At 32.1% G+C, this 144179-nt stretch overlaps 4 protein-coding genes and 3 pseudogenes across 7 annotated transcripts; 3 read left to right on the top strand and 4 right to left on the bottom strand.

Moving 5' to 3' along the window:
* Positions 1 to 8702: 8702 nt before the first annotated feature.
* Positions 8703 to 10867, top strand: LOC109192945 (annotated as a pseudogene).
* Positions 10868 to 29268: 18401 nt separating this feature from the next.
* LOC109192962 lies at positions 29269 to 112310 on the bottom strand (annotated as a pseudogene).
* Positions 57317 to 63123, bottom strand: LOC109193611. The gene is made up of 4 exons (XM_019344485.1): positions 62339 to 63123; positions 62085 to 62210; positions 59763 to 60510; positions 57317 to 59233 (listed from the first exon to the last, which is right to left on the bottom strand). The coding sequence occupies exons 1-4, from the start codon at positions 63121 to 63123 to the stop codon at positions 57317 to 57319; spliced, it is 3576 nt and encodes a 1191-aa protein (XP_019200030.1).
* LOC109192954 (aldehyde oxidase GLOX1-like) lies at positions 71770 to 73927 on the top strand. The gene is made up of 3 exons (XM_019343677.1): positions 71770 to 72172; positions 72257 to 72414; positions 72488 to 73927. Exons 1-3 carry the CDS (start codon positions 71858 to 71860, stop codon positions 73644 to 73646), a joined length of 1632 nt encoding a protein of 543 aa, XP_019199222.1. The 5' UTR covers positions 71770 to 71857; the 3' UTR covers positions 73647 to 73927.
* LOC109193591 lies at positions 99695 to 107860 on the bottom strand (annotated as a pseudogene).
* Positions 109194 to 112377, bottom strand: LOC109192910 (SNW/SKI-interacting protein-like). 4 transcript variants are annotated; one of them, XM_019343644.1, is made up of 3 exons: positions 112256 to 112349; positions 112085 to 112176; positions 109194 to 111266 (listed from the first exon to the last, which is right to left on the bottom strand). In XM_019343644.1, exon 3 carries the CDS (start codon positions 111230 to 111232, stop codon positions 109430 to 109432), a length of 1803 nt encoding a protein of 600 aa, XP_019199189.1. In that variant the 5' UTR covers positions 111233 to 111266; positions 112085 to 112176; positions 112256 to 112349; the 3' UTR covers positions 109194 to 109429. The 4 variants fall into 4 exon arrangements, with proteins under 4 accessions (XP_019199189.1, XP_019199183.1, XP_019199169.1 ...); XM_019343638.1 differs by having other exon boundaries at positions 109194 to 111254; XM_019343624.1 differs by lacking the exon at positions 112085 to 112176 and having other exon boundaries at positions 112256 to 112377.
* A 9898-nt stretch (positions 112378 to 122275) lies between these two features.
* On the top strand, positions 122276 to 123082 carry LOC109193582. Its single transcript, XM_019344461.1, has one exon. It carries the CDS (start codon positions 122276 to 122278, stop codon positions 123080 to 123082), a length of 807 nt encoding a protein of 268 aa, XP_019200006.1.
* The last annotated feature ends 21097 nt before the right edge of the window (positions 123083 to 144179 follow it).

The raw sequence follows: 144179 nt of genomic DNA, 5'->3' as shown, positions 1-144179 counted from the left end.
GTAAATAAATAAGTACTATATTATCAATTAAAAATGGAATGAAAATTAGGTAAATAAATAAGTATCTGTTCAAACATATTTTCTCAACCAACACCTTCACTATGCTCAATCTCATGACTTCTCACATAAGAGAGGTCATTACATGCCATCTGAGCACAAGGTGCTTGGCAACAAACATTAGGTTAATTGAAAAAGGAAATGAATATTAACAATTGTTTGAAAATAAGAAAAAATTCATAATTGACTAAAATAGAAAAAAAAATGGTCAGATCATTGCATTTTAATTTTTCACAATAATATTACACAGTATAATACATCAAATCACAAGTATGTCATAAATTTTACACAATTTTAAACAATAGAATGGAAATATTTCAATAATAATATTCTATACTATCAAGTAAAGGTAAATTAAAAATGAAAAGGAAATACTTCAATAATAATATTCTACATCATCAATACTAAAGACATATTTTAAACAATAGTAAAGGTAAATTAAAAATGTAGCGAAAATTAAAAATGAAATGAAAATATTTCAATAATAATATTCTAAATCATCAATTAAAAATGAAACGAAAATTTAGTAAAAATATCATTGCATTTGATATTTTAGTTTGCTAATTGATTAATTGACTAAAAATAAAAGAGAAGTAATTGGATGAAAAAAAATATGATATTACTAATGGATTGAAAATTTAAAAGGAAATGAATATTAATAATTGACTGCAAATAAAAAATTATTCATAATTGACTAATATGAAAAAAATAAATGGTTAGATCATTGCATTTTAATTAAAATGGAAGGGAAACTAAAATTGAACGCCAATATTTCAATAATAATATTCTACATCATAAATAGTAAATGCATATTTTAAACAATAGTAAAGGTAAATTACAAATGGAACAGAAATATTTCAATAATAATATTATACATCCTCAATTAAAAATGGAACACAAATTAGGTAAAAATATCACTCCATGTAATATTCTAATTGACTAAAAATACAAAAAAAATAATTGACTGAAAATGAATATGATATTACTAATTTATTTAAAATATAAAAGGATCGCTAATTGACTAATATTATACCATTATATATTTTCACCGAGTCACCCATCCTGATCAATTGAAGGTGTTAGCTCTAGACGATGATGGACAAGATTGTGTTGCTACTATCAATGTCGTCTACAAAGAGGTTTCAACAATGTGTAAATAAAATCGTTGATATTATATTTTTTAAATGACAAAATTGCTATATGTATAGACAAAAAAAATATCCTCCATACAAATGAATTAAGATAACAATTCATTCATATAACTGAGTTGCTAGAAAACGAACACATTTGTATAATTTATAAAAAAAAAAATACTAAACAATGATAAAAAAATCTCCAAAGTTATAACACTACATGCATACATCTACACATTAGCTATTAATTTGAGCAATTATTTGCTTAAATTCATACAATGATAATATAAAAACACATAAATGATCCAACCCGTATATTCAATTGAACTATATAATATTTGATGTTCTAACTTAAATAATTATATACCGATCCAAATATTCTTAATATATTACAACAAATCTATTCCGTGCATCGCACGGGCGCAAATACTAGTTAATTCTAATAACAACACTACTAAATAAAATAGCCAATATGGTTTAACATGTAGAATAATTTTACACTTACAATTCGTTTATCCGGTATGATCAACAATATTTTTTTTTTAATTATTACAAATTTTTAGATGTGCACTAGACTTGAGAAGAATGCATGCAATAATACGAGTAACTAACAATGCATTTAAGGTCTAAGAATAATGTGCTCATATTTGTTGCATTGATATGTTATGGTACAACAAATTTGAGTGCACTTTTACAGATACTGATTACACAATTAGTTATCATTATATTCACTCTCAAAATTTACCTAATGTACATTTAAAATTTGTAATATTTATAAAATTGGGACCGCATTTATTTCCTTATTTTTAGCCGGTGCTCGTTCAATAATTTCAGATGGACGGATGAGGTTATTCTTTTTTTTTTCTTTTTTTGAGAAGCCTTATTCTCACTTGAGCTTGTTTATGTATGCCAGTGCGTGTAGGTGTAGCCATGTAGACATAATAAAATATAATTATTTGTGCGTAAAAGGTTTTTTTTTTTTTTTTTAGAAGAAGATGTTATCTCTATGGATTCAAGAAGAAGTTAAGGTGATTATTCCCTTGTAGAGGAAATAAATCATTTGCCCGAATGGGCAGCTCAGGGTCATAAGAGTTAAGTTTGGGAAGAATGATTAGAGATTGAGTCTTACCAGACGTCGATGGTTCAGTTGAGGATTCAACCTTTTGAGAAGAAAATAACTCATTAAAATAGATTTATTCTTATCGACGTTATTAAATTCTCAACCTATTTAATGAAACAAACATGTGAAAATAACTCATTAAAATAGATTTATTCTTATCGATGTTATTAAATTCTTAACCTATTTAATGAAACATACATGTGGTTATTTAATTAATTAATAGTATTATGTGAAATTTGGTTGGAGACTTTTGTACCATATTATTGAATTTGATATCCATGATATGCAATTGAGACTTTTTTTTTTTTTTTTTTTTTTTAATGCAATTTGAGTTGAAAACATTATATTTCAGTCTTTCGTTTCAACTAGTACGGTAGAGGAAAGAGTGATTCTTAGCACAAATCATATATATAAACAGTATGATCGGATTCTAATGAGAAAAAAATGAAAAAATATATCAATTACACATATTTTACTTGTTTAATGGTTTGATTGCACATTTTTTTTTTAAAAATTTAATGACCCAATTGCTCAATGACATATTTGACATTTTTCGTATATATTTTTTTTTTATATTCATTATTTTGTTTTAATTTTAAATAAATAAATAAATAATTATTTAGTTAATTATTTTTATTCTCATTCATATTTACTACTAAACAAAAAGATTTTTTTTAGTACTATTGATTCTATTACAATAGACTAAACAAAGACTTATTAGCATTCAAAAAAACAAAAAGACTTATTATATGGAAAATGTTTGAGAAAGTATAGAACAGATACTATCTTGTAAAGAATCATGAGTATTAAAAAAAACTTATTATACTTACTAGTTTTTTTAAGCGCTTTGCGCGAATGGAATAATTGCCAATGATTATTTTTAAATAAGCATTTCAAAGTATATCAATGCAATATTATATCGGAGATGTTCATGCATAGGTAAATAAATATTGAATTTGTTTATTTAAATCGGTAATTTAAAGTATATAAATGCAAGATAATATATGAGAGATTTATTATATTGTCACTAAAATAAATGTTTGCAACTTTGTAATAACGCTAGTTTAAATACTTAATCTAAAAACGATAGTCTAAATAAATACTACTTTTGGTTTACATTTCTCTAAATCTTCTTAATTCTCTTTTGGGTAGCATTGTCATTGTCTTCATTTTCAGTACATGTCTTTTTTTTTTTTTTTATTGGTAGTGTATCATGTGCAATTGGGTTAATGGTGGTAGCATAGATGGATTCGTCGTGCAATGAGATTATGGTGTAGGAAACTTTAGATTTGCCTTGTTGTGTATATGATGGGATCTTAGTTGTACTATTAACTCTTTATCTTACAAGTTACAACCACCTATTGATATTTGGTAGTGATAGTTTTTTCCCTACATGTTTAATGCGATGTGAGATGTGTGTCGTAGGTTATCATGTCAAAGTATTGAACAAAATATTAATATTTATTATATTTGTATAAAATAGGTAAATAAATATATATAACATATTTTGTATTATAACTTTGATATTTAATAAATACAAGGTAATGTAAAAAGAAAACAATGGACAATATAGTGAATATAATAAATTAATAAATTTGAATGTAATGAATCTTTGAATTGTAGAAAATAAAGATAATATAACTAATGAAATTATATCTCTTTTTAAATTTTTTATAATGAATATTTTTTTTAAAAAAATAAAGGCATTATAGACATCTAATTCTAAATTAATTAAATACATATGTATTATTTTTTGTTGTAGCTACTAATTTATTTAATTTAATAAGACTAATAAATTGGCGTACATACTTTTCATCAACAATAATGAAATCATTATTTTTTTTTAATTTACATTCATTGTTGAGACAAATTGTTTTAAGAGTTTGTCAACCACAATTGTTACAATTACTGTCAGATGATGATAATAAATAATTCAAAATATATAGTTACAATAGGTATTGTTATAATGATATAGTAAAAATTAACTTAAAATTTCTTTTGAAGTTTTCATGCATTGATAAAATTCTGATGTGTAAACGTGTTCAATTGGAGCCCGTGGGATGTCAACATTGTCAATTCTTTGGAAAATGGTCCTACCGTTTTAGAGTCCATGTGTAATTGTATTTATGATCAACAACTTTATTGTTAGGTTGTGCAGGTCTGAAAATGATGTAAGAAAAAAATAATAGTATAATATTTGTAAAGTAATGTACAATTGTACCACTATAAAAATACATACAAAAAATATTAATACGATAACGACTTAAATCATACCAATAATGCAAAAATATAATTGAAATATTAAGTTTTGTTCAGATCTAAATAATCAAAAGAAGATTAATTAAACGAAAAAAAAATAACCTAAATTTTTTTTAATGCATAAAAATCTAATGATTTTTAAAGTTCTTGATTTATAATCTTTGATGTTTAACTTTGAATGTTATGTATTTAGTCGGACTAATTATTTGACCAAAGTCGGACTAATTATTTGACCAAAGTTTATGTTAAATTTTATATTATATATTTTTTTAATACATTTTAACATATTCATAGTATATGTTTAACAATTATTTCAACTCCAATTGTGATGGGATTCGACCTAAGACCTTTCTTATAGAAATTAATGAGTAAGTTAAAAATAATAAATAGTTAACGAAATATTCCGTTACTAAAGTTTATACTAACGGAATTTAGGTTATTTAAGGGAAGAAAATAATATAATAGAGGGTAAATAAGAAAAATCATTAAAAATACTTAAATCAAAATAATATGAACCATTCATTTTAAGAAACAAACTACCGACATTTTTTTTCCAGTTAAGGGCCTAACATTATTGGCTCTTATTAGAATTGTAGATAGATTGTAGATGTAGAAACCCATTATAATTGTTAAATATTTAATTCCAATTACAATTCTTATTCCTATGTTTCACCCAAAAACCCCTTAATATATAATATGAGTTAATACCTCCAATGGTCCTCCGAGTATTAGCGACTTACCAGCTATGGTCATCCGAGTTTTAAATGACCTCTAATGGTCCTCCATGTTTTAAAAAATAACCACTCGTGGTCCTAATCCTTAAAAAAATTTGAGTTTAATATGACCACAAGACGTACTAAAAGGACCACAGGTGATTATTTTTTAAAACATGGAGGACCTTTGGAGGTCATATAAAACTCGGATGACCACAACTGGTAAATCGCTAATACTCAAAAGACCATTGGAGGTATTAACTCTGAATAATATTACTTTGCATTAATTTTAGTTTGGGAAGAATTTTTTGTTTTGTTTTTTAATACTAGTGACTCTATTATAATGTAGTATCTGTGCATAACCACTTTCTCAACCAAATGAAGCACAAACAACCAATATCGCCTCCACTGAGACTCGAACCCACAACCTCCCCTATAAGGTTATCCTTATCCCAAAAATTTCTCACTTTCTAAAATGGGTCCCACTTCCACATCATCAATTTTGCATATAATAAAATAATATTAAAAAAATAATAAAAATAAAATGACATCAAAAGCTGTGCAGGCTGTCCTTTTCGGCAACTTTTGCAGCTTTCTCTCTCATTAGCAAATTCTCTCTTATTTCTAATTTAGCAATCTTTCTCCCATTTCAATACACATCAGCATAAAAAAAACCTTAAAAAATGTATTCTCTCTCTTTCATGTCATTTAAAAAGGAATAAAATTTCTGGGAAGGGAGCAGTTTGGGAAGAATATTACTCCGCATTATACTTATGGGGAAATTAAAGTAGGTGAGTGCATAATTTATGGGAAGGTAGTAGATGATTAGGTGGGGAAGGACAAGTGATTGGGTTCCCATCGGAAACTTCTCCCACGTTCTTAGGGCATCCTCAATAGTGGTAGGATTTTGAGGAGATTTTGTAGGTGTGATTAGAGCTGTCAAAACGGGCCAGCCCGGACCATATGGGCTGGCCCGTCTCGGGTTCAACTGAAAACGGGACGGGACGGGCTGACCCGTTTTCCCACGGGTTGGGATTTTCCAAACCCAACCCGTGTAGGACGGGCTAACGGGCTAAACGGGCCAGCCCGTTTATTCTTTTTTTTTTTTTTTTTTTTTTGTTTTTTTTTTTTAATTTACGTGATTAAAATATTTATTATTGTATTGCTTAAGAATTGAACCCATGACCTCTAAGTTAGTAACCAAGACTATTTGCAATCAACCACATTAACTATGATTAATAAATATGTATATATATATATATATATATATATATATATATATATATATATATATATATATATATATATATATATATATATATATATATATATATATATATATATATATATATATATATATATATATATATATATACAAATATGTATATACACATATGACATATACACAAAAAATTAGATTTTAGTTTTTAATATGTAATTATAATTTATTTAATTTATATTTAATACTAATATATTTTACATGTAATATTTTTTATCTGTAATTATAATATATACTATTAAGTTATAAAGTTTATAAAATATATAATTTATTACTTTATGTAATTTATATAATAAATAAACTTTAAATTACTATTTACTATTTATATTACGATACAATTAATTGTATTAATTAATATAGATATATAGATATATATTTAGTAATGCTTGTGAATGATGTAAATAGATATATAATTATATTAAATATTTAATATGTGTTCTTAGCGTAATTGGTTTTAATAGTAATAATTTGATAACTTAAGTAAAAGGTCAAAAGTTCAAGTCTTGTTAGCAACAATCTTTTTAACTATTAATAAAATACCCAATTATACAATACATTTGGAAGTGGGGTGGTTGGGGATACGGGTTATACGGGCCGGCCCGTGTAACCCACGGGCCAACCCGTATAACTCGTATCCCCCACGGGTTACACGGGACGGGTTGGAAATGGGACGGGCTGGAAATCCTCCAACCCAGCTCGTGTAAAATACGGGTTAAACGGGCCCAACCCAACGGGTTGGACCCGTTTTGACAGCTCTAGGTGTGATTAGGAAACCAAGTACTCTAAGCCCAAAATGGTTTTAATTCCTAAAAGCCTATTAATTATTTTGGAAACCAAGCTAGATTACCCTAAGTCCAAATATATATATATATATATATATATATATATATATATATATATATATATATATATATATATATATATATATATATATATTTCAATTTTTGACATGATAAAATGACTAAAGTGATCAAATTTATGTTGAACTTTTTATTAAAATACTTTTTTTTTAAAAAAAAAAAAAGGAGAAGAAGGAGGAGAAGAGAAGGAGAATGAGTGGAAGAAGAAAGAAGATTTATATATGATATTATTTTTAAGAGTTAATTCTATTTTTGTCTTAAATTTATAGGTGACAGTTCATTTTTAGTCTTTTATTTTATTTTATTAGAATATGCACATTTAGTCCTAGTATTATTGTTGCATGACCAATTTTTTATTATTTTTTATTTAGTAATTCAATAAAAATTATAATAATAAGGCTTTGAAAAAAGAAATATGTTTTTTTTTTAATCAAAATATCAAGTCAAAAATTGCTTTAAGCGTAACACTAATGTTTAGCATTTTGGATTAAAAACATAATTAATTTTTTTAGCAATTTTTGACATGATAAAATGGCTAAAGTGATCAAATTTATGTTAAACTTTTTATTAAAATACTTTTTTAAAAAAAAGGAGAAGAAGAAGGAGGAGAGGAGGAGGAGGAGAGGAGTACATAGAGAGAAGGAGGAGGAGCGGAAGAGGAAAGAAGATTTATATATGATATTAGTTTTGTTGATAAAGTAAAAAAATGGTTATACGACAATAATACTAGGACCAAAAGTGGATGTTTTAATAAAAAAGGACTTAAAACCGATTGTCAAGCCATCTATAAATCTATGACAAAAAATAGAATTAACTCTAGTTTTAACTTAATTGGATTAACTAATATTAGTAACTAAATTTCATAAACTTTTTTTTTTGTTTTTTTTTTTAAATCCTAGTAAGAGAGATACTTGCATCATAAATTTCTTTTGGTTCGTTTAGAAAGCTATAGAAAAATGACTTCTGCGGCAGGAAAATGACTTCTGGAAAATAAGTTATTTTAATTTCCAGAAAACATGCATTTTCCTTTCTAATGTTTGATTGCATTATGTAAAATTGTCCATGAATTAATTAACTTAACATTTTAATAAAATAAAAAGAAGAGGGGAGCGGAGGGGAGAGCTGAGAAAATAAAATTTGATGGGCATGAGGCAAGAGCTAGGTAGTTTGTTTGTATATAATAATAGTGGATATCCATAATTGTAGGCATTTGAATCTGAGTAGCGCAATAATGCAAGTATATATATGTGAAGAGGTAGGCAGGACGAAGAACATCGAACATCGAACATCGAACATCGAGAAATAAATAAAAAGAATTAGTCCATTGGAGAAGCTAGATAAATAAAAGATCGAGTTTCTCCAATGGCGTCAATAACAGTAGCTTATTATTATGTTCTTGTATTGTTTGTTTGCAGCGCCTATGGGAAACCAGATTTGGAGATGAATCCTTCAGCCTCGAGCTGGCAAACTGTAACTGAAAACGTGGGTGTTTCCGCCATGCACATGCAGTTGATGACAAACAACAGGGTTGTCTGGTATGACGCCATTAATCTTGGTCGCTCCGCACTGATGCAGAATCCTAAGTGGTGCAGAAAAGATGATAAGGGCCGTGAAGACTGCTGGGCTCATGGCGTTACCTATGATCTCGACACCGCTAAAGTTGTCAAGACACTCAAGGTATATATATAATACTGGCCTGGCCTGGGTACAATTTATTTCATTAATTAATTAATTATATTGTTTTTATGCATATATGTTTAGTTGAGCCTGAATACATGGTGCTCGTCGGGAGGGCTGTCGAGCACCGGAAAATTGATAAGCACCGGAGGCTACGACAAAGGTTTTCGAGGAATTAGAATCCTGGAACCCTGCGATTTATGCGATTTCAAGGAAGATGTTGGACTTTCTGCAAACAGATGGTAAGCATTATTATTTTCAAATTCTGATCTTATAATAATTAATTTAATTTACTACGTTGAACTGAACTGGCAGGTATGCTTCTCAACAAGTCTTGGAAAATGGTGATTTTATCGTGGTGGGAGGAAGAAAATCTCACAACTATGAAATTGTCCCGCCAGATCAGCTTAAATTCCCGAACAAACAATTTCCGCTTCGGCTGCTCGAGGAAACCACCGACGGCTTTCTGGAGAATAATTTGTATCCATTTGTGTACCTCCTCCCCGACGGCAATGTCTTCCTCTTCGCCAACGATCGCTCCATTATTTTCAACCCTAGAACCGGAAAGACGATTCGGGAGCTTCCTAAGCTGCCAGGGGGGTCCCGGAACTACCCGGCCTCGGGGCAATCCGCGCTTCTTCCTCTCAAACTCACCAAAGCGAATGATTTTGTGAAGGCGGAGGTTTTGGTTTGCGGCGGCAATACACACGAAGCCTTCAAGGTCACGGAGCATCCGCCGAGGCAATTTCCGCCGGCGTTAAAGGATTGCGGCAGGATTGTTGCGAATCAGGAAGGGGCCAAGTGGGAAATTGAGGAGATGCCGTCGGGGAGGGTTATGGGAGATATGTTGATTCTCCCCGATGGGAATGTCCTCATAATTAATGGCGCGAAAACCGGGACCTCTGGTTGGGACGCGGCGGAGGAACCAAATTTCACTCCGGTGCTTTACAGCCCGGATAAACCGAAAGGGGAAAGGTTTACTGAGTTGACACCAACAAAAATTGCCAGAATGTACCATTCAGAATGTACCATTCCACTTCTGCGGTTTTGCCCGACGCTAAGATCTTAGTAGCGGGAAGTAACACCCACGATTCCTACGATATGAAAGCCAAATACCCAACCGACATGCGCGTCGAGAAATTCTCGCCGCCGTACTTAGCCCCCGCACTGCAAAAGTTCCGGCCGCAGATCGTGGAGAAGCTTTCCCAAACGGAATTGGTTTATGGAAAGAATTTCAATATCCATTTCAAGCTAGATGATGCGGCGGACATGTCTAGTATTAAGGTTACCATGTATCCGCCGCCTTTCACCACTCACGGGTACTCTGAGGGCCAAAGGATGCTGATTTTGGGACTCACCTCTGTGGCCAAGGATACCATCTCCGCCGTGGCGCCGTCCTCTGGCAAGCTTGCACCACCAGGCTATTACTTGATCTTTGTTGTGCACCGTGGCGTACCCAGCAAGGGATTGTGGGTGCATATTAAATAGAACAGAATAGAAGATACGGACTTGCTTGTTCAGTGTTGACAGTATTTGGGTGCAATTAGCCCTACATGCTGATTGAGTCGTTGAATTATCGTGATTTGTATCTTTTTATAGTGCAGACGAACTACATACGGTGTGAGGGGTCCCTTAGAGTGGGGAATCCAACCTATAGAATAGAAGACGATGGGCATTGAATTTTTTTATTTTTGTAATCTTGTACAGAGTACCATATAATAATATATACAGTACAACATTTTCTATAAGAACTTATGAGCTCAGTTCTTAAATTCTAAATTAAAGAAATTGAAGAGTGGGAGGATGGTAGAGGTTTGCAGGTTTGAAACATCTCAAAATTATATGTACAATTGTTTAATTTTGTTTCTTATGAAATGGTAATTGTGATTTCTATCCTCATGACATTAAATTTCATTAAATACAATGACATTTAATTTCATTCTTCAATTATGGATGTATTTTTTTTAAAAAAATAAACATAAAACAAATATAGTGACTTATTTTATTTAAAAAAGATTGAAATGTCTTTGTATTTATCGATATTTTAACAATTTTGTTGGAGGAGGACCAAAAATGGTCATGCAACAATAATACTATGACTAAATGTGCATGTACTAATAAAAAAAAAAAGACTAAAAATGGATTGGCACCTATAAATCTAAGACAAAAATAGAATTAACTCTTAAAACTAATATCATATATAAATCTTCTTCCCTCTTCCCCTCATTCTCCTTCTCTTCTCCTCCTCCTTCTTTCTACGTACTCCTCTCCTCCTCCTCCTTCTTCTCCTTTTTTTTTTAAAAAAAAAAAAAAGTATTTTAATAAAAAGTTTAACATAAATTTGATCACTTTAGCCATTTTATCATGTCAAAATTTGTTAAAAAATTACATTATGTTTTTAATCCAAAATGCTAAACATTAGTGTTACACTTAAAACAACATTTTTGACTTGATATTTTGATTAGAAAAAAAAAAAAAAACAATATCTCGTTTTTCAAAGCCAAATTATTATACATGTTACTAAATTACTAAACAAAAAAAGAAATAATTAACTTAAAGAGTTAAGACTATCACAAATGTAATTTTCTCAGCTCTCCCCTCTTCTTTTTATTTATTTATTTTTTTAAATGTTAAATTAATTAATTCATGGACACGAAAAAAAGAAGATAGTTTTTCATAATGCAATCAAACATAGGAAAATGCATATTTTCTTGAAATTAAAGTGACTCATTTTTCAAGAAGTCATTTTTCGCCGCTTTCTAAATGAACCCAAAGAAATTTATGATGCAAGTATCTCTATTACTGGGATTTTTTTTTTTAAAAAAATTGTTTATGAAATTTAGTTACTAATATTAGTTAATCTAATTAACTTAAAACTAGAGTTAATTCTATTTTTTGTTCTAGATTTGATCACTTTAGTCATTTTATCATGTCAAAAATTGCAATGGGCACCAATTTTCATTATGTTTTTAATTCAAAATGCTAAACATTAGTGTTACGCTTAAAGCAACATTTTTTACTTGATATTTCGATTAAAAAAAAAAAACCAGATCTGTTTTTCAAAACCTTATCTATATATATATAAAAGTAAAATCCTCCTATTTCATTTTCCCGCTCAAACTTTTGTAGTAAAACTTATTTGGTAACCAAATGTAAAATAGAAATTAATTAAAATCTATTAATTGATAATATTGTTTCCATATTCACGTATTAACCTAATTGGTAAATCTATTAATTGGTAATATTTTTTCCTTATATTCATTTATTCATTCTTTTATATTGAGTAATTATATATAGAGTATTGATATGTATACTAACATACAACTGTTACGGCTCCAATGTTTATTCTTGCCCAGGATATTTCTCCATTGAACACTTGCAGAGCTATTAGACTGCAATTGGTGCGCACCTATATGAAGTCCCATAGAGAAAGGGGAGTGAATCCATAAAATCTAGAGAGTGCATATTTCACGATCAAGAGGTATTTTTTTTTTCAATTTTGCTTTTTTTATACGACTCCAATGTTTATTCTTGCCTAAGATATTTCTCCATTGAAGACTTTCAGAGCTGTTAGATGGTGATTGGTGTGCATACCTATATGAAGTCCCATATAGAAAGGGGAGTGATTCCATAAAATATAGAGAGTGCATATTTCCCGATCAAATGGTATTTTTTTCGATTTTGCTTTTTTCTAGAACTCGTGTTGTATATAAAATTGGGAAAAAGATGCATTACAAAGCTGCTTCCTATACTGCAAAAATAAATTGCAAAATAACACTTTTCTTTTTTACTTCATTGTAGGAAACTTCATGCTCATATACCAAGGGAACATGTTGGAAAGTACTGTAAGCTTTTCAAACAATGAAAAGTTTATGACATTAAAATTTTTATGGTGATAAGTAATTTCTATGTTTTCAAAAAATGCACTCATTATTTATGTCGTAATTCGTTGGTAAGTTTCATTTACAATTTTAATCTACATCTGAATTCTTTATTATTATTATTAACATGTTTGACGTTATTGGTAGGGTCGTTGAGATATACTCCCCATTGGATAAGATCATTGCAGGGAAGCCTTCTTAACTTATTGATTTTCTAATTGTATGTGGATACAAAGTAAATTATCTAATTTTTTTATTTTTATTGTATTTTGTATATGCATCTTTTATTAAGTACTCCGTAGTTTATTTGTTTATAGGGACAATCAATTGAAAGCTACAGTGTGGGATCAACATATACCACGGCCAAGAGTTGAAACCTTTTTTTTTTTTTTTTTTTTTTTTTTTTTTTAATTCTGGCCTTGCAAATCCTATGGATGTTCTAATGCAATTGTGTAGAGTTAAAAATGATACGAAGAGTTAATCTAAACACAAGTGTTTTAATTTTTCTTTATATTTGAAAGTGTTTGAATAAGACAAGTAATGAATGTTCTTTTTTATTAGCCAGTTATGTCAAGATATGTAACTCTTGATACACAACTCCTTTTCAATCAAGATTTCCAGAGTTTTGTGATTTTTTGGAAAGGTAAATTTATTATGTCTTAATCATTATCATAATGTTTTTATCATTTATTTTTGTACATATTTTGTTTATGATTGTCATTTTTTTTCAATTTATGTGTTGATTAGACCCCTCTAATAAAAATTATGGATATTTATGAGATGATTGAGGTAAACAATAACAATAATTTTTTTTTTTTTTTTTAAAATTGATGCAGTGGCATCAAATTAGAAAATCATCTTTTGCCACTTTTTAAAAATAATTTATTAGTATAAATTGTCACACTTTAAAATGTATTTTTTAAATGTTAATAAATAAATTAGCTTAAAATAATACATTAAAATCTAAAGGATAAGCAAAGTATAATTTAAAGTATAAAATAAAGCCAAAGTTGTACATGTTTGCAAAGTGATGGAGCATTGTAATAGTCTTAGTGCATCCAAATAAAGGCATCATTTAACTGATTATTTCTTTCTTATCTCACATTAAAGGTTCAATACTGGCAGATATATATATAAAGTATTAGTAATGACATTGGTACTGCTAAATGTGTATATAACTAATTATTTATTGATTTAGGATCAAAGAGTGCCCTATATGATCTTAGAGCTCAAATTTTACTTCCAGATATATTAGTTATATATTCTATAATATAATAATATTTTTGGTAACATTATTGTTTGCAAATTCTTAGTATTTTTTTTTACGTATTTATAATACCGTGTAGAAAAGACATTAATTAATTAGATAATAACATAATAGCATAATTGGTAATATTATGTATGGTATTACCGTGTAGAATTTTTGGATGCTTATCACCAACTAATTTAATACAACTTATTTTGTAAGCAAATGTAAAGTAGAAATCAACTAAAATCTTGGTAATATTGTTTCCATATTCAATGCTCTCACATAACATAATACCCTATATAACAAATTTAAACAATTCATAATATAACTAATTCATCATATATATATATATATATATATATATATATATATATATATATATATATATATATATATATATATATATATATATATATATATATATATATATATATATATATATATATATGTATATATTACAACCTCACGGTCAAATCTATACTATAATTAAAAATAAAATCCTATTTACTTGATTTCCTGTCCAAACAATAGTAAATAGTAAAGGTAAATTAAAAAAAGGAACATAAATATTTCACGATAATATTCTACATCATCAATTAAAAATGGAATGGAAATTAGGTAAATTGGAAAAAGAAATGAATATTAATAATTTACTGAAAATTAAAAATGAAAAAAAATAATTGAAGTTAGGTTAATTGGAAAAGGAAATGAATATTAATAATTGACTGAAAATAAAAATGATCCATAATTGACTAAAATGGAAAAGGAAATGGTTAGATCGTTGCATTTTAATTTTTCACAATAATATTATACAGTATAATACATCAAATCACAATTATGTCATAAATCTTTCACAATTTTAAACAATGAAATGGAAATTAAAAATAGAACGAAAATATTTTAATAATAATATTCTACATCATCAAGTAAAATTAAATTAAAAATGAAAAGGAAATATTTAAATAATAATATTCTACATCATCAATAGTAAATACATATTTTAAACAATAGTAAAGGTAAATTAAAAATGAAACAAAAATTAAAAATGAAACTGGAATATTTCAATGATAATATTCTACATCATCAATTAAAAATGGAACGAAAATTAGGTAAAAATATCACCGCATCTGATATTCTAATTGACTAATTGAATGAAAAAAAAAAAAGAATAATTGGCTGAAAATGAATATGGCATTACAAATTGACTGAAAATATAAAAAGAAATGAATACAAATAGTTGACTGCAAATAAAAATGATCCATAATTGATTAATATGAAAAAAAAAAATAAATGATTTGATCATTGCATTTTAATTAAAATGAAACGGAAACTAAAATTTGACGGAAATATTTCAATAATAATTATACATCATAAATAGTAAATGCATATTTTAAACAATATTAAAGATAAATTAAAAATGGAATGTAAATATTTCAATAATAATATTATACATCATCAATTAAAAATTAAATGAAAATTAAGTAAAAATATCACTGCATATGATATTCTAATTGACTAATTGACTAAAAATATAAAAGAATAATTTGCTAAAAATTAATTTGATATTACTAATCGACTTAAAATATAAAAGGATCGCTAATTGACTAATACTCTACCATTATATATTTCCACCCGAGTCACCTATCGTGATGGACTGAAGGTGTTAGCTCTATACGATGATGGACAGGATTGCGTTGCTACAACCATTGTAATCTACAACATGTTTCAATAATGTGTAAATACAATCGTTGATATTATGTTTTTTTTTAAATGACAAAATTGTTATATATCTAGACAAATATATATATATATATATATATATATATATATATATATATATATATATATATATATATATATATATATATATATATTTCATAGAAATGAATTAAGATCGCAATTCATTCCTATAACTGAGTTGCTAGAGAACGAACATATTTGCTTAATTTATAAAAAAAAATTACTAAACAATGATAAATAAAATCTCCAAAGTTACAGCATCGCATACGTACATCTACACATTAACTATTAATTTGAGCAATTATTTGCTCAAATTCAAACAATGATAACATCAAAATACATAAATAATCCAAAATATATCTTCAATTGCACTGTATAATATTTGATGTTCTAATTTAAATAATTATATATCAATCTAAATATTTTTAATATATTATAAAAAATTCATCCCGTGCATCGCACGGGCGAAAATACTAGTTATTATAAATGTTACTAAATTACTAAATAAAAAAGAAATAATTAACTTAAGACTATCACAAATAGGGGCTGATACCTAAATGTCAGAATGAATTTTGTCAAACCAGATCTGTTTTTCAAAACCTTATTATCATTATTATTATTATTATCATTATTATTATTATTATTATTATTATTATTATTATTATTATTATTATTATTATCATTATTATTATATTATTATTACTACTACTACTAGTATTTTCACCTGTGCGATGCACGGAATGAAATTGTTGTAATATATTAAGAATATTTAAATCGATATATAATTATTTAATAGTTAATTTCACCAGAGATCGCTTATCTTTCCTGACAATTCCAAATTTAATCCAAGACTATAGTTATTAATTATTACGATTTATTCTATGTTATAATTCTTACGTTAATATTCTTACTATTATTATTAACACCTAATTAATTTTAGATATTATTGTTACCAATTATATTATTATTATGGCACAATAATAATGGCCGTGAGGCACAATAATAATATAACCATAATTAAATATTCTTCTATTGTATTCCGTGAGTCACAATAAGAATTGTATTACAATATTTTATAATATTAGAATATAACTAGTATTTTCACCCGTGCGATACACGGAATGGAATTGTAGTAATATATTAAGAATATTTAAATCGATATATAATTATTTAAGAGTTAATTTCACCCGAGGTCGCTTATTTTTCCTGACAATTCCAAATTTAATCCTAGACTATAAATCTATAATTATTAATTATTACGATTTATTCTATGTTATAATTCTTAGGGAAAATGGCACTTTTTCCCCCTAAATTATATACATATAGCACTTTTTCCCCCTCAATTATTTATGTAAGCACATTAGCCCCCTCAATTATTTTAAAAGTGGTGGTTTTTCTCCCAAATATATTAAATTGACACTTCTACCCTTAAAGCAAACATTTTATTTATTTTACTTCAACAAATTATTGCGTATATGTAGCGATTCCACGGTTCGGTTCGAACTGAACCAGACACTATAGCAATCGAATTAAAAGTTTTCAGTTATGATTCAGATCTAGAACCCAATATTTGTATTTCAATTTATTAAATTTAAGAATAAAAAAACTGGATCATGAACCGTGAACCGGCGATTTCGGATCCAGTTCGCGATTTTGAACCGTCTTTATTTTAAAATAGTCTAAATTCAACAATAAATATATTTTATTTTTTCAGTTCGGAACATGAACCTGCCATTCCGGTTCGCGATTTTAATAAACTCTAAATATCGCGTTTTGATTATAAATTGTAATTGGAATATTTTGGTTTGGTTGCTATAGTATCTGTTTGGTTTGAACCAAATTATAGTAATAATTTGTTGGAGAATAAAAATAAATGAAATATTAATTTTAAATATTTATTTTAAGGGTAAATATGTCCATTTAACATTTCAGGGGGAAAAAGAGCCACTTAAATAATTGAGGGGGAAAAAGTGCTATAAGTATATAATTTAGGGGGAAAAAGTACCATTTTCCCTAATTCTTACGTTAATATTCTTACTATTATTATTAACACTTAATTACTTTTAGATATTATTATTACCACTTATATTATTATTATTATTATTATTATTATTATATTATTATTATTATTATTAGTATCTTTTCAAGTACTGTTAGTACATAATGGTCGTGAGTCACAATAATAATATAACCATAATTAAATATTGTAGTATTGTATTCTGTGAGTCACAATAATAATATAGCAATAATTAAATATTCTTCAATTCTATATTCTTCTAGGATTTCTATTACCATAATTAATTATTTCATAATTTACCATAATTAAATAATTTGACCAATTATAAAGAAAGATTATTAAATAATGCACGGGACAATTTTTTAATTAAAAAATTTAAAAATTCATTAATAAAACATACGCTTCTCATAGTTTTTTCATAGAAACTATTTAATAAAGTATTTTTTTTAGAAATTGGTGGGCCAAACCGCCTACGGCTGTTTGCGGTGGATAGATCTCGAAAAAATACGCGATTTCAAAAAAACATTTGTCCAAAACGGACAACCGAGTCAAAAGTTATGCATTGCCGAACTTTTGAAACTTCAACTTAAAAAAAAATAAAAAATAATAATTAAACGCCGGTTCAGCCAGCGAGGCGGCCGTGGAGAAGGCCGATTCCGGCCTTCCTCGCCGCGGCCAACGGCTCGATTTTTGCAACACTGATATATAGTATAGATATAGATTAGAATATGAATAGTATTACACAATTTTATAATATTAGAAGAGAATTATAACCCAGAATTATTGATGTTAAAATTTCAGGATTTTGTTTTAATATATAGTATAGATTGTATTACACTATTTTATAATATTAGAATAGAATTTTAATGCAGAATTATTGAACGAATGGGAAAGTAGAAATCAATATAGTTTATTAGGAAGAGATATTTTTTAGGAATTGGGCGGGAAGTTAAAATTTTAGCATTTTATTTTTATATATAGTATAGATTTTATTACACTATTTAATAACATTATAATAGAATTGTAATGCAGAATTATTGTACGATTGCAACACTGATATATTTTAATAATTTAGAGGTCATTTTTTCTACCCAATGTTAATAATTAAATAAATTCGCTGGTCAAATCCGTTAGTATAATCCGCTAACGTTAACCGCTAACTGCTGATTTTCAAACAAGGACATTGCGAGGTAGTTCTCACTTCAATTTGTTGTGTGATTTGAATACTCTCCTTGTCACAAAATCTCTCAAGTAGTTAATATGGTTGACTTTATTAATTATATTTTTTTAATTTTTTCATGGTATTAATAAAATACTTGGTAAATAAATATATATAGCATTATTTTGTATTATAACTTTGATATTTAATTAGAAAAATAGTGCACAAAAAAGATAATAGATAATGTAGTGAATATAATCAATTGATGAATTTGAATGTAAAAATTTTTACATTTGAGAAAAATAAAGACAATATAACTAATGAAAATATTTCTTTCAATTAATTTATTGATAATTAATAAAAAAAATTTCACTGAATAAAGACATTATAAGGATAATGTAGCGAATATAATCAATTAATAAATTTGAATATAAAGAATTTTTATATTGAAAAAAAATAAAGACAATATAACTAATAAAATTATTTCTCTTATTTAATTGATTGATAATGAATATTTTTTTTTGATAAGAATTGTATTACACTGTTATATAATATTAGAATAGAATTTTAAAGCAGAGTTATTATACGAATGGGATAGTAGAAATCAATATATTTTATTAGGAAGAGAGATTTTTAGGAATTGGGCGTGAAGTTAAAATTTCAGGATTTCATTTTTATATATAGTATAGATTACAATAAGATTTGTATTAAACTGTTTTATAATATTAGAATAGAATTTAACGTAGAATTATTGTACGAATGGGAAAGTAGAAATCAATATACTTTATAAGGTAGAGAAATTTTTTAGGAATTGGGCGGGAAGTTAAAATTTTAGAATTTTGTTTTTATATATAGTATAGATTAAAATTGGAATTGAATTACACTATATCATAATATTAAAATAGAATTCTAACGCAGAATTTTTGTACGAATGGCAAAGTAGAAATCAATATATTTTATTAGAAAGAGAAATTTTTTAGGAATTTGGCGGGAAGTTAAAATTTTAGGATTTTGTTTTTATATATAGTATAGATTAAAATAGGAATTGTATTACATTATTTTATAATATTAGAATAGAATTTTAACCCAGAATTATTGTAAGAATGGAAAATAGAAATTAATATATTTTATTAGGAAGAGAGATTTTTTAGGAATTGGGCGGGAAGTTAAAATTTCAGGATTTTGTTTTTATATATAGTATAGATTAAAATAGGAATTGTATTACACTATTAGTTTTTTACGCGCGTTACGCGATTGGGATAATGCCCAATATTTTTCTTTTAAATAAGTACTTTAAAGTATATCAATGCAAGATTATATTGGAGTTGTTTGAATGTTAAATTTGCGTATTTAAATAGGCAATTCTAAATTTACAAATGCAAGATAATATAGTCAAGATTGATTATAATTGTCAATAAAATAATTGTATAGGTATGGTTGAAACCAAATACGGGACATAAGGGGGAGCAAATAAAAATTAGGGCATAAAATATTAAATATATACTAATATTGAAGAGCTGACTACTGATCGCCAAACAAGAACATTGCGAGATAGTTTCCCACTTCAATTTGTTGTGTGATTTGAATACTCTTTTTGTCAATAAATCCCCCAAGTAGTTAATATGATTGGCTTAATTATATATTTTTATTTTTTTATTTTTCTAAAACAATTATTATTATTATTATTATTATTATTATTATTATTATTATTATTATTATTATTATTATTATTATTATCATCATCATCATCATCATCACGTATACCCTTAGGTCATTTTACATGTTAATCTAAACAGCTAATTTTTTCAAATATCTTTTTACCAACCGTTGATGTAATTCACTGGTAAATTCGCTAATATAATCCGTTAACGCTAACCGCTAACTGCTGATTGTCAAACAAGGACATTGCGGGGTAATTCTCACTTCAATTTGTTGTGTGATTTGAATACTCTTTTTGTCAACAAATCCCTCAAGTAGTTAATATGATTGGCTTTATTAATTATATATTTTTTTAATTTTTTCATGGTATTAATAAAATACTTTGTAAATAAATATATAGCATTATTTTGTATTATAACTTTGATATTTAATTAAAAATAGTGTACAAAAAAGATAATAGACAATGTAGTGAATATAATCAATTGATGAATTTGAATGTAAAGAATTTTTACATTGGAGAAATATAAAGACAATATAACTAATACAATTATTTCTCTTAATTAATTTATTGATAATGAATAATTTTTTTTAATAAAGACATTGTAGCGACAATGGAGCAAATATAATCAATTGATGAATTTGAATGTAAAGAATTTTTATATTGGAGAAAAATAAATACAATATAACTAATGAAATTATTTCTCTTATTTAATTTATTGATAATGAATAATTTTTTTTTTTAATAAAGACATTGTAGACACATAATTCTAAATTAAAGAAATGCATATGTATTATTTTTTGTTGTAGCTACTAAATTATTATTTTATTTAATTTAATAAGAGTAAAATAAAGTACTAATTATGTCAACTTCGATTGGGATGAGGTTCGAACCTAAGACCTTTCTTATTGAAATCAATGAGTAAGTTAGCGGTGAACTAACGGAAATTAACAGAAAAGATAATATTTAACGGAAAAGTTAACGGAAAATCATAATCATTAAGGATAAATTAGTAAATCTTAAGGAAAAATTAGAATCTAATCAATCTGAGCCATTCATTTGATTAAATAATTTGACCGCCATTTTTTCTACCCATTATAGGCCTAACTCTCTTGGGCTCTTATTAGTATAGTAGATTTCATAATATTAGAATAGAATTTTAACGCAGAATTATTGTACGAATGAGAAAGTATAAATCATTATATTTTATTAGGAAGAGATATTTTTTAGGAATTGGGCGAGAAGTTAAAATTTCAGGATTTTGTTTTTATATATATTATAGATATTATAGATTAAAATAGGAATTGTATTACACTATTTTATAATATTAGAATAAAATTTTAACGCAGAATTATTGTATGAATGGGAAAGTAGAAATCAATATATTTTATTAGAAAGAGACATTTTTAAGGAATTGGGCGGAAAGTTAAAATTTCTGGATTTTGTTTTTATATATAGTATAGATTACAATAAGAATTGTATTACACTATTTTTTAATATTAGAATAGAATTTTAATGCAGAATTATTGTACAGGACAGTAGAAATCAATATATTTTATTAGGAAGAGAGATTTTTAGGAATTGGGCGTGAACTTAAAATTTCAGGATTTTGTTTTTATATATAGTATAGATTATAATAAGAATTGTATTACACTGTTTTATAATATTAGAATAGAATTTTAACGTAGAATTATTGTACGAATAGGAAAGTAGAAATCAATATATTTTATAAGGTAGAGAGATTTTTTAGGAATTGGGCGGGAAGTTAAAATTTTAAAATTTTGTTTTTATATATAGTATAGATTAAAATAGTAATTGAATTACACTATTTCATAATATTAAAATAGAATTTTAACGCAGAATTATTGTACGAATGGGAAAGTAGAAATCAATATATTTTATTAGGATTAGAGATTTTTTAGGAATTGGGCGCGAAGTTAAAATTTCAGGATTTTGTGTTTATATATAGTATAGATTAAAATAAGAATTGTATTACACTATTTTATAATATTCGAATAGAATTTTAACGCAGAATTATTGTATGAATGGGAAAATAGAAATCAATATATTTTATTAGGAAGATAGATTTTTTAGGAATTGGCCGAAAGTTAAAATTTCAGGATTTTGTTTTTATATATAGTATAGATTAAAATAGGAATTGTATTACACTATTTCATAATATTAGAATAGAATTTTAACGCAGAATTATTGTACGAATGGGAAAGTAGAAATCAATATATTTTATTAGGAAGAGAGATTTTTAAGGAGTTGGGCGGAAAGTTAAAATTTCTGGATTTTGTTTTGATATATAGTATAGATTACAATAAGAATTGTATTACACTGTTATATAATATTAGAATAGAATTTTAACGTAGAATTATTGTACGAATGGGATAGTAGAAATCAATATATTTTATTAGGAAGAGAGATTTTTTAGGAATTCGGCGTGAAGTTAAAATTTCAGGATTTCGTTTTTATATATAGTATAGATTACAATAGGAATTGTATTACACTATTTTATAATATTAGAATAGAATTTTAACGCAGAATTATTGTACGAATGGGAAAATAGAAATCAATATATTTTATTAGGAAGAGAGATTTTTTAGGAATTGGGCGGGAAGTTAAAATTTCAGTATTTTGTTTTTATATATAGTATAGATTATAATAAGAATTGTATTACACTGTTTTTTTTTTTGAAGATGTATTACACTGTTTTATAATATTAGAATTGAATTTTAACGTAGAATTATTGTACGAATGGGAAAGTAGAAATTAATATATTTTATAAGGTAGAGAGATTTTTTAGGAATTGGGCGGGAAGTTAAAATTTTAAAATTTTGTTTTTATATATAGTATAGATTAAAATAGGAATTGAATTACACTATTTCATAATATTAAAATAGAATATTAACGCAGAATTATTGTACAAATGGGAAAGTAGAAATCAATATATTTTATTAGGATTAGAGATTTTTTAGGAATTGGGCGGGAAGTTAAAATTTCAGGATTTTGTTTTTAGACTAGTTTTTTACGCGCATTACGCGATTGAGATAATGCCCAATGTTTTTTTTTTTTTTTTTTAAAATAAGTACTTTAAAGTATATCAAGACAAGATTATATTGGAATTGTTCATGCATAGATAATTGAATGTTGAATTTGCGTATTTAAATAAGTTTACAAATGCAAGATAATATAGTCAAGATTAATTATAATTGTCAATAAAATAATTGTATGGGTATGGTTGAAACCAAATACGGGACATAAGGGAGAGCAAATAAGAATTAGGGCATAAAATATTAAATATATACTAATTGTTTGAGGAGATTCCAACAGTAGATTTGTGGTTAGAGTTCTATTAAGACTTTAATTTAATATTAGAATTAGATGAATGGTGTTGTTATAATTCTATATTAGACTTTAATATTTTTTTTGAAAGCATTAGACTTTAATATTAAAATTAGACTAACGGTGAATTAATGGTATTTAACGAAAAAGTTAATGGATAATCATATAATTAAGGATAATTTAGAAAATCTCATGGAAAAATTAAAATATGAACAATCTGAACCATTCATTTGATTTAATAATTTGATGGTCATTTTTTCTATCCAATGTTTATAATTAAATAAATATTTGAAAGTATATTAATGCAAGATTATATATGAGAAGTTCATACATAAGTAATTTAATGTCGAATTTGTTCATTTAAATATGTAACTTATAGTATATGAATAAAATAGGAATAAGGGTCAAATAGGTCATCGAACTGCACACAATAATGCAATTAGGCAACTAAACCTAAAAAAAAACTACAATTAGATCACTAAACTAACCATTTTCTTGCAATTAGTCTAATTTGTAAATTTTCCATGTTGCTAGTAGGTCACCTTTAATTTAAAATATTTTAAAAATATTATTATTTAAAATAATTATTTAAAATTAAAAAAAAAAAAACAGATTAGATCGTCTACAGCCATGGAGACTCCATAGCCGGAGACGAAGAGCTCTTCGTCTCCGTGGCCAGAGAGGGAGAAGTTATCTTCGTCTCCATGGCCGGAGACGAAGAGACTCTTCGTCTCTGGTAGGAGGCGAAGATAACTTCTTCGTCTCCGGCCATGGAGACGAATCCATGGTCGGAGACGATCTGATTTTTTTTTTATTTATAAATTTTAAATAATTATTTTAAATAACAATATTTTTAAAAATATTTTAAATTAAAAGTGACCTGCTACTTTGCTAGCAACCTATAAAACTAACAAATTAGAAAAATTGCAAGAAAATGATTAGTTTATGGATCTAATTGTAGCTTTTTTAGGTTCAGTGGCCTAATTGCATTATTGTGTGCAGTTCGATGACCTATTTAACCCTTATTCCGAATAAAATATAATGTAATATAGGAGATTCATTATAATTGTTACTAAACTTTTTTTAAATATATAGTAACAAAGTATATTTGTTGTTGCAAAGGGTTTTAATATATTTAAAGAGTGCATATATATACAAGATCAATGAATGAACTACGGTATGTACCAGTCCTTTAGGTGTTTTGCTCAGTGTTCATTTAGTTCAACCATTATTATTGAATAAATTATTATGGATAAAGAAATTCCTAATTTAAGGAATTTAGATGTAGTAAAAATTTAAAAATTTTAATTATAATGTCACCCAAAGATATTCAACGATAGGTAAATACGATGTAACCCAAAGATCAAAATGCTAAAGAAAGTGTTTGGTTATTCAACAGTTTGAAGCAACAATTTGTTCCAAATCACTGAAAATACAAACATTGCAATTTACAATATTTTCACTTAGCGTTTTTTTAGAATAATTTCCCCAAAACACCTCTATATTTAAAAAAAAAAAAAAATTACTGTAGAGACATTTCGACTTCTCGAATAACAAGAGCCAGTTTCGCTGGCTCACTGCTTGCCCATCAACGGATGGGCAAGGTTAATTTTTAAAATAGAGCTTTAAAGGCTCCTTTTATAGGAGCCTCAAGGCTCCCATGCCACTTTTGCCACCGATGTGGGAAAAGTGACAAAATTAAGGGAAGCGGAACATTCGGCTCTCCATATGTTTTATTTTTTTATTTTATTTTTTTATTAAATAATAATAATAATAATAATTATTATTATTTTTAAAACTATTATTATTATTATTATTATTATTATTATTATTATTATTATTATTATTAAATATATGTATACCCTTAGGTCATTTTACATGTTAATCTAAACAGCTAATTTTTTCAAATATCTTTTTACCAACCGTTGATAGAATTCACTGGTCAAATCCGCTAATGCTAATTGCTAATTGCTGATTGTCAAAGGACATTGCGAGGTAATTTCTCACTTCAATTTATTGTGTGGTTTGAATACTCTCTTTGTCAACAAATCCCTCAAGTAGTTAATATAAATGGCTTTATTAATTATATATTTTTAAATTTTTTCATGATATTAATAAAATACTTGGTAAATAAATATATAGCATTATTTTGTATTATAACTTTTATATTTAATTAAAAAATAGTGCACAAAAAATATAATAGACAATATAGTGAATATAATCAATTGACGAATTTGAATGTAAAGAGTTTTTTACATTGAAGAAAAATAAAAACAATATAACTAATAAAATTATTTCTCTTAATTAATTTATTGATAATGAATATATATATATATATATATATATATATATATATATATATATATATATATATATATATATTAATAAAGACATTTTAGGGATAATGTAGCGAATACAACAATTGATGAATTTGAATGTAAAGAATTTTTATATTGGAGAAAAATAAAGATAATATAACTAATGAAAGTATTTCTCTTATTCAATTTATTGATAATGAATAAATTTTTTTTAATAAAGACATTGTAGACACATAATACTAAATTAAAGAAATGCATATGTATTATTTTTTGTTGTAACTACTAAATTAGTAAATTATTATTTAATTTAATAAGAGTATTAATTATGCCAACTTTGATTGGGATGAAGTTCGAATCTAACACTTTTTTTATTGAAATCAATGAGTAAGTTAACGGTGAACTAACAGAAATTAACGGAAAAGATAATATTTAACGGAAAACTTAGCGGAAAATCATATTCATTAAGGATAAATTAGGAAATCTAAAGAAAAAAAATTAAAATCTGATCAATTTGAGCCATTCATTTGATTAAAAAATTTGACCGCCATTTTTTCTACCCATTATAGGCCTAACTCTCTTGGGCTCTTATTAGTATAGTAGATATAGTATAGATTAAAATAAGAATTGTATTACACTATTTTATAATATTAGAATAGAATTTTAACGCAGAATTATTGTATGAATGGGAAAATAGAAATCAATATGTTTTATTAGGAAGAGAGATTTTTTAGGAATTGGCCGAAAGTTAAAATTTCATGATTTTGTTTTTATATATAGTATTGATTAAAATAGGAATTGTATTACACTATTTCATAATATTAGAATAGAATTTTAATGCAGAATTATTGTACGAATGGGAAAGTAGAAATCAATATATTTTATTAGAAAGAGAGATTTTTTAGGAATTGGGCGGGAAGTTAAAATTTCAGGATTTTGTTTTTACATATAGTATAGATATAGATTAAAATAGGAATTGTATTACACTATTTTATAATATTAGAATAGAATTTTAATACAGAATTATTGTACGAATGGGAAAGTAGAAATCAATACATTTTATTAGGAAGAGAGATTTTTTAGGAATTGGGCGGGAAGTTAAAATTTCAGGATTTTATTTTTATATATAGTATAGATTAAAATAGCAATTGTATTACACTATTTTATAATATCAGAATAGAATTTTAACGCTGAATTATTGAACAAATGGGAAAGTAGAAATCAATATATTTTATTAGGAAGAGAGATTTTTTAGGAATTGGGCGGGAAGTTAAAATTTAAAGATTTTATTTTATATATAGTATAGATTAAAATAGGAATTGTATTACACTATTTTATAATATTAGAATAGAATTTTAACGCAGAATTATTGTACGATTGGGAAAGTAGAAATCAATATATTTTATTAGGAAGAGAGATTTTTTAGGAATCGGGCGGAAAGTTAAAATTATAGGATTTTGTTTTTATATATAGTATAGATTAAAATAGGAATTGTATTACACTATTTTATAATATTAGAATAGAATTTTAACGCAGAATTATTGTACGAATGAGAAATTACTATTACTATTACTATTACTATTACTATCACTATCACTATCACTATCACTATCACTATCACTATCACTATCACTATCACTATCATTATTACTATTACTATTACGTACTATTACTATTACTATTATTCCCTAAACAATAATATTGGTAATCATTCCTATTCTACCATACTACCAAACATGCAAAATACTTTCACCAAAACTCATTACCATTACCAAGTATTTGATTCTGATTCTGATTCTGATTCACATGTGCGAACCCAACACACCCTAATTAATTTTTAGGATTTTTTTTTTTTTTTTTTTGGTAAAATGTGATTGCAGTATTAATTTCGGAAAGACTAGTTAAATGGATGAAATAAGATTCTAGTAAAATTAAAGCCAACTCGTCTGAAATAACGAACAAATTCCAAATACAATCAGGCGGGATGAGATCCCAAACCCCAAGGACAGAAGAAGAATCAGTCGCACGTCCAAGCAAGTGAGCTACATAATTCGCCGACCTTTTGACATGGCGAACAACAACGTTCCCAATGTCACTAGCAATAGACCAACATTGCTTAATAATAAAATCAACATAAGAAGAGTCTCGACACACTGAATTGAAACTAAAGCAGAAGTTTAAACAGGCTCAATAATAAAATTGTTCGTGTTACGTCCCTTTAGCCACGTTAATGCTTCCTTAATTGCCGTGCAAAATAAGGGTCTCTCGCACCATGTAAACGACCACTGTACGCAGCCACAAAATGACCCCCATGATCAAGCAAAACAGCTCCAAAACCCATGGCATTGTCAAAGAGAGCGGCATCCACATTATATTTGAGGACACCCTCTGGTGGTGGGCTCCACACTGTTTCAGCATTATTTGAACCAGGCGTATGTGAAGAAGGCAAAAAAGCATGCTGCCATGCAGCAACGTAGGCTTCCACCCCACGCTGCAAATCTGAAGATGTGTTTCTGTATGGTTTAGATTGTGCAGTATGGTTTACTGGGGAAAAAAGAGACATAATTTTAAGTATCCTTCTGATTAGGTAATGGAGAATCTGCAAACTTTAACAAATCTACAAGAGCTTTGGCTTGGACGCAATCGTATTCGAGCTATCAATTTATGTTGATTGAAATGCATTAAGAAGATTAGCATCCAGAGCAACCGTTAGACTTCAATGAAAGGACGGGAGGTATCAACAGCTTGGAGTAACTAATAAAAGATATGCTAGCAAGAATAAAAGATAAAAGATATCTTCAAAGTTTACTGGTTCTTATAAAGATTGGAAACAGTGCCTATTAGGCAATTTAAATATGATACAGAATAGCATGAAACAAAGGAAGAAACCAAATCGTATCAATAGTTTGAGTCTAACAACTCTGTAAAACCACACAAGGAACATAAAAAGACAATTTAGAGTTTGGAGTGTCGAATTCTTCATGACCTGGGCGAGCATAGACTCTTTTGCAAAGATACATCTTAACGTCCCCTCTCAAAGTTAATCCTTGATCTACTAGATCCTCCTTCATAACCATCTCGAGTGGAGCCGGCACTGGCCTTCATGTTAGACTAAAATATCACATGCATCATAATTATGTGATCACAGGATCGACTAACCTCCAGCCATAGCTCTTTACACGGTTGCACAATCCGGACTGCTGCAGAGGTAACGAGTATTTTGTCTCTCACTTTACTCAGCTCTCTCTAGATGGTGTATGAGGTATGTAATGTGAGCAGTGAGAGGACTAGTGACCTTATATAACCACTGGCCATCATTGTGGTTGATTGTCTTTAGGTCTCCTAAACCCTAACCAGACTCCTAATCATAATGGTAGTCTAGTTATTAGGTTATTAGTGTTGCACCACATATCAAATACTGAATATTATCATAACTTATCCTAATGTTATAATAATAGTAACGGATAAACGTTACATTCTCCCACTTGGTGCAAGCACTACCACTCAATAACAGAAAAACACCAACCATAATGATATGTTCTCATTAGCACGAGTAGTATCCATTATGATCAAATGCAAACTGCCATTGAGCACTTAATTAGGAAACAAAACCCAACGAAATAAACCTTATGATTATTCCAAGTCCCTGAAGTACATTTTCTCATCAATATGAAGCAAATGAAGGTGTACACACTTAATTGAGAAAATGTCTGAATGCCAAAGAATTTTAAACTGAATGTATATACAAATTCCATAGTGGGAAAAAGTCCCATTTTCTGAACCAGATCCTTGAATTTAACTGAAGGCATGCATTTAGTCAAGGGATCTACTGACACCAACTCAGTATGAATGTGTTCAAAGAATACAACTTTATTTTTGACACGATTCCTAATTGCTAAGAACTTGATGTCGATGTACTTAATTCGACTCCCACTTTTGTGGTCTTAGCTAGGAAGACTGCAGCTGAGTTGTCACAGTAAACTTTCAATGGCTTAGATATGGAATCCATAATTCTAAGCCCAGAGATAAAATTCTTTAGCCAAACACCCTATGGAGTTGCCTCGAAACTGGAAACGAACTCGGCTTCCATGGTAGAAGTAGCTATTAAGGACTGTTTAACACTTCTCCATGAGATAGCCCCACCGGCCATAATGAAGACGCACCCTGAAGTTGATTTTCGAGAATCAACACAGCCAGCAAAGTCCGCGTCTGAATAACCGACAAGATCTAAATTGTCCGTCTGCCTAAACCCAAGCTTGTAACCTTTGGTTCCTTTTAGATACCTTAGAACCCTCTTTACAGCTCTCCAAAAGTCTAACCCTTAGCTATGGGAGCAACATTAGATGAACAATTTTGCACATGAAATCTCTCTAAAACTTTGTTTATATAGGTTTCTTGAGATAAACCCAGTATACCCCGGGACCTATCTCTACGAATTTTAATGCCGATAACGTAAGAGGCATCACCCATATCCTTCATATCAAAGTTCTTAGAAAGAAATTGTTTCACGAAGCATCCCCTTATCATTGGTGGCAAGTAAGATGTCATCCACATATAAAACAAGGAAACAAATTTTACTCCCACTCACCTTCTGGTATATACAGTTATCTGAGGGATTTTCAACAAAACCAAATGAAGAAATTACCCCATCGAACTTGATGTACCATTGACGGGAGGCTTGTTTTAAACCGCATATGGATTTCTTAAGCTTACATACTAAATGCTCACCACCCCTAGAAGAGAAACCTTCAGGTTGTTTCATAAAAACCTCCTCTTCTAGATCACCATTTAGGAAAGCGGTTTTCACATCCATTTGTTGCAACTTAAGATTAAAATGTGCAACTAATGCCAGAATGATCTGAAGTGAATCTTTCTTTGATACAGGAGAAAAGGTCTCCTTGTAATCAATTCCTTCTTTTTGAGTAAATCCCTTGGCAACAAGCCGGGCCTTGTATCTCTCAATGTTGCCTAATGAGTTTCTTTTAGCCTTAAAGACCCATTTACAACCAACGGCCTTGGCCCCAATAGGCAACTCAACAAGATCCCAAACTCCATTGTCCTTCATGGAATTCATTTCATCTTTCATGGCTTCCAACCATAAGTCAGACTGTGCACAATTTGTGGCTTGAGAGAATGTTTCAGGATCATTTTCGGCCCCTATGTCAGATTCTTGTAGATACGAAACATAATAACTAGGAACTGTTGATCGCCTTATCCGAGTAGACCGTCTTAAGGTTGGACCCCCACCGCCTTGCACAGGCTGCGGATCAACTACCTCTTCAGGAACTGGTGGCAGTTCTTGAATTGGTTCAGTCTGCATCGGCTCAGAATCTTGCTGTATATCCTGAGTTGGTTCAACCATTGGTTCGAAATCTAGTTCAGGCGGTTGCTGTAAGTCCTGAACTGGTTCTTCTAAAGGTTGATCCTCAACAGTTTGTGGAATCTCAACGGTAGGTGGTATATCTGCAGGCAGAACTAAAGGAGCACTGCGGATAAGTACAACCCCACCAGATGACGTAGAAGGTTGAGAGTCAATATGATCGAAGGAAGGAACTAAGTCCTTAAACCGATCACTCCCACTAATCAAGTCATCTTCAAGAAATTTAGCATTCCTTGATTCCACTATCCTAGTAGTATGAGATGGACAATAGAACCTATAACCCTTAGAAGATTGTGCATATCCAATAAAGAAAGCACAAATCGTCCTTGGGTCAAGTTTCTTCTCGTGTGGGTTATATATCCTCACCTCAGACAGACATCCCTAAACACGCATATGTTGCAAACTCAGTTTTCAACCTTTGAATAACTCAAACGGTGTCTCAGGGACAGCCTTGGTTGGAACACGGTTTAATATATACGTTGCCGTCTTAAGTGCTTCATCCCACAACGACTTAGGAAGCTTAGAGTTGCTAAGCATACTCCGCACCATATCCAGAAGGGTCCGGTTTCTTCTTTCAGCTACACCATTTTGGTCCGGAGAACCAGACATGGTGTATTGGGCAACAATCCCATGCTCTTGAAGAAACTTAGCAAAGGGACCAGGTGCTTGTCCATTCTCAGTATATCTACCATAGTATTCACCACCCCTATCAGACCTAACTATTTGTATTTTCCTGTTACATTGGTTTTCAACTTCAGCTTTAAATGATTTAAAGGCATCCAATGCTTCATGTTTATGATGAAGTAAATACACATAGGAAAAACTTGAGAAATCATCAATAAAGGTGGTGAAATATTTCTAACCAGGTATTGTCATATCAGGACAACATATGTCAGTATGAATAATTTCCAACAACGTTGAACTTCTGTTGGCACCTTTCTTTGACTTGTTTGTCTGCTTACCCTTAATGCAGTCAACGCAAGTCTCAAAGTCAGTATAGTCTGGAGTAGAAAGTACTCCATCCTTTACCAACCTTTTAATACGCTCAAGGGAGATATGACCTAATCTCCGATGCCACAACATTGAGGAATTGTCGTTAATACTGCACCGTTTGGTGCCGTTTTGAACATGTAAAGAATTGTAAACTGAATCATTCTTTAATTTAAGACGGAAAAGACCATTAGACAATGTACCAGTACCAACACAAGTATAATAATGAAATAACTTGATATTATTGGTATTAAATTCAAAAGAATATCCGAAGGGTACAAGTCTAGATACTGAAACTAAGTTCCTAGAAAAACTAGGAACATAAAATGTCTTTTCTAACGTCATTACAAAACCATTGTCCAAAACTAAATTGCAAACTTCGACAGCTTCGACTGGTGATGCAATCTTGTTTCCAGAGAAGATGCTACACTCAGTTCCCGTTGGCTGTCTCAATTTTGTCAAATCCTGCAAAGAGTTTGCAATGTGGATTGTTGAACCAGAGTCAACCCACCAAGAATTAGTATTAACTTCTGACATATTAGATTCGAAACAAACAAAAGAAGATGGAACATACCCAAGCTTAGCCACAAGCCTTTGTTCCTCCATTGCACACATGGTTATCAACTCATTGATAGACCAGTCCTCTTTATGTGTGATGTAGGAAATCTTAAAAGGATTGTACTCCTGAGGGAGGGTATCAAGTGCAAAAAGCACCAAATAATCATTTGGTAGAATGATTTCCAACTCCTTTAATTGAGCCGCAATATCCCTGAGTTGCATAATGTGTTCACGCGTTCCCTTGACAGTGGAAAGACGCAAATTTCTCAACTTCATGATTAGAGTCATTGCCAAAACTTTCTTTGATTCAATGAAGTTATCATCGATAGCTTTGAGCAAGGGTTTCGCTTTCTTAATGTCCTCAAAGCAAAAACGAATTTTTCTGGAAATTCTTGACTTAATGAAGAGCACACGTAATCCATTGGATTTCTCCCATTGTGCGCGAAGCTGCTTGGCTTCGCTAGTGCTTTCTTCAGTAACCTCAGGGGGTTCCTCATTGAGAACAGCGTAATCCAACTCTAATAATCTTAATTGCAAGAGAATAGCATATTTCCACTCTTTGTAGTTATCTTCATTAAGGATTGGAACATTAATTTGTGTTTGGGTGACAGGATGAGTTGCTGTAAAGAATAATAATTAATGCTTGGTTAGAATTTTCAAGGCACAAAAAATTAGAGAGAGATACTGAAGTACATAATATTACCAATGTAAATTATGCAAAAAATAAATTCGGATGCCATAAAAATTGCCTGTGGGCTAAATTTTTACGCATAATGAATTTACCAAAACTGAATGGTGGAAACGGAATGGGTGCGATTTTAATTTTTCCACTCTTAATGACAAAACTACCAAAACTATATGCCGATACATAATCCCTGTGGGCAAATTATGATCATAGTATGGTATTTCATCCTAATTAACCCTACAAATATAACAAAATTGCCTGTGGGCTAAATTTTGCCATATCACGCAGAGTGAATTACAACATTCTTGCATTAACTTTATGTGAGTAAAACTTAATATGTAATTTTGGAAAAATTAAAGATGCTGTGGCTACTCTTTAATTAACCAAAGAACATAATCACATTAGCAAGAAAACCTAATAAACAAACAGATTAAACCAAAATATGATAGACAATCCTTAGGTATACTCCCAGGAAAGTTGGTCGAGACGAAGCTCGGTTAAAAACCAACTCCTTAGACAGAGTAGCGTCGCAAGGGGACTAGTAGCAACAAGGCTTTTAAGCCAGGGCCATAGAACTAGTATTCCTCCCCAAGAAACTTCCCTAATTCATGTGTTCTCATTTTTGAAGTAAAATCGTTTGAGAGATCTAAAGAGTAGTTTCACCTATGGATAAGGCTTTGAATAGGTTAAAACTACGAATTGTTTATGTACTTAATGTGCTTTAGGAACTTTATAAAACACGAGTGGAGTAATAACTGAAGGTTGAGTAATAATATGCATAATCTAACCTGAAAGGCACTAATTCACCTAAAAGGCACTAATTCAGGCATAGCATATAATTCAGACCTAAAAGGCTCTAAATTTTTCTTAATGAACATGCTTTTCTACAGGCATAATTATAACAGTCAAATAATTATTGCAATAAAGAGATAAATAGCATGCTCAGATTATGCATATTACTCACAAATACTCCACAATTAAATTGCAACACTTAATACAATTTAAACTGAAAAACATTATTAAATTAAAATTCAACTGAAAAATTAAAAACTGAATAATTATTCAAAGTTGAATAATAATTTAATAATGGACTTTAAAAAAAAAATTCAATTAGATAATTTAATTAGAAGAAGTCCAAATATGATGATGATATTAAACTGAATGAATTGATGTAATCCAAATATCAATTCAGGCTTGGCCCAAAACCATAACAGGCCCAGTAAAAAATAATAATAATATTATTATTATTATTAATTTTTTTTTATATGAGCCCAGGTCTGGCCCAAATGGCCAGGCCTGGCCCAATTAACTTAAGCCAAACATTCATCATCCATCTTCTTCATCTGAATAATCGCAAGCCAGCACCAGAATTCGAAAAACAAGAAGCAATTTCCGGCGAAGCAGCGAAAAGGCCAAAAATAAAAAATAATTATCCAATTTAAATAATTTTTTTTTTTGTTTCTTAATGCGGAATAAACTAAAATTTCCAGCAGTCCAGACAATTTAATTGCGAACCAAAGAATATTCACCATATGTAATTGAATTATACAAATATGTATACAACATATGCAAATATTATATGCAATTAAACGAACTAGGCAGAGATTATTTATGGCGACTGATACCAACTGTTAGACTAAAATATCACATGCATCATAATTATGTGATCACAGGATCGACTAACCTCCAGCCATAGCTCTTTACACGGTTGCACGATCCGTACTGCTGCAGAGGTAACGAGTATTTTGTCTCTCACTTTACTCAGCTCTCTCTAGATGGTGTATGAGGTATGTAATGTGAGCAGTGAGAGGACTAGTGACCTTATATAACCACTGGCCATCATTGTGGTTGATTGTCTTTAGGTCTCCTAAACCCTAACCAGACTCCTAATCATAATGGTAGTCTAGTTATTAGGTTATTAGTGTTGCACCACATATCAAATACTGAATATTATCATAACTTATCCTAATGTTATAATAATAGTAACGAATAAACGTTACACTTCATGGTACCTCCACTGCCTACTTTGTCCATGGCTTTTTTACCCTTCTTGACCTCAGTTAAGAACTGGTCTAACCCAAATGGATCTGCCTCCTCAGCCTCCTTCTCAAACTCTACAGGCCTATCTCTAGTAAATCCCTTGTCCGGTATAAAACGGTCTGTTTTCATAATTTTATCCAGTTGTTCATCTGCACCACCATGCATCATCAGTGGCAAAACCAGATTCCATCCCCTTCTCCTGGTTAAATAACCTCTCCTCTTGTGCCACTAGTTGAGGCCATACCAAGGGCCATTTTCTCACCGACATCACGGTCCCGATCCCTTATAATCTTACTCTTCTTGCCCATTGCATCATCTATAGCTTCTAACCTTCTCTCCCTCTTCCTTTCCTGACGCCTCTCTTCACGAATCTCATCTCTCTGTGATTTCTCATCCCCTGTTGGAATAGGAGCTACATGAATGGAGAATGGAGAGAAGCAGAGAGGAACGAGAAGATGAAAAATGGAAATGTGTATTATGCAAAACCAGTACAGAACTTTACAATATAAGGAAGAAGATGAACAGTTATGGAAAGTAGGAGAAAAGACTATAAAAACCCTATACTATTTATTTTCTATTTATTTTATCCTCCAACACCCCCCCCCCCCCCCGTAAGCTGGAGCGTGTAGATCCTACATGCCCAGCTTAAACACAAAAGGTGGTGAGGTTCACAATCAGTAGCTGCAACTAGTAGAGACTTGATGTAATCCTTTTCTTTTCTTGATTATCCAGGCTTCTCATTGAGTCCACCAAGGATGGTAGACCTCCTTATACACCCATTCTTTTCAGACCATCAGATTCTGCCTACACAGATTCTGCCTCCTGCCCCCTCTCCACCATATTGTAGAAATCAAGCTGGAAATCAGAAATAAATTGGAGAATGGCAGAAACAGATATCATTAGAGTAGGCTTTAGTACTGAAGCATCTCCCTGGGTTCCTTTCTTGATTTTATTGGATGTGTCTGTTAATGTCAATGCTGAACTATAGCCAATTGAGCACCATCAGCCATTATCACAATCTCAGCAGCCAATTCAAAAACATGAGTTATTGGATGTACCATGAATGATTCACACCAGTCATGGTACATTCCAAAAGGACCTCTCTTATATATTATAGGAATGGTATCGGGAGAAACAATTGCAACAATGTTCATAACCCACACTTTCAAATCTTTCAATGCAGCCTCAAATCCTCCATAGACAGCATTCATGTCCATGACATTCCGCACAGTAAACCAGTTAATTCCCATTCCATTCAAATATGACTTGGTCACAACTCGTGTCCAATGTTTATAATCTGTAGCAAAGTCTTCAGGAGCTGGCTTCCCATACACACCTGTCTCAGTACTCAGTAACCAATAAGGTGATTTCTCCAGCCTAGCAGGCCATGATTCTAGCCATTGAGAACCCCTCTCTGATTCAAAAGTTGGAACTTTGTGCATGCAAGCTTGCAAAGGCACATTCCAGGTTCTTTCCTGAGCAACAATTGTATTCACAAACTGATTGTCTGCAGCTTCCATTGATAGAATGGGCCTGCTATGTACAACCACTCTACTTAAATCGGCCTTACAAACACCTCGAAGAACCTCCACCAAATTTTCTGCTAGAAAATCTGGAAGAGCAACATCTAGGCAGCAAAGAGAGATCTGAGGGACACTCGGCACCATACTGAGCTCCTTCTTCACTTCCTCAAACGGCTCAGAAACACCGGTCAACGGCTTGTTGTTCGAGCCCTTGGAAGCACAAACCAGGAGCGTATTTCCATTTCCGGCCTTGGCCGGAAGACATTTCAACGATGAAGCAGAGAAAAACAGGGGACTCAGATAATCCCCATGGGAATTCAATCGGAAATGGAAAATCTCACCACCTCCTATGACAACGAGAGACATAACCGCTGTGGCTGGATTGTAGTTCCTCTTTGTGAATAAGTTCCACTGAGGAACGAGAGACACAACTACTGTGGCTGGATTGTAATTCCTCTTCGTGAATAAGTTCCACTGCGGAACAGCTATGGATTTCGCCATAATTGGAGATCCAGCGATCGGAATAGACGGAGCTCCTCCCTTCCGCTGCGGAACGGTTGTGGAGATCGCCTGAACTGGAGATCGACTCAGAATTAACGGAGCTCCTTCCTTCCACTGCGGAAGGGCTAAGGAGATCGACGATGAACAGACTCGGATCGCCTTCCGCTGCGGATCGGCTACGGGAGTCTGCTCCGAAATCAGATTCCTCTCTGGAATCATTGCTGATGCCGATCGAATTGGTGATCGAGCATCGGCTTTGTTGTTTCTACTCTGCGTAGCATTAATCTTCTCCACTGCCTGGGATTGAAGAAGAGCACAGTTGATCGAGTTCCTCTGCGGAACCGACTTTGGAACAATGAACGGTGATTGTGTGACCGGAGTAGTAGCCTGCGTCTTCTGATTCACGCCGGCGACAGTAGAGACGGCGGCGGTGTAGGATCGCCGCTCTGATACCATGTTGGAATAGGAGCTACATGAATGGAGAATGGAGAGAAGCAGAGAGGAACGAGAAGATGAAAAATGGAAATGTGTATTATGCAAAACCAGTACAGAACTTTACAATATAAGGAAGAAGATGAACAGTTATGGAAAGTAGGAGAAAAGACTATAAAAGCCCTATACTATTTATTTTCTATTTATTTTATCCTCCAACATCCCCTTCCTCTCTGCTCTCTTTTGGTACATCCCGGATATGGATATTGACATGGTCATAATCCACATTCATGTGCCCCTTTCAGAAGGACCTGCTCTTTCAGATCTTGCCTTTCGGGCCAATTCACGAAGTTCCGTTTCCTTTCTTTCTTTCTCCTTCATCATCATCTCCTTCTGCACCTTTGACCGCATCGCAACTGCATCTCTAGCCTTCTGTTCAGCTACATATAAAGCCTCGGACAATTTTTGCAAAGATGTCATTGATCTGGACCTCCTGAAGTTCCCTACCATCCGAAGCAAGATGCTTGTCGAGTGGAATTGTATAACCTTTCGGGTTCTTCCAGTTGGAAATACGAGGAATCTTCCAGTCTTGTTGGTCCTTCACAGTCACGGGACGAGGAGGAGAATGCATAACAGGCACAGGGGGAGAGCCAGAAGCCTTTGGTACCCTTTTGTGTTTGAACATTGGTGGCTCCAAAGGGTCCACAGGCATTTCCACCATCCTAATGATCCTCTCCTTTGCACCTGAGTTAAAAGCTGGTGATTGTTGTGATGGCTTGTATTTAATAAACTTAGAATCTGAAGATTGTGTGGGAACATTTTTGGGCTGTGCAGCACTCAACCTCACATTCACAATCTTCTCAAGGGCTGTTTTCGTCTCCATGGTGGTGTCCTCAATTATCTTCTGCTTCTCTTCATCGTTTTCATCATCTTTCACAACCTTGGGAATAAGGTCTTTATGCTGAGAATACACAATTTTCTTTGAATTTTCATTCTGCTTCACAATTGCATCATATCTCACATCACCACCGCTCATCAACAGTATAAGATAATGTCTTGTTCGCAGGTTTCCAGTCCTTTCTTCTCCCCATATCAAGAGGATACTGTGCATAATGAATTTCAGGGAATGCACCTCCATCTCCAAAATCCTCAAGCTTAGATGGCCTAAATCCAGCCCTTTTCATATAAGGGGGCACTGAGTTTGCCCTGATTACAGCAGTTTTCTCTTCCTCAGCACCACTATACCTGTTCTTAAACCATGGATCATTTGTATGGTCATAATGCGCAGCACTACTTGACTTTACTTGGGGTAGAAGGTCCATCAGAGTAGCCATGTTGGACGCGAAGACTTTAACCTGCACCAAATGTTATCTAGAAATTCAAGAGCAAAACGCAGGATTGATATGACAAGTAATCTTTAATGAATATATACCCGAGGAATCATAGACAGACTAGGATATGGAGTAGATATCATAGGGAGATTAGGATAGGGAATAGAAATTATAGAGAGACTATGATAGGGGGTCATTATGTGACTCAAATACATAAAATCGTAATATTTGTCCTAATACTCCCTCTCAAGTACATGGTATACTAGTAAATTGTAGCTTGCCTCTAAGAAAATTAAATCTAGGACTAGGCAAAGTTGGTCTTTTGTTGAGATCAAATTGACTTGAATATCTCTAGTAGCAACTTTATGTCGAAAAAAGTGATAATCTCTTTCAACGTGCTTGGTACGAGCATGGAAGATGAGATTTGCACACATATAAGTAGCACAAAGATTATCGCACCATAGTTTAATTAGAGACAGAGATACTTGGAACTTTGATCTCACGCAGTAGTGAAACGATCCCAGTTACTTCAGCACAAACATATGCTAGAACTTTATATTTGACCTCAGTAGAAGATCTAGCCACAGTTCTTTGATTCTTGCAGACCCAGGACACAAGATTAGAGCCAAGAAACACAACAAAGCCACTTGTAAATTTTCGATCCTCCGAACAGCCAACTCAATCAGAATCAGAGAAGGCATGAATTTGGGTTTTTCGGATATGGGCTGGGCTTTCAAAGCATTCCACAACATAGTATGTCTCTGGTCCATAATCTGTAGCCCAATAACAAAATAATATAGAGTACTACCCATTTCCTCAAGAAAAATTATTGTGTGGACCATGATCCACATAGCTATGTAGATCTTGAATACAATATACATTTTTAATATACTAAAAGTACATTATTTGATAAAATATAAAAAGTCATGTACACTCAAATAATGTACTTTATATATATATATATATATATATATATATATATATATATATATATATATATATATATATATATATATATATAAAATGTACTTTTAATATTTTAAAAATGTATTTTCTATTTATGATTTTGTATGGACCATGGTCCATGCAATAATGATTGCTTACTCAATCAGGTATTTTGGATTAACAAAAAAAAAATAATAATAATAATAAAATATATTGATTTCTACTTTCCCATTCGTACAATAATTCTGGGTTAAAATTCTATTCTAATATTATAAAATAGTGTAATATAATTCCTATTGTAATCTATATCTATACTATCTATACTATATATATATATATATATATATATATATATATATATATATATATATATATATATATATATATATATATATATATATATATATATAAAATTCTGAACTTTTAACTTCCCGCTCAATTCGTAAAAAATCTCTCTTCCTAATAAAATATATTGATTTCCCATTCGTACAATAATTCTGGGTTAAAATTCTATTCTAATATTATAAAATAGTGTAATACAATTCCTATTGTAATCTATATCTATACTTCTATACTATATATAAAAACAAAATCCTGAACTTTTAACTTCCCGCCCAATTCCTAAAAAATCTCTCTTCCTAATAAAATATATTGATTTCTACTTTCCCATTCGTACAATAATTCTGGGTTAAAATTCTATTCTAATATTATAAAATAGTGTAATACAATTCCTATTGTAATCTATATCTATACTTCTATATTATATATAAAAACAAAATCCTGAACTTTTAACTTCCCGCCCAATTCCTAAAAAATCTCTCTTCCTAATAAAATATATTGATTTCTACTTTCCCATTCGTACAATAATTCTGGATTAAAATTCTATTCTAATACTAATATTTGCACCCGTGCGATGCACGAAATGCATTTGTAATATATTAAAAAAATATAAATCGATATATAATTATTTAAATTAGAACATCAAATATTATATAGTGCAATTAAAGATATAATTTGAATCGTTTATATATTTTGATGTTATCATTGCTTGAGTTTGTACAAATAATTGCTCAAATTAATAGCTAATGTCTAGATGTACGCATGCGGTCCTATAATTTTGAAGATTTTATTTATCATTGTTTAGTATTTTCATACATTAGGCAAATGTGCTCGTTCTCTAACAACTCAGTTATAGAAATGAATTGCTATCCTTATTCATTTGTATGGAAGATATATCTTTTTGTCTAGATATATAGCAATTTTTTTCATTTAAAAAAAAAATTAATATCACCAATTATATTTACACATTATTGAAACCTCTTTGTAGACGACATTGGTAGTGACAACACAATCTTGTTCATCTTCGTCTAGAGCTAACATCTTCTCCATCAGGACGGGTTTCTTGGGTGAAAATATATAATGGTAGAATATCATTCAATTAGTTATCATTTTATATTTTCAGTCAATTCGTAATATCAGATTCATTTTTAGCCAATTATTCTTTTTTATTTCAGTCAATTAGTCAATTAGAATATCAAATGCAGTGATATTTTTACCTAACTTTCGTTCCATTTTTAATTGATGATGTAGATGTTATTATTGAAATATTTTCGTTCCATTTTTAATTCACCTTTACTATTGTTTAAAATATGCATTTACTATTGATAATGTAGAATATTATTATTGGTATATTTTCCTCCAATTTTTAATTTCCATTCCATTTTTAATTAAAATGCCATGATTAGAAGAAGATACTTTGGACTTCTCAATACTTGCCCACATTGATTTTTTTTTTTTTTTTTTTTTGGTAAACCCAGGGTTTCCACCGTCGGACACAATGACTAATCCCCTCGCTAAATTGTAAGCACCTCTTTTGGGTGGTATAGCTGACTTAGAGATTTAAGGCTGCTCTATTCCCAAATCCAACGATGAACCCTTGACCTTTGGTTAACGATGGATGAGTTCCTTACACTCAACCACACCCTCCAGGTTACTCTCCTACATTGATGGGCAAGCAATTATGTTTGTAAGAGGAGCAATGTTCCTCTTTCCAAACATTTTCAATATGAGATCAAAATGATCCCACATCATTGACAAAGGGAGCCCGTGACTCCCTTTTGTCTTCTTCTTATTTTTTTTTAAATTTTAATTTTATTTTGTATATCGTTTTGTTTGGATTATTATTATTATTATTATTATTATTATTATTATTATTATTATTATTATTATTATTATTATTATTATTATTATTAATATTATTATTATTATTATTATTATTATTTTGATTATTGACAAATTCGCCATTTTAACAATTTATCTTTAATCAAAACACCAAAAATATTATTTAATAACTAAGTAATTTGCTCCAAACTGCTAAAAACTAAAACAACACATACATTTTGGGTTAATCTTTCCTAACCCCACTAATAAGTAATAAGTAATAAATAATAAATAATAAATAAATAAAACTAAAATAAGAAGACAAAGCTAAGGTTTCTTAAATAATAACCTTTTGACTTCTCAATACTCGCCTCATCGATGGGTAAACAATTATGTTTGTACTTCTTATATAGAGGAGCTCAAGAGCTCATCTTTTCAAACATTTTCAATTTGGGATGAAAATGAACCACATCATTTACATAGGGAGCATGTGGCTCCCCTTTGTTTTATTCTTTTTTTTTTCTTCTTGTATATAGTTTTGTTTGGATTATTATTATTATTATTATTATTATTATTATTATTATTATTATTATTATTATTATTATTATTATTATTATTATTATATTGTTGTTGTTGTTGTTTTGTTGTAATTTGATTATTTGGCAAATTCACCAAAATTTTAAAAAATTCGTCTGTTTAATATTTTATATTTAATAAAAAAAACTAAAAATATTATTTAATAACTTAGCAATTTGCTCCAAACTGCTAAAAACTAAAACAACACATACATTTTGGGTTAATCTTTTCAAACCCCCACTAATAATAAATAAATAAATAAGAAGACAACGCTGAAGCTTCTTAAATAAGAACATTTTGACTTCTCAATGCTTGCCCACATTGATGTGCAAGTAATTATGTTTGTAAGAGGAGTTTTGCTCCTCTTATATAGATGAGCTCTCTCTTTTCAAACATTTTCAATGTGTGATCAAAATGATCCCACATCATTTACAAAAGGAGTCTGTGACTCCTCTTTGTTTGTTTTTTTTTTTTTTTTTTTTTTAATTTTATTTTTTATATAGTTTTGTTTGGATTATTATTATTATTTTATTATTTTTTTTTTGAAAACTTATTATTATTATTATTATTATTATTATTATTATTATTATTATTATTATTATTATTATTATTATTATTATTATTATTATTATTATTATTATTATTATTATTATTGTTATTGTTATTTGATTATTTGGAGAATTCTCTAAAATTTTAAAAAATTCACCTGTTTATCATTTTATATTTAATCAAAACATCAAAATTAATAACTTAGCAATTTGCTCCAAACTGCTAAAAACTAAAACAACACATATACATTTTGGGTTAATCTTAGCCAAACCCCCTAATAAATTTATATATATATATATATATATATATATATATATATATATATATATATATATATATATATATATATATATATATATATATATATATATATATATATATATAAAACTAAAATAAGAAGCCATTAAAATAAGGTTTCTTAAATAAGAGCCTTTTGAAACATTGTGCTTCAATAGGTTGAGAAAAAAGTTTATATGAACAGATACTACATGTAACACGGTAAATCGAATAGTTATGCTGTGGAACTGTGTCCACTTTGCAATGTGGACACAGTTCTATGTTCATAATTACTGAACTATATGTTCATAATTATAAAGCTAAATATTCATAATCTTTGAACTTCATATTCATAATTATTGAACTCTATATTCACAACTACAAAACTTTATGTTCATAATTACTAAACTTTATGTTCATAATTATAAAGTTATATATTCATAATTTTAAACTTCATATTCAGAATTATTGAATCTCTATATTCATAATTACATAACTATATATTTATAATTATGTTCACAACACTATGTTCATAATTTTAGAACTATATATTCATAATTATGAGCAATTTTAAAATCGTGTCTACCTTGCTAGGTGGAGACGATTCCACAGCATAATTTGACGTGTCAATAGTACTCAAAAAATAAAATATTTGCCTTTGGACTTCTCAATACTTGTCCACATTGATGAACAAACAATTATATTTCAATCTCCTCTTATATAGAGGAGCTCCTCTTATATAGAGGAGCATTTCTCCTCTTATATGGAGGAGCTCAAGAGCTCATTTTCCAAATATTATCAATGTGGGATCAAAATGATCTAACATCATTTACAAAGGGGAGCCCGTGGCTCCTTTTTGTCTTCTTCTTATTTTTTTTTTGTTTTAATTTTAATTTTATTTTGTATATCGTTTTGTTTGAATGATGATGATGATTATTATTATTATTATTTTTATTATTATTATTATTATTATTATTATTATTATTATTATTATTATTATTATTATTATTATTATTATTATTATTATTATTATTATTATTGTAATAAATGTTTGTATATCGTTTTGTTTGGATATATATTCATAATTTTTGAATTTCATATTTACACTTATTGAATCTCTATATTCATAATTAAATAACTATATATTTATAATTATGTTCACAACACTATGTTTATAATTATAGAACTATATATTTATAATTATGAACAGTTTTTGAACTGTGTCTACTTTGCAAGGTAGACACTGTATTTGTCAGGTCAGTAGTACTAAAAAAGAAGAGTCTTTGGACTTCGCAATACTTGCCCACATTGATGGGCAATCAATTATATGTTTGTAAGAGGAGCAATGATCCTCTTATATAGAGGAGCTCAAGAGCTCCTCTTTTCAAACATTTTCAATGTGGGATCAAAATGATCCCACATCATTTACAAAGGGGAGCCACCTTTGTCTTCTTCTTATTTTTTTTTTTTAATTTTAATTTTAATTTTAATTTGTATATAGCTTTGTTTGGATTATTATTATTATTTACGAATTAATAGATTTTATTTAATTTCCATTTGAGATTTACTTACCAAATAAGCTTTACTAAAGTTTGGGCGGGAAAATGAATTAGGATGATTTTGTTTTTTAATTATATGTAGATAGATTGATTCTATTTCATTTTTTAAGCAAAATCTTCCTTAAAGATTAATAGTAAAATAAAGCTAACTTATTAATAACTGATTCTATTACATTTTTTTTACGCAGAATTTTTCTTCAAGATTAATAGTAAAATAAGAATAAATTATTAATAACCAATTCTATTCTATTTTTTTATGCAAAATCTTTCCTAAAAGATTAATAGTAAATATTTTAATGATTCTTTTTGTTATACTGCTTATTGATTCTTTTTCATTTTTCAGTGTAGAAAAAATTCCCATGGCTAACATTTCCTTCCATTCATTTCCATTTTTCCATATTATTATTAATGTCATTCCCAATATTATTCTATATTATTTTGGCGTACGGCTTCCTTCCATTCATTTCTATTTTTTCATATTATTATTAATTTTTTAGGCGGGAACTTGTAAAGGAGGTTATTATTTTTATTAATTAATATAGAATATAGATTACCAATTAAAATTAAAGTTTTTATTATAATTGAACAATAATATTACCAATTATTATTTGAAGATTTTGTAAAATAATAAGTAAAATTGTATTACGAATAGGAAAATATATGTACTTTAATTTTAATTTAAATTATTAATAATTAATTCTATTTTATTTTTTAAAAAAATCTTCCTTAAAGATTAATAGTAAAATAAAGCTAAATTATTAATAACTGATTCTATTACATTTTTTACACAGAATTTTTCTTAAAGATTAATATAGTAAAATAAAGCTAAATTATTAATAACCAATTCTATTACATTTTTTTATGCATAATTTTTCTTAAAGATTAATAGTAAAATAAGGCTAAATTATTAATAACCAATTCTATTCTATTTTTTACGCAAAATCTTCCGTAAAAGATTAGTAGTAAAATATCTTAATGATTATTTTTCTTATACTGCTTATTGATTCTTTTTCATTTTTCAAGTGTAGAAAACATTCACATGGCTAATATTTCCTTCCATTATTTTTCATATTTTCATATTATTATTAATTTTCTTCCCAATATTATTATTAATTGTTTGGGCGTACGGCTTCCTTCCATTCTTTTTCATTTTTTCATATTATTATTAATTGTTTAGGCAGGAACTTGTAAAGGAGGATTTGTGTTTATTAATTAATATAGAATATAAATATAGATTAATATAGAATATAGATTACCAATTAAAATTAGTTTTATTTTTAATATTATATTTGATCAATAATATTACTAATTATTATTATTATTATTATTATTATTATCATTATTATTATTATTATTATTAGTACGGAGTAATTATGGCAATCCCATAATTACGCCAAAAAAATAAATACACTTTTGACCTATACAATGAGGAATTGAGCACGGACTTCATAACTGTCAAAACCGGCACCATGAGAATAAAACAACTTAACAAATCAGAACTTCAGAAGCCCGATTACTTCAATATTCAACGCAAAGAACTAAGAAGAATATAATAATAGTCAATTGATGTATTAAAGGCGATTACTACTATATCTTGTCGTGTATATTACAACAGAAACACTTAACCACTCCCCATTCCCAATCACCCATGAGTCACACATTTTATTGTGTGGCACTTTAAATTCTTGACTAATGACAGTATAGCAAAAAAATGAAGAGAGATATTAGAGGAGTCAGCACTCAGCATCCCTTTAAATGGGCAAGAGTAGGCACCACTCAAAGCGAGATTCACATGAGACTGCTTTCATCAATGATAATAAAACTTCAATAGAAGCAAAAAATCAATATATGAAATGGACTTGGAGTAACCGTAGAAATATTCAGAATAAATCATAATCTAGGCATATGATATGAATAGCTTTTTGCTGAAAAAGTATTAAATTTGGACAACACAACCATGAAAAACATATTGTATCTAATCCAATCAAACTACTTGGATGCTAAACCTACCGTTAATTTCAAAACGCGGCTGAACTGAATGATCAAGACTGAAGACCTAGTGGGAAAAAAGGGATGCAATATAAAATGAAGACTTATAATTTTTGTAGTCATCAACTCATTGTATTTATAGGTGAAAAATATGAGAATTATAAATTTGTAAAAATTTTCAAAAAGAAAGTGTATTTATTTATTTAAGGTATTCCCCTAATCAATTCATTATATTGATATTCCTAATCAATTCATTATATTAATATTCCTAATTAATCTTATTCCTAATTAATTCATAATATTGATATTACTAAATTTCCATTTTTCATTTTCTTACTAAATAAGCTTTATTAAGTATTTGACCAATAAATATAAAATATTTAATTAATTTGACTACAAAAGTTTGGGCGGGAAAATGAAATAGGAGGATTTTACTTTTATATAGATATAGATTATAAAATAGTGTAATACAATTCCTATTGTAATCTATATCTATACTATATATAAAAACAAAATCCTGAACTTTTAACTTTCCGCCAAATTCCTAAAAAATCTCTCTTCCTAATAAAATATATTGATTTCTACAATATCTAATATTATAAAATTGTGTAATACTATATATTCCTATTCTAATCTATATCTATACTATATATCAGTGTTGCAAAAATCGCGCCGCTGGCTGCGGCGAGGAAGGCCGGAATCGGCCTCCTCCGCGGCTGCCTCGCACGCTGAACCGACGATTAATTTTTATTTATTTTTTAAGTTGTAAAGTGTCAAAAGTTCGGCATGGCATAACTTTTGACTCGGTTGTCCGTTTTGGACAAATATTTTTCTGAAATCGCGTATTTTTTCGAGATCTATCCACCGTAAACGGCCGTAGGCAGTTTGGCCCACCAATTTCTAAAAAAAATGCTTTATTAAATAGTTTCTAAGAAAAAACTATGAGAACCTTATGTTTTATTAATGAATTTTTAAAATTTTTAATTAAAAATTTTCCCCTACATTATTTAATAATCTATCTTTATAATTGGTCAAATTATTTAATTATGGTAAATTAGGGAATAATGAATGTTGGTAATAGAAATCCTAGAAGAATATAGAATTGAAGAATATTTATTTATTGTTATATTATTGTTGTGACTCACGGAACACAATACAAGAATATTTAATTATGGTTATATTATTATTGTGCCTCACGGCCATTATATACTAACAGAACTTGAAAAGAAACTAATAATAATAATATAATAATAATAATATAAGTGGTAATAATAATATCTAAAAGTAATTAAGTGTTAATAATAATAGTAAGAATATTAACGTAAGAATTATAACATATAATAAATCGTAATAATTAATAACTATAGTCTATGATTAAATTTGGAATTGTCAGGAAAGATAAGCGACCTCTCGTGAAATTAACTCTTAAAATATATATCGATTTAAATATTCTTAATATATTACAACAATTCCATTCCGTGCATCGCACGGGTAATAATAATAATAATAATAATAATAATAATAACAACAACAACAACAACAACAACAACAACAACAACAACAACAACAACAACAACAACAACAACAACAACAACAACAACAACAACAACAATAATAATAATAATAATAATAATAATAATAATAATAATAATAATAATAATAATAATAATAATAATAATAATAATAATAATAATAATAATAATAATAATAATAATAATAATAATAATAATAATAATAATAATAATAATAATAATAATAATAATAATAATAATAATAATAATAATAATAATAATAATAATAATAATAATAATAATAATAATAATAATAATAATAATAATAAATAATAATAATAATAATAATAATAATAATAATAATAATAATAATAATAATAATAATAATAAATAATAATAATAATAATAATAATAATAATAATAATAATAATAATAATAATAATAATAATAATAATAATAATAATAATAATAATAATAATAATAATAATAATAATAATAATAATAATAATAATAATAATAATAATAAAATAATAATAATAATAATAATAATAATAATAATAATAATATAATAATAATAATAATAATAATAATAATAATAATAATAATAATAATAATAATAATAATAATAATAATAATAATAATAATAATAATAAAAAAAAAAAAAAAAAAAAAAAAAAAAAAAAAAAAAAAAAAAAAAAAAAAAAAAAAAAAAAAAAAAAAAAAAAAAAAAAAAAAATAATAAAATAATAATAATAATAAAATAATAATAATAAAATAATAATAATAATAATAATAATAATAATAATAATAATAATAATAATAATGTGTGTATAAGGATTATATGGGTTCAATGCTTCTCGTACAAAATGTAGAATAATATCATTCGTGAAAGTGCACCGTGACACTTGAAAAATAAAAGCAATGTGTTTTTACTCGTTAATTAAGTTATGCACCAGTTTCGTTAATTAATTAGACTCGTTTAAGCAAGTGTAAATAATGAAAGCAGAAAGCATAAAAGAATGTAAAAACACAAAGGAATTGTTATGCAGTTCGGAGCTCCTTCTCCTACGTCTGCGGGGCAACCCACGTCTGCCCAATCCACTATAGATGTTCACCAAAAGGAGTATTATAAGAGGTAAATACAGATGACCTCCAGTCTTTACCACTACCACTCTTTCTAACACCTATCCAGGATTGACACACGAATACCCGAACAATCTTCACCAGATGCTTCAGTAGTACCACGTACTGATCATGTAGTACATATTAAATATTCTTAAGAATTAAATAATAAAACACATTAAAATGGGAAGCTTTGTAAATCATATGTGAGCTCTTGAATTGTTAATCTCAAAGTTGGCAACTTTCCTCTTTGGTGTAGCTTCCTTTTTATAGCTAATATTCAAACCTCATTCTAATCCTTAATATTAGCTCCCTTTTATTCAAATAAATCTCAGCCACATGCTTTTGTTTGAAAGCTTCCTTTTGTGTGTTGTTGCTGACTTTCTTCTCATTTACCAATGCATACCATCCACACATTTAGATATCACATGGTCCAAAATAGAATTAATTCTAACAACTCTAATTAATTCTAATAACAACACTAATTAATTCTAATAACAACACTACTAAATAAAATAGCCAATAAGGTTTAACGTGTAGAATAATTTTACAATTACAATTCGTTTATCCGGTATGATTAACAATAATTTTTTTTAATTATTACAAATTTTTAGATGTGCACTAGACTTGAGAAGAATGCATGCAATAATACGAGTAGCTAACAATGCATTCAAGGTCTAAGAATAATGTGCTCATATTTGTTGCATTGATATGTTATGGTACAACAAATTTGAGTGCACTCTTACAGATACTGATTACACAATTAGTTATCATTATATTCACTCTCAAAATTTACCTAATGTACATTTAAAATTTGTAATATTTATAAAATTGGGACCGCATTTATTTCCTTATTTTTAGCCGGTGCCCGTTCAATAATTTCAGATGGACGGATGAGGTTATTCTTTTTTTTTTTTCTTTTTTTGAGAAGCCTTATTCTCACTTGAGCTTGTTTATGTATGCCAGTGCGTGCAGGTGTAGCCATGTAGACATAATAAAATATAATTATTTGTGCGTAAAAGATTTTTTTTTTTTTTTAGAAGAAGATGTTATCTCTATGGATTCAAGAAGAAGTTAAGGTGATTATTCCCTTGTAGAGGAAATAAATCATTTGCCCGAATGGGCAGCTCAGGGTCATAAGAGTTAAGTTTGGAAAGAATGATTAGAGATTGAGTCTTACCAGGCGTCGATGGTTCAGTTGAGGATTCAACCTTTTGAGAAGAAAATAACTCATTAAAAAATAGATTTATTCTTATCGACATTATTAAATTCTCAGCCTATTTAATGAAACAAACATGTGGAAATAACTCATTAAAATAGATTTATTCTTATCGATGTTATTAAATTCTCAACCTATTTAATGAAACATACATGTGGTTATTTAATTAATTAATAGTATTATGTGAAATTTGAATTGGTTGGAGACTTTTGTACCATATTATTGAATTTGATATCCATGATATGCAATTGAGACTTTTTTTTTTTTTTAAATGCAATTTGAGTTGAAAACATTATATTTCAATCTTTCGTTTCAACTAGTACGGTAGAGGAAAGAGTGATTCTTAGCACAAATCATATATATAAACAGTATGATCGGATTCTAATGAGAAAAAAATGAAAAAATGTATCAATTACACATATTTTACTTGTTTAATGGTTTGATTGCACATTTTTTTTTAAATTTAATGACCCAATTGCTCAATGACATATTTGACATTTTTCGTATATTTTTTTTTATATTCATTATTTATTTTAATTTTAAATAAATAAATAAATAATTATTTAGTTAATTATTTTTATTCTCATTCATATTTACTACTAAACAAAAAGACTTTTTTTAGTACTATTGACTCTATTACAATAGACTAAACAAAAGACTTATTAGCATTCAAAAAAACAAAAAGACTTATTATATGGAAAATGTTTGAGAAAGTATAGAACAGATACTATCTTGTAAAGAATCATGAGTATTAAAAAAAAAACTTATTATACTTACTAGTTTTTTTAAGCGCTTTGCGCGAATGGAATAATTGCCAATGATTATTTTTAAATAAGCATTTCAAAGTATATCAATGCAATATTATATCGGAGATGTTCATGCATAGGTAAATAAATATTGAATTTGTTTATTTAAATCGGTAATTTAAAGTATATAAATGCAAGATAATATATGAGAGATTTATTATATTGTCACTAAAATAAATGTTTGCAACTTTGTAATAACGCTAGTCTAAATACTTAATCTAAAAACGATAGTCTAAATAAATACTACTTTTGGTTTACATTTCTCTAAATCTTCTTAATTCTCTTTTGGGTAGCATTATCATTGTCTTCATTTTCAGTACATGTCTTTTTTATTTATTTATTGGTAGTGTATCATGTGCAATTGGGTTAATGGTGGTAGCATAGATGGATTCGTCGTGCAATGAGATTATGGTGTAGGAAACTTTAGATTTGCCTTGTTGTGTATATGATGGGATCTTAGTTGTACTATTAACTCTTTATCTTACAAGTTACAACCACCTATTGATATTTGGTAGTGATAGTTTTTTCCCTACATGTTTAATGCGATGTGAGATGTGTGTCATAGGTTATCATGTCAAAGTATTGAACAAAATATTAATATTTATTATATTTGTATAAAATAGGTAAATAAATATATATAACATATTTTGTATTATAACTTTGATATTTAATAAATACAAGATAATGTAAAAAGAAAACAATGGACAATATAGTGAATATAATAAATTAATAAATTTGAATGTAATGAATCTTTGAATTGTAGAAAATAAAGATAATATAACTAATGAAATTATATCTCTTTTTAAATTTTTTATAATGAATATTTTTTTAAAAAAAAAAAATAAAGGCATTATAGACATCTAATTCTAAATTAATTAAATACATATGTATTATTTTTTGTTGTAGCTACTAATTTATTTAATTTAATAAGACTAATAAATTGGCGTACATACTTTTCATCAACAATAATGAAATTATTATTTTTTTTTAATTTACATTCATTGTTGAGACAAATTGTTTTAAGAGTTTGTCAACCACAATTGTTACAATTACTGTCAGATGATGATAACAAATAATTCAAAATATATAGTTACAATAGGTATTGTTATAATGATATAGTAAAAATTAACTTACAAATTTCTTTTGAAGTTTTCATGCATTGATAAAATTCTGATGTGTAAACGTGTTCAATTGGAGCCCGTGGGATGTCAACATTGTCAATTCTTTGGAAAATGGTCCTACCGTTTTAGAGTCCATGTGTAATTGTATTTATGATCAACAACTTTATTGTTAGGTTGTGCAGGTCTGAAAATGATGTAAGAAAAAAAATAATAGTATAATATTTGTAAAGTAATGTACAATTGTACCACTATAAAAATACATACAAAAAATATTAATACCATAACGACGTAAATCATACCAATAATGCAAAAATATAATTGAAATATTAAGTTTTGTTCGGATCTAAATAATCAAAAGAAGATTAATTAAACAAAAAAAAAACCTAAAATTTTTTTAATGCATAAAAATCTAATGATTTTTAAAGTTCTTGATTTATAATCATTGATGCTTAACTTTGAATATTATGTATTTAGTCGGACTAATTATTTGACCAAAGTTTATGTTAAATTTTATATTATATATTTTTTAATACATTTTACATATTCATAGTATATGTTTAACAATTATTTCAACTCCAATTGTGATGGGATTTGACCTAAGACCTTTCTTATAGAAATTAATGAGTAAGTTAAAAATAATAAATAGTTAACGAAATATTCCGTTACTAAAGTTTATACTAACGGAATTTAGGTTATTTAATGGAAGAAAATAATATAATAGAGGGTAAATAAGAAAAATCCCACAATTGTTACAATTACTGTCAGATGATGATAATAAATAATTCAAAATATATAGTTACAATAGGTATTGTTATAATTATATAGTAAAAATTAACTTACAAATTTCTTTTGAAGTTTTCATGCATTGATAAAATTCTGATGTGTAAACGTGTTCAATTGGAGCCCGTGGGATGTCAACATTGTCAATTCTTTGGAAAATGGTCCTACCGTTTTAGAGTCCATGTGTAATTGTATTTATGATCAACAACTTTATTGTTAGGTTGTGCAGGTTTGAAAATGATGTAAGAAAAAAAATAATAGTATAATATTTGTAAAGTAATGTACAATTGTACCACTATAAAAATACATACAAAAAATATTAATACCATAACGACGTAAATCATACCAATAATGCAAAAATATAATTGAAATATTAAGTTTTGTTCGGATCTAAATAATCAAAAGAAGATTAATTAAACGAAAAAAAAACCTAAAATTTTTTTAATGCATAAAAATCTAATGATTTTTAAAGTTCTTGATTTATAATCTTTGATGCTTAACTTTGAATGTTATGTATTTAGTCGGACTAATTATTTGACCAAAGTTTATGTTAAATTTTATATTATATATTTTTTAATACATTTTACATATTCATAGTATATGTTTAACAATTATTTCAACTCCAATTGTGATGGGATTTGACCTAAGACCTTTCTTATAGAAATTAATGAGTAAGTTAAAAATAATAAATAGTTAACGAAATATTCCGTTACTAAAGTTTATACTAACGGAATTTAGGTTATTTAAGGGAAGAAAATAATATAATAGAGGGTAAATAAGAAAAATCATTAAAAATACTTAAATCAAAATAATATGAACCATTCATTTTAAGAAACAAACTACCGACATTTTTTTGTTCCAGTTAAGGGCCTAACATTATTGGCTCTTATTAGAATTGTAGATAGATAGATTGTAGATGTAGAAATCCATTATAATTGTTAAATATTTAATTCCAATTACAATTCTTATTCCTATGTTTCACCCAAACACCCCTTAATATTAATAATATGAGTTAATACCTCCAATGGTCCTCCGAGTATTAGCGACTTACCAGCTATGGTCATCCGAGTTTTAAATGACCTCTAATGGTCCTCCATGTTTTAAAAAATAACCACTCGTGGTCCTAATCCTTAAAAAAATTCGAGTTTAATATGACCACAAGACGTACTAAAAGGACCACGGGTGATTATTTTTTAAAACATGGAGGACCATTGGAGGTCATTTAAAACTCAGATGACCACAACTGGTAAATCGCTAATACTCAAAAGACCATTGGAGGTATTAACTCTTAATAATATTACTTTGCATTAATTTTAGTTTGGGAAGAATTTTTTGTTTTGTTTTTTAATACTAGTGACTCTATTATAATGTAGTATCTGTGCATAACCACTTTCTCAACCAAATGAAGCACAAACAGCCAATATTGCCTCCACTGAGACTCGAACCCACAACCTCCCCTATAAGATTATCCTTATCCCAAAAAATTTCTCACTTTCTAAAATGGGTCCCACTTCCACATCATCAATTTTACATATAATAAAATAATATTAAAAAAAATAATAAAAATAAAAAGACATCAAAAGCTGTGCAGGCTGTCCTTTTCGGCAACTTTTGCAGCTTTCTCTCTCATTAGCAAATTCTCTCTTATTTCTAATTTAGCAATCTTTCTCCCATTTCAATACACATCAGCATAAAAAAAAAACCTTAAAAAATGTATTCTCTCTCTTTCATGTCATTTAAAAAGGAGTAAAATTTCTGGGAAGGGAGCAGTTTGGGAAGAATATTACTCCGCATTATACTTATGGGGAAATTAAAGTAGGTGAGTGCATAATTTATGGGAAGGTAGTAGATGATTAGGTGGGGAAGGAGAAGTGATTGGGTTCCCATCGGAAACTTCTCCCACGTTCTTAGGGCATCCTCAATAGTGGTAGGATTTTGAGGAGATATTGTAGGTGTGATTAGGAAAGAGAAATGGGTGAAAAAGAAAAAAGGAAAAATAAAATCAAAAACTTAAAAAAAAAAAAAAAAAAAAAAAAAAAAAAAAAAAAAAAAAACCTAAACCCCCTAAAACCCTTACAAAACCCCCTAAATAACATAACAACTCAATCCCTCCCTCTCCTCTATCCTCTCTCCTCCAACACATCATTTTTTTCTTAAAATTTGTGCAAAATCCCCCTATTGGGGATGGCCTTATACTCTCATACACAAAACGTGGTTGTATCAATTTCCAAAAAAACTAGATAGAAATACAATTTCCGTACTTAAATGATCATAAATTTAGAATGTGTTTAGTTCATGAGTTTACACATCAGAAATGATAATCAAAATTATAGCTAGTCTTTGGTTCACAAATTTTTAGAACACAATTATGGAATTCGATTATCCTTCAATTAAAAATCACATCCCCTAATTAAAAATGGGTATCATTCTATCTTATTGGTAATTTGATTTTTAAGTTTGGATTAGTGATTTTAGATTTTTGTTTTGATTTTTTTTTTTGTTCATATTGGTGCTTTGGATGTCATTATATTAGGATCAATTGCCTTATTATTATTATTATTATTATTATTATTATTATTATTATTATTATTATTATTATTATTATTATTATTATTATTATTATTGTTATTGTTATTGTTATTGTTATTGTTATTGTTATTGTTATTGTTATTGTTATTGTTATTGTTATTGTTATTATTATTATTATTATTATTATTATTATTATTATTATTATTATTTAATCCAAAGGAGGGGAGCTACCCATATATTTATAAAAGCTAGTATTGTACAGAAGGTTGCTTACAAGCTGGAAAAGCGCCAAACGGCGAAGGAATTACAATCGTAATATAAGAAAGGGATAATATCAACTGGAGGGTGGGAAAGGACAGGGACTCCACGGGGACGTGAAATTGCCATTCTAGCGAGGGCATCTGCTGTGCCGTTCTGCTCTCGAGGCACCCAAGCTATTCGCCAATCTCTGATGCCTTGCAGTTCACGTCTACAGGTTGCCAAGAAGTTGCACACAAAGGAATTTGCCAGTGAATTTGTGGTGATACCATCAACTATAGCTTTGGAGTCACTTTCGAAAATAACCTGATGGAGGTCGAGCGATTTAGCAAGTTCAATCTCCCTTAGGACTGCCCAAACCTCAGCCATTAGCGGGTGATAACGACCAATATTGCTAGTGAAACCTCCAATCCATTCGCCAGAGCTGTCTCTTGCCACGCCTCCGCAACCTGCCATGGAGTTCTGCGGGTGCATGCTGCCATCTACATTAATCTTGATATAGTTCTCCTGGGGTTTGGACCAGGTTAGTTGTTTCCAGGCTGCTGCGTTAGAGGAACCAACCGGATGGGAGGCTCTGGCAAAGGCCGTGGTGATTTCCTTATGTTGTGTGAGGATCCAAGAGATTTTAGAGTTTAGGGAGATTTCTTGATTGTTGAAGATGGCTTCGTTTCTCCATCTCCCAATCCACCAAACGGAGGTTGCAAAGAGATTAGCAGAAATGGAAGGTGACCTGCCACCATTACTGTCCGTGAGACCTTGGGTAAGCCATTCAGCAAAAGGGAGGGAGTTGCGTGACGGGGCAAGCTCAGGTAGAATATTCTCCCACACTGCCTGAGCCTTCGGGCATTTTCTCAAAACGTGCTCGATGTCCTCAGCCTCATTAGGGCAAGCCCAACATCTGTCGTTCGAAGTGAAGCCTTTTCGTGCTCTAACAGTGTTTGTCATGGCTCTGTTGTGTTTGGCTAACCAAAGGAAAATTCTGATGCGGCTTGGCAGTTTAAGCTTCCATATTTTTCCCCAAGTCGGGTCGTTTGTAACGTTTGGGGTTTCCGTGATGATGTTGTAGGCTGATGAAACAGATAACAAACCCGAGGTTTCACCACTCCAGATAATCTGATCCTGCATGTGATCGTCTGGGCAAATGAGTATGGCAGCCATGGCGTCTGTAATGGCAGAAGGGAGGAAGTCTTCAAAGTCATCCCACTTCCAGCCGTCAATGTTCGACCAATAATCCGACACTTTGAGTTGGGAAATTGAGTCTGGGATTTGGGGTGAAGCTACATCACGAAGCGATCGGTCACCTATCCAAATATCCTGCCAAAAGAGTGTACCTTTGCCATTGCGTACGAGGTGTTTGGAGCCTGCTAGAATAGCTGGGACGCTCTTAAGAATGCATTTCCAAGCATTTAACATATTCTGTTTTGGGCGCCATTGTGAAGGATTGGAGATGGGTACAGCGTACTTGGTTCTGAACACTCTAGCAAAGAAGGAATCCTCTTCAGTCATTAGCCTCCATCCTAATTTTGCAAGGAATGAGATGTTCATTTCCTCCAATCTACGGATGCCGAGGCCTCCAAAGTCTTTGTTGCTTGTCACCGTATACCAATTGACTAAATTACACTTTCTCTCCCCCTCCTTTGCACCCCAAAGGAAGCTGCGGATTAGACGTTCCATTGATGAGATCACGCCTTTTGGAATAAGGGTAGTCTGCATGGTATAGAAGGGGATCGTAGAGAGAACTGATTGGACGAGCACATGTCTTCCGGCTAGCGAGAGGGATTTGGATTTCCAGCCAGCTAAACAGTTGCGCATTTTGTCGATCATGCCTGCAAAGGAATCCTTCTTAAGTCGGCCGTGAATAGAGGGAACGCCTAAGTATTTTCCCATGTCGTCTACTCTGGGGATGCCGGTCCTTTGGAGCACAGCTTGCTGCACAGTCGAATGGGAATTAGTGGAAAAAAATAGATGACTTGAGGATATTAATGCGTTCACCAGAAGATTTGTAGAACAAGTCAAGGCATTTCATCATAGTATCAGCTTGTGCGATCGAGGCTTCGCCGAATAGGACCATGTCATCCGCAAATAGAAGATGAGAGATGAGTGGGCCTTGTCTAGACAGTTTGACTCCTTTCCATTGACCTGCAACCACAGTTTGTTCGATTAGGTGGCTTAATCTTTCCATACAGAAAACAAAAAGAAGGGGGGAAATGGGGTCTCCCTGTCAAATGTCGCGGCCAGGATTGAACCAGTCTGAGAGTTCTCCATCCCAGTTTATTGAGAACCAAGGCGAGTGAACGCATGCAAGGATGTTCCTTCTCCAAGCCTCGTTAAATCCTATGTCCTCCAATGTATCTTGGATGAAGTCCCATGATAGGCGGTCATAAGCTTTTTCTAAGTCAATCTTCCATATCATCCATCCAACAGTTCCTTTTTTTTTTTACTTAATTGAGCTCAAAACCTCTTGATAGACAAGGATGTTATCAGTTATTTGTCTACCGGGTACGAAGCTGGTTTGGTATTGGCCGACTAGTTTCTGCAAGATGTCTTTCAATCTTGAGGTCATAGCCTTGGTAAGGACTTTGTATGTCACATTACAGAAGCCTATTGGACGAAGTTGTCTCACTGTTTCCGGATTTGAGGTTTTGGGAATTAAGGTAATAACTGTGTCATTACTTCCTTCCGTGAGGATGCCATTTTCAAAGAACTCTTTAGCATAAGCGATGATGGAGTCTCCTACTGTCTGCCAAGCTTGCTGGTAGGAACCGGCACTAAAGCCATCGGGGCCGGGGGCTTTGCAGGGGGACATGTCGAAGAGGGCCTGCTTAATTTCCTCTAGGGAGAATGTCTTGTTGACCTCGCGCCAAACATCTTCATGTATGATGGGATAGCGCCCTCGAGGTAAGGTAGCAGAGTGCGATTGATCCGTGGTGAAAAGATCTCCAAAATAGCGGCGGATGTGATCACGTAACGCAGTCTCGTCAGTGATCCAAATTCCCGAGTCGTCTCTGAGCCTCTTAACCTTTAGGGAACTGTTTTTTACGGAGGTAGCCACATGATAGAAATGTGTGTTGCGGTCTCCGGAAACTATCCATTCCTCTCTAGATCTCTGGAACCAAAGGAGCTCTTCTTGATGGAGTATCTCTTCTAATTCCTTACGGAGATTGCGATCGAGTTTAAGCAACTCAGGTCTGCAATTATCGGCCAGTCTGCGTTGGACACCACCTAGTCAGGCCAAGGCTTTTTTCTTCCTTTGAAAGATGTTACCAAAGACATCTTTGTTCCAGGTTGTGAGGGCTTGGGCCATGAGAGTTTTGTTCCGGTCAAGGCTAATCTCCTTGTTCCAAGACTAGTGAACTGATGTGTAGCAAAAATAAGATGTGAGCTAGGGTGTGTTATGTCGTCCTCAGGGGATTGGGGGATATGGCACGCAATATGCAATCACAATGAACTAGACACTAGCATAAGGAAATCAACAAGAAGCTAAGCAAACTTCAAGTTTAAGGAAATGATAATACTAACACATATACACAAAGATAAACACAAAATAAAGAAATAGGACTCAAGCTAGGGAGCATTATCATCAAGATGCTTTAACAACCTAAGGGATTAGGGAGAACAACTGAACAAGTAACCAAGGAATCAAGCGGGAATGCACGTAGGTATCCTAGTCTACGAACCATTCTCATGATTAATAAACAAGGATTAGAACAAGGAATTGCCCCACTTTCATGGTGAATCAATTCCAAGTACATTAAGCACACATAGCATCTAAAGCCCCCAATTTCCCCTATTTTCGTAGGAAGAAATCGGGTCTATGCAAGGGGTGGCTTGGATTCATCACCCAACTCTTGTTGAGGCAAGGAATCCTCCAAAAACAAGCTAATGAATGTGTACATCAAACATTAACTAGATATAAATACAAAACCTTCACAAACACATGAACCCTAGGTTGGAATTCTTCCCCTTTTTTGCAATAATCACAAATCAAACATCAAGATAGATAATACAACCCTAACTCAAGCCCATAAACTAACTACTCATGATTAAATAGCATAAAGAACACAAAAGCATAAGTGTAAAGCATAAACATTGCAAGATAAAGAGATAAAAGGAAGGAAAACTTCTCTAAAGAAATTGGATGGTAGAATCTTGAAATGTTGGAATCCAAGTGTTGAATCCTTGATTATAAGCTTGAAATATGAAAAAGAACCTAAATCTACCCCTAATCTAACACTAAAATATGAAAGGAAAGAGTAGAAAATAGTTAGGGTTCGAATGGGGTTCAAAACCAAGTAGAAATGAGTGAAAACTCAGCTAAAAAGGAGCAGAGGCGGGGGGCTCGACGCGTCGAGTGCTTCTCTGCAACGCAACTCCGACTTGTAGGCTGATTTTGACCACTTTATGCTCAGAATTAGGCTTCGATGTCTTCATAAAAGTTGTATCTCTTCGAGCCTTCTTTTAAATGGCGCAAGAATCACTTAATTTGGACAATCCTAGGCCGAGATATGATCAAATTACCAAACAGTGGCCAGTTTCGGGTGAAATCTGTAAGTTCGGAACTTCAACTTCAAGGATGATTTTGACCACTGTGGCTTCCTTTTTAGGCTTTGATGTCTGAATATGAGTTGTAGTCCTTTGAGTCTTCTTTGCAATGGGACAATAATCATGTACATTGGATGTTTTAAGCTTGAGATATGGTCCAAAAACCATGACGTCGATGTGCAGGTCGGGAATTGCAATTGCATGGTCGCTTGCTTCTCTTTTGCTTTGGTTTGCCCACATGACCAAGACCATTGAAAGAACCACCCTAGACTCCTTTGGAAGTGTTGCATCCATCTCCATAGCTTCATATTTGGCTCTCATTGACTCCAATTTCATCCAAAATACCTCAAAAGCATACAATTGCCTGCACTCTACAATTTATGCATCAAAAGGTATAAACAAAGGAATTAAGGCACTTCTTTGCATAAAATCAAAGTGTTTGTCACTCAAAATATGTCTATACAAGGGGTAAAAATATGGACATAAATGCACTTATCATGAACAAAGGGCTGGAACAGCTGGTGGGAAGACCATGCCATGTTAAATCTGAAGGGCCTCAGCCTGGGGAACGAAGGCGACGATGAAGTCTTTATTAGTATGGGGGAATGGTCTGAGCTTAGCATGGGCAGATGTTCAACTAGTGAGTCTGCAAATGCAGTCTTCCAGTCCACACTACATAGTCCACGGTCAAGCCTTGCACCTTTAAAGGTTTGTTGATTAAGTCCTCTCATCCACGTGAATTTGGCGCCTGAGAAACCCAGATCCACGAGGCCCTCATTGAAAATCCAATCGGTAAAATCTGCACAGCGAGTGTTTTGCCAATTATCAGGGTTACTAGTTTCGTCGGGACTACATACAGAGTTGAAGTCGCCTGCAACTAGCCAAGGGCCTCGAATGTTCATATTGAGTCTTGTTAATTCGTTGAAGAGCTTTCTTCTCAGGGTTATGTTTGGGATACCATATACGGCAGCAAAAGACCATTGTGGAGAGTAAGCTTCGTGCACCTGCATCAGTACAAATTGGGGATGAGTGTAGCAAATATCCAAAGAGCAGTTATTGTTCCAGAATATCCATATTCCACCCGAGAAGCCCACTACCTCGATCCTAAGCCAATCATTAAATCCAAAGTTTGAGCATATGGAGTTCGCTTGGAAACCTGAAACTTTAGGCTCAAAAAGGCACAAAATCGACGGGGAAAAAACCTGAATTAGATATTTAAGAGAGCGGTGGAAGGATTGGGACACCGCTCCTTGATAATTCCAAGTGATAATATTCATGAATAAATACAGAAGGGAGAGAGGGCGCTCAGGAGCGCATAGAATGGTCACCATTAGAGGCGTTCAAAGTAGAACCATTTACAGGGTCACCTGAGTCGAGCATAGCCGCATCTGGTGGATCAGGACCTTGAGTTGGATCCGGAGGCTTCTCTGGAGGAATTGGGTTCTCCAAATCTGCCAACATGGGATCGTCAGAGTGGTGTACCACCGTTGTGGCTATAGCCTTGCCCTTGTCATAGCCGCGGACTACGATATGTTCCTGTTCTGCCGCCGCATGCCTAGGGGTGCCCCCTCTGCTACCAGAGCTCCTAATGGAACTGGCTAGAGGTTGCCTTAGGGGTCTCAAATTAGGGAGAGACTCACTAAGTGGATGCCCTGCGGCTGGAGGGAAATAGGGTGCCTGGATTTGTACACTAGTGCCCTCGACTTGAGGCTGAATGGTCGGGGCAGCACTGGATGTTGAAGCCATTTGATAAGCCAACTCTGGATCTATCTCCTCGTTACCAAGGTTGGCAAGTGGTGTAAATTGAGAATGGTTTCGGGAGTTGGTTTGTTGAACTGTGTTGTCTTTAGGGAATCCCTGGGGTTGGTCCGCCGTAGCATTGTTAGCACGGGTGGGACGCTAATCAGGTTTCTTGGGACCTCTTCGATTTCTACGCGTCGCAATCATCCATGGACCATACTTATCTGTTAAAATTGGCCTTTTCTCTGGTTCCAATAGGGGAGCTGCTTGATCATCTTTTTGGGCTGTATTGTTCGAAGCGTTATCGGAGGATGGGGCTGGGTTGGTGGATTTACCGCATTGGTCGAGGCGATGGCCATATAGTCCACAACCAAAACAGACAAGGTGCATACCTTCGTACTCAACTGGATGCACTTTGTCTTCCAACGAAAACTTTGCGCGCAGTGGTCTTGAAACATCAACCTCTACGCAGATTCGTGCGAAGTTGCCTTTTGACACGAGACTAGTTGTAGGGTCGACTTTGACCGGCCGCCCTATTTTCTGAGCTATCTTTTTCAGGATTTCCTCATCATAGTGCTCAACTGAGATAGATGGATGACGGACCCATACCAGGAGTTTCTCAGGTTTGTCTTCCTGGGGATCAAAATTGGGTTTCCATTCCTGTACGAAGAGGTAGTGATCGAAAATTACCCATGGTCCCTCGAATTTGGCGAATTCGTAGTTGCGAAGCGTTTCGAATTTTGCGATGAAGTAGTCGTGGTTTAGAGATATAAGATCCATCGGACCCTCCGGTTTCCACATCGATCTAAGGCGTTGGAGTAGATACGCATAACCAATTCTTCTGCCAAGTAGTTGAATGATGAGGGATCGCCGCCAGGGGCGTCTGATCCACTCCTTCTCTTCCGCGGATATCACCACTACTGGGCAGTCGACGTCTGTATCGTCGTCGGCCTTGTCGTCCTCTGGTGCTACAGTAAATGTCGTCGCCGGTGCCCTGGTTCTCTGCGCCCAAGGACCTGTCGCAGTGGGCGTGAAGGTCGAGGGCGGAGTTTCCCAAGACTCTGTTTCTTGAAGGTTAGGGGTCGCTTGTCCCGGCGGGGGTAGCTCCACGCGTGGTGAACTCGAAGCAGCTAGCGATGGTGATGAGAAGTCGAGAACGAAAGCGTCACGTTTGGTTTTTTTGGTGCTGCGGCAAGGGGGATCTTGGTCCTCCGGCGGTCGGTGGGTAGTTGACGACGAATGGAGAGCGGAGAGAGGGTCCATCTCTAGAGAGAGAAAAAACTAGCATTATTACATGAAATTAAAGCTTCAATACATGATATTAGTTTTGTTGATAAAGTAAAAAAAAAATGGTTATACCACAATAATACTAGGACCAAAAGTGGATGTTTTAATAAAAAAGGACTTAAAACCGATTGTCAAGCCATCTATAAATCTATGACAAAAAATAGAATTAACTCTAGTTTTAACTGCAAAAAAGCTCCGCACTTCTCGCATGCACTCCGTTCACGATCTCTGACGGAAATCGTCTCCGATCGTGCTCTCCGAACGTGGATCTCTCTCCTAGTCGTGCCTAGGGGAGTTTCTCCCTAGTGTATCTAGGGCTCTGTTTAAATGGCGTTGTGGGTTAGACATCTGCATGATAAACGATCGATCAGCGATAGCTACGTTGTGCGATCTGTGATTTATTTTATCCTTTGGTTGTGTTTTGTGTACTGTGATTCGGGCATGATGGATGCGCGATCGACCCCATCTATTGGTTTGATCGAAGATAAGTGGGCGGATCTCTCTCTGGCTGATGAAGAGACTGGTGGTCTGCCAGCGCCGGACACCCAGGTTGTTGATGCGGGTACATCACAATGGGAATTGGTCGGACGCTTCCTCACCGATCGGCCAATCAAATTTGAGCATATGCAGCAAGTATTGGCGTCTGTTTGGAGGCCAGTTATGGGCATGCATGTCGACCTTCTGGATGAAAATCTGTTTCTCTTTCACTTTCCACATCCGAAAGACATGCGCCATGTTCTCGACGACGGTCCGTGGTCGTACGAGAATAATTTGTTGGTTTGCGCGCAGATCAAGCCGGGGATGAGGTCGGAGGAAGTGGAGCTGAACACTATCCCCTTCTGGGTCCAGGTTCACGGGTTACCGGCGATCTACGCTTCGCAGGAGTTTGTCGCAAAGATCGGGGATCATGTGGGCAAGTTTGTGGCGTTGGATCCCAACAATTTTGGAGGCACATGGCGAAGCTTCATTAGGATTCGTGTCTTGCTGGACGTGAATCTCCCGCTTAAACGAAGGATGAAACTGATTCGCAGGGATGGAACGATCCAATGGATCACGTTCAGGTATGAAAGATTGACTCTGTTTTGCTTCTGTTGTGGAATTTTGGGACATACAGAGAAGTTCTGTAAGAAGGTTTACGAGGAGGGAATAGAGCCGGAGGCTTTTCCGTTTGGTGCATGGTTGAAGGCAGGGTCGCGTCGGCAGGTCAAGCCGGTGGGCGCACGGTGGCTATTACCGTCGAGAACCAAGGCGGCGGTTGTGCCAACTAGGGGTATCTCACCATCTGTGGCTCTGGCAGTGGTGGATGAGGGGAGTGGTTTGCAGGGGGAGTTAAAGAGGCGGAGGGAGGGGGAAGCGGAGGTCGGGGAGGAGATGGGGAGGGATGTGGTGATGGAGGAGCATGCAAGAACATTCACAATGGCGGGACTGGAGACTCAGTCCTGCCCGTCTCAATGAGTGTTTTAAGCTGGAACTGCCGGGGTTTGGGTGGCACCCGGACAGTTCGCAAGCTTATGGGCATGGTAGCCCATACGCGACCCAGTTTTATTTTTTTGATTGAAACTTTAATTTGTCGGTTACAAGTAAGATTGAGAGTCTGAGAGTACAGTTGGGTTTTGAGGGGATGTTGAGCGTTGATCGGGTGGGTAGAGGTGGGGGATTGGCGTTGCTATGGCGGGATTCTGACATGACGAATCTGTTGAGTCTCTCCGAACACCACATTGATGTGGAGGTGACTTTACCGGATAAACCAATGTGGAGGCTCACGTGCTTTTACGGAAATTCAGATCAGTCAAAATGGCATGAGAATTGGGATTTGTTGCGGCAGTTGCGGGATCAATCAGATCTTCCTTGGATAGTCATTGGCGATTTTAATGACATCTTATGCCAATCTGAGAAGCGCGGTCCACATTTGCAGTCAGAAGCCTTGATCGATGGTTTTAGTTCAGCGCTAAACGAATGTTCTTTGGTTGACTTGGGGATGTTGGGCTCACGTTTCACATGGGAACGCGGGCGGGGGACTAGCAGCTGGGTCGAAGAGAGGTTAGACAGAGCAGTTGCATCAATCGAGTGGATGGATTTGTATGATGGGGTGGAAGTTCATAATCTCCTCACGTTCGAGTCGGATCACAATGCCATCTTTTTGGATCTTGATCCTCGACCGATAGGGCAATCTGCAAAGGCCTTCAGATTCGAGTCAGCATGGCTTTTGGAGGAGGGGTGTGGTAAGGTAGTCGATATGGCGTGGAGGCAGTCCGTTGGTTCTGATTTCCAGCAACGTCTAACATTGTGCGCGCATCAGTTGAGTCGCTGGGGAGGGGAGTACAGACGTAAGTTCGGCAGGCGCATCACTATGCTTCGTCGAAAATTAGAACTGCTCCGTGAGAGTAGGGTCCAAGCCGATGTTCACTATTATTTGGAGGCTGAACAAGAACTAAATTCACTCATGGATCAGGAAGAGCTTTTTTGGAAACAGCGTTCCAAACAGCTGTGGCTTAAACATGGGGACTCCAATACCAAGTACTTCCACAGAATGGCCTCCTTCAGGAAACGGCGGAATACGTTGTCAAGATTGAAGGATGAACATGGAGTGTGGCAGGAAGGCACAAATTTGAATACCGAGGTGCTCAGGTATTACAATTTCATTTTTCAATCTGAGTCTACTGAGACCCATTTGTTAGATCGAGTTCATCCACGAATCTCCGAGGAGATGAACGTGACCTTGCAGCAGCCTTTCACGGTGGCCAATGTTAAGGCTGCTCTTTTTTCCATGGCCCCAGAGAAAGCCCCGGGACCAGATGGAATGACGCCTGCTTTCTTCAGCATTTCTGGCTAGTGTTAGGCCACGATCTCTCCATGTTCGTTTTAAAGTGTATTGATGCAGGCTCTTTCCCTGCGGGGCTAAATGAGTCTAACATCGTTTTAATCCCGAAGAAGAAAGTTCCATAAAAGGTAACCGATCTTAGGCCAATTGCACTGTGCAATGTGGCTTATAAAGTCATTGCGAAAGTTTTGGCAAACAGACTTAAAGGAGTGTTGGACACAGTGGTATCCCAGTCTTAGAGCGCCTTTGTTCCTAACAGATTACTTACGGATAATATCATTATTGCCGGGGAGGTGGGACATTTTCTACGGCGAAAGATGAAGGGAGTGATGGGTTGGGCGGCCTTGAAGCTTGATATGGCCAAAGCGTACGATCGGATGGAATGGAACTATTTGAAAGGGATGCTGAATGCACTCGGTTTTAATCAGAAGTGGACTGAATTGCTGCTGTATTGTGTCACCACGGTCAGGTATACTATTCAAATTAATGGGGATGGGGTGGGATCAATGTGTCCGACCCGAGGCATTCGCCAAGGGGACCCGCTATCTCCGTATCTATTCATCATCTGTGCCGAGGGCCTGTCTGTGCTGTTGCAACAGGCCGAGGGATGTGGTGACATCCATGGGGTTCAAATTGCGCGGGGGGCTCCAGCCGTGACACATTTATTTTTCGCGGACGATAGTCTGCTGTTTTTCAGGGCTACAAGTGGTGAAGCTCAATCAGTCAAGACGTGCCTCCATAATTACTGTGCAGCATCAGGGCAGCTTGTTAATTACGACAAATCCAGCATAATGTTTAGCGCAAATACTGGGAATGAGGTGCGAACTATGGTTTCTGATTGTCTGGGGGTCCGGAAGACGGTGGACTTCGGGCGCTATTTAGGACTTCCGTCAGTCCTTGGGCGCAATAAATCTGCGACTTTTCGTTATATAGAGGAGAAGGTCCGGGAACGTCTAGGTTCCTGGCAACACAGATTTCTATCTAAAGCAGGTAAAGAAGTTATGCTCAAGAGTGTGGCGTAGGCTCTCCCTATTTTTACTATGTCTATTTTCTTAATCCCAGGCCATCTGTGTGATAAAATTGAGAAGCTGTTCAATCGGTTCTGGTGGGGTGGAGGAGCGACGAATGGTAAAGGGGTGCATTGGATGAGTTGGGCACGATTAAGTGCGCCAAAATGTCGGGGTGGACTGGGATTTCGGCGTTTGCACGAATTCAATATTGCTTTGCTTGCTAAACAAGGTTGGCGCTTGTTGACTACTCCGAATTCGCTGGTTAGCCGGCTTATGAAAGCAAAATACTATCCTAAGTGCGAGTTCCTCGATGCTAGTATAGGGAAAAATCCGAGTTATTTGTGGCGGAGTATTATGGCAGGCCAAACTGTGTTGCATGGTGGATTAGCATGCTGTATTGGCGACGGCAAGACCACAAAAATCTGGGGTCTACCTTGGTTAGCCGACTCGTCGCACACCACTCTTAATACGCCACCTCCGGACACTCTACGAGAGGCTAAGGTTAGCGGCCTCATGAACACGCAGGGACAATGGGATGTGGACATTATCACTGATCTATTTGAGGAAGCCGATGTGCTTAAGATTCTGGCTACACCTATTTCTCCCCATTTGCCGGATTCCTGGCGGTGGTTGGGGGACATTCATGGGGCGTATTCCGTCAAGCATGGATACAGGAATCTGACTTCCGTAGGTGCATTGCCAATACCTGGGGATTTTGCTGCTTGGGGAAAATTATGGAGCTTACCGGTTCCGTCGAAGGTGCGTAATCTGCTTTGGCGATGCGCCCGCGACATTTTGCCGGTCCGTGAAAATTTAAAGACTAAAGGTGTTTGGATTGGGGGAGGTTGCCCTTTATGCGGTCATTGCTCGGAAACAGCTGAACACCTGTTGGGCGATTGCTGGATCGCGAAACGTGTGTGGGGCAAGGACGACGTGATGCAAGGGGCGGACATCCAAACTTTCCTGGAAAACAAGCTAGCCAATGCTTGCCGTGAAACTGTGGTACATATGGCTGCAGTGATATGAGAAACGACCAAGTTTGGAGAAACAAGCAATGGGATATAACGATGATGCAAAATCACGTTACCCGGCTGCTGGCGACTTGGAAGGAAGCTTACAAACCGGCAACAGGCGGAGTACAGCTTGAGGATAGATAGGTTAGCTGGGAACCACCACCACGGTAGTGGATTAAATGCAATGTTGACGCAGCGATTATGTCCGACTACGTGGGATACAGGGCGGTTCTTCAAGATCACGGAGGACGTTTCGCGGCAGCAAAAAATGGCCGGCTGGTTTGCAGTTGAGAGCCTCTGATGGCGGAAGCATGTGCGGTGAAGGAAGCTCTCACTTGGTTACGTGATGTTGGGTACGACCGCTTAATTGTTGAGACCGACTGTTTACTTTTTTGTAATGCGTTTAATTCTTGTAATTTGGATTTTCCGTATGTTGATTTTATTGTGAAGCAATGCGTTATGATTGCTAACGACATTGGGAACGTTATGGTTCGCCATGTCAAGAGATCAGCGAATCATGTAGCCCATGCTCTTGCACGAGCGACTGATTCTTCGACTGACTCGACTGTGTGGTCGATTGTACCTCCAGTTTGTATCTCCGGTTTATTGGATGAGTAATGAATATGGTTTCCTGGTTTTTCAAAAAAACTCTAGTTTTAACTTAATTGGATTAACTAATATTAGTAACTAAATTTCATAAACTATTTTTTTTAAAAAAAATCCTAGTAAGAGAGATACTTGCATCATAAATTTCTTTGGGTTCATTTAGAAAGCCGCAGAAAAATGACTTCTGGCGGCAGAAAAATGACTTCTGGAAAATAAGTTATTTTAATTTTCAGAAAACATGCATTTTCCTTTCTAATGTTTGATTGCATTATGTAAAATTGTTTTTTTTTTTCCGTGTCTATGAATTAATTAACTTAACATTTTAATAAAATAAAATAAAATAACATTTATAATAATAAGGCTTTGAAAAAAGAGATATGTTTTTTTTTAATCAAAATATCAAGTCAAAAATGTTGCTTTAACCATAACACTAATGTTTAGCATTTTGGATTAAAAACATAATGTAATTTTTTAGCAATTTTTGACATGATAAAATGGCTAAAGTGATCAAATTTATGTTAAACTTTTTATTAAAATACCTTTAAAAAAAAATAAAAATAAAAATAAAAAAAAAAAGAAAAAAAGGAGGAGGAGGAGAAGAGAAGGAGAATGAGAGGATGAGGAAAGAAGATTTATATATGATATTAGTTTTAAGAGTTAATTCTATTTTTGTCTTAAATTTATAGGTGACGGTCCATTTTTAGTTTCTTTTTTTATTTGTTAGAACATGCACATTTAGTCCTAGTATTATTGTTGCATGACCAATTTTTTTTTTTTTTTGAGATAAATTAAAAAGACTTAATTCATTAAATCATAAGCAAGCTAAGACAATCAACAAGAAAATGAGGTGGAATGTCAAACCATTCCCCTCAACCTAACTCAGAAACGGCTTCCCGAGCACCAATGTGGGTAGCACGATTCGCAGATCGCTTAACACAGGAGAAATTAACACCATGAACACTGGATGACAATTCCTTTACATCAACAATAACTAAACCAAAAGCAGAAATATAAGAGTCTGAATTTAAAGCAAAATAAACTAATTGAAAGTCCGTTAATATATGATAGAGATACTTACATCATAAATTTCTTTGGGTTCATTTAGAAAGCGATAGAAAAATGGCTTCTGACGCCAGAAAAATAACTTCTGAAAAATAAGTTATTTTAATTTCCAGAAAAACATGCATTTTCCTTTCTAATGTTTGATTGCATTATGTAAAATTGTCCATGAATTAATTAACTTAACATTTTCATAAAATAAAAAGAAGAGGGGAGGGGAGGGGAGAGCTGAGAAAATAAAATTTGATGGGCATGAGGCAAGAGCTAGGTAGTTTGTTTGTATATAATAATAGTGGATATCCATAATTGTAGGCATTTGAATCTGAGTAGCGCAATAATGCAAGTATATATATGTGAAGAGGTAGGCAGGACGAAGAACATCGAACATCGAACATCGAACATCGAACATCGAGAAATAAATAAAAAGAATTAGTCCATTGGAGAAGCTAGATAAATAAAAGATCGAGTTTCTCCAATGGCGTCAATAACAGTAGCTTATTATTATGTTCTTGTATTGTTTGTTTGCAGCGCCTATGGGAAACCAGATTTGGAGATGAATCCTTCAGCCTCGAGCTGGCAAACTGTAACTGAAAACGTGGGTGTTTCCGCCATGCACATGCAGTTGATGACAAACAACAGGGTTGTCTGGTATGACGCCATTAATCTTGGTCGCTCCGCACTGATGCAGAATCCTAAGTGGTGCAGAAAAGATGATAAGGGCCGTGAAGACTGCTGGGCTCATGGCGTTACCTATGATCTCGACACCGCTAAAGTTGTCAAGACACTCAAGGTATATATATAATACTGGCCTGGCCTGGGTACAATTTATTTCATTAATTAATTAATTATATTGTTTTTATGCATATATGTTTAGTTGAGCCTGAATACATGGTGCTCGTCGGGAGGGCTGTCGAGCACCGGAAAATTGATAAGCACCGGAGGCTACGACAAAGGTTTTCGAGGAATTAGAATCCTGGAACCCTGTGATTTATGCGATTTCAAGGAAGATGTTGGACTTTCTGCAAACAGATGGTAAGCATTATTATTTTCAAATTCTGATCTTATAATAATTAATTTAATTTACTACGTTGAACTGAACTGGCAGGTATGCTTCTCAACAAGTCTTGGAAAATGGTGATTTTATCGTGGTGGGAGGAAGAAAATCTCACAACTATGAAATTGTCCCACCAGATCAGCTTAAATTCCCGAACAAACAATTTCCGCTTCGGCTGCTCGAGGAAACCACCGACGGCTTTCTGGAGAATAATTTGTATCCATTTGTGTACCTCCTCCCCGACGGCAATGTCTTCCTCTTCGCCAACGATCGCTCCATTATTTTCAACCCTAGAACCGGAAAGACGATTCGGGAGCTTCCTAAGCTGCCAGGGGGGTCCCGGAACTACCCGGCCTCGGGGCAATCCGCGCTTCTTCCTCTCAAACTCACCAAAGCGAATGATTTTGTGAAGGCGGAGGTTTTGGTTTGCGGCGGCAATACACACGAAGCCTTCAAGGTCACGGAGCATCCGCCGAGGCAATTTCCGCCGGCGTTAAAGGATTGCGGCAGGATTGTTGCGAATCAGGAAGGGGCCAAGTGGGAAATTGAGGAGATGCCGTCGGGGAGGGTTATGGGAGATATGTTGATTCTCCCCGATGGGAATGTCCTCATAATTAATGGCGCGAAAACCGGGACCTCTGGTTGGGACGCGGCGGAGGAACCAAATTTCACTCCGGTGCTTTACAGCCCGGATAAACCGAAAGGGGAAAGGTTTACTGAGTTGACACCAACAAAAATTGCCAGAATGTACCATTCCACTTCTGCGGTTTTGCCCGACGCTAAGATCTTAGTAGCGGGAAGTAACACCCACGATTCCTACGATATGAAAGCCAAATACCCAACCGACATGCGCGTCGAGAAATTCTCGCCGCCGTACTTAGCCCCCGCACTGCAAAAGTTCCGGCCGCAGATCGTGGAGAAGCTTTCCCAAACGGAATTGGTTTATGGAAAGAATTTCAATATCCATTTCAAGCTAGATGATGCGGCGGACATGTCTAGTATTAAGGTTACCATGTATCCGCCGCCTTTCACCACTCACGGGTACTCTGAGGGCCAAAGGATGCTGATTTTGGGACTCACCTCTGTGGCCAAGGATACCATCTCCGCCGTGGCGCCGTCCTCTGGCAAGCTTGCACCACCAGGCTATTACTTGATCTTTGTTGTGCACCGTGGCGTACCCAGCAAGGGATTGTGGGTGCATATTAAATAGAACAGAATAGAAGATACGGACTTGCTTGTTCAGTGTTGACAGTATTTGGGTGCAATTAGCCCTACATGCTGATTGAGTCATTGAATTATCGTGATTTGTATCTTTTTATAGTGCAGACGAACTACATACGGTGTGAGGGGTCCCTTAGAGTGGGGAATCCAACCTATAGAATAGAAGACGATGGGCATTGAATTTTTTTATTTTTGTAATCTTGTACAGAGTACCATATAATAATATATACAGTACAACATTTTCTATAAGAACTTATGAGCTCAGTTCTTAAATTCTAAATTAAAGAAATTGAAGAGTGGGAGGATGGTAGAGGTTTGCAGGTTTGAAACATCTCAAAATTATATGTACAATTGTTTAATTTTGTTTCTTATGAAATGGTAATTGTGATTTCTATCCTCATGACATTAAATTTCATTAAATACAATGACATTTAATTTCATTCTTCAATTATGGATGTATTTTTTTAAAAAAAATAAACATAAAACAAATATAGTGACTTATTTTATTTAAAAAAGATTGAAATGTCTTTGTATTTATCGATATTTTAATAATTTTGTTGGAGGAGGACCAAAAATGGTCATGCAACAATAATACTATGACTAAATGTACATGTACTAATAAAAAAAAAAAAGACTAAAAATAGATTGGCACCTATAAATCTAAGACAAAAATAGAATTAACTCTTAAAACTAATATCATATATAAATCTTCTTCCCTCTTCCCCTCATTCTCCTTCTCTTCTCCTCCTCCTTTGTACGTACTCCTCTCCTCCTCCTTCTTCTCCTTTTTTTTTTTTTTAAAAAAAAAAAAAGTATTTTAATAAAAAGTTTAACATAAATTTGATAGCCATTTTATCATGTCAAATTTGTTAAAAAATTACATTATGTTTTTAATCCAAAATGCTAAACATTAGTGTTACGCTTAAAACAACATTTTTGACTTGATATTTTGATTAGAAAAAAAAAAAAAAACAATATCTCGTTTTTCAAAGCCAAATTATTATAAATGTTACTAAATTACTAAACAAAAAAGAAATAATTAACTTAAAGAGTTAAGACTATCACAAATGTAATTTTCTCAGCTCTCCCCTCTTCTTTTTATTTATTTATTTTTTTAAATGTTAAATTAATTAATTCATGGACACGAAAAAAAGAAGATAGTTTTTCATAATGCAATCAAACATAGGAAAATGCATATTTTCTTGAAATTAAAGTGACTCATTTTTCTGCGGCTTTCTAAATGAACCCAAAGAAATTTATGATGCAAGTATCTCTATTACTGGGATTTTTTTTAAAAAAAATTGTTTATGAAATTTAGTTACTAATATTAGTTAATCCAATTAACTTAAAACTAGAGTTAATTCCATTTTTTGTTCTAGATTTGATCACTTTAGTCATTTTATTATGTCAAAAATTGCAATGGGTACCAATTTTCATTATGTTTTTAATTCAAAATGCTAAACATTAGTGTTACGCTTAAAGCAACATTTTTTACTTGATATTTCGATTAAAAAAAAAAAAAAAAAAACCAGATCTGTTTTTCAAAACCTTATTATTATAAATGTTACTAAATTACTAAATAAAAAAGAAATAATTAACTTAAGACTATCACAAATAGGGGCTGATACCTAAATGTCAGAATGAATTTTGTCAAACCAGATCTGTTTTTCAAAACCTTATTATCATTATTATTATCATTATTATTATTATTATCATTATTATTATATTATTATTATTACTACTACTAGTATTTTCACCTGTGCGATGCACGGAATGAAATTGTTGTAATATATTAAGAATATTTAAATCGATATATAATTATTTAATAGTTAATTTCACCAGAGATCGCTTATCTTTCCTGACAATTCCAAATTTAATCCAAGACTATAGTTATTAATTATTACGATTTATTCTATGTTATAATTCTTACGTTAATATTCTTACTATTATTATTAACACTTAATTAATTTTAGATATTATTATTACCAATTATATTATTATTATGGCACAATAATAATGGCCGTGAGGCACAATAATAATATAACCATAATTAAATATTCTTCTATTGTATTCCGTGAGTCACAATAAGAATTGTATTACAATATTTTATAATATTAGAATATAACTAGTATTTTCACCCATGCGATGCACGGAATGGAATTGTAGTAATATATTAAGAATATTTAAATCGATATATAGTTATTTAAGAGTTAATTTCACCCAAGGTCGCTTATTTTTCCTGACAATTCCAAATTTAATCCTAGACTATAAATCTATAATTATTAATTATTACGATTTATTCTATGTTATAATTCTTACGTTAATATTCTTACTATTATTATTAACACTTAATTACTTTTAGATATTATTATTACCACTTATATTATTATTATTATATTATTATTATTATTAGTATCTTTTCAAGTACTGTTAGTACATAATGGTCGTGAGTCACAATAATAATATAACCATAATTAAATATTGTAGTATTGTATTCTGTGAGTCACAATAATAATATAGCAATAATTAAATATTCTTCAATTCTATATTCTTCTACGATTTCTATTACCATAATTAATTATTCCATAATTTACCATAATTAAATAATTTGACCAATTATAAATAAAGATTATTAAATAATGCACGAGACAATTTTTTAATTAAAAAATTTAAAAATTCATTAATAAAACATACGCTTCTCATAGTTTTTCATAGAAACTATTTAATAAAGTATTTTTTTTTAGAAATTGGTGGGCCAAACTGCCTACGGCAGTTTGCGGTGGATAGATCTTGAAAAAATACGCGATTTCAAAAAAACATTTGTCCAAAACGGACAACCGAGTCAAAAGTTATGTCTTACCGAACTTTTGAAACTTCAACTTAAAAAAAAAAATAAAAAATAATAATTAAACGCCGGTTCAGCCAGCGAGGCGGCCGTGGAGAAGGCCGATTCCGACCTTCCTCGCCGCGGCCAACGGCTAGATTAGAATATGAATAGTATTACACAATTTTATAATATTAGAATAGAATTATAACCCAGAATTATTGATGTTAAAATTTCAGGATTTTGTTTTAATATATAGTATAGATTGTATTACACTATTTTATAACATTAGAATAGAATTTTAATGCAGAATTATTGTACGAATGGGAAAGTAGAAATCAATATATTTTATTAGGAAGAGAGATTTTTTAGGAATTGGGCGGGAAGTTAAAATTTCAGGATTTTATTTTTATATATAGTATAGATTTTATTACACTATTTAATAATATTAGAATAGAATTTTAATGCAGAATTATTGTACGAATGGGAAAGTAGAAATCAATATATTTTATTAGGAAAAGAGATTTTTTAGGAATTGGGCGGGAAGTTAAAATTTCAGGATTTTGTTTTTATATATAGTATAGATTGTATTACACTATTTTATAATATTAGAATAGAATTTTAATGCAGAATTATTGTACGAATGGGAAAGTAGAAATCAATATATTTTATTAGGAAGAGAGATTTTTTAGGAATTGGGCGGGAAGTTAAAATTTCAGGATTTTATTTTTATATATAGTATAGATTTTATTACACTATTTAATAATATTAGAATAGAATTTTAATGCAGAATTATTGTACGAATGGGAAAGTAGAAATCAATATATTTTATTAGGAAAAGAGATTTTTTAGGAATTGGGCGGGAAGTTAAAATTTCAGGATTTTGTTTTTATATATAGTATAGATTGTATTACACTATTTTATAATATTAGAATAGAATTTTAATGCAGAATTATTGTACGAATGGGAAAGTAGAAATCAATATATTTTATTAGGAAGAGAGATTTTTTAGGAATTGGGCGGGAAGTTAAAATTTCAGGATTTTATTTTTATATATAGTATAGATATAGATATAGATTAGATATGCAAAGAGAATTGTATTACACTATTTTATAATTTTAGAATAGATTTTTTACCCAGAATTATTGTACGAATGGGAAAGTAGAAATATATATATTTTATTGGGAAGAGAGATTTTTTAGGAATCGGGCAGAAAGTTAAAAGTTCAGGATTTTGTTTTTATATATAGTACTAGTTTTTTACGCGCATTGCGCGATTGGGATAATGCCCAATGCTTTTTTTTAAATAAGTACTTTAAAGTATATTAAGACAGGATTATATTGAAATTGTTCATGCATAGATAATTGAAGGTGGAATTTGCGTATTTAAATAGGTAATTCTTCTCCCAAAGGTGGAGTCCCCAACCCCAAGGGCCCCCCACACTCCGACCCGACAGAGCATTGTGGGAAGTTGTAAATCATGGTTACTCAATGGTTCAGCAGACAGGGCCAAATGCTGATACGCACAAGGAATCTGCCCACTTTGGTCATAATTCCCGCACTGCCGCCGCCGAGGTTCAAACCTTCGTCTCTTCTCCCAAATACTACCCACTAAACCATTGAGCTAAGCCCGTGCGGGTTAAATAGGTAATTCTAAGTTTACAAATGCAAGATAATATAGTCAAGATTGATTATACTTGTCAATAAAATAATTGTATAGGTATCGTTGAAACCAAATACGGGACATAAGGGAGAACAAATAAAAGTTAGGACATAAAATATTAAATATATACTAATATTGTTTGAGGAGATTTCGACATTAGGATTTGTGGTTAAGTTCTATTAAGACTTTAATATTAGAATTAGATTAATGGTGTAGTTATAATTATATATTAGACTTTAATATTAGAATTAGACTAACGATGAATTAACGGAAAAGTTAAATAGATAATCATATAATTAAGGATAAATTAGAAAATCTTAAAAGAAAAAATTAAAACTTGAACAATATGAACCATTCATTTGATTTAATAATTTGGAGGTCATTTTTTCTACCCAATGTTAATAATTAAATAAATTCGCTGGTCAAATCCGCTAGTATAATCCGCTAACGTTAACCGCTAACTGCTGATTGTCAAACAAGAACATTGCGAGGTAGTTCTCACTTCAATTTGTTGTGTGATTTGAATACTCTCGTTGTCACAAAATCTCTCAAGAAGTTAATATGGTTGACTTTATTAATTATATTTTTTTAATTTTTTCATGGTATTAATAAAATACTTGGTAAGTAAATATATATAGCATTATTTTGTATTATAACTTTGATATTTAATTAGAAAAATAGTGCACAAAAAAAGATAATAGATAATGTAGTGAATATAATCAATTGATGAATTTGAATGTAAAAATTTTTACATTTGAGAAAAATAAAGACAATATAACTAATGAAAATATTTCTTTTAATTAATTTATTGATAATTAATAAATTTTTTTTTCACTGAATAAAGACATTATAAGGATAATGTAGCGAATATAATCAATTAATAAATTTGTATATAAAGAAATTTTATATTGAAGAAAAATAAAGACAATATAACTAATAAAATTATTTCTCTTATTTAATTGATTGATAATGAATATATTTTTTTTTTTGAATAAAGGCATTGTGGACACATAATTCTAAATTATAGAAATGCATATGTATTATTTTTTGTTGTAACTACTAAATTATTATTTATATAATTTAAGAAGAGTAAAATAGAGTACTAATTATGCCAACTTTGATTGGGATAAGGTTCGAACCAAAGACCTTTTTTTATTGAAATCAATGAGTAAGTTAACGGTGAACTAACGGCAATTCTTAAAATTTTAACGGAATTAGTAACGGTGTGTAGGTATTTTAGGAAATTTTAGTGTAAAATTTAAATCTGATCAATCTTTTAATTAATCTGAGCCATTCATTTGATTAAAATCTGTGACCGCCATTTTTTCTACCCATTATAGGCCTAACTCTCTTGGGCTCTTATTAGTATAGTAGATAGTAGATAGATTAGATATGCAAAGAGAATTGTGTTACACTATTTTATAATTTTAGAATAGATTTTTTGCCTAGAATTATTGTACGAATGAGAAAGTAGAAATAAATATATTTTATTGGGAAGATGGATTTTTTAGGAATTGGGCGGGAAGTTAAAAGTTCAGGATATTGTTTTTATATATAGTATAGATATAGATTAGATATGCAAAGAGAATTGTATTACACTATTTTATAATTTTAGAATAGAATTTTTACCCAGAATTATTGTACAATTGGGAAAGTAGAAATCAATATATTTCACTGGGAAGAGAGATTTTTTAGAAATTGGGCGGGAAGTTAAAATTTCAGGATTTTGTTTTTATATATAGTATAGATTTTAACGCAGAATTATTATACGAATGGGAAAGTAGAAATCATTTTTAAGGAATTGGGCGGATAGTTAAAATTATTGGATTTTGTTTATATATATAGTATAGATTACAATAAGAATTGTATTACACTATTTTATAATATTAGAATAGAATTTTAACGCAGAGTTATTGTACGAATGGGAAAGAAGAAATCAATATATTTTAGTAAAAATAGAGATTTTTAAGGAATTGGGCTGAAAGTTAAAATTTTAGGATTTTGTTTTTATATATAGCATAGATTACAATAAGAATTGTATTACACTGTTATATAATATTAGAATAGAATTTTAAAGTAGAATTATTGTACGAATGGGAAAGTAGAAATTAATATATTTTATAAGGTATAGAGATTTGTTAAGAATTGGGCGGGAAGTTAAAATTTTAAAATTTTGTTTTTATATATAGTATAGAAGTATAGATTAAAATAGTAATTGAATTACACTATTTCATAATATTAAAATAGAATTTTAAAGCAGAATTATTGTACAAATGAGAAAGTAGAAATCAATATATTTTATTAGGAAGAGAGATTTTTTAGGAATTTGGAGAGAAGTAAAAATTTTAGGATTTTGTTTTTATATATAGTATAGATTAAAATAGGAATTGTATTACACTATTTCATAATATTAGAATAGAATTTTAACCCAGAATTATTGTACGAATGGGAAAGTAGAAATCAATATATTTTATTAGGAAGAGAGATTTTTTAGGAATTGAGCGGGAAGTTAAAAGTTCAAATTTATAAATATATATATATATATATATATATATATATATATATATATATAGTATAGATTAAAATAGGAATTGTATTACAATATTCTATAATATTAGAGTAGAATTTTAACGCAAAATTATTGTAAGAATGGGAAAATAGAAATCAATATATTTTATTAGGAAGAGAGATTTTTTAGCAATTGGGCGGAAAGTTAAAATTTCAGGATTTTGTTTTTATATATAGTATAAATAACAATAAGAATTGTATTACACTATTTTATAATATTAGAATAGAATTTTAATGTAGAATTATTGTACGAATAGGACAGTAGAAATCAATATATTTTATTAGGAATAGAGATTTTTAGGAATTGGGCATTAACTTAAAATTTCAGGATTTTGTTTTTATATATAGTATAGATTATAATAAGAATTGTATTACACTGTTTTATAATATTAGAATAGAATTTTAACGTAGAATTATTGTACGAATAGGAAAGTAGAAATCAGTATATTTTATAAGGTAGAGAGATTTTTTAGGAATTGGGCGGGAAGTTAAAATTTTAAAATTTTGTTTTTATATATAGTCTAGATTAAAATAGTAATTGAATTACACTATTTCATGATATTAAAATAGAATTTTAACGCAGAATTATTGTACGAATGGGAAAGTAGAAATCAATATATTTTATTAGGATTAGAGATTTTTTAGGAATTGGACGGGAAGTTAAAATTTCAGGATTTTGTTTTTATATATAGTATAGATTAAAATAAGAATTGTATTACACTATTTTATAATATTAGAATAGAATTTTAACGCAGAATTATTGTATGAATGGAAAAATAGAAATCAATATATTTTATTAGGAAGAGAGATTTTTAGGAATTGGGCATGAACTTAAAATTTCAGGATTTTGTTTTTATATATAGTATAGATTATAATAAGAATTGTATTACACTGTTTTATAATATTAGAATAGAATTTTAACGCAGAATTATTGTACGAATGGGAAAGTAGAAATCAATATATTTTATTAGGATGAGAGATTTTTTAGGAATTGGCCGAAAGTTAAAATTTAAGGATTTTGTTTTTATATATAGTATAGATAAAAATAGGAATTGTATTACACTATTTCATAATATTAGAATAGAATTTTTACGCAGAATTATTGTACGAAAGTAAAAGTAGAAATCAATATATTTTATTAGGAAGAGAGATTTTTTAGGAATTGGGCGGAAAGTTAAAATTTTAGAATTTTGTTTTTATATATAGTATAGATTAAAATAAGAATTGTATTACACTATTTTATAATATTAGAATAGAATTTTAACGCAGAGTTATTGTACGAATGGGAAAGAAGAAATCAATATATTTTAGTAAAAATTGAGATTTTTAAGGAATTGGGCTGAAAGTTAAAATTTTAGGATTTTGTTTTTATATATAGCATAGATTACAATAAGAATTGTATTACACTGTTATATAATATTAGAATAGAATTTTAATGTAGAATTATTGTACGAATGGGATAGTAGAAATCAATATATTTTATTAAGAAGAGAGATTTTTAAGAATTGGGCGTGAAGTTTAAATTTTTCAGGATTTCGTTTTTATATATAGTATAGATTACAATAAGATTTGTATTAAACTGTTTTATAATATTAGAATAGAATTTTAACGTAGAATTATTGTACGAATGGGAAAGTAGAAATCAATATATTTTATAAGGTAGAGAGATTTTTTTGGAATTGGGCGGAAAGTTAAAATTTTAGAATTTTGTTTTTATATATAGTATAGATTAAAATAGGAATTGAATTACACTATTTCATAATATTAAAATAGAATTTTAACGCAGAATTTTTGTACGAATGGCAAAATAGAAATGACTATATTTTATTAGGAAGAGAAATGTTTTAGGAATTGGGCGGTAGGTTAAAATTTCAGGATTTTGTTTTTATATATAGTATAGATTAAAATAGGAATTGTATTACACTATTTTATAATATTAGAATAGAATTTTAACGCAGAATTATAGTATGAATGGAAAAATAGAAATCAATATATTTTATTAGGAAGAGAGATTTTTAGGAATTGGGCATGAACTTAAAATTTCAGGATTTTGTTTTTATATATAGTATAGATTATAATAAGAATTGTATTACACTGTTTTATAATATTAGAATAGAATTTTAACGTAGAATTATTGTACGAATGGGAAAGTAGAAATCAATATATTTTATTAGGATGAGAGATTTTTTAGGAATTGGCCGAAAGTTAAAATTTAAGGATTTTGTTTTTATATATAGTATAGATAAAAATAGGAATTGTATTACACTATTTCATAATACTAGAATAGAATTTTTACGCCAGAATTATTGTACGAATAGGATAGTAGAAATCAATATATTTTATTAGGAAAAGAGATTTTAGGAATTGGGCGTGAACTTAAAATTTCAGGATTTTGTTTTTATATATAGTATAGATTATAATAAGAATTGTATTACACTGTTTTATAATATTAGAATAGAATTTTAACGTAGAATTATTGTACGAATGGGAAAGTAGAAATTAATATATTTTATAAGGTAGAGAGATTTGTTAGGAATTGGGCGGGAAGTTAAAATTTTAAAATTTTGTTTTTATATATAGTATAGATTAAAATAGTAATTGAATTACACTATTTCATAATATTAAAATAGAATTTTAATGCAGAATTATTGTACGAATGGGAAAGTAGAAATCAATATATTTTATTAGGATTAGAGATTTTTTAGGAATTGGGCTGGAAGTTAAAATTTCTGAATTTTGTTTTTATATATAGTATAGATTAAAATAAGAATTGTATTACACTATTTTATAATATTAGAACAGAATTTTAACGCAGAATTATTGTACGAATGGGAAAGTAGAAATCAAAATATTTTATTAGAAAGAGAGATTTTTAAGGAATTGGGCGGAAAGTTAAAATTTTTGGATTTTGTTTTTATATATAGTATAGATTACAATAAGAATTGTATTACACAGTTATAAAATATTAGAATAGAATTTTAACGTAGAATTATTGTACGAATGGGATAGTAGAAATCAATATATTTTATTAAGAAGAGAGATTTTTAGGAATTGGGCGTGAAGTTAAAATTTTCAGGATTACGTTTTTATATATAGTATAGATTACAATAAGATTTGTATTACACTGTTTTATAATATTAGAATAGAATTTTAACGTCGAATTATTGTACGAATGGGAAAGTAGAAATCAATATATTTTATTAGGATTAGAGATTTTTTAGGAATTGGGCTGGAAGTTAAAAATTCAGGATTTTGCTTTTATATATAGTATAGATTAAAATAAGAATTGTATTACACTGTTATATAATATTAGAATAGAATTTTAATGTAGAATTATTGTACGAATGGGATAGTAGAAATCAATATATTTTATTAAGAAGAGAGATTTTTAAGAATTGGGCGTGAAGTTAAAATTTTTCAGGATTTCGTTTTTATATGTAGTATAGATTACAATAAGATTTGTATTACACTGTTTTATAATATTAGAATAGAATTTTAACGTAGAATTATTGTACGAATGGGAAAGTAGAAATCAATATATTTTATAAGGTAGAGAGATTTTTTTGGAATTGGGCGGAAAGTTAAAATTTTAGAATTTTGTTTTTATATATAGTATAGATTAAAATAGGAATTGAATTACACTATTTCATAATATTAAAATAGAATTTTAACGCAGAATTTTTGTACGAATGGCAAAGTAGAAATGACTATATTTTATTAGGAAGAGAAATGTTTTAGGAATTGGGCGGTAGGTTAAAATTTCAGGATTTTGTTTTTATATATAGTATAGATTAAAATAGGAATTGTATTACACTATTTTATAATATTAGAATAGAATTTTAACGCAGAATTATAGTATGAATGGAAAAATAGAAATCAATATATTTTATTAGGAAGAGAGATTTTTAGGAATTGGGCATGAACTTAAAATTTCAGGATTTTGTTTTTATATATAGTATAGATTATAATAAGAATTGTATTACACTGTTTTATAATATTAGAATAGAATTTTAACGTAGAATTATTGTACGAATGGGAAAGTAGAAATCAATATATTTTATTAGGATGAGAGATTTTTTAGGAATTGGCCGAAAGTTAAAATTTAAGGATTTTGTTTTTATATATAGTATAGATAAAAATAGGAATTGTATTACACTATTTCATAATACTAGAATAGAATTTTTACGCAGAATTATTGTACGAATAGGATAGTAGAAATCAATATATTTTATTAGGAAAAGAGATTTTAGGAATTGGGCGTGAACTTAAAATTTCAGGATTTTGTTTTTATATATAGTATAGATTATAATAAGAATTGTATTACACTGTTTTATAATATTAGAATAGAATTTTAACGTAGAATTATTGTACGAATGGGAAAGTAGAAATTAATATATTTTATAAGGTAGAGAGATTTGTTAGGAATTGGGCGGGAAGTTAAAATTTTAAAATTTTGTTTTTATATATAGTATAGATTAAAATAGTAATTGAATTACACTATTTCATAATATTAAAATAGAATTTTAATGCAGAATTATTGTACGAATGGGAAAGTAGAAATCAATATATTTTATTAGGATTAGAGATTTTTTAGGAATTGGGCTGGAAGTTAAAATTTCTGGATTTTGTTTTTATATATAGTATAGATTAAAATAAGAATTGTATTACACTATTTTATAATATTAGAACAGAATTTTAACGCAGAATTATTGTACGAATGGGAAAGTAGAAATCAAAATATTTTATTAGAAAGAGAGATTTTTAAGGAATTGGGCGGAAAGTTAAAATTTTTGGATTTTGTTTTTATATATAGTATAGATTACAATAAGAATTGTATTACACAGTTATAAAATATTAGAATAGAATTTTAACGTAGAATTATTGTACGAATGGGATAGTAGAAATCAATATATTTTATTAAGAAGAGAGATTTTTAGGAATTGGGCGTGAAGTTAAAATTTTCAGGATTACGTTTTTATATATAGTATAGATTACAATAAGATTTGTATTACACTGTTTTATAATATTAGAATAGAATTTTAACGTCGAATTATTGTACGAATGGGAAAGTAGAAATCAATATATTTTATTAGGATTAGAGATTTTTTAGGAATTGGGCTGGAAGTTAAAAATTCAGGATTTTGTTTTTATATATAGTATAGATTAAAATAAGAATTGTATTACACTATTTTATAGTATTAGAATAGAATTTTAACGCAGAATTATTGTATGAATGGAAAAATAGAAATCAATATATTTTATTAGGAAGAGAGATTTTTTTAGGAATTGGCCGAAAATTAAAATTTTAGGATTTTGTTTTTATATATAGTATAGATAAATATAGGAATTGTATTACACTATTTCATAATATTAGAATAGAATTTTTACGCAGAATTATTGTACGAAAGTAAAAGTAGAAATCAATATATTTTATTAGGACGAGAGATTTTTAGGAATTGGGCGGAAAGTTAAAATCTCAGAATTTTGTTTTTATATATAGTATAGATTAAAATAAGAATTGTATTACACTATTTTATAATATTAGAATAGAATTTTAACGCAGAGTTCTTGTACGAATGGGAAAGTAGAAATCAATATATTTTATTAGAAAGAGAGATTTTTAATGAATTGGGCGGAAAGTTAAAATTTTTGGATTTTGTTTTTATATATAGTATAGATTACAATAAGAATTGTATTACACTGTTATATAATATTAGAATAGAATTTTAATGTAGAATTATTGTACGAATGGGATAGTAGAAATTAATATATTTTATTAAGAAGAGAGATTTTTAAGAATTGGGCGTGAAGTTAAAATTTTTCAGGATTTCGTTTTTATATGTAGTATAGATTACAATAAGATTTGTATTACACTGTTTTATAATATTAGAATAGAATTTTAACGTAGAATTATTGTACGAATGGGAAAGTAGAAATCAATATATTTTATAAGGTAGAGAGATTTTTTTGGAATTGGGCGGAAAGTTAAAATTTTAGAATTTTGTTTTTATATATAGTATAGATTAAAATAGGAATTGAATTACACTATTTCATAATATTAAAATAGAATTTTAACGCAGAATTTTTGTACGAATGGCAAAGTAGAAATGACTATATTTTATTAGGAAGAGAAATGTTTTAGGAATTGGGCGGTAGGTTAGAATTTCAGGATTTTGTTTTTATATATAGTATAGATTAAAATAGGAATTGTATTACACTATTTTATAATATTAGAATAGAATTTTAACGCAGAATTATAGTATGAATGGAAAAATAGAAATCAATATATTTTATTAGGAAGAGAGATTTTTAGGAATTGGGCATGAACTTAAAATTTCAGGATTTTATTTTTATATATAGTATAGATTATAATAAGAATTGTATTACACTGTTTTATAATATTAGAATAGAATTTTAACGTAGAATTATTGTACGAATGGGAAAGTAGAAATCAATATATTTTATTAGGATGAGAGATTTTTTAGGAATTGGCCGAAAGTTAAAATTTAAGGATTTTGTTTTTATATATAGTATAGATAAAAATAGGAATTGTATTACACTATTTCATAATATTAGAATAGAATTTTTACGCAGAATTATTGTACGAATAGGATAGTAGAAATCAATATATTTTATTAGGAAGAGAGATTTTTAGGAATTGGGCGTGAACTTAAAATTTCAGGATTTTGTTTTTATATATAGTATAGATTATAATAAGAATTGTATTACACTGTTTTATAATATTAGAATAGAATTTTAACGTAGAATTATTGTACGAATGGGAAAGTAGAAATTAATATATTTTATAAGGTAGGGAGATTTGTTAGGAATTGGGCGGGAAGTTAAAATTTTAAAATTTTGTTTTTATATATAGTATAGATTAAAATAGTAATTGAATTACACTATTTCATAATATTAAAATAGAATTTTAATGCAGAATTATTGTACGAATGGGAAAGTAGAAATCAATATATTTTATTAGGATTAAAGATTTTTTAGGAATTGGGCGGGAAGTTAAAATTTCAGGATTTTGTTTTTATACATTGTATAGATTATAATAAGAATTGTGTTACACTGTTTTATAATATTAGAATAGAATTTTAACATAGAATTATTGTACGAATGAGAAAGTGGAAATCAATATATTTTATAAGGTAGATAGATTTTTTAGGAATTGGGCGAGAAGTTAAAATTTTAAAATTTTGTTTTTATATATAGTATAGATTAAAATAGGAATTGAATTACACTATTTCATAATATTAAAATATAATTTTAAGAATAATTGTACGAATGGGAAAGTAGAAATCAATATATTTTATTACGATTAGAGATTTTTTAGGAATTAGGCGGGAACTTAAAATTTCAGGATTTTGTTTTTATATATAGTATAGATTAAAATAAGAATTATATTACACTATTTTATAATATTAGAATAGAATTTTTACGCAGAATTATTGTATGAATGGAAAAATAGAAATCAATATATTTTATTAGGAAGAGGGATTTTTTAGGAATTGGGCCAGAAGTTAAAATTTCAGGATTTTTTTTTTTTATATATAGTATAGATTAAAATAGGAATTGTATTACACTATTTTATAATATTAGAATAAAATTTTAACGCAGAATAATTGTATGAATGGGAAAGTAGAAAACAATATATTTTATTAGAAAGAGAGATTTTTAAGGAATTGGGCGGATAGTTAAAATTTCTGGATTTTTTTTTATATATAGTATAGATTACAACAAGAATTGTATTACACTATTTTTTAATATTAGAATAGAATTTTAATGCAGAATTATTGTACGAATAGGATAGTAGAAATCAATATATTTTATTAGGAAGAGAGATTTTTAGGAATTGGGCGTGAACTTAAAATTTTAGGATTTTGTTTTTATATAGAGTATAGATTAAAATAAGAATTGTATTACACTGTTTTATAATATTAGAATAGAATTTTAACGTAGAATTATTGTACGAATGGGAAAGTAGAAATTAATATATTTTATAAGGTAGAGAGATTTGTTAGGAATTGGGTGGGAAGTTAAAATTTTAAAATTTTGTTTTTATATATAGTATAGATTAAAATAGTAGTTGAATTACTCTATTTCATAATATTAAAATAGAATTTTAACGCAGAATTATTGTACGAATGGGAAAGTAGAAATCAATATATTTTATTAGGATTAGAGATTTTTTAGGAATTGGGCTGGAAGTTAAAATTTCAAGATTTTGTTTTTATATATAGTATAGATTAAAATAAGAATTGTATTACACTATTTTATAATATTAGAATAGAATTTTAACACAGAATTATTGTACGAATGGGAAAATAGAAATCAAAATATTTTATTAGAAAGAGAGATTTTTAAGGAATTGGGCGGAAAGTTAAAATTTTTGGATTTTGTTTTTATATATAGTATAGATTACAATAAGAATTGTATTACACAGTTATAAAATATTAGAATAGAATTTTAACGTAGAATTATTGTACGAATGGGATAGTAGAAATCAATATATTTTATTAAGAAGAGAGATTTTTAGGAATTGGGCGTGAAGTTAATATTTTCAGGATTACGTTTTTATATATAGTATAGATTACAATAAGATTTGTATTACACTGTTTTATAATATTTGAATAGAATTTTTACGCAGAATTATTGTACGAAAGTAAAAGTAGAAATCAATATATTTTATTAGGAAGAGAGATTTTTTAGGAATTGGGCGGAAAGTTAAAATTTCAGAATTTTGTTTTTATATATAGTATAGATTAAAATAAGAATTGTATTACACTATTTTATAATATTAGAATAGAATTTTAACGCAGAGTTCTTGTACGAATGGGAAAAGTAGAAATCAATATATTTTATTAGAAAGAGAGATTTTTAATGAATTGGGCGGAAAGTTAAAATTTTTGGATTTTGTTTTTATATATAGTATAGATTAAAATAGGAATTGTATTACACTATTTCATAATATTAGAATAGAATTTTAACGCAGAATTATTGTACGAAAGGAAAAGTAGAAATCAATATATTTTATTTGGAAGAGAGATTTTTTAGGAATTAGGCGGAAAGTTAAAATTTCAGAATTTTGTTTTTATATATAGTATAGATTAAAATGAGAATTGTATTACACTATTTTATAATATTAGAATAGAAATTTTAACGCAGAATTATTGTACGAATGGGAAAGTAGAAATCAATATATTTTATTAGAAAGAGAGATTTTTAAGGAATTGGGCGGAAAGTTAAAATTTTTGGATTTTGTTTTTATATATAGTATAGATTACAATAAGAATTGTATTACACTGTTATAAAATATTAGAATAGAATTATAATGTAGAATTATTGTACGAATGGGATAGTAGAAATCAATATATTTTATTAAGAAGAGAGATTTTTAGGAATTGGGTGTGAAGTTAAAGTTTTCAGGATTACGTTTTTATATATAGTATAGATTATAATAAGAATTGTATTACACTGTTTTATAATATTAGAATAGAATTTTAACGTATAATTATTGTACGAATGGAAAGTAGAAATTAATATATTTTATAAGGTAGAGAGATTTGTTAGGAATTGGGCGGGAAGTTAAAATTTTAAAATTTTGTTTTTATATGTACTATAGATTAAAATAGTAATTGAATTACACTACTTCATAATATTAAAATAGAATTTTAACGCAGAATTATTGTACGAATGGGAAAGTAGAAATCAATATATTTTATTAGGATTAGAGATTTTTTAGGAATTGGGCTGGAAGTTAAAATTTCAGGATTTTGTTTTTATATATAGTGTAGATTAAAATAAGAATTGTATTACACTATTTTATAGTATTAGAATAGAATTCTAAAGCAGAATTATTGTATGAATGGAAAAATAGAAATCAATATATTTTATTAGGAAGAGAGTTCTTTTAGGAATTGGCCGAAAGATAAAATTTCAGGATTTTGTTTTTATATATAGTATAGATTAAAATAGGAATTGTATTACACTATTTCATAATATTAGAATAGAATTTTAACGCAGAATTATTGTACGAATTGAAAAGTAGAAATCAATATATTTTATTAGGAAGAGAGATTTTTTAGGAATTGGGCGGAAAGTTAAAAGTTCAGAATTTTGTTTTTATATATAGTATAGATTAAAATAAGAATTGTATTACACTATTTTATAATATTAGAATAGAATTTTAACGCAGAATTATTGTACGAATGGGAAAGTAGAAATCAAAATATTTTATTAGAAAGAGAGATTTTTAAGGAATTGGGCGGAAAGTTAAAATTTTTGGATTTTATTTTTATATATAGTATAGATTACAATAAGAATTGTATTACACAGTTATAAAATATTAGAATAGAATTTTTACGTAGAATTATTGTACGAATGGGATAGTAGAAATCAATATATTTTATTAAGAAGAGAGATTTTTAGGAATTGGGCGTGAAGTTAAAATTTTCAGGATTACGTTTTTATATATAGTATAGATTACAATAAGATTTGTATTACACTGTTTTATAATATTAGAATAGAATTTTAACGTCGAATTATTGTACAAATGGGAAAGTAGAAATCAATATATTTTATTAGGATTAGAGATTTTTTAGGAATTGGGCTGGAAGTTAAAATTTCAGGATTTTGTTTTTATATATAGTATAGATTAAAATAGGAATTGAATTACACTATTTTATAGTATTAAAATAGAATTTTAACGCAGAATTATTGTACGAATGGCAAAGTAGAAATCACTATATAGGAATTGAATTACACTATTTCATAACATTAAAATAGAATTTTAACGCAGAATTTTTGTACGAATGGCAAAGTAGAAATCACTATATTTTATTAGGAAGAGAAATTTTTTAGGAATTGGGCGGGAGGTTAAAATTTCAGGATTTTGTTTTTATATATAGTATAGATTAAAATAGGAATTGTATTACACTATTTTATAATATTAGAATAGAATTTTAACGCAGAATTATTGTACGAATTGGAAAGTAGAAATCAATGTATTTTATTAGGTAGAGAGATTTTTTAGGAATTGGGCGGGAGTTTAAAATTTCAGGATTTTACTTTTATATATAGTATAGATTAAAATAGGAATTGTATTACACTATTTTATAATATTAGAATAGAATTTTAAAGCAGAATTATTGTACGAATGGGAAAGTAGAAATCAATATATTTTATTAGGATTAGAGATTTTTTAGGAATTGGGCAGGAAGTTAAAATTTCAAGATTTTGTTTTTATATATAGTATAGATTAAAATAAGAATTGTATTACACTATTTTATAGTATTAGAATAGAATTTTAACGCAGAATTATTGTATGAATGGAAAAATAGAAATCAATATATTTTATTAGGAAGAGTGATTTTTTAGGAATTGGCCGAAAGTTAAAATTTCAGGATTTTGTTTTTATATATAGTATAGATTAAAATAGGAATTGTATTACACTATTTCATAATATTAGAATAGAATTTTAACGCAGAATTATTGTACGAATTGAAAAGTAGAAATCAATATATTTTATTAGGAAGAGAGATTTTTTTGGAATTGGGCGGAAAGTTAAAATTTCAGAATTTTGTTTTTATATATAGTATAGATTAAAATAAGAATTGTATTACACTATTTTATAATATTAGAATAGAATTTTAACGCAGAATTATTATACGAATGGGAAAGTAGAAATCAAAATATTTTATTAGAAAGAGAGATTTTTAAGGAATTGGGCGGAAAGTTAAAATTTTTGGATTTTGTTTTTATATATAGTATAGATTACAATAAGAATTGTATTACACAGTTATAAAATATTAGAATAGAATTTTAACGTAAAATTATTGTACGAATGGGATAGTAGAAATCAATATATTTTATTAAGAAGAGAGATTTTTTCGGAATTGGGCGTGAAGTTAAAATTTTCAGGATTACGTTTTTATATATAGTATAGATTACAATAAGATTTGTATTACACTGTTTTATAATATTAGAATAGAATTTTAACGTCGAATTATTCTACGAATGGGAAAGTAGAAATCAATATATTTTATAAGGTAGAGAGATTTTTTAGGAATTGGGCGGGAAGTTAGAATTTTAGAATTTTGTTTTTATATATAGTATAGATTAAAATAGGAATTGAATTACACTATTTCAAAATATTAAAATAGAATTTTAACGCAGAATTTTTGTACGAATGGCAAAGTAGAAATCACTATATAGGAATTGAATTACACTATTTCATAATATTAAAATAGAATTTTAACGCAGAATTTTTGTACGAATGGCAAAGTAGAAATCACTATATTTTATTAGGAAGAGAAATTTTTTAGGAATAGGGCGGGAGGTTAAAATTTCAGGATTTTGTTTTTATATATAGTATAGATTAAAATAGGAATTGTATTACACTATTTTATAATATTAGAATAGAATTTTAACGCAGAATTATTGTAAGAATTGGAAAGTAGAAATCAATGTATTTTATTAGGTAGAGAGATTTTTTAGGAATTGGGCGGGAGTTTAAAATTTCAGGATTTTACTTTTATATATAGTATAGATTAAAATAGGAATTGTATTACATTATTTTATAATATTAGAATTGAATTTTAAAGCAGAGTTATTGTACGAATGGGAAAATAGAAATCATTATATTTTATTAGGAAGAGAGATTTTTTAGGAATTGGGCGGGAAGTTAAAATTTCAGGATTTTGTTTTTATACTTAGTATAGATTATAATAAGAATTGTGTTATACTGTTTTATAATATTAGAATAGAATTTTAACGTAGAATTATTGTACGAATGGGAAAGTAGAAATCAATATATTTTATAAGGTAGATAGATTTTTTAGGAATTGGGCGAGAAGTTAAAATTTTAAAATTTTGTTTTTATATATAGTATAGATTAAAATAGGAATTGAATTACACTATATCATAATATTAAAATAGAATTTTAACCCAGAATTATTGTACGAATGGGAAAGTAGAAATCAATATATTTTATTAGGATTAGAGATTTTTTAGAAATTGGGCGGGAAGTTAAAATTTCAGGATTTTGTTTTTATATATAGTATAGATTAAAATAAGAATTATATTACACTATTTTACAATATTAGAATAGAATTTTAACGTAGAATTATTGTATGAATGGAAAAATAGAAATCAATATATTTTATTAGGAAGTGAGATTTTTTAGGAATTGGGCGAGAAGTTAAAATTTCAGGATTTTGTTTTTATATATAGTATAGATTAAAATAGGAATTGTATTACACTATTTTATAATATTAGAATAAAATTTTAACGCAGAATAATTGTATGAATGGGAAAGTAGAAAACAATATATTTTATTAGAAAAAGAGATTTTTAAGGAATTGGGCGGAAAGTTAAAATTTCTTGATTTTGTTTTTATATATAGTATAGATTACAATAAGAATTGTATTACACTATTTTTTAATATTAGAATAGACTTTTAATGCAGAATTATTGTACAAATAGGACAGTAGAAATCAATATATTTTATTAGGAAGAGAGATTTTTAGGAATTGGCGTGAACTTAAAATTTCAGGATTTTGTTTTTATATATAGTTTAGATTATAATAAGAATTGTATTACACTGTGTTATAATTAAAATAGAATTTTAACGTTGAATTATTGTACGAATGGGAAAGTAGAAATCAATATATTTTATAAGGTAGAGAGATTTTTTAGGAATTGGGCGGGAAGTTAAAATTTTAAAATTTTGTTTTTATATATAGTATAGATTAAAATAGTAATTGAATTACACTATTTCATAATATTAAAATAGAATTTTAACGCAGAATTATTGTACGAATGGGAAAGTAGAAATCAATATATTTTATTAGGATTAGAGATTTTTTAGGAATTGGGCGGGAAGTTAAAATTTCAGGATTTCGTTTTTATATATAGTATAGATTAAAATAAGAATTGTATTACACTATTTTATAATATTGGAATAGAATTTTAACGCAGAATTATTGTATGAATGGAAAAATTGAAATCAATATATTTTATTAGGAAGAGAGATTTTTTAGGAATTGGCCGAAAGTTAAAATTTCAGGATTTTATTTTTATACTAGTTTTTTACGCGCATTGCGCGATTGAGATAATGCCCAATATTTTTTTTTTTTAAATGAGTACTTTAAAGTATATCAAGACAAGATTATATTGGAATTGTTCATGCATAGATAATTGAATGTTGAATTTGCATATTTAAATAAGTTTACAAATGCAAGGTAATATAGTCAAGATTAATTATAATTGTCAATAAAATAATTGTATGGGTATGGTTGAAACCAAATACGGGACATAAGGGAGAGCAAATAAGAATTAGGGCATAAAATATTAAATATATACTAATATTGTTTGAGGAGATTCCAACAGTAGATTTGTCGTTAGAGTTCTATTAAGACTTTTAATTAATATTAGAATTAGATGAATGGTGTTGTTATAATTCTATATTAGACTTTAATATTTTTTTTGAAAGCATTAGACTTTAATATTAAAATTAGACTAACGGTGAATTAATGGTATTTAACGAAAAAGTTAATGGATAATCATATAATTAAGGATAAATTTGAAAATCTCAAGGAAAAATTAAAATATGAACAATCTCAACCATTCATTTGATTTAATAATTTGATGGTCATTTTTTCTATCCAATGTTTATAATTAAATAAATATTTGAAAGTATATTAATGCAAGATTATATATGAGAAGTTCATACATAAGTAATTTAATGTCAAATTTGTTCATTTAAATATGTAACTTATAGTATATGAATAAAATAGGAATAAGGGTCAAATAGGTCATCGAACTGCACACAATAATGCAATTAGGCAACTAAACCTAAAAAAAAACTACAATTAGATCACTAAACTAACCATTTTCTTGCAATTAGTCTAATTTGTAAATTTTCCATGTTGCTAGTAGGTCACCTTTAATTTAAAATATTTTTAAAATATTATTATTTAAAATAATTATTTAAAATTAAAAAAAAAAAAAAAAAAAAAAAAAAAAAAACAAATTAGATCGTCTACAGCCATGGAGACTCCATAGCCGGAGACGAAGAGCTCTTCGTCTCCGTGGCCAGAGAGGGAGAAGTTATCTTCGTCTCCATGGCCGGAGACGAAGAGACTCTTCGTCTCTGGTAGGAGGCGAAGATAACTTCTTCGTCTCCGACCGGCTAGAGACGAAGACGTCTCCAGCCATGGAGACGAATCCATGGCCGGAGACGATCTGATCTTTTTTTTTTTTTTTTGTTTATAAATTTTAAATAATTATTTTAAATAACAATATTTTTAAAAATATTTTAAATTAAAATTGACCTGCTACTTTGCTAGCAACCTATAAAACTTACAAATTAAAAAAATTGCAAGAAAATGATTAGTTTATGGATCTAATTGTAGCTTTTTTAGGTTCAGTGGCCTAATTGCATTATTGTATGCAGTTCGATGGCCTATTTAACCCTTATTCCGAATAAAATATAATGTAATATAGGAGATTCATTATAATTGTTACTAAACTTTTTTTAAATATATAGTAACAAAGTATATTTGTTGTTGCAAAGGGTTTTAATATATTTAAAGAGTGCATATATATACAAGATCAATGAATGAACAACGGTATGTACCAGTCCTTTAGGTGTTTTGCTCAGTGTTCATTTAGTTCAACCATTATTGTTGAATAAATTATTATGGATAAAGAAATTCCTAATTTAAGGAATTTAGATATAGTAAAAATTTAAAAATTTTAATTATAATGTCACCCAAAGATATTCAACAATAGGTAAATACGATGTAACCTAAAGATCAAAATGCTAAAGAAAGTGTTTGGTTATTCAACAGTTTGAAGCAACAATTTGTTCCAAATCACTGAAAATACAAACATTGCAATTTACAATATTTTCACTTAGCGTTTTTTTAGAATAATTTCCCCAAAACACCTCTATATTTAAAAAAAAAAAAAAATTACTGTAGAGACATTTCGACTTCTCGAATAACAAGAGCCAGTTTCGCTGGCTCACTGCTTGCCCATCAACGGATGGGCAAGGTTAATTTTTAAAATGGAGCTTTAAAGGCTCCTTTTATAGGAGCCTCAAGGCTCCCATGCCACTTTTGCCACCGATGTGGGAAAAGTGACAAAATTAAGGGAAGCGGAACATTCGGCTCTCCATATGTTTTATTTGTTTTATTTTTTTATTTTATTTTTTTATTAAATAATAATAATAATAATTATTATTATTATTATTTTTAAAACTATTATTATTATTATTATTATTATTATTATTATTATTATTATTATTATTATTATTATTATTATTATTATATATATATACCCTTAGGTCATTTTACATGTTAATCTAAACAGCTAATTTTTTCAAATATCTTTTTACCTACCGTTGATAGAATTCGCTGGTCAAATCCGCTAATGCTAATCGCTAATTGCTGATTGTCAAAGGACATTGCGAGGTAATTTCTCACTTCAATTTATTGTGTGGTTTGAATACTCTCTTTGTCAACAAATCCCTCAAGTAGTTAATATAAATGGCTTTATTAATTATATATTTTTTAATTTTTTCATGATATTAATAAAATACTTGGTAAATAAATATATAGCATTATTTTGTATTATAATTTTTATATTTAATTAAAAAATAGTGCACAAAAAAGATAATAGACAATATAGTGAATATAATCAATTGACGAATTTGAATGTAAAGAGTTTTTAAATTGAAGAAAAATAAAAACAATATAAGTAATAAAATTATTTCTCTTAATTAATTTATTGATAATGAATATATATATATATATATATATATATATATATATATATATATATATATATATATATATATATATATATATATATATATATATTTTAATAAAGACATTTTAGGGATAATGTAGTGAATACAATCAATTGATGAATTTGAATGTAAAGAATTGTTTTTATATATAGTATAGATTAAAATATGAATTGTATTACACTATTTTATAATATTAGAATAGAATTTTAACGCAGAATTATTGTACGAATGGGAAAGTAGAAATCAATATATTTTATTAGGAAGAGAGATTTTTTAGGAATTGGGTGGAAAGTTAAAATTATAGGATTTTGTTTTTATATATAGTATAGATTAAAATAGGAATTGTATTACACTATTTTATAATATTAGAATAGAATTTTAACGCAGAATTATTGTACGAATGGGAAATTACTATTACTATTACTATTACTATTACTATTATTATCACTATCACTATCACTATCACTATCACTATCACTATTACTATTACTATTACTATCACTATCACTATCACTATCACTATCACTATCACTATTACGTACTATTACTATTACTATTACTATTATTTCCTAAACAATAATATTGGTAATCATTCCTATTCTACCATACTACCAAACATGCAAAATACTTTCACCAAAACTCATTACCATTACCAAGTATTTGATTCTGATTCACATGTGCGAACCCAACACACCCTAATTAATTTTTACGATTTTTTTTTTTTTTTGGTAAAATGTGATTGCAGTATTAATTTCGGAAAGACTAGTTAAATGGATGAAATAAGATTCTAGTAAAATTAAAGCCAACTCGTCTGAAATAACGAACAAATTCCAAATACAATCAAGCGGGATGAGATCCCAAACTCCAAGGACAGAAGAAGAATCAGTCGCACGTCCAAGCAAGTGAGCTACATAATTCGCCGACCTTTTGACATGGCGAACAACAACGTTCCCAATGTCACTAGCAATAGACCAACATTACTTAATAATAAAATCAACATAAGAAGAGTCTCGACACACTGAATTGAAACTAAAGCAGAAGTTTAAACAATATAATCAGACTCAATAATATAATTGTTCGTGTTACGTCCCTTTAGCCACGTTAATGCTTCCTTAATTGCCATTGATTGTGCAAAATAAGGGTCTCTCGCACCATGTAAACGACCACTGTACGCAGCCACAAAATGACCCCCATGATCAAGCAAAACAGCTCCAAAACCCATGGCATTGTCAAAGAGAGCGGCATCCACATTATATTTGAGGACACCCTCTGGTGGTGGGCTCCACACTGTTTCAGCATTATTTGAACCAGGCGTATGTGAAGAAGGCAAAAAAGCATGCTGCCATGCAGCAACGTAGGCTTCCACCCCACGCTGCAAATCTGAAGATGTGTTTCTGTATGGTTTAGATTGTACAGTATGGTTTACTGGGGAAAAAAGAGACATAATTTTAAGTATCCTTCTGATTAGGTAATGGAGAATCTGCAAACTTTAACAAATCTACAAGAGCTTTGGCTTGGACGCAATCGTATTCGAGCTATCAATTTATGTTGATTGAAATGCATTAAGAAGATTAGCATCCAGAGCAACCGTTAGACTTCAATGAAAGGACGGGAGGTATCAACAGCTTGGAGTAACTAATAAAAGATATGCTAGCAAGAATAAAAGATAAAAGATATCTTCAAAGTTTACTGGTTCTTATAATGATTGGAAACAGTGCCTATTAGGCAATTTAAATATGATACAGAATAGCATGAAACAAAGGAAGAAACCAAATCGTATCAATAGTTTGAGTCTAACAACTCTGTAAAACCACACAAGGAACATAAAAAGACAATTTAGAGTTTGGAGTGTCGAATTCTTCATGACCTGGGCGAGCATAGACTCTTTTGCAAAGATACATCTTAACGTCCCCTCTCAAAGTTAATCCTTGATCTACTAGATCCTCCTTCATAACCATCTCGAGTGGAGCCAGCACTGGCCTTCATGGTACCTCCACTGCCTACTTTGTCCATGGCTTTTTTACCCTTCTTGACCTCAGTTAAGAACTGGTCTAACCCAAATGGATCTGCCTCCTCAGCCTCCTTCTCAAACTCTACAGGCCTATCTCTAGTAAATCCCTTGTCCGGTATAAAACGGTCTGTTTTCATAATTTTATCCAGTTGTTCATCTGCACCACCATGCATCATCAATGGCAAAACCAGATTCCATCCCCTTCTCCTGGTTAAATAACCTCTGATCATACATGACCTCTCCTCTTGTGCCACTAGTTGAGGACATTTTCTCACCGACATCACGGTCCCGATCCCTTTGACCGCATCGCTTCTGCACCTTTGACCGCATCGCAACTGCATCTCTAGCCTTCTGTTCAGCTACATATAAAGCCTCGGACAATTTTTGCAAAGATGTCATTGATCTGGACCTCCTGAAGTTCCCTACCATCAGCAGCAAGACGCTTGTCGAGTGGAATTGTATAACCTTTCGGGTTCTTCCAGTTGGAAATACAAGGAGGAATCTTCCAGTCTTGTTGGTCCTTCACAGTCACGGGACGAGGAGGAGAATGCATAACAGGCACAGGGGGAGAGCCAGAAGCCTTTGGTACCCTTTTGTGTTTGAACATTGGTGGCTCCAAAGGGTCCACAGGCATTTCCACCATCCTAATGATCCTCTCCTTTGCACCTGAGTTAAAAGCTGCTGATTGTTGTGATGGCTTGTATTTAATAAACTTAGAATCTGAAGATTGTGTGGGAACATTTTTGGGCTGTGCAGCACTCAACCTCACATTCACAATCTTCTCAAGGGCTGCTTTCGTCTCCATGGTGGTGTCCTCAATTATCTTCTGCTTCTCTTCATTGTTTTCATCATCTTTCACAACCTTGGGAATAAGGTCTTTATGCTGAGAATACACAATTTTCTTTGAATTTTCATTATGCTTCACAATTGCATCATATCTCACATCACAATGCTCATCAACAGTAACAGGTAATGTCTTGTCCGCAGGTTTCCAGTCCTTCTTTCTCCCCATATCAAGAGGATACTGTGCATAATGAATTTCAGGGAATGCACCTCCATCTCCAAAATCCTCAAGCTTAGATGGCCTAAATCCAGCCCTTTTCATATAAGGGGGCACTGGGTTTGCCTTGATAACAGCAGTTTTCTCTTCCTCAGCACCACTATACCTGTTCTTAAACCATAGATCATTTGTGTGGTCATAATGCGCAGCACTACTTGACTTTACTTGGGGTAGAAGGTATCTCAAAGTAGCCATGTTGGAGGCAAAAACTTTAACCTGCACCAAATGTTACCTAGAAATTCAAGAGCAAAACGCAGGATTGATATGACAAGTAATCTTTAATGAATATATACCAGAGGAATAATAGGCAAACTAGGATTGGGATCGGAGTAGAAATCATAGGGAGGCTAGGATAGGGAGTCATTTTGTGACTCATATATATAGAATCCTAATATTAGTCCTAATACTCTCTCTCAAGCACATGGTATGCTAGTAACTGTAGTTTGCCTCTAAGAAAAGAAAATCAGAACTAGGCAAAGCTTTTGTGAATATGTCTACAAGTTTATCTTTTGTTGGGATGAAATTGACTTGAATATCTCCAATAGCAACTTTATCTCGAACACAATGATAATCTATCTCAACGTGCTTGGTACGAGCATGGAAGATAGGATTTGCACACATATAAGTAGCACAAAGATTATCGCACCATAGTTTAGAGACATTGATACTTGGAACTTTGATCTCACGCAGTAGTGAAACAATCCAAGTTACTTCAACACGAACATATGCTAGAGCTTTATATTCGACCTGAGTAGAGGATCTAGCCACAATTCTTTGTTTTTTGCTGACCCAGGACACAAGATTAGAGCCAAGAAACAAAGCAAAGTCACTTATAGATTTTCGATCCTCCGGACAGCCAGCCCAGTCAAAATCAGAGAAGGCATGAATTTGGACTTTCGAATATGTGCTGGGCTTTCAAAGCATTCCACGAAACAGTATGTTTCCGGTCCATAATCTGTAGCCCAATAACAAAATAATACAGAGTACCAATCGGTATACCCTATATCACGGCGCGCGTAGCATTATGTGACGCGCGCCTCCCAAAACGATGGCGTTTTGGGAGGCGCGGTAGGAAGTTGCTGTGATTATGTATATTTGTTCATACAATTATGTATATTTGTTTATACAATTATGTACATTCTTTTTATACAATTATGTACATCCGAATCAGAAAAAAAAAATTGAAACGACGTCGTTTTGCATCTGGGCGCACAATGCAACGCGCGCCGTGGTGCAGGATATAAATTGCCTACAGAGTACTACCCATTTCCTCAAGAAAAATTATTGTGTGGACCATGGTCCACATAGCTATGTGGATCATGAATGCAATATACATTTTTAATATAATAAAAGTACATAATTTATGTATTGAATGTACATTATTTGATATATATAAAAAGTCATGTACACTCAAATAATGTACTTTATTATATATATATATATATATATATATATATATATATATATATATATATATATATATATATATATATATATATATATATATATATATATAATGTACTTTTAATATTTTAAAAATGTATTTTTTATTTATGGTTCTGTATAAACCATGGTCCATGCAATAATGATTGCTTACTCAATCAGGTATTTTGGATTAACAAATAATAATAATAATAATAATAATAATAATAATAATAATAATGTGTGTATAAGGATTATATGGGTTCAATGCTTCTCGTACAAAATGTAGAATAATATCATTCATTCATCCGGGATGATCAACTATAATTTTTTTTTTTCAATTATTATAAATTTTTAGACATGCACTAGACTTGAGAAGAATGCATGCAATAATACTAGTAATTAAGAGTTTACTCAAGATCTAAGAATAATGTGCTCATATTTATTGCATTGATATGTTACGGTACAACAAATTTGAGTGCACTCTTACTTTACCTAATGTACATTTAAAGTTTGTAATATTCATAAATTGGGACCACATTTATTTCCTTATTTTTAGCCAGTGCTTGTTCAATAATTTCAGATGGACAGATGAGGTTATTTTTTTCTTTTCTTTTTTGAGAAGCCTTATTCTCACTTGAGCTTGTTTACGTATGCCAGTGCGTGCAGGTGTAGCCATGTAGACATAATAAAATATAATTATTTGTGCGTAAATGGATTTTTTTTTTACTTTTTTTTTTTTTTTAAAGAAGAAGAAGAAGAAGTTATCTCTATGGATTCAAGAAGAAGTTAAGGTGATTATTCCTGTGCAGAGGAAATAACTCATTTGCTCTCATGCGCAGTTTAGGGTCATAAGAGTGAAACAACGCAAATCACATTCAGACTGGAAAGAGATTACACAATAGAGTCCTATAGGGAAGCTACATACCACTAAAAGCTCCTATACAATAGTAAAAACTAGTCAATTATAACAATGCCATAAACAAATAAACTATATAATATAACATTACTAACACACCCCCTCAAGCACAAGGTTGGAGGGCGACAACATTGAGCTTGTCTCGCAGAGCCTGATAGCGTGGAGCTGGTAGTGGTTTAGTGAAGATATCGGCTAGCTGATCCTTGGTTGAGACAAAACTGACAATGAAATCCCCATAAGCGACCTTGTCCCGAACGAAGTGATAATCGATCTCAACATGCTTCGTGCGGGCGTGAAAAACTGGATTTGCTGCTAGGTAAGTGGCCCCTAGGTTGTCACACCATAGGGTGGCTGGTGAGCCAGAGTGCAGCCATAGTTCACGGAGTAACGAGACAACCCAAGTGACTTCGGCGGTAACATCAGCAAGCCCTTTGTACTCTGCCTCTGTGGAAGACCTGGCGACAGTACGCTGCTTGCGGGAGACCCATGAAACAAGATTGTCACCTAAGAACACGGCACTAGTAGACTTGCGGTCGACGGGACATCCAGCCCAATCTGAGTCAGTGTAAGCATGAAGATCGGAAGAGGAAGACATTGACAGACGAAGCCCGTAGTCCTGAGTGCCCTTAATGTACCTCAACACTCGCTTGAGTAGAGCCCAGTGGTCGTCCGTGGGAGAATGCATGAACTGGCACAACCTGTTTACCGAGTAGGAGAGATCAGGCCTGGTGATGGTTAGATACTGTAGAGCTCCTACAATCCTACGATACTGAGTCGGGTTCTCAAAAGGAGTTAAGGAGGGCGTGGCCGGTTGCGTTACTGCTGCTGGAGTAGCTAGAGCCTTACAGTCCGTCATTCCTGACCTCGTCAGGATATCTTTCATATACCGTCGCTGAGATAAGATAAGCCCATCACCGGAAGACACTGTTTCTATCCCTAAGAAAAAGTGAGGTACCCCAAGATCACGGAATTTAAAGGCTGTTGATAACTGACGGAGAAGAGTATCAGTCATAGCATCACGCCATTGCGGATGACCTACAGCCTGGGAGTAGCAAGTGGGGTCCACGGTGGTGTTAAGAGCGTAGAACTGCTCGTCGTGATCCCGAGTTTTACCCCTGGTGCGCATGACATGGTCCTCAACCTCTGCACGAGTTCTTTTGGTGCGGCCCGGTGGGCGGCCCCGTCTTGCACCAGTCTGAGGTGGTGCTTCTATGGCCATGGGAGCCGGCTGCTGTGCAATCGGAGGTTCATCTAGAACCGAGGTGTTGACAGGATTTATCATTACGGGCCCGGCTCCCCAATGGGTAGGAGCGGGGGCCGGATTTGAATCAACCTGCACAGGAGTCTGCATAGAAAAAGGGAAGATTGTTTCATCAAAACGCACATGACAGCAGATAAATATCTTTCCCGTCGTTAAGTCCATACAGCGGTATCCCCTAAAAGAAACTGGGTAATCTAGGAAGACACAGGGTGTAGATCGATATTCGATTTTATGCCGGTTGTATGGCCTCAAATACGGATAGCATTTACACCCGAAGACACGGAAGAAAGTGTATGGGGTGGTGTTTTATATAGACGGAAGCGCGGTGATTCATATGACACGGCAGAGGAGGGTAAACAATTAATTAGTTGAGTTGCGGTTTCAAACGCATAATCCCAATATTTTAACGGTGTTGAGCTTTCAGCTAATAAGGCCAAACCGGTTTCGACAATGTGTCTATTCCGGCGTTCAACACGGCCGTTTTGCTCATGGGTATAGGCACACGATTGTCTGTGTGTGATGCCTAAGGACTCGAATATGGTGTGTAGGCAACAATACTCACCCCCTAAATCGGACTGAATGGCTTTGATAGAACGGGAAAACTGCCGTTCTACCATCGCCCGAAACAAATCAAACACTTTATAGATATCTGATTTTAACCGTAAGGGGTAAAACCAACAAAAACGAGTACAGTCTTCTACAAATAAAACGAAATAACAATAGCCAGAATTTGAAATAACTGGAGAAGGACCCCAGATATCTGTATACAACAAATCTAAAACTTCTAAACTTGAAGTATACACTCTATCTAAGGGAAATCGGGATGATTTGCCGCGTTGACAGGCGGAACAGATTTCTGACGCAGGAACTTTATTTGACATGACCGGACAGTGTTTAAGGACTCGTTGGAGGGCTTGTTTATGAGGGTGACCCAAGCGTTGATGCCAGACTGCAGGTGATGCTTTTGCTATTAAGAACGCAACATGAGACCGTGGCACCACCAACTTATACAACCCGCTTACCGCGGAGCCTTTAAGGAGAATTTCCCGAGTAGTGCAATCCTTCACAAAAAACGAGTCTTTATGAAACTCAAAAAACACGTTGTTTTCGTTAGTGAAACGGTAAACAGATAACAGGGACAATGACAGATTCGGAACAAATAAAACATCTGACATATTTAATAGTTTGGAATTAGATGGGATAGCTGTACGACCAATGCGAGAGATATTCAAACCTGCCACATTGCCTACTTTCAACACGTCACCTCCAGTATACGGTTCGGAATGACCGATCATTTGCTCGTCCGGCAACGCATGGGTGGTTGCGCCAGTGTCTGGAAACCAGACTTCCGGCTGGGCAGTTTCTGCTGGAGGAGTGCCTGCGACGGCCACGTGAGCGTGCGGCGATGGCGGAGGCTCGGTGTAGCGCCTGTTGCAGAAAACGGCAGTGTGGCCGTGACTCCTGCAGATTTGGCAGCGAGGGCTGCCACGGCCACGACCACCGGAATTCCGGCCTCCTCGCTCACGACCGCGACTATTGCTGTTCTGCCGGCCACCACGTCCGGAGCCCCCATTCGACTGGCCACCACGGCCAGCGTACATAGCAGTCGGGGCGACATTCCCGGACTCATCGCGAATTCATCTCCCGGGATGAAATCTTGCGCCTGCAGAAGATCACCTAACTGGGATAGAGTCACCGGTGTGCCGGCCACTGTGAGAGCACTCGCCATTGCCCGGAATTCCGGACGAAGACCCCTCAACACGTAGAGGACCTGTTCATCAAGAGAGAGCCGATGACCGGCCAGGGACAAAGCTTCGACCAACATCTTCGCCTTCCCAAGATACTTCGAGGCCGACATGTTGCCTTGCCGGAGCGTCTGGAACTGACCGAGTAGATTGAGACACCTAGCTCGGGTGGAGGACGTCAGCGAGTCGTTGATGGAGAGCCAGACATCGCGTGACGTTTCCCGGCCAACCGCTAATGGCATGACCTCGTCGGATAAAGACGAGATCAAGAGAGACAGGATCAGTGATCCTGTTGAACCCACGCCGCATGCGCCGGGTTGACGGCTGATAAGGCAGCCGCGGTGGTGCCGGAGTCGGCTGCTTGTGCCGTCGCAGGGAGGATCGCCGGTGGACAGACGTGGCTGCCATCGATGTAGCCTAAAAGTCCTTGGCCACGTAAGAAGGGGATAATTTGAGTGCGCCAAAATAAAAAATTACGGCTATTTAATTTTATTGAAACGAAGTGATGTGCTGCGTTTAGGGAGTTCCCGATTGTTTGTGGTGGAGGGGTGGTGGTTACTGTGCGTTCAGAGGAATTTGTCGACATGATAAGGTGGTTGAGAAAAAACAGGGTAGGATTCCTAGCCTGACGCTAACTGATACCAAGTGAAACAACGCAAATCACATTCAGACTGGAAAGAGATTACACAATAGAGTCCTATAGGGAAGCTACCACTAAAAGCTCCTATACAATAGTAAAGACTAGTCAACTATAACAATAGCCATAAACAAATAAACTATATAATATAACATTACTAACAATAAGAGTGAAGTTTGGGAAGAATGACTAGGGGTCGAGTCTTACTAGGTATTTATGATTTAGTTGAGGATTCAACCTTTGAGTAGGAAATAACTCATTAAAATAGATTTATTCTTTCGAACTACTCATTAAAATAGATTTATTCTTATCGATGTTATTAAATTCCTAACCTATTTAATGAAATAAACATGTGGTTATTTAATTAATTAATAGTATTATGTGAAATTTGGTTGGAGACTTTTGTACCATATTATTGAATTTGATATTCATGATATGAAATTTGAGACTTTTTTTTTAAAATGCAATTTGAGTTGAAAACATTATATTTCAATATTTCGTTTCAACTAGTACGGTAGAGGAAAGAGTGATTATTAGCACAAATCATATAAATAGTATGATCGAATTCTAACGAGAAAAAAATAAAAAATAAAAAATGTATCAATTACACATTATTTTACTTGTTTGATGATTCGATTGCACATTTTTTAATTTAAAGATTCAATGGCCCACAAACGAGACGCTCAATGACATATTTGATATTTTTCGTATATTTTTATATATTCATTATTTATTTTAATTTTAAATAAATAAATAATTATTTAGTTAATTATTTTGATTCTGATTCATATTTACTACTAAACAAAAAGAATTTTTTTTTTAGTACTATTAACTCTATTCCAATCAACTAAACACAAAGACTTATTATATTGAAAATGTTTGAGAAAATATAGAACAGATACTACCTTGTAAAGAATCATGAGTATTTCAAAAAAAAAAAAAAACAAAACAAAAAAAGACTTATTATACTTAAACCCATTATAATTGTTAAATATTTAATTCCAATTACAATTCTTACTCCTATGTTTCACCCAAACACCCCTTAATATTAATAATATTACTCCACATTAATTTTAGTTTGGGAAGTTTTTTTTTTTTTTTTTTTTTGAATACTACGGAGTACGGAGTCTATTATTTACTATCTACTATACTAATAAGAGCCCAAAAGAGTTAGACTTATAATAGGTAGAAAAAATGGCGCGGCGGTCATAATTAAACATTAATATTGGTAACCATTCAAATTCTACCATACTACTAAACATGAAAAATACTTTCACCAAAACTCATTAACATTACCAAGTATTTGATTCTCATTCTGATTCTGATTCACATGTGCGAACCCAACACATCCTTAATTTTTACAATTTTTTTTGGGTAAAATGTGATTGCAGTATTAATTTAAGACTAGTTAAGTGGATGAAATAAGATTCTAGTACTTTTTCTGAAAATTAAAGTCAACTCATATTAAATAACGAAAAAATCCGAAATACAATCAGGCGGGATGAGATCTCAAACCCCAAGGACAGAAGAAGAACCAGTCACCTGTGCAAGTACGTGAGCTACATGATTCGCTGACCTTTTGATATGGCAAATAACAACGTTTCCAATGTTACTAGCAATAGACCGACATTGCTCAATAATAAGACCAACATAAGAAGAGTCTCGACATACAGAATTGAAACTAAAGCAGAAATTTAAACAGACTCAATAATAAAATTGTTCGTGTTTCGTCCCTTTGCCACGTTAATGCTTCCTTAATTGCCATTAATTCTGCAAAATAAGGGTCTCTCACACCATGCAAACGACCACTGTACGCAGCCACAAATGACCCCCATGATCACGCAAAGCAGCCCCAAAACCCCATGGCATTATCAAAGAGAGCGGCATCCACATTACATTTGAGGACACCCTCTGGTGTCGGGCTCCACACTGTTTCAGCATTATTTGAACCAGGCGTATGTGAAGAAGGCAAAAAAGCATGCTGCCATACTGCAGCAATGTAGGCTTCCACAGCACGCTGCAAATCTGAAGATGTGTTTCTGTATGGTTTAGATTGTACAGAATGGTTCAGTACATTGAGACAAATTTTCTCCAATATTCAACAAGTAGATTCAGAACTATTTGCATAGTGAGTCATCTTGTCTCAAAAGCCTTTAATTCTGTAGCGATTCCAAACCCAAAGAAACATTATCGATTCTCTTTTATTGATACAATCTGCAGCAGATGAAATGCTGAACTCCCATTAATGGTGTGTGATCCAGCTGCCTCATCGGTTTCCGTCTCTGTGCAAGAGAGTTTTTATTTGGAGCCATTGCTCATAATTTTTCATTTTGCACACTCAAAAACTAACTAGCATTCACATTTCCCTTTGCATAAATTGTCAAGTCACTTATTAAAGGAAGTTCTTATTCTTTAAGTTGTACTATACTCTGCCAAATTGTGATTGTGAACTATCAACAGCTTGGAGTAACTAATAAAAGATATGCTCGCAAGAATAAAAGACAAAAGATATCTTCAAAAAAAAATAATAAAAGATATGCTCGCAAGAATAAAAGATAAAAGATATCTTCAAAAAAATACTAAAAAATATGCTCGCAAGAATGTAGACTAGTAAGAATGCCTCCAAGTTTACTGGTTCTTATAATGATTAAAAACAGTGCCTATTAGACAATTTAAATATGATACAAAATAGCATCAAACAAAGGAAGAAACCAAATTGTATAAATAGTTTGAGTCTAACAACTCTGTAAAACCACACAAGGAACATAAAAAGACAATTTGGAGTTTGGAGTGTCGAATTCTTCATGACCTGGGCAAGCATAGACTCTTTCGCAAAGATACATCTTAACGCCCCCTCTCAAAGTTAATCCTTGATCTACTAGATCCTCCTTCATAGCCATCTCGAGTGGAGCCGGCACTGGCCTTCATGGTACCTCCACCGCCTACTTTGTCCATGGCTTTTTTACCCTTCTTCACCTCAGTTAAAAACTGGTCCAACCCAAATGGATCTGCCTCCTCAGCCTCCTTCTCAAACTCTACAGGCCTATCTCTAGCACCAGCCCTCTCAGAGGCTCCAGTAAATCCCTTGTCGGGTTTAAAACGGTCTGTTTTCATAATTTTATCCAGTTGCTCATCTGCACCACCATACATCTCAGCATCGGCATCTTTCTTTGGTCTGTAGAGAGTAGAGAGTGTAGGTTGGGCAGTAAAGAGACCTTTGTCATAAATATTATATGCATCATCAGTGGCAAAACCAGATTCCATCCCCTTCTCCTGGTTAAATAACCTCTGATCATACATAACCTCTCCTCTTGTGCCACCAGTTGAGGCCATACCAAGGGCCATTTTCTCACTAACATCGCGGTCCCTGTCCCTCGTAATCTTACTCTTCTTGCCCATTGCAGCATCTTTAGCCTCCAACCTTCGCTCCCTCTCCCTTTCCCGACGCCTCTCTTCACGAATCTTATCTCTCTGTGATTTCTCGTCCCTTTCCTCTCTGCTCTCTTTTGGTACATCCCGGACATGGACATGGTCATAATCCACATTCATGTCATCATTCACAGTGCCCCTTTCAGAAGGTGCAGGAGCAGCACCTGTATGCGCAACACCTGTTCTTTCAGATCTCGCCTTTCGGGCCAATTCACGAAGTTCCATTTCCTTTCTTTCTTTCTCCTTCATCATCATCTCCTTCTGCACCTTTGACCGCATAGCAACTGCTTCTCTAGCCTTCTGTTCAGCTACATATAAAGCCTCTGACAGTTTTGCAAAATTGTCATTGATCTGGACCTCCTGAAGTCCCCTACCATCAGCAGCAAGACGCTTGTCAAGTGGAATTGTATAACCTTTTGGGTTCTTCCAGTTGGAAATACAAGGAGGAATCTTCCAGTCTTGTTGGTCCTTCACAGTAACGGGACGAGGAGGAGAATGCATAACAGGCACAGGGGGAGAGCCAGAAGCCTTTGGTACCCTTTTGTGTTTGAACTTTGGTGGCTCCAAAGGGTCCACAGGCATTTCCACCATCCTAATGATCCTCTCCTTTGCACCTGAGTTAAAAGCTGCCGATTGTTGTGATGGCTTGTATTTAATAAACTTAGAGTCTGAAGATTGTGTGGGAACATTTTTGGGCTGTGCAGCACTCAACCTCACATTCACAATCTTCTCAAGGGCTGCTTTCGTCTCCATGGTGGTGTCCTCAATTATCTTCTGCAACTCATCACTGTCCATCTCTTCATCGTCTTCATCATCTTTCACAACCTTGGGAATAAGGTCTTTATGCTGAGAATACACAATTTTCTTTGAATTTTCATTCTGCTTCACAATTGCATCATATCTCACATCACCATGCTCATCAACAGTAACAGGTAATGTCTTGTTCGCAGGTTTCCAGTCCTTTTTTCTCCCCATATCAAGAGGATACTGTGCATAATGAATTTCAGGGAATGCACCTCCATCCCCAAAATCCTCAAGCTTAGATGGCCTAAATCCAGCCCTTTTCATATAAGGGGGCACTGGGTTTGCCTTGATAACTGCATTTTTCTCTTCCTCAGCACCACTATATCTGTTCTTAAACCATGGATCATTTGTGTGGTCATAATGCGTAGCACTACTTGACTTTACTTGTGGTAGAAGGTCCCTCAGAGTAGCCATGCTGGGAGGCGAAGACTTTAACCTGCACCAAATGCTTAAAAAAAAAAAAAAAAAAAAAAAAAAAAAAAAAAAAAACCAATATCAGAAACTTAATATACTGATGAAACTAACAAAATTGATCAAACACGTAGAAATTCAAGAGCCAAACGCAGGACTGATATAACAAGTAATCTTTCATGAATCACGGCAGATCTTTTTACAAAGATTGGGTCATTAAAGTTACCTAACTCAATGTTGATTTCACAACCTTTGACTGGTAGCCAACTAGCCAAAACAACCATTTGGAAAAACTCAAATGTAAAAAGGACAAGTAACAAGAACACAAAAGAGAACCTAAAGCAAGAAATTCTGAATAAATTGCCTAAGCTGTTTACACCCTCAGAGGGGGTATTTATACATAGGGTTCGGCCAAAACTATGAAATAAAATCACTTGTGGATAAAGACCGAGAATACCTTCAAGATCTGTTCCAAATCACCTCCCTAAATTACAAAATTGCATTCAAAAAATACGAAAGGAAAGTAGCTTAATTCAGGAAAACAACTTGACTTGCATATTCTGCCGCTCCAATTCCCTTTTATACGCCATAAAATAACCGAAACGTTTGTACCTAATCGCCCTAATATGCACTGATATAACTGGAAAACTAAAAATCAAAAGCATTCCGTAGTAAGCTTCATCCCCCCAGTAGCACAAAATCAAAAGTTTTCACAAATATGCAGATTCACAAGGCATCATGTAAAAGAAATCGATACTTTTATCGCTAAATCAAACTAAAGTCTACAAATATAGCGGGAAGAGAAAAAAAAAAAAAAAAAAAAAAAAAAAAAAACACCAAAGCTTTCACAAATACCTGAACTATAAACCCAGAATTGAGACCTGGACAATGTAAAACCTTTATGATTCAAGGGACAAAACCCTAGGCCACGAAACGCAACTCTAAATCTAAGCAGAAAAAACAGCACGAAGAATAAAAACGAAATTATAGATATTTGCAGATAGTTTATATAAGCTTAAAACAGACCTGATCTGAGCTGATCTGAGCTAATAAGACCGCACGGCTAGTTGTCTTCTCCGAGCAGGATAAGGAAAGCCATTTGCGGAGGGATTGTTTGGTCTGCAGTATTTATTGCGCCCGCGATTTGTAGTGGCGGCTTGCAGATATTTCGATTTTAGGACTTGTGGGATTTTTGGATTTGGGCTTTCGAATATTGGCTGGGCTTTCAATGCATTCCACGACACAGCATGTTTCCGGTCCATAATCTGTAGCCTAATAACAAAATAAATAATACTAACCATTTACTCAATGGGGTGGCAAATTACGCAGTGGCACCGTGTCTACCTTGTAAGGTGAACACGATTCCAAAACTGTTCATAATTATGAATATATAATTTAAAAATTATGAACATATAGTTCTATAATTATGAACATAGAGTTGTGAACATAATTATGAACATATACTTCTATAATTATGGATATAAAGATTCAATAATTGTGAATATAAAGTTAAAAAATTATGAATATATAGTTTTATAATTATGAACATATAGTTCAGTAATTATGAATATAGAACCGTGTTCACCTTGAACACGGTTCCACAGCATTAGGATTGCCATGGGGTCTTTTGGATTAACAGAAAATAATAATAATAATAATAATAATAATAATAATAATAATAATAATAATAATAAGAAGGAGAAGGAGAAGGAGAAGGAGAAGGAGAAGGATAAGGAGAAGGAGAAGAAGAAGAAGAAGAAGAAGGTTCAAATTCACTGAACGTAACCTGAAAATGCAATTAGGTTACTGAACGAAAAAAAATACAATTAGGCTACTGAACACTTCAAATGTATGCAACTTCACCTGATAGCAGGTTACCTACTTATGTGACAATTGAGTTGGCATTTTTAATAATTTTTAAATAATTTTTAATAAATTTTAATAATAAATTTTTTTTACAAAAAAAAAAATTAAAAATGACAGGGTGGCCAGTTTTTTTCTATTATTTATTTTTTTCATTTTTTAAAATTTTATTATTACAATTTATTTAAAATGTCAACTCAGCTGTCACGTAAGCATGTACCCTGCTATCCGGTGAAATTGCATTGCACATTTTTTTAGTGTTCAGTGGCCTAATTGCACCTTTTTTTTTCGTTCAGTGTCCTAATTACATTTTGAGGTTACGTTCAACAAAAACAACAACAACAACACCAACACCAACAACAACACCACCAACACCACCAACACCAACAACAATAACAAAAACAACAACAGCAGCAATAACAACAACAACAACAACAACAATGATGCGTGTCCGTGTATATAAGGATTATATGGATCCAATTCTTCTCGTACAAAATGGGGAATAATCTCATTCCTCCATCCGGGATGATTAACAATGACTTTTTTTTTTTTAATTACTACAAATTTTTAGATGTGCACTAGACTTTAGAAGAATGCATGCAATAATACGAGTAACTAACAATGCACTCAAGGTCTAAGAATAATGTGCTCATATTTGTTGCATTAATAGCAATATAGCATTGCATGTGAGGAAACAAATGCATCTAATGTCGGACGCAAAGTAATTTTATTGATTTCTTTCATTGGAGGTCCACGGGATATATGCGTAAAAGATACATGTATGCTATGTCATTAATGTAGCAATATGGTAAGCCAGATATTTTCTTGACAATAACTTGAAACCCAAATTAGCCTGGGATTAAAAATTCGCTTGAATTTTGTGATGAAGCTCAAAATAGGTCTGATTTGATTTTAAGAGTGTTTAGTGCTAAGTTGGAAGAATTGAAAGTTGACCTTATAAAGAAAAAACTTTTTGGAGCGGTGATAACATACACTTATGTGATAGAATTCCAAAAGCGTGGGCTCCCACATGCTCATTTATTATTAATCTTGGGAAAAATCACAAATTAAAATCAGGTTTGGCTGTTGATGTAATTGTAAGTGCAGAAATACCTAACGCAGTTGAAAACCCTTCTTTACACTATTTAGTAGCAAAACACATAATACATGGACCATGTGGTTCAATGAATCCTCTAATTCTGTTCACTTGAGTATGTACACTCTTACAAATACTGAATGCGCAGTTAATTATCATTAGATTCACTCTCAAACCTTACCTAATACACATTTAAAGTTTGTAATATTTATAAAATTGGGATCACATTTATTTCCTTATTTTTAGCCATTGTCCTGTCCAATCATTTCAGACGGACATATGGGGTTATTCTCTTCTTTTTTTTTTTTTCTTTTTTTCTTTTTTTCTTTTTTAACGTGAAGCCTTATTCTCACTTGAGATGGTTTATGTATGCCAATGCGCGCAGGTGTAGACATAATAAAATATAATAAGTTGTGCATAAAAGGTTTTTTTTTTTTTTTTTTTTTTAAAAAAAAAAAAAAGAGAGAAGAAGTTATCCCTATGGATTCAAGGATAATTAATATTAAGGTGGCCATCCCATTGTGGAGGAAATAACTCATTTCTATTATTGGAAAATAAAAATCCAAAACAAATACTCCGTAATAAAATAGATTTATTAATTATTATTATCGATGTTATTAAATTCTCAACCTATTGAATGAAACAACATGTGGTTAATTAATTAATTAATAGTATTATGTGAAATTTGGTTGGAGACTTTTGTACCATATTATATATCAAATTTGATATTCACCAAAAAAAAATATATCAAATTTGATATCTATAATATGCAATTGAGACATTTTTTTATGCAATTTGAGTTGAAAACATTATATTTCAACCTTTCGTTTCAACTAGTACGGTAGAGGAAAGAGTGATTCTTAGGCTCTTAGCACAAATCATATAAACAATATGATCGGATTCTACCGAAAAAAATTGAAAAAATGTCTCAATTGCACATATTTTACTTGTTTAATGGTTAGATTGCACATTTTTTAAGTTTAACGGCCCAATTACCCAAAAGCGAGACGTTCAATGACATATTTGACATTTTTCGTATATTTTTATATATTCATTTATTTTAATTTTAAATAAGTAAATAATTATTTTGATTCTAATTCATATTTTGTACTAAAAAAATGACTTTTTTAGTACTATTGACTCTATTATAATAAAATTGAATAAAAAGACTTATTATACTTTTTTTTTTGAATGCTACTAGCTCTATTAGATGAGGCTTGAACTCACAACCTTCCAAATGAAAGTCCAATCCGAATACCATTGGACCACATAGTCCTAGTAAAGACTTATTATACTTAAATTCATTATAATTGTTAAATATTTAATTTCAATTACAATTCTGATTCTTATGTTTCACCCAAACACCCCTTAATATTAATAATATTACTCCGCATTATACTTATAAGGAAATTAAAGTAGGTGGGAGAAGAGGAAATTAAAGTAGGTGAGTACATAATTGATGGGAAGGTAGTAGATGATTAGGTGGGGAAGGACAAGATTGGAATAATCATAAGCATGATTGGGTCCCCAATCGGAAACTTCGTCCCACGTTCTTAGACTCTCATACACAAGACGTCGTTGTATCAATTTCGAAAATGTTAGATGAAATTAATTCGAGTTAATATCCAAAATCGTCCTCGACTATAGTGATTTTTCTCAATTTCGTCCTAAACGACTTTGGTGACCTAATATCGTCCCAGACTTTTGTGTTTCGCTCAATTTAGTCCCAGACTTTGGTGTTTTTGCTCAATTTAGTCCCTCATTTGTTATTTTGTCCATTTGGTGTTAAATAAATACACAATTCAGTAATTTTAATATTGACATCTCTTTACTCATAGACATGTGAACTGCGAAATCCCGTTTTTTTTACGAATTACTCCCAGAATTACTCCTAAAACTGCGAATATAAAATTTGATTTGCAGGTCCGGGAGTAATTCTGGGTGTAATTCGTACAAGAAAGAGGAATTTCGCACTTCACAAGTTGAAAGTAAAGAGAGATCAATATTGACATTACTGAATTATCCCTTTATTTAACACCAATTTGACGAAATAACAAATGGAGGACTAAATTGAGCGAAACACAAAAGTCTGGGACGATATTAGGTCACCAAAGTCGTTTAGGACGAAATTGAGAAAAACCACTATAGTCGAGGACGATTTTGGGTATTAACTCAAATTAATTCTTACAACTTTTTTTTTTTATTTTTTTTGCTTAAAATGTGATTGTATTAATTTCGAAAGGACTAGTTAAGCGGATGAAATAAGATTCTAGTACTTTAGTAATTATGGTTTAATTTTTACCAACATTCTCTCGATTAAGGTCATTTGTATAAGTTCGATTTTCTTTAGATCAAGTCTGTTGCATAGAAACAATATCTTTTATTTGTTGCAATTATATCTTTATATCTCGACTAAAAAATTTAAGAATATTTTAGTAACTGTCATTTGCTTATTACAATTAGTTTCCTGTTAAAATTTATATATCATTCTTATGTTAATGAAGATAATTAACATGTAATTTCATTATTAGTTATATAATTTCTCATTTTAATGAAGATTAACACATAACCTCAAGTGGTAGACCACATGACCTTAAGTCACTACTCTAGTAACAGTGTGGGAGTTTGACTACTACTCTGACACATTAGAGTTAGGGTTCTTCAAGTTAGAGTTTAAGCTCTTTAAAAGTGTAAAAATGAAATTTTTGTGCGCAAAATCAACAACATAAACTGACTATGGAGTAACTAGAAGACTTTTATTTTTAATTTATGGTGCAATAATACTGCCATGAAAGTGATGAAAGGATGAAAATTGAAGGACTGGGCGGATTCATTGCGTGTTGTCAAGAAGAAGAACAATCAACATCGTACTTGCGTCGTCATAATTGCTGTGTGCCGTAAATTATGACATCATCATATGCCAGCAAACAAAAGAAAACCAGCTTAAATGTGTTGCACATGCAAGCGTGTGTACAACTTATTATACTTGAATGAATTACTTTTTATCTTTTTTTTTTTTTAGAAAAACATAAATTTCATTAACATAAATTAGAGTACAAATCGTTGACAATGAAAAGAGGGGTATGATTCCACTCTGACGTACAAACATAGAATAGGTTTCCCTAGCTAGTCTATGAGCAACCGTATTGACAGTGCGAAATACATAAGAAATAGCGATCTTCATCCTCCTGCTTCAAACCTTGGACCACCCAAATGGCGTCCGTCTCAATATGGACAAATTGAATACCCTGTCTCTTAATCCATGTAAGCCCCTCCCTGATTGCTATTGCCTCAGCCTCTTTTGGATTGAATACGCCATTCCCAGGGACACTAGCTGCTGCAATAAACTGTCCATTCTCATTCCTAAGAACCCAGTTGAACCCCATGTGTCTGTATCATTTAATTTGACATTTTCTTTCCAATACCTGAGTTATATGTGTGACAATCTTTAACCTCTAAGTTATGTATGGAATGACGATTTTAGTATTTGAAGGAGCAAATCTACCACTGAAATCGTCACTTCAAACAATAAAATCGTCACTCCCACCTAGCTAGGCACCGATTAATCCATGCCTAGGCGCTAGGCGCTGGCCGGCCTAACGTATCACCATAATCGGTAATCTAGGCGGTTGGCCGGCTAGGTCGCCTAGGCACCGACTAGGTCGCCTAGTCGGCCGATTAGCTATTGGTTCATTCTTTTTTTAAATGGGTTATTTCACTCAAAACAATGTGTCATTTTGAGCGAAATTATCCTAAATTGTTCAAATTCTATGTTTTTTTTGTTAATATTTAATATTTTAGTATTAAAATATTAAATAGTTTACAATTATCAAGTCTTAAAAATTTTAAAAATTAAAAAATATATAAAAATAATAAATAAAATAAAAAATACACAAGCCACCCCCCGAGCGCCCGAGGAGTGCTTAGCGATTTTTTCAACCATATATATATATATATATATATATATATATATATATATATATATATATATATATATATATATATATATATATATATATATATATATCTTCTTTCTTCTTTTAATCTTCTTTTGATTATTTAGATCAGAACAAAACTTAATATTTCAATTATATTTTTGCATTATTGGTATGATTTAGGTCGTTATGGTATTAATATTTTTTGTATGTATTTTTATATAATGGTACAATTGTACGTTACTTTACAAATATTATACTATTAGTTTTTATCAGACAAAATTATTCTTACATCATTATCAGACCTGCACGACCTAAGTACAAAGTTGTTGATCATAAATACAATTACACCTGGACTCTAAAACGGTAGGACCATTTTTCAAAGAATTGACAATGTTGACATCCTACTTGCTCCAATTGAACAAGTTACACATCATAATTTTATCAATGCATGAAAACTTCAAAAGAAGTTTGTAAGTTAATTTTTACTATATCATTATAACAATATCTATTGTAACTATATATTTTGAATTATTTATTATCATCCTCTATTGACATTAATTGTAACAATTGTCACTGACAAACTCTTAAAACAATTCGCCTCAACAATGAATGTAAATTAAAAAAAAAAAATCAATGATTTCATTATTGTTTATGAAAAGTATGTACGCTAATTTATTATTCTTATTAAATTAAATAAATTAGTAGTTACAACAAAAAATAATACATATGCATTTAATTAATTTAGAATTAGATGTCTATAATGCTTTTATTTAAAAAATTATTCATTATAAAAAATTTTAAAAGTGATATAATTTCATTCTTTATATTATCTTTATTTTCTATAATTCAAATATTTACCTTCAAATTTATTAATTTATTATATTACTATATTGTTCATTGTCTTCTTTGTACATTGTCTTGTAATTAAATATCAAAGTTATGATACAAATATGTTATATTATTTACTTACCAAGTATTTTATACAAATATAATAAATATTAATATTTTGTTCATTACTTTCACATGATAACCGATGACACACATCTCACAATGCATGAAACATGTAGAGGAAAAACTACAACTACCAAATATCAATAGGTGCTTGTAAGATAAATAGTTAATAGTACAACTAAGATCTCATCATATACACAACAAGGCAAATCTAAAGCTTCCTACACCATAATCTCATTACACGACGAATCCATCTATGTTATACCACATGTAACCCAATTGCACATGAGTCATGCATGACACACTACCAATAAAAAAAAAATTAAAAAAAAGAGGACATGTACGGAAGATGAAGACTATCGTTTAAACCATAAGTAGTGTTTAAACCAAAAGTGGAATTAGAGAAATTTAAACCAAAAGTAGTATTATATTTATTTAGACTATCGTTTTTAAACTAAGTATTTAGACTAGCATTATTACAAAGTTGCAAATATTTATTTTAGTGACAATATAATCAATCTCTCATATATTATCTTGCATTTATATATTTTAAATTACCGATTTAAATAAACAAATTAAACATTTAATTTATTTACCTATGCATGAACATTTCCGATATAATATTGCATTGATATACTTTAAAATACTTATTTAAAAATAATCATTGGGCATTATTATTCCATTCGCGCAAAGTGCGTAAAAGAACTAGTATATATATAAGTGAAAAGAACTAGTATATATATAAGTGTATTTAAATGAGGACAACTATATTATAAAGTACTGTGAACACCCACTCGAGCGAGCCAATCTGTCGCATAATTTTGTTCACTCCAGATTGCTCGCAACTTAATTCTCGTGAATTTTGCACTCCATCTCTTCACCTCCTCAATAATCTCGTACATAGGACCTCTAAGCAAGTTCTGCCCTTCAATCCACTTGAGCACCTCTTTGGCGTCAGACTGCACTTCAACCTCGCGGATATCTTTGTTCCAAGCCCACCGTAAGCCTTCCATAATCGCCATCTTTAACAATTATAGATAGGCTCTATTTGATATAACTTAGTTTAGAGCTTATAGTTTATTTTAACCTATAAATAAACTATAAATTTTGTTTGATAAAACATGTGAAGTTTAAAAGTATAACTTATTTAGAAACGCTATCATAAGTAACGTTTCAAAATAAGTTAGTAACTACTAATTTTTAAGCTAGTTATGCTAAATTGAGCCATAATCGTTGTGTCATTTTATTATTAATCACGTCCAAAAAATTTTAAATTTCACATGATGACATATAAGATATAAAAAAAAAAAAAAACCAAAAAAAAAAATCAATATTTACAAGATCATCATGTGAGCTTTGAGGATTTATGGTATTCACTATTCATTTTCGAGTAGTAAATTTAAATTCATGTTTTATCATCTGATCTCATCTTTATGATATGTTAATTTTTTAAAAAAAATTGATTAAAAATATTTTGTGTCAGTGGTTGATGGATACATTATACCCACGATCCGACCCGGGGTAGCAACATGGACCCGGAGCATCTTGGTGGAGCCCAAGAACAGCACGGACTCGGGGGACCACGGAGGTGCCCAAGAGCAACACGGACCCGGGGGACCACGGAGGTGCCCAGGAGCAACACGGACCCGGGGGACCACGGAGGTGTCCAAGAGCAGCACGGACCCGGGGGACCACGGAGGTGCCCAGGAGCAACACGGACCCGGGGGACCACGGAGGTGCCCAAGAGTAGCACGGACCCGGGGGACCACGGAGGTGCCCAAGAGCAACACGGACCCGGGGGACCACGGAGGTGCCCAGGAGCAACACGGACCCGGGGGACCACGGAGGTGCTCAAGAACAACACGGACCCGGAGGACCACGGATGTGCCCCGACCCGAGCCGACCTACGTGGGGCTCGGGTCGGGGAGCTCGGTCTTACCCGAGCTCGACACCACCCGGGCTCGGGACCCGACCCGACCCGGTCCGCCAGGGCCCGGTCAAACTTGAGATCTAACCAACCCCGATTTAAGGGGAGGCGGTTGGGGGATTTGCTTGTATAAAAACCCCCCTCCTTGTCCTAACAAGGGGCGATTCATTACATGTTCTACAATTATTACACACTTTGTCTTATCGGATCTTTGTAATAGCCAAATACTACGGCAATTAATATAATATACGGTCCCCAGCGACCTTTACGACATCGTTCTATATTTCGTTTATTATTTATTATATTACGTTCTTATCCGGATTTATTGATTCGGGTCCACCCCGGGTTAATTATATCCATCATTGGTGCTCTTGTTGAGAGCTGCTGTACAAGCTTAAGCGCTCTCCCCACTATTGTTCATCGACAGCGATGGCACGATCGAGATCCAGCTCTCGTCATACCAATGGTTCCCGCGGCACCCAGCCCGTCGCGAATGGGAACGGCCCCAACGGGGCCCCTGCCCCCAGCATTCAACCGGCCGCCTCCACCAGGTCGGGGGAGGATCTGAGGGCCCAGCTCACGAACCCCCGCAGTGGCGGAGCTCCACCGCCCGCCCCCCCTGTTCGGGACCTAGACCTCATCCGGGAGGGGATGGCGGTCTTCGAGCAAGCCTCCATAGGGTTAGCCCGAGTCGTGGCGGACCTCCGGGCGCGTATACCTGCCGACCCAGGCGTCAATCGAAGGTTGCCTGTACCTCCTCAACCTCCCCCACCCGGGGGCGCAGCGGTCCAAGCACCCGGCCGCCCCAGGCACCTGTCACCTAGGGGGAGGTCAATTCACCCCGCCGGACGAACACACGGGGAGGAGGGGACACACGACGCGACCGACGTCAGGAGGACGACGGAAGGAGGTCAAACCAGACCAGGCCCGCCACGGAGAGGTTGGGCAGCCGGGTGCCAGCCCGAGAGAGGTTGGGCCCGAGGCCTGCCGCTAATGAGCCTCCACCAGCAGAATCCTGCTCCCGCAAGAAGGCACGATGACAATCAGCCACCCGGAGGTCACCAGGTCGGGGGACCCGAGTCCCACCTCGGCGTGCGCAGGCCTCCCGAGTCGAACGATCAGGGGAAACGAATGGTAGAGCTCCGAGATCCCATCGGGCAGAGGTCGAGCAGCTGCAGAGAAGGATGGACGAGCTCCAAAAGAAGGTAGACGAGAGGGACGAATCTCCAGAGCCCCAAGATGTGTTGTCCTCCCCGTTCGCAAACGCCATCATGGAGGAGCCCTTACCTCGAGATTTTCGCTTTCCCACCATTAAAGCGTACTCGGGGCCCACAGACCCACAGGCACACCTGACCAGGTACAGAGCCGCCATGATGATCACCGAGGCAACGGACGCCATCCTGTGTAGGGGGTTCTTCGCCACCTTGGACGGGCAGGCGCATGATTGGTTCAGATCCCTCCCGGCGGGGTCCATCTCCACCTTTGCGGACCTCTCCCGGCAGTTCCTATCCCATTTCACCACCAGCATACAGCGGAAGAAGCAAATTGCCGACCTGTGTGATTTGAAGCAGGGGAGCTCGGAATCACTAGCCGAGTACCTCAGCAAGTGGAAGAAAGAAGTCATGGGGGTCGCCGACTTTGATGCGAAGTCGGCCATGGTAATTTTCCGGAACAACTTGAGGTCATGCGCTTTTCACCAGGACCTCATCAGGTATCCTCCCAGGACCTACACCGACCTGATGGATAAGGCAGCGAGGTACGCTGACGCCGAGGCTGCCGAGAAGAGGAAGAAGGAGCAGGAAGAAGGAAGAGGTCGGAAAGACAAGGCACCCCAGGAGGAGCGCAAGGCGCCCCGACCCCACCGACGTGAGTACGCTGAGGGGCCTAGGATGAACCCCACACGCTATCTCACCCCGCTGACACAACCTGTGGGTACTATCTTGGCGCACGCGGAAGACCAGGGAATCGTGGTACTCCCGAAGGAGGAGTGCATGAAGATATCAGCGAGGGGGACCCCAACAAGTACTGCAGGTTCCACCGGCAGAAAGGACACGATACAGACGAATGCGTCCTCCTAAAAAGACAAATCGAGCAGCTCATCCAAATGGGCTACCCCGGCCAATTCATTAAGAAGCCCGGCCAGGCACAGGAACAGGCCCAGGGCCAGAAGCAGAGCAATGTATGGCGGAAGGGGGGTGGCCAGGCGCCATCCACCTCGGCTCCTCCCCGCAAGAGGGACCACCACGACCGCAGTTCCGAGGAAGAGGAGAAGACGACGGAGGACTCCCAGCCCCCGAAGAAACGGGCCATCTACGTCATCTTTGGGGGGCCCGACGGAGGGGACTCGCCAGCCGAGCGGAAGAGGTGGGCGAGGAGCTTGTACGTAGGGGATGTCACACGTACCCCCCACGAGAAGAAACCAAAGAGGGAGCCCATCACGTTCACCGACACCGACCTGCCAGATGGACCCCTCCCCCACCGAGACGCCCTGGTGGTCAAGCTGGACATCAACAACGTGGTGGTGCACCGGGTACTCGTAGACACGAGTAGCTCGGTGAACGTCATGTACTATGATTAAAATATTTGGTGTAACTATTGTAGATTTATAGGATTCCAAATGGAACCAAACTTGAGACAACCGGCCAAGTTCTTAGTCTCCTCTCTTTGGTTACAAATAGAGGGTGAAGCTGATAAAGATTACGTGGAGTTTTAGAAATTTGAGTTTTTTGTTGATAGTATTCAATTTTGATGACATGAGGATATATATCAAGTTCTGCCGGCCAATGATGGTAAATTATGGAGTTGTAAAGATTTAATGATGGTGGAGATTGAAGTTTTTTAATAGTTATATCGTTGACCAATTTATATGTTACGTGTAATCAATACATCCATAAGTTTTGTTTAATTGGTATATTTGACATTAATCAATACGTAGTTTAATTTTCCCAATTAATCTCATTCATATATTTGCTTTTTTAATGCACCATATTGTTCTCATGAACTAATGGGGAGGGTGGCGTGCGCGTGCGCGTGCATGCACGCACGCACACACACAGATAAATTTAATTCCACCAGAGGTCCCATGTCTTTGGTGGCAATTTCAAATTTAATCTCAGATTGTCGTTTTTGCCATTTAACATCCTAGACTGTCATTTTTTAAACACTTTTAGTCCTACTCATGACTTTCCCTATGTTTAGTAAGCGCATTTTTTTTTTCATATTTTTTTTTTTGTTATTTTTTCAGTTTAATTAGTTTAGAACTTTAGGTAACCACTGATTTTTAGAAATGAGGAAATTTCAATTTTGGTCATATAACTATAGCGGTCTTGTTAATTTCAATCCCTGACTTTTAAAAGTGTCAATTTAGTACCTTGACTATGTAATTTTTGTCAATTTTGATCACTCCGGTCAAATTACCGGCTAAAACTCACCGGAAAATTTTAATAACTAAAATAATGAGAGTATTTTAGTCATTTTACACATCTTTTCTTCCTCCACCATTTCTTTGCCGGATACTGCTGCAAATATTCGCCGGAGAAGATGACACCAAGCCGGAGTAACATCACAATTTTACTCATTTTCGCTTATCTTGAACCAAGCCTCAGCACAACGCTTGTGAGCAGCCGCTAAATCATCCTTACAAGAACAACCTAGTTCCATGGGCAACCCAGATTCTGGATTCTCCGCATCCAAGCTCATATGATATATATGACAATTCCTCTCAGGTTTCTCCGAATGCAACTCGTTTTCTTGCTCCCTAGCAGCTTCCAGATCCACCTCCACCTCCACCGCCGAAGATCTCCTCCTCTTTTCCGGGACGCCGGTAATCTCACTATTATAGAGCTCCAACCCGGAAGAACGCTCGTCGGAAATGGAGGAACATGAGCTGACACCGACACTGAAACCCCCGCCGTCATTGCCACCCGTTCCCAAATCAGTATTGGTCGTCTCTAAAGATTGCATTTTTATGGCGACCCAGATGATGAATCTGTATGAAAATGCAGATTTTTACACAGATAACCAATGCCCAGCACAAAGATTCTTCCTTGGGCAGAAAGAACAACACCCCCAAGCCCGATGTTCTCTGTTCTCTACATGAAGTGTCTGCAAATACCAAATTAAAGAGAGACTGTTACTGGTTATTTTCTCAAGAAAAATGGAAAGAAATCTACAGTACTGGGATTGAGTGCAGCTGAAATCTTAGACTTCACCCTTTAATTATTTGGGTAGAGAGTGTTTAGTGGTGTAACTTTTATAAAACAAGATTATGTATGTCATGGTTACCAAACCTGGTTTTTTTCTTTATGTTTTTGTCCACCTTTTTTGCTCGACTGATCGAATTCAGCGTATCAAATATTCTCCGGCGAATATTTGCAGCAGTATCCGGCAAAGAAATGGTGGAGGAAGAAAAGAGAGGTAAAATGACTAAAATACCCTCATTATTTTAGCTATTAACATTTTCCGGTGAGTTTTAGCCGGCAATTTGGCCGGAGTGACCAAAATTGACAAAAATTGCATAGTCAAGGTACTAAATTGACACTTTTAAAAGACAGAGGCTGAAATTAACAAAACCCTATAATTGTATGACCAAAATTGAAATTTTCTCTTTAGAAATCATATTTTTCAACCAATTTTTAGTGAAGTCCTAAACCAATTAAACCGGTGAAACCGAAAAAATAACAAAAGTTAAAAATGAATTGACAAAAATACCCTTACTAAAAATAGGAAAGTCATGAGAAGGACTAAAAGTGTCCAAAAAATAATAGTCTGGGAAGTTAAATGACAAAAACGATAGGCTAAGACTAAATTTGAAATTACCACAAAAAACAAGGGATATCTGGTAGAATTAACTCTCTCTCTCTCTCTCTATATATATATATATATATATATATATATATATATATATATATATATATATATATATATATATATATATATATATATATATATATATATATATATATATATATATATATATATATATATATATATATATATATATATATTGGGAAGGGATCAAGTGCATTTGAGACTTCTTGTGCGGTCACGTTAAGCATTAATCTGACGCACTTAAAGTACACAACACACGCACATTAAGCACACAAACAAAACACATTCAGAACACAACCCCACGCATGTTAAGCACAAGCCTCACACATGTTAAGTACAAGTCTCACGTATGTTAAGCACAAGGCTCACGCATGTTAAACACAAAAACACACACACCTTAAGTTTTAAAAACAACTCACATTAAGTACACACTCACGCAAAATAAGTACAAAACTCACGCACCTTAAGCACACGATTCACGCACATTAAACACAAAACTCACGCATATTAAGCATAAAACTCATGCACTTTAAAATTTCGACAATAACTCACATTAAGTACACACCCACACACATTAAGCACAAAATTCACGCACATTACGCACAAGACTCACGCACATTAAGTACAAAACGCACGCACATTAAACATTAAACACTCACGTACATTAAGCACAAATCTTACGCACATTAAGCACAAGACTCACGCACATTATGTACAAAACTCGCGCACATTAATCACTCGCACGAGAAACACTTAAATGCACCTGAACCTGAACCCCCCCCTCTCTCTATATATATATATATATGTGTGTGTGTGTGTGTGTGTGTGTGTGTGTGCGCCAATATTCTAGTGAGACAATATCTTCTCGTGAGACTACGAGACATTACATGAATGCACGAACATTAAATTGTTTGCACTCATGTTGGGCAAATTACACACACTTTAGACTGTGTGTATTCTTGTAGTAGAATATGTGCATTCGTATTGTGTCTCACGGAAAGATGTTGTCTCATTTGATATATATATATATATATATATATATATATATATATATATATATATATATACACATACACACACACACACACACAAGAACGACATATAGAAATTAAACAACGAGAAAACATACATGGATATAAATTTATTTGATAAACAATGTGTAATGGTGTCATGGTGAGAGAGACAAAGTTCTTATATTTATAAGAGATTTTTAACATTGTCAAAAAGGATAAATAAGTAATTGAATAAAGTTAACAAATTTTCAATCACTCCAGAAAAAAGAATCTCAGCCCTCTAGGTAGAATTTACTTTTCGTGATATCATGAAATTTGATTCCCAATTGTTATCAACTTTCTTACCTCAAGAATTACTCTATACGTGAAAATAATCCCATTTTAAATTCCTAAAAAAGTTTGAACATTCTCATTTACCAAACGCCATTTAAAGATCAAAGGACTCCTCCCCTCTTTGTCTACTCACAATCAACATTTCTTATCAAATTTAAAGCCTAGTTATTAGAGCTAGAGTAGTACTTGCCAACGTAAATTGGACCATGGGATAACTTTGGGACCCCACTAAGATTACCAAAATTAAGTACTCCGTACCATATTTAAGACCTCCACCAAAATTTTGTACCTGTACCACTTCAATAATTGAATTTATTTATTTATTTTTTGCGTGTTATCTCCATGGTCTAATCACCAATTTGCAATAATAGTTTGAGGGGAAGATTTAACCCTATTTTGTCACGAGAGCTAGGTTGGGTAGCTGCATTGCACGAAACGTCATGTTAAATGACTGAACATTATTACTTTGTACTCCGTATTAATTATATTCTAAAAGTAAGTATATATCCAAAAATCTTTTTAAAGCCGGCTAGCAAACAATAACCCAACACTTCATAGTAATTAAATTAAGTATTATTTTGAAATTTCTTGTATAAGGCATTAGTAATAGTTTATATAATTAGAGTAAATAAAGAAAATGTCAAAATAAAAAATGTAATGGATAAAAGTGGAAAAAAAATGTAAATGTATAACACAAATAACATAAAAATAAACATTTAATACAACGTATACTACTAACACAATTTTTATTACAGTTAACAACTAATATCATTTTTTTTAGTACTACTAATATCATTTCTAATTAAATTTTAGATTTTCGATCTATTACCTAGCTATAAGAATCAAGTAATAACACTAACCGCAGTTGAAAAGTTGAATTCTATTACATATGACATCGTATAATCCTCTTATTTTCTGATACGAACTCGTATTAATCTGGCACCGCTTTGAGTGGATGCAGACTCCAGAGTTGGAATTAGGAGAGGGGAAAATCAGAGAGAGAGAGAGAGGGAGGGAGAGGGATTTCAGAGAAGGAAGATGATAGTAGAGAAGAAAAAGATAATAATAATTCGCATGTCTTTCCCCCTAGCATGCAGGGTGATTATATACTAAGTTACTCCTATTATGCTTAGGACTATGATTCTTAATTAATATGATATAATAACGTATTAGGCCAAAACTAATGTATCCTATTACGAATAAACTTAGTCTAACAAATGTAATCAGTCATCCATGCCGGTTTCCTTCGTTTTCTCCTTGGCCTAGTAGCATGTGTTGTTTCTTTTCTTTCTCCCAATTCTTGATTTTCACCTTCTTCTACTGTGGATATACTCGTATCACTCCCCTTCCCTTCGACGACCGCCTTGTCCTCAAGGTGGAGATTCGGGTACCATCGTTCCATTTCATCGGCAGCTTCCCAAGTGACGTTTTCTGGACTACTATCTGACCATTGCACCAAGACTTGGCGTTGTATTTTTTCATTTTTAGAACATTTCGTTCCCCACAGAGTGCTAGTGGAGTTGAAATTGGTGATTGGCCCACAATTTCTAATTCGACCTCTATATTTTCTTCAGTTCCTATGTGTTTCTTGAGTTGTGAGACATGAAATACTGAATGAATTCTTGCTTGTGGTGGTAGCTCGAAGCGGTATGCAACTTCCCCTATTTTTTCCAAGATGTTGAATGGACCATAATAGCGTCGTGCTAGTTTGTTAGAGCTTTTACGTGCTACTGATATCTGTTTGTATGGTTGTAGATGAAGCCAGACCTTATCTCCTACTAAAAATTTCACTTTGCTTCTTTTGGCATTGGCTTTTTGGGCCATGCAATGCTGAGTTTCCTGAAGATTGTGTTTCAGTGGCCTTATCAATCTGTCACGATCCAACAATAATTCATCTAATACTTGCATTGTTGTTGTGTCTTTTGTATACGGTGCAATGGTGGGTGGTGGTCTTCCATATAGTGCTTGAAATGGAGTCATTTTAATGCTGCTGTAGCAGCTTGTATTGGAGCAAAATTCTGCCCATCCCAAGTATGACGCCCAATTGGTTGGTTTGATGTGAGTAAAAGCCCTTAAGTATTGCTCTAAGCCTTGATTCATTACTTCTGTCTGCCCGTCAGTCTGTGGATGGTATGATGTGCTTCTCTTCAGTGTTGTGCCACTTAGTGTGACCTTCAAAGTATGTAACTATAATTGCTCAGCAATTTTGGGTTGCATAAAGTTATGGGTGCTGCCACTATCTATTAAAATCTGTAACTTTCGGCCACTAACTTTTCCCAAAAGTTTATGCATTTCAGTGGCCTATTTGACCCTTATTCCTAAATATAATTGATAGAGCGAAGTTTCATTGCATTATAAATATAATTTGGACCACAATGGCCGGCCTATTGCATAATTTATATCCTACACCACGGTGCGCGTTGCATTGTGTGCCCAGATGCAAAACGACGTCGTTTCAATTTTTTTTTTTTTAAATTTCGCTATCCAGTGTTTGACAGTTAATTTTCCTTAAAAAAATTCTCATGTTAAAAAATGTACATAATGTTATACTAGAATACACATAATTGTATACATGAATGCACATAATTATATAACAAAATACACATACTCTTTTTTAAAAGATAATACACATAATCTAACATAAACATAATAAACATAAACTTTTAACATAATACACATCAACTCTTAACATAATACACAAAAATTTCATGATTCGGATTACATAATTGTATAAAAAAAAATGTACATAATTGTATAAAAATGTACCTAATAAAAAATATACATAATTGTATAAACAAATATACATAATCATGTCAACTTCCTACCGCGCCTCCTAAAACGACGTCGTTTTGGGAGGCGCGGGGCGCACAATGCACTGTACGCCGTGGTGCAGGGTATAACGATTGTTGCATAAGGGCACCCCTCCCCGAAATTCTAGATGACATGTTTTAAAGGTTTAGAGAAGTTTTTAATGAAAATTGCTGAGATAAGATAAACACTCTATTTTTAGTTTATATTCTTTTATTGATTTGATCGTGAAAGTCAATTTTTGAGGATTTGACAAATTTGTTTATAGAAGTAATGTATTTTTAGAGAATTAGTTTAATTTATGATAATATAACGACTTATAAATTGACAATAATGTTCTAAATTCGAACAATAAAAGCCATCTATTAAATACTCCGTAATAAGTTAGCTGAATAAATTAAACTTTTCAAAATATTAAGTACTACTGCATGGGAAGAAGGAATATAATTGAAAAAGCTAAGCTATATATGTGACTCCATTTTGAATGCAATTCTGCGGATAAGTATGATCAATTGCACTTTAAAAATATTCAATACAAAATGTGCATTGAAGGACCAAAATCATGCATTTAAAGGTCAAAATTTTACACTTAAAAGCGCAAATTCTACACTTGAAAACACAAAAATGTGTAATCAAACAATTTATGATACCAAAAAGTAAAGTTATTTAACTTAAGTGTTATTGAAGTAATTATCTTTTACAAATCGTTTGTAAATTTCACAAATTTCATTAAAAATTTTGTTATACATTGTTGAAAGAATGCAAAAGATATAATAAACACTTGCCCATAATTGTTTACAAGAGGCACAAAAATGTTACTTGAAGCCACAAAAATGTACTTGAAAGCCAAAATTCTGCACTAGAAGGCATAAATATGTGCAAACGAAACAATTATGGTAAAAAAAAGGGAAGTTATTAACTTAAGTGTTATGGAAGCATGCAATTGCACATACAAGTTTGTAAATTTTACAAATTCAATTAGAAATTTAGTTATAGATTATTGAAAATAAGGCAAAACATATAATAAACACTTGCCCATAATTGTATACTTGAAGGCACAAAAATGCGCATTTGAAGACCAAAATTTTACACTTGAAGGCATAAATATGTTCAATCGAAGCAATTTTTGGTAGCAAAAAGGGAAGTTATTCAACTTTAATGTTATTGAAGCAATTGCCCATACAAATCATTTGTAGATCTCACAAATTTCATTAGAAATTTAGTTATAGATTATATATTGAAAAGAAGGCAAAACATATAATAAACATTGGCTAATAAATATGCACTTGAATGCACAAAAATGTACATTTGAATGCCAAACTTTTGCACTCAAAGTTACAAAGATTTGCACTCAAAGAGAAAACTAAGTATTGAGACAGAATGGTATCTGGGTTGGACTTCCATTTGGAAGATTGTGAGTTCGAGCCTTAGTGGAGGCGTTATTAGCTCTTTGTGTTTCAGTAGGTTGAGAAAGTATATGAACAGATATTACATTGTAATAGAGCTAGTAGCATTCAAAAAAAAAAAAGTATACCTACTCAAAATTACAACAATGTCACCACATGTTTTTTAATTCTTCCGCATATGATCTGTAACTAACACACACACACACCATAGAGAGAGAGAACATGGCTCCTGTTAAAGTCTTGTGTGAGTGAATTAATCTCATCCGGACGTCTATTTAGATGGAAAAAAGGCAATGAAAATTTCATAATTGCGAATTGCGATGACACATTTGAAAACACTTCATACTGCATCCACATATAATTAATTGTACACATGTGAGTACACTATTATAAATCATGCATCATCAAGTATCGTCAAATGCACTATTAAGTGTTTCAAATACAACATCATAAATACAGAAGTATTGTTGTGATTTTCCTTAATTTTCAATCCTTAATCATCTTTACTTGACGAATGAGATTAATCTGCACGTTCTCATAGACTTACAATATTTCATTTGATTCATAATATATAACTTTCATTTGATTCATAATATATAACTTTGATCACCTTAATAATCTTGTTAGGTTGCAGCGGAGATGCAACTAGCTCATCCAGCTAGTCCCATTTTTATTTTTTATTTTTTAAATTTTGGTACAGAACTTATTATTCAGTTTAAATAGAATTGGAACCTCGTATACTTACTATACGTAGACGACCTCTCTGCTTTCTTGTCAATATATAGCTCCATCTAGTCTACCAATATGTTTCATACAAGTAGAGTGTCGTTACCTTTCTTTTTATAATTGTTTTTTATAATAAGGTATCTGAGATTATATATTAAATCAAAATATTATAAATTTCTATAGTAATGAGTACTTAAAAGCTTCATATAACTACTAAAAACTTAATTAAATAATATTTTATTGTTGTGGTGTAAAATATTATTTTAAATTGGTAAAAGTGTTATTAATTGTTGATCAATAATGCTGGTTATTTGGCCTTTTGTTGAGAAGAGTTAATCTTCTTTGTTTATGGATTCTTCTCGAATAGATTGGGGTAGGTTTTAATATCTTATATTTCCATTCTCCTAGTGAAGGTATACTGGTAAGATCTTCTTCCGATGAGGTAAAATTTTCTTGTGAAGAAGGTTTGATATTCCGGTGATGAATGCCTAATGATGCATATTATATTTATAATAAATTTTTGAACAAATTTACAAGTATTTAAAATTTCAATAATTTAAATATTAAATTTAAATTATTATCATCTTTATTTGAGAGGTTCGACGGAAGTTTTATATCTTGGATAGTGGCTTTAATTTCACTATTATTGCCTAGTTTTGGAGATTGTATTTGCCCTAAGACATTTTCTTAGTTTTTTTCTCTCATTGTTGAATTATCTTGTTGCAACGTGAATGATTTGTCAACTTCTTGTATTCACAAGTTTTATGAGATTTAGATGGTTCATACAGGGTAATTAAAATCTTATTAAAGAAAAATGTATATGATACACACATGGAGTTCTTGATTATTTTGTTTTAATTTCCTTGTCCCCTACACACGAGACATCCATGAACACAAGTTCTGACCAGGTGCAAGGAAAATGATAAATGAACTCGAGTAAATTAAATTTATGTATTGTCACGTGTCTTGATTTTATTAAAATAGGAAAAAAAGAAAATAACAAAAAATGTGGTCCATATTTTATTGAATGAATCAAAGTGTATTGTGTCATGTAAGCAGGGAGTAAAATGAAATAGAAAGTGAAAATTTATATAATAGTACTCATGCATTAAAATCAATGTATCTCTACTCTCAAGGTAGGTAATTATAATTTGGCTAGACTTTAACTCCAAAACTCTAACTAAGTACATGCCTTAAACATCTGTAATGATTAGATAAATTAACATCAGCATTGACACTCGTTATTATAGAGAGAAGGACGGCCAAATCAGATAGAACAAGAATCAAACCATCATGCAATTCCTCATCATCATCAAGTGAATTCATCCTTTAATTTCTTAATTAATCTTGGTGCATTAATTTCATGAGTCAGTCGTGATGATTTCATTATGTTTCACCAATGCATTGAAAGCTACTAAGACATTATATTAAAGCAGTCATCATTATATTGTACTCAAAAAGATGGCGTCACTTCAATTCACATAAAGATAATCTTAAGGCTTTAGGCTTTACTCCGTCCTACCTCCCTTATCTTTCATGCCAAAGAGAAAGCAATTTCACTATCTAGGAAAAAATGAAAATATTCCCCATTATACTAGAAGGATGAGAAGAAGCCAAGTAGCTTATAATTCAATGTCATTTATGTAATTTTCACAGATGGAAGGTCACAAGTTCAAACCTCAAGGGAGTATAACCTCTTTGTGCTTTATTAGGTTGAGAAAGTATATGTACGTATGAACAAATACTACATTGTAACAGAGTGAATAGTACTCAAAAAAATAAAGAGGAGAAAAATAATGACCCATAAATGAATCCATGCCAATCCTGAATGTTGATTTAAGCAAGATCAATGGTTCAAATTTAACCGCACAATATATATATATATATATATATATATATATATATATATATATATATATATATATATATATATATATATATATATATATATATATATATATATATAGTTAATTCCACCAAATGCCCATTATTTTTTGTGACAATTTCAAATTTAGACTCAGCTTATAATTTTTTCCCTTTAACATCTCATACTATAATTTTTAAACACTTTTAGTCCTTTTCATGACTTTCCTATTTTTAGTAAGACCATTTTTGTTTCTTCATATTTTTCTTTTGTTATTTTTCCTGTTTCAACTAGTTTAATTGGTTTAGGACTTTACTAAAATTGATTGAAAAATATGGTTACTAGGTTACTTAAAGTTCTAAACCAATTATACCAGTTGAAACTGTAAAAATAACAAAATAAAAATATGAAAAGACAAAAATTTCCATACTTAAAATATTAAAAGTTATGAGGACTAAAAGTGTCCAAAAAATAATAATCTAGGATATTAAATGGCAAAAACGATACAATGTGACTAAATTTGGAATTGCTACCAACGACATGGGACCTCTGGTGAAATTAAATATATATATATATATATATATATATATATATATATATATATATATATATATATATATATATGTGTGTGTGTGTGTGTGTGTGTGTGTGTGTGTGTTCTTGTTGCATACTGAAATCTTTTGGCATATGATTTATTAATTTACAAACGATTTATTAAACCTTGAATTATTTGTTATGTTTATATATAGTAAGGATCTATTAGAGATTTTAAAAAATTTTCTAAGAAAGTTTAAACAAACCAAATGTGTTATTCAATTTTTAAGGTAATTTAATTAATTGTTATATTATCAAGATAACACTAAACATATTAGTTAATTTCTCGTAAAATTATTCTCATTAGATATATTTTTTGAAAATATTTTCTCAATAATTTAATTGATGAAAAAAATATCAAACAACCTTTTATAAATATAATTGATAGAGCAAAGATTCATTGCATTATAATTATAATTTGGACCAGAGTGGCCGGCCTATTGCATAGGGGCACCCCTCCCCGGAATTCGAGATGACATGTTTTAAAGGTCTAGAGAAGTTTTCAATGAAAATTGCTGTGATAAAATAAACACTCTATTTTTAGTTTATATTCTTTTATTGATTTGATCGTGAAAGTCAATTCTTGAGGAATTGACAAATTTGTTTACAGAAGTAATGTATTTTTAGAGAATTAGTTTAATTTATGATAATATAACGATTTATAAATTGACAATAATGTTCTAAATTTCGAACAATAAAAGCCATCTATTAAATAATAATTTAGCTGAATAAATTAAACTTTTCAAAATATTCAGTACAACTACATGGGAAGAAGGAATTGAAAAAGCAAATCTATATATGTGACTCCATTTTGCATGCAATTATGTGGATAAGTATGATCAATGGCTCTTTTTAAAAAAATTTAATATAAAATGGCAAAATGTGCACTTGAAAGATAAAAAACATATATTTGAAGGTCAAAATTCTGCACAAAGGCACAAATTCTACACTTAAAGGCACAAAAATGTGTAATCAAACAATTTATGGTACCAAAAAGGAAAGTTATTCAACGTAAGTGTTATTGAAGCAATTACCCATACAAATCGTTTGTAAATCTTAAAAATTTATTAAAAATTTGGTATACGTTATTGAAAGATGCAAAAAATATAATCTACAATTTTAATAAGAGCCAATAATGTTAGGCCCTTAACTGAAATAAAAAAAATGTCGGTCCTAATTGTTTCTTAAAATGAATGGTTCATATTATTTTAATTTTAGTATTTCTTAATAATTTTCCTTATTTATCCTTTATTATATTATTTTCTTTCCTTAAATAACCTTAAATTCCGTTAGTATAAACTTTCTTAACGGAATATTCCGTTAACTATTTATTATTTTTAACTTACTCATTAATTTCTATAAGAGATGTTTTAGGATCGAACCACATCCCAAGTAGAGTTGGCATAATTGTTAAACATATACTACGAATATGTTACAAAGTATTAAAAAATATAATATAAAATTTAATATAAACTTTGGTCAAATAATTAGCCCATCCAAATACATAGCATTCAATGATTATAAATCAGTAACTTTGAAAATCATTTGATTTTCTTTCATTTAAAAAAATAAATAAATTTAAGTTAAGTTTTTTTTTCTTTTTTCGTTTAATTGATCTTATTTTGATTATTGAGAACAAAACTTAATATTTCAATTATACTTTTATCAATGCGTGAAAACTTCTAAAGAATTGAAATTTATAAATTAATTTTTACTATATATTATTATAACAATATATATTGTAACCTTATATTACGAATTATTTATTATCATCCTTTAATTTATTGATAGTAATTGTCATTGACAAACTTTAAAAACAATTTGTCTCAACAACAAATGAAAATTAAAAAATCAATAATTTCATTATTGTGGATGAAAAGTATGTACGCCACTTTATTGCTCTTATTAAATTAAAAAATAAATGAGTACTAGGACTATGTGGTCCAATGGTACCCGGGTTGGACTTTTATTTGGAAGATTATGAGTTCGAGCCTCAGTGGAGGCGTTATTGGTCCTTTGTGTTTCAGTAGGTTGAGAAAGTATATAAACAGATACTACAATGTAATAGAGCCAGCAACTTTCAAAAAATAAAAATAAATTAGTAGCTGCAACAAAAAATAATACATATGGATTTAATTAATTTAGAATTAGATGTCTATAATGCCTCTATTTAAAATGAATTATTCATTATAAAAAAAAAATTAAAAAGAGATATAATTTCATTAGTTATATTATCTTTATTTTATACAATACAAAAATTCCTTACCTTCAAATTTATTAATTTATTATATTTACTACATTATCTATTGTTTTCTTTTTACACTATCTTGAAATTAAATATCAAAGTTATAATACAAAATATGTTATATATATATATATATATATATATATATATATATATATATATATATATATATATATATATATATATATATATATATGCTCACGTGTGATAGTTAAAGGATAAGAAAGAAAGAAATCAATAAATGAATGTTGATGAGTACATTGAAAGCAAACAAACTAAGCTTATTTATACAATAATTTAGAACACATGTTGCGGCAAACAAATGGAAATGCGCCAACCTCGGTGACGACGTGAAGACATGCAGCAGGGATGTGGAGCGATTATGTAGGATGAAGATTTCATGGATTTTTGAGCCACAAATGTATTATTTTCTAACAATCTCCACCTTGGATCAAATCCATTGTAGGAGTTAATAACTGGAAGAGCCCGACTAAAATCAAGTATTACTTGAACTTAGCAACAGGAATAGCCTCGGAATAGCAGGATGGATCACCATCAACCTTCTGTGTGACTGAAAGAGCATAAGCAACCATATTGGTTTCATCATCACTAGCATACCTAGCAGGTTTTTTAATTGTCCTCCTAAGACGATCCATAGCAATGGAATACTCTCGTTGTGGCTCGTCTAGAGGTGCTGTGCTAGTAGATGCATCAGACATTGATGAGGATACCGCAACTGAACCTGTCACAGTACTGCCATGCAAGACGTACAAGCTTCCAGAACGAGAAGCTTTCATGAGAACAAAAGAGCCTTTGATGACCTTTAGAACTCCACCTTCAGCTGCGTACTTGCACCCCAGAGATTCCAAGGTGCCCAATGATATCAGATTGCGTTTCAAATCAGGAATATACCGGACATTGGTAAGAGTCCTGACAACGTTATCATGAGTTTTAATCTGAACACTTCCAATTCCACTAACCTTGCATTGGGTATCATTACCCAACAAGACAACTCCACCATCAACCGGTTCTAGAGAAATGAACCAATCTTTGTGGGGGCACATGTGGAATGTACAACCAAAGTCCAAAATTCACTCGGTTTCACTCCGTTTCTCACCAGAGCTAACAGATAACAACACATCACCATCTGAATCAGTTTCAACAACACTAGCTTCAACAGACTTCTTTTCTCTCTCTTGCTTGTTTTTCAGCTTGAAGCATTCAGTCACATCATGACCATGCTTCTTGCAGTACTTACAGGATTTGTTGGACTTGGATCTAGATTTTTTATTGCTACTCTCTGTTTCAAGTGAATGACCCCTTACAGTCAAGCCTTCACCTTTGTCCTCAGACTTAATTTCAAAGTCAAACTTTTCTTTGGACAATAGGTTTGACTTAACATTGTCGAAAGTAAGGGTATCACTACTATTACCATACAACATAATTTCTTTGAAATGCTTGTATGATTTAGGGAGAGAGACAAGCAATAAAACAGCGCGATCCTCATCTTCAATTATGACATCAATATTTTCCAAGTCCAATAAAATAGAATTGAATTCATCTAAGTGAGACTTAATAGAAGTACCTTCCGTCATACGGATTGTGTACAGACGCTCCTTCAGGCGCAGCGTGTTCGCCAGAGTTTTGGCCATGTAAAGCGTATCCAGCTTGGACCTTAAATCTGACGCAGTCGTCTCACTTACTACCTCACGTAGAACCTCTTTAGATAGGCACAAAAGAATGGTTGAACGTGCCTTGTCATCCAAATCTTCCCAAGTTTCATCTGTCATTGTAACTGGTTTCTTCTTCTTACCAGCTAGAGCTTTCTTCAAACCGTTCTGGGTTAGAACGGCTTCCATATGAACCTTCCAGATAGAAAAGCTAATTTTCCTGTCGAACTTCTCGATATCGAACTTAGTGACAGTCGACATCTTTAAAAATAATTCTCAAATAAACCTGGCTCTGATACCACTTGTTAGGAATATAGCGAAATATTGCGGAAGCGAAGAATCGAAAATTGAGAATTATAGAAGTTAAATAATATAAATAGGGAAAATATATAAATGACAAATTATGAAATTATGAATTGGGAAAATATAAAAAGTATATATATATATATATATATATGCTCACGTGTGATAGTTAAAGGATAAGAAAGAAAGAAATCAATAAATGAATGTTGATGAGTACATTGAAAGCAAACAAACTAAGCCTATTTATACATTAATTTAGAACACATGTTGCGGCAAACAAATGGAAATGCGCCAACCTCGGTGACGACGTGAAGACATGCAGCAGCGATGTCGAGCGATTATGTAGGTTGAAGATTTCATGGATTTTTGAGCCACAAATGTATTATTTTCTAACAATCTCCACCTTGGATCAAATCCATTGTAGGAGTTAGTAACTGGAAGAGCCCGACTATAATCAAGTATTACTTGAACTTAGCAACAGGAAGAGCCTCGGAATAGCAGGATGGATCACCATCAACCTTTTGTGTGACTGAAAGAGCATAAGCAACCATATTGGTTTCATCATCACTAGCATACCTAGCAGGTTTTTTAATTGTCCTCCTAAGACGATCCATAGCAATGGAATACTCTCGTTGTGGCTCGTCTAGAGGTGTGGTGCTAGTAGATGCATCAGACATTGATGAGGATACCGCAACTGAACCTGTCACAGTACTGCCATGCAAGACGTACAAGCTTCCAAAACGAGAAGCTTTCATGAGAACAAAAGAGCCTTTGATGACCTTTAGAACTCCACCTTCAGCTCTGTACTTGCACCCCAGAGATTCCAAGGTGCCCAATGATATCAGATTGCGTTTCAAATCAGGAATATACCGGACATTGGTAAGAGTCCTGACAACGTTATCATGAGTTTTAATCTGAACACTTCCAATTCCACTAACCTTGCATTGGGTATCATTACCCAACAAGACAACTCCACCATCAACCGGTTCTAGAGAAATGAACCAATCTTTGTGGGGGCACATGTGGAATGTACAACCAGAGTCCAAAATTCACTCGGTTTCACTCCGTTTCTCACCGGAGCTAACAGATAACAACACATCACCATCTGAATCAGTTTCAACAACACTAGCTTCAACAGACTTCTTTTCTCTCTCTTGCTTGTTTTTCAGCTTGAAGCATTCAGTCACATCATGACCATGCTTCTTGCAGTACTTACAGGATTTGTTGGACTTGGATCTAGATTTTTTATTGCTACTCTCTGTTTCAAGTGAATGACCCCTTACAGTCAAGCCTTCACCTTTGTCCTCAGACTTAATTTCAAAGTCAAACTTTTCTTTAGACAATAGGTTTGACTTAACATTGTCGAAAGTAAGGGTATCACTACTATTACCATACAACATAATTTCTTTAAAATGTTTGTATGATTTAGGGAGAGAGACAAGCAATAAAACAGCGTGATCCTCATCTTCAATTATGACATCAATATTTTCCAAGTCCAATAAAATAGAATTGAATTCATCTAAGTGAGACTTAATAGAAGTACCTTCCGTCATACGGATTGTGTACAGACGCTCCTTCAGGCGCAGCGTGTTCGCCAGAGTTTTGGCCGTGTAAAGCGTATCCAGCTTGGACCATAAATCTGACGTAGTCGTCTCACTTACTACCTCACGTAGAACCTCTTTAGATAGGCACAAAAGAATGGTTGAACGTGCCTTGTCATCCAAATCTTCCCAAGTTTCATCTGTCATTGTAGCTGGTTTCTTCTTCTTACCAGCTAGAGCTTTCTTCAAACCGTTCTGGGTTAGAACGGCTTCCATATGAACCTTCCAGATAGAAAAGCTAATTTTCCTGTCGAACTTCTCGATATCGAACTTAGTGACAGTCGACATCTTTAAAAATAATTCTCAAATAAACCTGGCTCTGATACCACTTGTTAGGAATATAGCGGAAGCGAAGAATCGAAAATTGAGAATTATAGAAGTTAAATAATATAAATAGGGAAAATATATAAATGACAAATTATGAAATTATGAATTGGGAAAATATAAATATATATATATATATATATATATATATATATATATATATATATATATATATATATATATATATATATATGCTCACGTGTGATAGTTAAATGATAAGAAAGAAAGAAATCAATAAATTAATGTTGATGAGTACATTGAAAGCAAACAAACTAAGCCTATTTATACAATAATTTAGAACACATGTCGCGGCAAACAAATGGAAATGCGCCAACCTCGGTGACGACGTGAAGACATGCAGCAACAATGTGGAGCGATTATGTAGGATGAAGATTTCAAAGGGTTGGTTGCGATCAACTCCCCTCATACCACGGTATTGAGGTAGGGTGCTGCGGGGCCGTGTTAATGCTATAAGCATTAACCCTCATGTTCGGGGCATGCGATTGGTCCCGTTTGCGCCATCAACGATTATGTGATATGAATGGTGATTGAATGATGACGTGTTTTGGAATTGAAAAGCGTTCTATGACTCTAGATGCGTATTCCTTATGATGTTATCTCTACTTAACTGTTTATTATTGTTTGATGTGCTTACCCCTATTTGCTGAGTTTATTCCTGGCTTTTAAAACTAGTGTCTCTTAAGTATATATCTTTCTGCTCTAAAATGATTTTCGTATATCTATATATATCTATCTATAATGTATTTCAACGCGTTGGAGTGGGTTACCGACATCTCTCGCTGAACAGATATATTTGGCTTTCAGGCACAGATGAGTAGATCCCAGAGCGGGCTAGAAAATCGTGGATTAGATAGATAGTCTTTCCTTTTGGCCTGCGTGCCACAATGATGTATTCAGGATATCTAGTTAGTTTAGCCTGTGCATCTGAGTTCTCCAGCTCAGATGTGGCATAGCACCCCGTACACTTATAATTAGTAATGCTCTGTTTGGGATTTTATGAGAAATTACCTTTATCATATAAGTTTTAAAAGTTTCAAAATTTCGGGGTGTTACAAGAGGTCTCCTTGCTTTTCCCTGATTTTCCTTGCAATTTCTCTTTGCTTTTGAGAATCTCCTCTGGTGAAGGGCTTTTTAGGATACATATTGGAGATTGAGATGGTAGAATAGAGAAGGATAGGTCCTCTTTTATAGCCACGTTGAACAGAGGTATTGATGCGATACTGCATGCAGCATTCAATACTGTAATTAATAGCCATAAATTTCTTCAACTGACCATTAATTTCGTAAAGGACTTTGACCAGATATTTTCAAGAAGATGATGATTCCAAGGTCAGAGATCAGATTCCAAAACGTACAGATATCAAACAGTTATGGTTCCGTGACAGAGATATGGTAATCAATGTTTGTTCATTGATGAAACACTTAGAAGAGTTAGCATCAATGTCTGTAGATTTTGAACCATATGAGAGCCTGTGCATACACTTTAAGAAATAGTGCATGTGTAATAATTCCATCTTTGACCAAAAAGGATATTTTCTGATATAATAGAAATAAGGTCAAGAGGACAATCAGTAACGGCAAATAAGAACAGAGAATTGCATTAAACGAGATTAGGAAGAGGTACCCAAGCCTTACAGATAGTAATTAAACAACATTTAAAGAAAACGATAAGGCATGTGAAGCTCCAGACGAGTCGACTCATCAGTCACATCTGGAAAGTTTGCCGTGTTCGCGTATTCGTCCAGTTCCTCTAAAGAGAGGGTGGGCATAGTCGAGTTGATTGGTGACTGAGAGTGAACTAGAGTATAATCTTCATAGGATTTCTCACTCTTTTGTGGAGCTTCAGGAACGGGATACCAACGAAAGGTGGGTGATGAGTGCTTGTTTACACTTTTTAAAACCATTTTCCTTTCGTTTGCCAAACGTTTGGCTTGTTCCAGACAAAAAGCTTTCTTGGCCTGAGATTCATTGACAGTATTGTCCAGAATCTCTTTTTCTTTCAGGGTAGTCGTGTTTGGCATGGAGAATGTTACGTTGACCCTATCACCATCTTCCACTAGTTTCAAGATTGTGGCATTTGTGAGTTTGCTTGCTTCTAGAAGATGGTGATCACGCCGAATAGCTCGTTTCTCGGCTTCGTCCATCTTTCCTTTGCCCTTATCCATACCTGCAAGTGTTACTCACTAAAATACTAGATTTGTGAGTAAAGTTCGTTGAAGGAGGTTCTGATTTATAGGTGCAAAGGTTACGTGCAGATATGTTCAAAAGATTTTAGATGACAGTGTTAGATTTCGTGTTAAAGACGCAATCAGAAAATTCGAGACATAGGATTTCAATAATAAATATAAACCATAGAAATACGAGATTTATTTAAGATAAACATAACCACAGCTTATCAAAGTGACCTAAGATGATTCTTTAGGTCTTTTTCTTCTTGCTGCTAGCTGTGGACTTGAGAGGGGAGGGCATTTTCGGAAGAGTGCTTGATGGTGAGTAGTCGAAACTGTCACTCCTTTCTAGCATACTGTCCACATTGGCATAACCTATGGTGTTGCTAACCGAGTGAAAAGATTCATGTGATTCGTGTTCCGTTGGATCACGAAGGAGATTTTGCAGATATTGTGAGCTTGCTAGAAATTTGTTTAGGATGCCCTCGTCTCCAAGAGGATCATGGAAGATTTCAGTTTCTTCTTGTTTCTTCTCTGTGATTGTCGTTTTTGCTTCATTTTCTGTGCTCATACCTGCAATCACAGATTACTCGAACAGTATTAATTAGAATAAGAGGTTAGGGTGAGTTCATTGTACCATCCCTTGTCCGTTTATATAGCTCGAGATTTATTGCGTGACATGTTGGATAAGTTGCTTTCTTTTTGTCTTCCCGAGATATGCTTTATGGAATCATTTCAGGAATCTCTGGTCTCTTAGACTTCTTAACACGCCAACGAGTTATGTCAACTCAATCATTCCAATCTCATGTTGAAGTGTAGCAAATCTATTCTCACATAGTGGTTTCGTGAGTATATCTGCCAATTGATCATCAGTATTAACATATACAAGAGATATGTTCTTTTTCTCAACATGGTCACGAATAAAGTGATACTTGATATCAATATGTTTTGTGCGAGAGTGCAAAATAGGATTGTGCGTGATTGCAATTACACTTGTATTGTCACACTTAATTTTCACTTCTCGTGCTGTCACTCCATAATCTTTTAACTGATGGATCATCCATAATATCTGTGCACAGCAGCTGCCAGCTGCAATGTATTCGACTTCAGCAGTGCTAGTTGCAATAGAGTTTTGCTTTTTGCTGAACCAAGATACAAGTCTTCCCCCTAGGAACTGGCAGGTTCATGAGGAACTCTTTCGGTCAATTCTACAACCAGCAAAATCAGCATCTGAATAGCCAATCAGATCAAAAGAATTTCCTTTCGGGT

This window comes from Ipomoea nil, unplaced genomic scaffold (assembly GCF_001879475.1).
Source record: "Ipomoea nil cultivar Tokyo-kokei standard unplaced genomic scaffold, Asagao_1.1 scaffold0222, whole genome shotgun sequence".
Taxonomy (NCBI): domain Eukaryota; kingdom Viridiplantae; phylum Streptophyta; class Magnoliopsida; order Solanales; family Convolvulaceae; genus Ipomoea; species Ipomoea nil.
The sequence above is the reverse complement of the archived record's forward strand: the minus strand, read 5'-3'. Positions and strand labels throughout refer to the sequence as shown.

Coding starts and splice junctions, on each gene's coding strand:
- LOC109193611 (XM_019344485.1), bottom strand. CDS start 63,123: ATGAATATTATCACTTGGAATTATCAAGGAGCGGTGTCCCAATCCTTC. Junction 60,511..62,084: donor CTTTCAATGGTCTTGGTCAT/GTGGGCAAACCA, acceptor TGTCCAACGCAG/ACTGGCCGATAATTGCAGAC. Junction 59,234..59,762: donor ACATCCTTGTCTATCAAGAG/GTTTTGAGCTCA, acceptor TCGACTGTGCAG/CAAGCTGTGCTCCAAAGGAC.
- LOC109192954 (XM_019343677.1), top strand. CDS start 71,858: ATGGCGTCAATAACAGTAGCTTATTATTATGTTCTTGTATTGTTTGTT. Junction 72,173..72,256: donor AAGTTGTCAAGACACTCAAG/GTATATATATAA, acceptor ATATATGTTTAG/TTGAGCCTGAATACATGGTG. Junction 72,415..72,487: donor GGACTTTCTGCAAACAGATG/GTAAGCATTATT, acceptor CTGAACTGGCAG/GTATGCTTCTCAACAAGTCT.
- LOC109192910 (XM_019343624.1), bottom strand. CDS start 111,232: ATGGCTACTCTGAGGGACCTTCTACCACAAGTAAAGTCAAGTAGTGCT.
- LOC109193582 (XM_019344461.1), top strand. CDS start 122,276: ATGGAGGAGCCCTTACCTCGAGATTTTCGCTTTCCCACCATTAAAGCG.